The following is a 144,179-nucleotide window of genomic DNA, read 5'->3' as shown; positions in this document are numbered from 1 at the left end:
CCCAGTCCCTAATCTTTTTTTTTTTTTTTTCATCTCATGTTGGTATTTTAGATCTTGCTCAAGTTTTCCTCCTGATTCACAAACATAGTCCCCTGCATCTTCTATTAATATTATTTTAGTAGATAGTAGAATCCATTTTGAGTCCCCTTTACACAGGGTAAACACAGAGAGTTCAGGCTTGATTTTTCTCTGTAAAACTGTAAGCCAGATTTATCATGCCAGCTAAGAAACAATCCATCCTTTCCTTATTGTTTTGTGGTGCTACCTTTATCAAATATCAAGGCTCACTCCTGTAATCCCAACACTTTGGGAGGCTGAGGCAGGAGGATCACTGGAGACCAGGAGTTCAAGACCAGCCTGGGCAAAATAGCAGGACCCCCGTCTCTACCAATAACCAACCAACCAAAACAAATGTTTTAACTTAATCACACTTGTTTCTCGCAGGAATAGAACAATTGTTAGTCATATCATGAGTGTCAGAATCTCTTCAGATCTCTCTCAAGCCCCTAGAGTGCTTGCCTACTTAAGTCCTTTACATATGGATTATTTATTTATTTATTTATTTTTGAGACAGAGTTTCACTCTTGTCCCTCAGGCTGGAGTGCAATGGTGAGATCTCGGCTCACTGCAACCTCTGCCTCCCAGGTTCAAGCGATTCTCCTGCCTCAGCCTCACGAGTAGCTAGGATTACAGGCACACACCACCACACCCAGCTAATTTTTGTATTTTTAGTAGAGACAGGGTTTCGCCATGTTGGCCAAGCTGGTCTCAAACTCCTGACCTCAGGTGATCTGCCCGTCTCAGCCTCGCAAAGTGCTAGGATTACAGGCGTGAACCATCATGCCCGGCCCTTTTCGCATATGGGGGTTTCTTCCTTGCCCATTCTTCAGACCCCCACAATACAAGTGCCGAGAATATGGGGGACCTTAATCAGGTACCCTAGTTATTGTATGGAGTTGGTTGACAAGCTCCATTTTGCAGGAGCTTGTGTCTACTCTTCCATTCCCTTGATTTGAATTCTTAGTATGCCTCATTTTCCATGAACTAGATTATTTCAGGTTTTTGGTCTCCAGCCTAAAACTGCTGTGTTACTGCTGATACTTGCTCTCCAAATGTTAATCCCCTCCCTAGGAAGTTCCACATCCCTCCCAGTTTGTCTTCTTTCTGGTAGGTGCCTGTTAAATCTCTCTCATTCTACCTGCCTGTGCAAAGATGAGATAAAAATGAAATTTTCAACCATAATGTCCATCAAAAGAGGGTAGAGCCTGGTAAATAAAAGCCTTTTGTTCTACTGAGCATTTGGATGTGTTTGGATATGCAAAACTGGGTCCAGATCTTAGCTTGCAAGTAGACAGTAGTGAGAACTGCTGTGTTCTGTATAAAGAATAAGAATTTGCATTTGGGGGCTGTAGTTCAGGAAGGAGAGGGTACTGAAATAATACAAGACCCAGGAGAGAAGAGAAACAAGCTAGCCAGTGTGTTCCTAAGTACCTATACGAGTTGGAAGCCAATAGAAAAATTCCTTGGAAAAGAGCTTTTAAGAAGTATCTAGTATTTGGCTGGGAGCGATGGCTCACACCTGTAATCCCAGAACTTTGGGAGGCCGAGGCAGGCAGATCACTTGAGATCAGGAGTTCAAGACCAGCCTGGCCGACATGGTGAAACCCCATATACTAAAAACACAAAAATTAGCTGGGCGTGGTGGCACGTGCATATAGTCACAGCTACTCGAGAAGTTGAGGCAGGAGAATCATTTGAACTCGGGAGGCAAAAGTTGCGGTGAGCTGAGATCGCACGACTGCATTCCAGCCTGGGTGACAGGACAAGACTCTGTCTCAAAAAAAAAAAAAAAAGAGAAGAATCTAGTATTCAAGTGAAAGGGTTCATGTTGTTGAGCTGTGACTATCCATACCTCATTCATTTTCACTCCCCAAATGTTCACCAAAGTCTGATAAAAAAACAAAAATGGGCCGGGCGCAGTGGCTCAAGCCTGTAATCCCAGCACTTTGGGAGGCCGAGACGGGCGATCACAAGGTCAGGAGATCGAGACCATCCTGGCTAACACGGTGAAACCCCGTCTCTACTAAAAAAAAAAATACAAAAAACTAGCCGGGCGTGGTGGTGGGCGCCTGTAGTCCCAGTTACTTGGGAGGCTGAGGCAGGAGAATGGCGTAAACCCGGGAGGCAGAGCTTGCAGTGAGCTGAGATCCGGCCACTGCACTCCAGCCTGGGTGACAGAGCGAGACTCTGTCTCAAAAAAAAAAACAAAAAAAAACAAAACAAAACAAAACAAAACAAAACAAAATGTACTGGGTGCAGAGGCTCACACCTGTTAAATCCCCAAACTTTGGGAGGCTGAGGTGGGAGGATCACTTGAAGCCAAGAGTTGAATACCAGCTTGGGCAACATGATGAGACCTTGTCTCTAGAAAAAAAAAAAAAAAGTTAAAAAATTAGCTGAGCATGGGCCGGGTGCAGTGGCTCACGCCTGTAATCCCAGCACTTTGGGAGGCTGAATTGGGCAGATCACGAGGTCAGGAGATCGAGACCATCCTGGCTAACACAGTGAAACCCCGCTTCTACTAAAAATACAAAAAAAAAAATTAGCCGGGTGTGGTGGCGGGCGCTTGTAGTCCCAGCTACTCGGGAGGTTGAGGCAGGAGAATGGCATGAACCCGGGAGGCGGAGGCTGCAGTGAGCCAAGATTGCACCACTGCACTCCAGCCTGGGCAACAGAGCGAGACTCAAAAAAAAAATTAGCTGAGCATGATGGCATGTGTCTGTGGTAGCAGACTTGGGAGGCTGAGGTGAGAGGATCTCTTGAGCCTAAGAAGTTGAGGCTGCAGTGAGCTATGATCTTGCCACTGCACTCCAGCCTGGGCAATGGAGCAAGAACCTGTCTCAAAAAACAAAAGCAAAAATGCCTCACGTTGGCTGGGTGAAGTGGCTCATGCCTGTAATCTCAGTACTTTGGGAGGCCGAGGCGGGTGGATCACCTGAGGTCAGGAGTCCGAGAACGGCCTGACCAATATGGTGAAACCCCGACTCTACTAAAAATACAAAAGTTTGCCAGGTGTGGTGATGTGCGCCTGTAGTCCCAGCTACTCAGGAGGCTGAGACAGGAGAATTGCTTGAATCTGGGAGGCGGAGGTTGCAGTGAGCCAAGATTGTGCTATTGCACTTCCAGCCTGGGCGACACAGTAAGATTCCATCTCAAAAAAAAAAAAAAGGCTTCGTGTTAACAGAGACTAACATCCGTGGAGGTGGGCATGGGGTGGGAGGTGAGCAGTGGAGTGAGTACTAGTGTTATAAGTATGTATCAATTGAAACAGGTAATGAAATTAACCAATGGATTCTGCATGGTGCAGAATGTAACACCTGTGTAAGAAACAAGGTGACAATCCATTAACTGACCCTGCTTAGTGGAAACCAGAAGCAGAGAAGGACAAGGAGGAGGTGGAGGAGGAAGAATGAAGAGGTGAAAATAGCTAATACTTACAAGGCGTGCCAGGATTTGTTCTAAATGCTTTGTGGTTTTTTTTCTTTTTTTGAGACAGAGTCTCGCTCTGTCGCCCAGGGTGGGGTGCAGTGGCCGGATCTCAGCTCACTGCAAGCTCCGTCTCCCGGGTTTACGCTATTCTCCTGCCTCAGCCTCCCGAGTAGCTGGGACTACAGGCGCCCACCACCTCGCCTGGCTAGTTTTTTGTATTTTTTAGTAGAGACGGGGTTTCACCATGTTGGCCAGGATGGTCTCGATATCCTGACCTAGTGATCCGCTCGTCTCGGCCTCCCAAAGTGCTGGGATTACAGGCTTGAGCCACCGAGTCCAGCCTAAATGCTTTGTTTATACATATATATGTGACCATGAGACTATCATACCTTCCCCAACATCTACCTCCTCTCTCCAGAGAGTCACAGAAATCTTAGGGAAGACTTTGGACTTCCCATAGTAAGTAACTAGCATTCAAGCCAATCCTGCCTAGATCTTACACATAGGAGATTTCAGATAACACCTGGGTAGCATTTAAGCTTTAGCCCTTACTTCCAAGAATGCTCCAAGGGAGGTTTAAGCCATAGTACAATGGTATATCACAGCTTCCCTGAAAGTACCCTCAAACTCATCATTAGAGCATACCTTTATTGTATTTTCAAGTGTATCATAACTATTGTGTATATTTAAATAAGCAAAAGTTCCTTTTGTGGACCTTAATTACATATACATACACACACTTTTTTTTTTTTTTTTTTTTTTTTAAGAAATGGTCTCACTCTGTCACTCAGGCTGGAGTGCAATGGCACTACACCATGGCTCACTGCAGCCTCAAACTCCTGGGCTCAAGGGATCCTCTTGCTTCAGCCTCCCAAGGGGCACGAGTTTGACTTTCCACAATGAACCAGAGTCCCCCTCCAGCTTTTTTTTTTTTTTTCGTGATGGAGTGTCACTGTCACCCAGGCTGGAGTGCAATGGCGCAATCTCGGCTCACCGCAACTTCCACCTCCCCGGTTTAAGCGATTCTCCTCCCGAGTAGCTGGGACTACAGGCGCGCCACCGGGCCCAGCTATTTTTGTATTTTTAGTAGAGCCGAAGTTTCACCATATTGGCCAGGATGGTCTTGATCTGTTGACCTCGTGATCCGCCCACCTCGGCCTCCCAAAAGTGCTGGGATTACAGGCTTGAGCCACCTCCCCCGGCCCAGAACCCCTTTTAAAGTCACCCTTGAAGGGCTCCTCTGATGCTTTCTGCAATTGTTAAGGCAGCTCTTGGCTGCCCTCTTCTGGGATCAGTTCTCCAAGCCACCCCTTCCTGTTGACCAGCAACCCTTTTAGGTCCCACCTTGCCTGTGAGCTAGGATTGGTGGGACCATCACAGCTGTACAGCTTGACTTTCTTATTTTACTGCTGCCATAGGATCTAAGCAGTGCTATTTTTCACCTATAAATACAACCACCTGGGCTCAAGCTATCTTCCTGCCTCAGCCTCCCAAGCAGCTGCGACTACAGGCATATACCAACGCACTCAGCTAATTTTTTTTTTTTTTTTTTGTAGAGATGGGTCCCACTTCCCACTATGTTAACCCAGGCTGGTCTTGAACTCCTGGACTCAAGCGATTCTCCCGCCTCAGCTTCCCAAAGTGCTGGGATTACAAGCGTGAGCCGCCCTGCCCCGCCAGCATGTATATTTTTGTCTTTTAAATGTTTTAGCTATTTTACCAACAAGGAAGATTTTCTTGGGAAGAAAAAAGAAATCTGGAGGCCTCTCAGATAATAAAACCTTAAGCAGATTCAATAAAAACAGATAACATTATCTGGCACTGTCTATTAAATTATCTTATCTAAAAATGTCACATGCAGATTGTATGCCATAACCACTATAAATACCTCAAAGTGTTTTTAAAAAATAACAGTAGCCGGGCGCGGTGGCTCACGCCTGTGATCCCAGCACTTTTGGAGGCCGAGGCGGGCAGATCACGAGGTCAGAAGTGCAAGATCAGCCTGACCAAGATGGTGAAACCCCGTCTCTACTAAAAATACAAAAATTAGCCGGGCATGGTGGCGGGCTCATGTAATCCCAGCTACTCAGGAGGCTGAGGCAGGAGAATCGCTTGAACCCAGTAGGTAGAGGTTGCAGTGAGCCAAGATCCCACCACTGCACTCCAGCCTGGGCAACAGAGCGAGACTCTGTCTCAAAAATAAATAAACAAATAAATAAAATATAATAATAATAATTGCTCACATCATTCTGAGATGGCTAATTTTTGATGGCTAATTTTATCTTTAAAAAATTTTTTTTTTCTGGCCAGGTGCAGTGGCTCAGGCCTGTAATCCCAGCACTTCAGAAGGCTGAGGCAGGGAGACAGAATGAGACACTGTCTCAAAAACAAACAAACAAAACAAAAAACAAATTGGAAAGCAAAGAATCAAATTATCCTTATTTGCAGATGTGATCTTATATTTGGAAAAACCTCAAGACTCCACAGAAAAAGACTAGAACTGATAAACATATTCAGAAAAGTGTAGGATATAAAATCTACATACAAAAATCAGTAGCATTTCTATATGCCAATAGCAAACAATATGAAAAAGAAATCAAGAAAGTAATCCCATTTATAATAGCTACAAATAAAATTGAATACATAGGAGTTAATCAGCCAAGTCGGGTGGCTTACACTGTAATCCCAGCACTTTGGGAGGCTGAGGCAGGCAGATCACCTGAGGTAGGAGTTGGAGACCAGCCTGGCCAACACGGTGAAACCACGTCTCTGCTAAAAATACAAAAAAAATTATCCAGGCATGATGGTGTGTGCCTGTGGTCCCAGCTACTCAGGAGGCTGAGGCAGGAGAATTGCTTGAACCCAGGAGGTAGAGGTTGCAGTGAGCCAAGATCACACCACTGCACTCCAATCTGGGTGACAGGGCGAGACTTTCTCAAAAAAAAAAAAAAAAAAAAAAGGAATTAACCAAAACCAAAGAATTGAAAAATCTCTGCAGTGAAAACTATAAAACTTTGATGCAAGAAATTGAAGAGGACACACAAAAAAGAAAAGATATTCCATGTTCATGAATTGAAAGTATCAATATTGTTATTCCAATATTCTATGTTTATGGATTGGAAGAATCAATATTGTTGCGATCTACAGATTCAATGTAATTCCTATCAAAATACCAGTGACAGTCTTCACAGAAATAGGATAAAAATCCTAAAATTTATATGGAACCACATAAGCCCCAGAATAGCCAAATATATCTTGAGCAAAAAGAACAAAACTGGAAAATCAAATTACTGGATGTCAAATCATACTACAGAGCCATAGTAACCAAAACAGCATGATACTGGCAGAAAAACAAACACATAGATCAGTGAAACAGAATAGAGAATACAGAAATAAATCTATACATCTACAATGAACTTACTTTTGACAAACGTGCCAAGAATATACATTGCAGAAAAATCTCTTCAATAAATGCTGGTGGGAAAACTGGATATCATATGCAGAAGAATGAAACTTGATCAGTGTCTCTCACTTTATACAAAAATGAAGTGAGGCCAGGCAAGGTGGTTTAAGCCTGTAATCCCAGCACTTTGGGAGGCCAAGGCAAGTGGATCACCTGAGGCCAGGAGTTCCAGACCAACCAGGCCAACATGGTGAAACCCTGATTCTACTAAAAATACAAAAAATTAGCCAAGCATGGTGGCAGGCGCCTGTAATCCCAGCTACTTGGGAGGCTGAGGCAGGAGAATCGCTTGAACCTTGGTGGCAGAGGTTGCAGTGAGCCGAGATTGTGCCTTTGCGCTCCAGCCTGGGCAACAAGAGTGAAACTCCGTCCCAACCAAAAAAAAAAAACAAAAACCTAACTTTTTGTTTTGCTAATCTTTTGTATTGTTTTCTTCATTTCAATTTTATTTGTTTATGCTCTGATCTTTATTATTACTTTTTTTTTTTTTTAATAATTTTGGGTTTGGTTTGCTCTTGTTTTTCTAGTTCTTTAAGATGCATCATTAAGTTGTTGGTTGTTTATTTGAAGTTTTTCTACTTTTTTTTGTTTTCTTTTTCTTTGTTTTTCAGACGATCTGTCTTGTGCCACTGCACTCAGTCACCCAGGCTGGAGTGCAGTGGCACGATCTTGGCTCACTGCAAACTCTGCCTCTCAGGTTCAAGGGATTCTCCTGCCTCAGCCTCCCAAGTAGTAGCTGGGATTACAGGCATGCACCACCACACCGGATAATTTTTGTATTTTTAGTAAAGACGGAGTTTTGCCATGTTGGTCAGGCTCGAACCCTTGACCTCAAGTGATCTGCCCACCTCAACCTTCCAAAGTGCTAGGATTACAGGCATGAGCCACTGTGCCCAACTTTGAAATTTTTCTACTTTTTTGATGTAGGCACTTAAAGCTATAAACTACCCTCTTAGTACTGCTTTCACTGTATCCCATAGGTTTGGGTATGTTGTGGTTCCATTGCCATTTGTTTCAAGAAATTTTCCAATTTCCTTCTTAATTTCTTCATTGAGCCACTGGTCATTAGGAACATATTGTTTAATTTCCATGTGTTTTTATAGTTTCCAAAATTCTTTGTTATTAATTTCTAGTTTTATTCCATTGTGTTCAGAGAAAATTCTTGATATTATTTTGATTTTCTTGGATGTTCAAGACTTGTTTTGTAACCCAATATATAGCCTATCCTTGAGAATAATCCATGTGCTTAGGAAAAGAAAGTATTCTGCAGCCACTGGATGAAATATTCTATTAATAACTATTAGACCCATTTGGTCAATAGTGCAGATTCAGTCCGATGTTTCTTTGTTGGCTTTCTGCCTGGAAGATCTGTTCAATGCTGAAACTGGGGTGTTAAAGTCTCCAGCTTTCATTATATTGGGGTCTATCTCTCTCTTTAGATTTAATATTTGTTTTATGTATCTTGGTGCTCCAGTACTGGGTGCATATATATTTACAATGGTTATTTATATCCTTTTGCTTAATTGATCCCTTTATCATTATATAATGACCTTCTTTGTTTCTACTTAAAGCCTTTGTCTTGAAATTTATTTTGTCTAAGTGTAGCTACTCTTGCTCTTCTTTGGTTTCCGTTGGCTTGGACTATCTTTTCATGTCTCTTTATTTTTATTCTATGTGTGTCTTTATCGGTGCAGTGTGTTTTTCATAGGCAAGAGATCATTGGGTCTTTTTTTTTTTTTAATCAATTCAGCCACTCTGTGTCTTTTGATTGGAGAGTTTACTCAATTTACATTCAATGTTATTGTTAATAAGTAAGGACCTACTCCTGCCATTCATTTTGTTATTTGTTTTCTGGTTGTTTTGTGGTCTTCTATTCTTTCCCTCCTTCCTGTCTTCCTTTTAGTAAAGGTGATTTTTCTCTGGTGGTATAATTTAATTTTTTGCTTTTTATTTTTTGTGTGTCCATTGTATGTTTTTTTTATTAGAGGTTACCACGAGGCTTGCAAATACTATCTTATCACCCATTATTTTCAGCTGATAACAACTTAATTCTGCCTGCATACAGAAACAAACAAGCAAAACGAAAACTAATAAAAATTCTACATATTTACTTCATCTCCATGATTTTTAACATTTTGTTTTTCCCATTAATATCTTATTGTACTATGTCTTGAAAAGTTGTAGTTATTATTATTAATTTTCTTTTGAGATAGGGTATCACTCTGTCACCCAGGCTGGATTACACCGGTGCAATCTCGGCTCACTGCAACCTCTGTCTCCCAGGCTCAAGTTATCCTCCTGCCTAAGCCTCCTAAGTAGCTGGGACTACGGGTGCACACCACCACACCTAGCTAATTTTTGTATTTTTGTAGAGATGGTTACTCTATGTTGCCCAGGCTGGTCTTGAACTCCTGGACTTAAGCGATCTGTCTGCCTCAACCTCCCAAAACATGCTGGGATTACAGGTAGGAGCCACCACGCCCAGCTATAGTTATTAGTATTTTTACTATTTTACTTTTTAGAAGGAGTTTTGCTCTTGTTGCCCAGGCTGGAGTGCAGTGCTGTGATCTTGGCTCACTGCAACCTCCACCTCCTGGGGTCAAGTGATTCTCCTGCCTCTGCCTCCTGTGTAAGTGGGATTACAGGCAGGCGCCACCATGCCTGGCTCATTTTGTATTTTTAGTAGAGACGGGGTTTCTCCATGTTGGTCAGAACAGTCTCCAACTCCCAACCTCAGGTGATCCACCCACCTCATCCTCTCATAAAAGTGTGTTCATAAAAGTGCTGAGATTACAGGCATAAGCCACCATGCCTGGCCCATAATTATTACTATTATTATTATGTTTGAGACAGAGTCTCACTCTGTCACCCAGGATGGAGTGTAGTAGCATGATTTTGGCTCACCACAACCTCTGCCTCCCAGGTTCAAGTGATTCTCGTGTCTAATAAAAAAAAAAATCCCAGGTAGCTGGGATTCCAGACGTGTGCCACCACACCAGCTAATATTTTGTATTTTTTAGTAGAGACGGGGTTTCACCACGTTGGCCAGGCTGGTCTGGAACCACTGACCTCAAGTGATCTGCCTGCCTTGGGCTCCCAAAGTGCTGGGATTACAGTCACCACACCCAGCCGATAGTTACTACTTTCGATTGGGTAATATTTTAGTCTTTCTACTTTAAAAAAGTAGTTTACACACCACAGCAACACTATTGTAATATTATATATTTTTCTGTGTACTTACTATTACCAGTGAGTTTTGTACTTTCAGATTTTTTTTTTTTATTTTTGAGACAGAATTTGGAACTGTCACCCGGGCTAGAGTGCAATGGCACAGGGATCTCAGCTCACTGCAACCTCTGCCTCCTGGGTTCAAGCAATTCCCCTGCCTCAGCCTCCCAAGTGGCTGGGATTACATGCCCACACCACCACACCTGGTTAATTTCCTGTATTTTTAGTAAAGATGGGGTTTCAGTATTTTGGCCAGGCTGGTCTCGAACTCCTGACCTCGTGATCCATCTGCCTCACCCTCCCAAAGCCTGGGATTACAGGTTTGAGCCACCACACCCGGCCCAGATAATTTCTTATTGCTTGTTAATGTCCTTTTCTTTCAGATTGAAGAACTCCCTTTAGCATTTCTTGTAGGACAGGTCTGATGTTGATAAAAGCCCTCTGCTTTTGTTTGTCCAGGAAAGTCTTTACTTCTCCTTCATGTTTGGAGAATATTTTCACTGGATATATTACTCTAAAGTAACATTTTTTTTCCTTCGGCACTGTAAATATCTCACGGCACTCTTTCCTAGCCTGGAAGGTTTCCACTGAGAAGTTCTCTAAGGGACATATTGGATCTCTGTCGTATGTTATTGGTTTCTATTTTCTTGCTGCTTTTGTGTCCAAAATTAGTGGGTTCTTGGTCTCACTGACTTCAAGAATGAAGCCGCAGACCATAGCGGTGAGCGTTACAGCTCTTAAAGGCAGCATGTCTGGAGGTGCTCGTTCCTCCCGGTGGATTCGTGGTCTCACTGGCTTCAGGACTGAAGCTGTAGACCTTCACAGTGAGTGTTACAGCTCATGAAAACTGCATGGACCTCAATAGTGAGCAGCAGTAAAATTTACTGTAAAGAGCAAAAGAACAAAGTTTCCGCAGTGTGGAAGGGGACTGGAGCAGGTTGCCCCTGAATAGCTAGGGCAGCCTGCTTTTATTCCCTTATCTGGCCCCACCCATATCCTGCTGATTGGTCCATTTTACAGAGAACTGATTGGTCCATTTTACAGAGAGTTGATTGATTCATTTACAGACCTTGAGCTAATCACAGAGTGCTGATTGGTGCATTTACAATCCTGTAGCTAGACATAAAAGTTCTCCAAGTCCTCCCCAAATTAGCTAGACACAGAGCACTGATTGGTGTGTTTACAAACGTTGAGCTAGACACAGGGTGCTGATTGGTGTATTTACAATCCCTTAGCTAGACATAAAGGTTCTCCAAGTCCCGGCTGGACTCAGGAGCCCAGCTGGCTTCACCTGGTGGATCTTGCACCAGAGTTGCAGGAGGAGCTGCCCACCAGACCAGTGCCTTCCGCCCACACTCCTCAGCCCTTGGGTGGTCAATGGGACCGGGCGCCATGGTGCAGGGGGCAGAGGGTGAGAATTGGAGCACAGCGCCAGCAGGCTAGCATTGCTGGGGGACCTGGAACACCCTCTGCAGCTGCTGGCCCAGGTGCTAAGCCCGTCACTGCCCCAGGCCGGCCTTACTGGCCGGCTGCTGCCAGCGAGGCCGCTTAGCCCACACCCATCTGGAACTTGCACTGGGGCTGCAGCAGCCCTGGTTGGCACGGGCGCCTCTCCCTCCGCGCCTCCTGGCAAGCAGAGAGAGGCGGCTCTGGCTTCAGGCAGCCCAGAGAGGGGCTCCCACAGTGCTGGGACGGGCTGAAGGGCTCCTCAAGCACCACCAGAGTGCAGGCCAAGGCTGAGGAGGCACTGAGAGCAAGGGCTGCTAGCGTGTTGTCACCTCTCACTTTTGGGATTCTTTCCTTAACCTTAACCATTGGGAGTTTCACTATTACATGCCCTGAGGTAGTTTTCTTTAGATTAAATTTGCTTGGTGTTCTACAACCTTCTCGTACTTAGATACTGATATCGTGTATTAGGTTTGAAAAGTTATGTTATTTTTTTGAATAAACGTTCTTTCTTTATTTTAATTATTCTAATTTTTTTTTTTTTTTTTTTTTTTTAATTTTTGAGGCTGAGTTTCACTCTTGTTGCCCAGGTTGGAGTGCAATGGCATGATCTTGGCTCACTGCAATCTCTGCCTCCCAGGTCCAAGTGATTCTCCTGCCTCAGCCTCCCCAGTAGCTGGGATTAGAGGCATCTGCCACCACATTCAGCTAATTTTTTGTATTTTTAGTCTTGAACTCCTGACCTCAGGTGATTCCCCAGCCTCGGCTTCCCAAAGTGTTGGGATCACAGGCGCGAGCCGCCACACCTGGCCAAATAAACTTTCTACCCCTATCTCTCTCTTCTCTCTCTCAACCTTCTTCTCTCTCTCTACCTTTTTTTTTTTTTTTTCCACGGAGTTTTGCTCTTGTTGCTCAGGCTGGAGTGCAGTGGTGTGTTCTCCGCTCACCGCAGCCTCTGCCTCCCAGGTTCAAGTGATTCACCTACCTCAGCCTCCTGAGTAGCTGGGATTACAGGCATGCACTACCACGCTCGGCTAAATTTTGTATTTTGTTGTTGTTGTTGTTGTTGAGATGGAGTCTGGCTGTGTCGCCCAGGCTGGAGTGCAGTGGCGCAATCTCGGCTCACTGCAAGCTCTGCCTCCCGGGTTCACGCCATTCTCCTGCCTCAGCCTTCCCAGTAGCTGGGACTACAGACGCCACCACCACGCCCGGCTAATTTTTTTTTTGTATTTTTTAGTAGAGACGGGGTTTCACCGTGTTAGCCAGGATGGTCTCGATCTCCTGACCTCATGATCCGCCCGTCTGGGCCTCTCAAAGTGAAATTTTGTATTTTTAGCACCCAGCTCTACCTTCTTTTTTAAGGCCAATAACTCTTAGATTTATCCCTTTAAGGCTATTTTCTAGATCTTATAGACATGCTTCATTGTTTTTCACTCATTGACATGGTAGAGATCATTCAGTAGAGAAGGAAAGAAGGCCAGACAGCACCCTGGGGATCACCTACATTCCCAAGATAGGCAGCAGAAGAGGTTCCTAGAAAAAGACGGAGATTAAGTGGCCAAATAAGTAGGATGGAACGCAAGAGAACATGACTTCACAGAAGTCCTGGAAAGGGAGCTTCAGGTCAGGTGTGGTGGCTCATGCCTGTAATCCCAGCACTTTGGGAGGCCTAGGCGGGTGGATCACCTGAAGTCAGGAGTTCGAGACCAGCCTGGTCAACACGATGAAAGCCCGTCTCTACTAAAAATATAAAAATTAGCCAGGCCATGGTGGCAGGCACCTGTAATCCCAGCTATTTTCGGAGGCTGAGGCAGGAGAATCGCTTGAGGCTGGGAGCCAAGATTGCGTCACTGCACTCCAGCCTGGGTGACAGAGAGGAACTCCATCTCAAAGAAAAAGCAAAAACAAAAGACTCTGATGCATTCTTTAGTACGTCAATTGCATTTTTCAGCTCCAGAATTTCTGCTTCATTCTTTTATATTATTTCAATCTCTTTGTTAAATTTATCTGATTGGATTCTGAATTCCTTCCCTGTTTTATCTTGAATTTGTTTCCTCAAAACAGCTATTTTGAATTCTGTGTCTGAAAGGGCACATATTTCAGTTTCTCCAGGATTGGTCTCTGAGTACCTTATTTAGTTTATTTGGTGAGGTCATGTTTTCCTGGATGATATTGATGCTTATGCTTGTTTGTCAGTGTATGGGCGTTGAAAGTTAGGTATAGATTTTAGTCTTCACAGAGTGAGCCTGTTTGTACCCATCCTTCTTGAGAAGACTTTCCAGGTATTTGAAAAGACTTTGGTGTTGTGATCTAAGCGTTATCTACATAAAGGGGCACCCCAAGCCCAGTGACACTATATTTCTTGCAGACTCATAGAAGTATTGCCTTGGTAGTTTATATGGTTTGGATTTGTGTCCCCACCCAAATCTCATGTCGAATTGTAGTCCCTAGTGTTGGCAGTGGGACTCAGTGGGAGGTGATTGGATCATGGTGGCAGATTTCTCAGTTGGTGGTGTTCTCATGATAGTAAGTTCTCACAAGATATGGTTGCTTAAAAGTTTGCTGCACCACCCCTTTCTCTCTCTCTGTCTCCTCTGGCCTGTGAAGTGCTGGTTCCCCCCTTGTCTTCCACGATTGTATGTTTTCTGAGGCCTCCCCAGAAGTTGCTATGCTTCCTGTACAGCCTGTGTAACCACAAGCCAATTAAACCTCTTTTCTTGCCAGGCACAGTGGCTCATGCCTGTAATCCCAGCACTTTGGGAGGCTGAGGCAGGCAGATCATGAGGTCAGGAGTTCGAGACCAGCCTGACCAACATGGTAAAACCCTGTCCCTGATTAAAATACAAAAATTATCGGGTGTGGTGGTGCGTGCCTGTAATCCCAGCTACTCAGGAGACTGGGGCAGGAGAATCACTTGAACCCCGGAGGTAGAGGTTGCAGTGAGCTGAGATCCTGCCACTGCACTCCAGCCTGGGCGAGAGAGTAAGACTCTGTCAAAACAAAAAACAAAAAACAAATACAAAAACAAAACTCTTTTATTTATAAATTACTGAGTCTCAGGTATTTCTTTATAGCAATGCAAGAACTGACTAATACAGTGGTCTTGAATAAGATCCAGAAGAATTCTTCGGATTACTAAGCAGAGGCTCTTGTTCTCTTCCCTTATGTTCTCCCAAACAAAAAACGTTTCAGCTGCGTGCAGTGGCCTCCTATAATCCCAGCGCTTTGGGAAGCTGAGGCAGGTGGACACTTGAGGACAGGAGTTCCAGACCAGCCTGGCCAACATGGTGAAACCCCGTCTCTACTAAAAATACAACAATTAGCCAGGCATAGTGATGGGCACCTGTAATCCCAACTACTCAGGGAGCTGAGGCAGGAGAATCACTTGAAACTGGGATGTGGGGGCCGCAGTGAGCCAAGACTGGGCCATTGCACTCCAGCCTGGGCAACAGAGTGAGACTCTTACAAAACAAAACAAAAAAACAAAAAGAGTTTTTCTGTGCTGAGCTGGCTGGATCTGGGGGTAGGGTGACACAAGCAGCTGGGTCAGACCTAAAGCTATCACAGAACTGGGTCTTGCCCAAGGCACGCTGCAACCACTGCCTGGCTACTGGCTATGTTCACTCAAGACCCTAGGGATCTGCAATCAGCAGATGGCAAAGCCAGCCAGGCTTGTGTTGTTCCCTTCAGGGTGGTGAGTTGCCCCAGACCCTGGGTGGGTCCAGAGATGCCATCCAGGAATTAGGGACTGGAGTCAAGAACCTTAGGAATCTACCTGATCTTCTACTGCGACTGAGCTGGCACTCAAACAATGAGACACAGTTCTTCCCACTTGTCCCTTCTTGGGGAGCCTCACCCCATGGCCACCACCACCACAGGCCCATAGGGAGTACTACTACTGAGGTTTACTTAAGGCCCAAGGGCTCTTCAGTCAGCTTGTGGTGAATGCTGCCAGGACTGGTATTCACCATTCAGGGCAGTGGGTCCAGGGCAGATCCAGAAATATCATCCAAGAGCCAAAACCTGGAATTGAGGACCCCTAGAGCTCACTTAGTGCTCTACCTCACTGTGGCTGAGCTGGTACCTAAGCTGCAAGATAAAGTTCTGCCCCTCCCCAAACCTTTTGTTTGTTTGCTTATTTTGAGATAGGGTCTCTCACCCCAACACCCAGACTGGAGTGTAGTGGTGCAATCATGGCTCACTGTTGCCTTGACCTCCTGGGCTCAAGTGATCCTCCTCCCTCAGCCTCCTGAGTAGCTGGGACCACAGGTGCACACCACCATGTCTGGCTTTTTTTTTTTTCTGTAGAGACGAGGTTTCACCATGTTGCCCAGGGTGGTCTTGAACTCCTGGGCTCAGGTGATCCACCCACCTCGGCCTCCCAGAGTATTAGTATTAGAGGCGTGAGCAGCCCTGCCCAACTGAGAAAGTTCCTTTTACTCTTTTCTTTTCTCAGGCAGAAGTAGTATCTCACCATAGCCACCACAGCTGGAAGTGTGCTGGGTCACACCTGAAGCCAGCACATCTCAGTGTCACCTAAGACCCATGACTTATGACCCGGGTATTGTTGCTGGTTGTTCAGGGCCCAAGGGCTCTTTAGTTAGCAGGAGATGGCTCCTGCTTGATCCATCCCTTCAGGGCAGTGGTTTCTCTTCTGGCCCAGAGTGTGTCTAGAAATCTTGTCTGGAAGACTGCTGGTGCCCTGTCCTACTGTGGCTTAGCTGGTATCCAAGTTGAAAGACAAAGTCCTCTTTCCTCTCCTCACATGAAAGGAAAGGATTTCTTTCAGTGATGAGCTGTGCTGCCTGGGGTTGGGGGAGGGGTGGCACAACCCCTTAGTCACCTCTGCTGGTATCTCAGTAGGTTGCATTCCCCCCAAGTCCACTGGCTCTGGGGCCAGCTCAACACTAGGACTTGCCTAGGAGTGGCAGTCCTCATGGCCTAGACTGCTGCTTAAGTTTATTTAGGGCCCCAGAACACTTTATCCCGTGATGGTGACACTTGCTAAAACTCAGGTTCCAACTGCTGGGGTGGGTGATACTCCTTCAGCTAGGACTTGTCTAAATGCTCCCTCTGTGGGTGTCAGCTGAATTCAGCCCAGTTTGCTTTCCACTGTGAAATACCTGACCTACTGTTCTTTGCTTAGAACAACAAAATACCAAGAGAAGTCAAGAAAGAGACTTTAAGGCCGGGTGTGGTGGTTCACGCCTGTAACCCAACACTTTGGGAGGCCAAGGCTGGCAGATCATTTGAGGTCAGGAGTTCCAGACCAGCATGGTCAACATAGTGAAACCCCATCTCTGCTAAAAATACAGAAATTAGCTGGGCATAGTGGCTTGCACCTGTAGTCTCAGCTACTTGGGAGGCTGAGGCAGGAGAATTGCCTCATGAGGCAGAGGTTGCAATGAGCGAAGATCACACCACTGCACTCCCACCTGGGCAACTGGGCAAGACTCCATCTCAAAAAAATAAAATAAATAAAATAGAATTTAAAAAAGACTGTAAAAGAAAAGAAAAAAATATGTTTTTGTGTCTCTAAGGATACGTTTTTCTTGCTTTTTGAAAAAGGAAACCCAACTTTCATTTTGCACTGGGCCTCCTAAATGATGTAGCCTGTGTTGCCTTGAATGGAAGCTTTCAAACAAATTGTGTTTTTAGGAAAGAGGGGAGCAGTGAGGAAAATAGGGAGATGGGTAGGGCAGGGACCTAGGAGGTCCTTTTAACCTTATAGACCTCATAGTGTCCTGGCTGCCAAAGGGACACATCCTGATGTAGGAGAGTTGGAGAGCACAGGCAGAGGCAAGGAATGACAGCGGATAGTCAGCAGGGCAGTTTGATATTTAACGTTGTATTGTGTGCTGCTTCTTCCAGTGTCTTCTGATCAGGCCTACAAGATGATGGCTCCAAGTGGGACATCATGAGAAACTAAAAGGGTGGTTTAGAGAAGTCCTACAACACGAGGACTATTATAAGTGGCAGGAAGCACGATCTAAGTTTAGGGCCTAATACCACTGCTGACACTGGTGGAGCATGAGGCCTCCTCTGAATTTGGACTCTGGGTTTGCTTGACCAATAGAATATGGTGGAAGTGATGCTACAGCAGTTTCTATCCCCACACATTAGGACACTAGCAGGCTCTACTTTCTGTCCCTCTGAGATAGTGTGCCTTGGAATCCATCTATTATGCCATGAGGAAATTAAGCAGTTGTTAAAAGGACTACATAGAAAGAAACTATGTCCCCAGAGTCTTCATCCCTGGCTGAGTTCTCAGCAATGGTTTGCACCACGTTATCAGCCATGGGAGTGAGCCATCATGGAGTGGATCTTTCAGCTTTCAGCTGAGCTCAACTAGTTGACAATACATGGAACAGACGTGAACCTTCCCTGCTGAACCTTACTCAGATTGCAGGCTTATGCATCAAGTAACTGACTGTTGCTTAAAGCCACTGAGTTTTCGCATGGTTCGTTATGAGGAAACAGATAACTAATACACTTCCCTGAATTCTACTGGGGGGAAGACAGACTTGATGTGGGGCTGGGGTTCTAGCATTTCTACCTATGAGAGCTCAGTATAGTGGTTAGGCACACAGACCCTGGAGTTATACTATCAAGATTAATACTCCCAGATCTACTGCCTTCCAGATGTATGACTGTACACAAGCCACTTATACTCTCTATACCTCAGTTTCTTCATCTGTAAAATAGGGATATAATTACAATATTTCACATTGTTGCCAAGGTTAAAGAAGATAACATCTGGCTGGGCGCGGTGGCTCACGCCTGTAATCCCAGCAATTTGGGAGACTGAGGCAGGTGGATCATGAGGTCAGGAGTTTGAGACCAGCCTGACCAACATGGTGAAATCCCGTCTCCATTAAAAATACAAATATTGCCGGGCGCTGTGGCTCACGCCTGTAATCCCAGCACTTTAGGAGGCTGAGGCAGGCGGATCATGAGGACAGGCGATGGAGACCATCCTGGCTAACATGGTGAAACCCCATCTCTACTAAAAAAAAGAAAAAGAAGGTAACATCCATATCATATTCAGAACAGTTTGTGGCACATAGTAGGCAGTAGCCTCTATATTATTATTTTCAAAGCAAGGGTATCTTTATCATTTAAAATTATCCCTTACTTGTGATTTTACTCTCTCCAAAATAGCTGGACTTGAGAAAATATTTTACTTTTTACACATTTTTCTCTGTCTTCAGACTCTGTGATCAGTCTACCTCTTTATATTCTATAAGACAATGTTTTACCTTATTTGTTATTATCAGAAAAAAGTGAAAAAAATCAGCAGCACAAAGGTTATAGAGGCCAGGTGCAGTGCCTTGGCCTCCCAAAGTGCTGGGATTACAGGTGTGAGCCACCGTGCCTGGCCTTCTTTTTTTTTTTTTTTTTTTTTTTTTTTTTTTAAGCCTTCTCAAAGGTCTAGACCTCCTGAGAGAGTGGAATTTATTAATTTATTAAAATGAGGCTGGGAGCCGTGGCTCATGCCTATAATCCCAGCACTTTGGGAGACTAAAGTGGGCAGATCACTTGAGGTTAGGAGTTTAAGACCAGCCTGGCCAACATGGCTAAACTCCATCTCTACTAAAAATACAAAAAAATAGCTGAGCGTAGTGGTGGGCGCCTGTAATTCCAGCTACTTGGGAGCCTGAGGCAGGAGAATCACTTGAACCCAGGAGTGGTGGTTGCATTGAGCTGAGATCGTGCTATTGCACTCCAGCCTGGGCAACAAAAGTGAAACTCCGTCTAAAAAACTCCGTCTAAAAAAAAGAAAATGGCCAGGTGCAGTGGCTCCCGCCTGTAATCCCAACACTTTGGGAGGCTGAGGCGGGCGGATCACCTGAGGTGAGGAGTTCAAGACCAGCCTGACCAACATGGCGAAACCCTGTCTCTACTAAAAATACAAAAATTACCCGGGCGTGGTGGCCCATGACTGTAATCCCAGCTACTTGGGAGGCTGAGGCAGGAGAATAACTTGAACCTGGGAGGTGAGGGAAGAGGTTGCAGTGAGCCAAGATCATGCCACTGCACTCCAGCCTCGGTGACAGCGAGAGACTCCTCCATGTAAAAAAAAAAAAAAAATTTGTATTATTTTGTTAATTATAACATTATAGATGAACTCTGGATTGTGGGAACACAGGATACAGGTATTAGTTATGTTTTTTTCTGCACATTTCTGTATGTTAACATCTCTCAAAGTTAAAAACAAAAGTAAAAAATATAAGAAATTTAAAAATAAATTTAAAATCTGGGAAATATAAAGTAGTGAAACAGTCACCTATAATTTCACAGCCTGGAGGCAATTAATAGTAAAATATCAATACCAACTTAATATTGAAGGGAAAATGTACTGATCTTCCAGAGATTGTATGAAGATTGAGACAGCGGCATCTGAAAGCACAGGAAAATATTTGTCCAAAGACAAAATTACAACAAATTCAGATTAAAGATGTCATTGGCTTTTATTTGTAATTCTAAAAAACAGAATGAGTATTCTGAGAAGCTGAGCAGAGGAGATTGTTTTTGTTTCTTTTTTGAGATGGAGTCTCGCTCTGTCACCCAGGCCGGAGTACAGTGATATGATCTCGGCTCACTGCAACCTCTGCCTTCCAGGTTCAAGCAATTCTCCTGCCTCAACCTCCTGAGTAGCTGGGATTAAAGGTGCGGGCCACCAGGCCTGGTTAATTTTTATATTTTTAGTAGAGACGGGGTTTCACCATGTTGGCCAGGCTGGTCTCGAATGCCTGGCCTCATGATCCCCCACCTCAGCCTCCCAAAGTGCTGGGATTACAGGCGTGAGCCACTGTGCGAAGCCCGAGATTGTTCTTAAAAGCAGAAAACTGCTGAAGGAAAGAGAAACAGAACAAAAAGTAGATAGGCCATTTCAAAGTTATTTTACTTGGAAAGGTTAAAGCAGAGATAACTTTATCTTCTAAAACTGGCTTGCTTGGGGATTCAGCTCTTCTCTCTCTTTTCTGATTTCTGAGGTCAAATAAACAACTTAGTTTCTGGTTAGTGGCATGGAACTAGAACATGAGTAACTCCATTTTTATTTGATCTGATGGGCCTAGTACAGAAACTCAGTCCAATCCAATGGCTTCCTTTAAGTTTTATTTAATACAGGGCATGTGAAAAAAACCAATATCAGAGCCTTCAAATTAAGTCAGGTGTCACAATGGGATAGTTAGCACAGAGGCAGAAGAGTAAAATTATAAACAAATCAGAACATTACAAAAGTAATAATATACAGCACACTTTTAATTTCATACAAATATGTTTCAGAACTTTGCCATTTGCATCGACAAAACCATTCATTTTATAAAATACCCACTTGCATAAACAATTTAACTTTTCCTTCAGGTGTATAGGTGGCAGAATACTTTTTGTAAATTTATTTATTCACCTACTTTATTAGTAATAAAGTTATCTCTTGGGAGGCAGAGCAAGATGACGGAACAGAAGCTTCCATTGATCGTCTTCCCCATAGGAATACCAACTTCTACATTAGCAGTAGCCTGGCAGTACTCACCCTGTGCTTGTGGTAGTTATGGACATGGCAAGACACCTCATGCCTAGGGAAAGAGGAGGGATGAGTAGGAAGGACTTTGTCTTGGACCTTGGAATGCCAGCTCAGCCATAGTAGAGCAAAGCATCAGGTAGATTCCTAAACGTCCTTCCTGAAGTTTCAAACTTCAGGCTCTGGCTCCCAGATGGCATCTCTGAACCCATCCATGGTCTGGGGCAATTTGTTGCCCTGAAGTGAAGGACACAAGCCTGGCTGACTTTGCCATCTACTGATTGTAGAGCCCTGGGGTCTCAAGCAAACATAGCCAGTAGCCAGATAGTGGTTATAACCAGATAGTGATTAAGACCCAGTATTGTGCTAGCTTTAGGTCTGACCCAGTGCAGTCCTAGTGGTGGTGGCTGCAGAGTTGCTTGTGTTACCCCAACCCCAGCTCCAGGAAGCTCAGCAAAGAGAGAGAAACTCTTTGTTCAGGGGAAAGAACAAGAGTCTCTGCCTGGTAATCCAGATAATTTTTTTAGATCTTATTCAAGATCACCAAGGGGGTACCTCTACAAGTCTGTAAGGATGACAGCATTACTGGGCTTGGGGTGCTCCCTAATACAGATATAGCTGCAATGACCAGAAACTTAGATAGTAATACCCAAGTCCCTTCAAATACCTGGAGAGAGTCCAGGCGCGGTGGCTTACACCTGTAATCCCAGCACCTTGGGGGGCCGAAGTAGGTGGATCACTTGAGCCCAGGAGTTTGAGACCAGCCTAGGCAACAAAGAAAGACCCTGTGTCTACCAAAAAATTTTAAAATGAGCTGGATGTGGTGGTTCACACCTGTGGTCCCTGCTATTCAGGAGCATCTTTTAAGCCTCAGAGATCCAGGCTGCAGTGATCCGTGTTCATGTCACTGCACTCCAGCCTGGGTGACAGAAAGAGAACCTGTCTCAGAAAAAAAAAAAAAAAAGAAAAGAAAAAGGGTCCAGGCGTGGTGGCTCACGCCTGTAATTCCAGAACTCTGGGAGGCCAAGGCAGGCACATCACCTGAGGTCAGGAGTTTGAGACCAGCCTGACTAACAGGAGAAATCCTGTCTCTACTAAAAATACAAAATTAGCCCAGAGTGTAATTAGCGCATGCCTGTAATCCCAGCTACTTGGGAGGCTGAGGCAGGAGAGTGACTTGAACCTGGGAGGCAGAGGTTGCGGTGAGCTGAGATCGTGCCATTGCATTCCAGCCTGGGCAACAAGATGGAAACTCTGTCTCAAAAAAAAAAAAAAAAAAAAAAAAAAAAAAAAAAAAAAAGAAAAAAAAAAAGAAAAAAAAGAAAAGAAAAGTACACATCCGTGAAAACTGAAATTGGAGATCGTAAATGTGGAATAGGACCAATCAGCATGATTCGGGGATTTTTCTACAGAAAAACCCCCAAATGTAGAGAGATAATCCTCTGAAGACAAAACCATTATTAAGGAATGGTTGAGAACAGTCATTTATAATAATGAGTATGTGACAGACTAGGGAGTTTTAGAACATCCAAATTCAATCAAGATTTGGTTATGATGAGATAATCAGCTTTAGTGATCTTCTCAATTTATTAGCATATCTAAAAAAAAAAAAATACTGTAAAGAGAGTTTTCATCAGCCTAGGAACTCCCCTGAAGTGAGGAAAGGTAAGAGGAAGGGATAAGCAAGAACTGAGACAGCCGAAGAGAAGTGGGAATGGATGACCTCACAGACCTACCCAGTGCTGAGTGGTACAATCTTCCCCTGAGGGTAATCTGGGAATTTGTGAAGGTGTTTTTTATTGTTACAAAGATAGGGAATCTAAATTTAGTCAACTTTGTTTAATATATAAACACTAAGTGTTTCTGGCATGTCTTAAATGTACACTGAATTTTCTAAGAATGCCAACTACTGAATAAACTGAAGAATCGTACTTCCTCTTATGGGAAACTTTACCAAGAAACATTCAGAGCTTCAGAAAATAATATCAGTAGGTTGAGGCAGGAGGATCACCTGAGGTCAGGGGTTCGAGACCAGCCTGGCCAACATGGTGAAATCCCATCTCTACTGAAAATACAAAAACTAGCTGGGCATGGTGGTGTGCACCCATAATCCCAGCTACTCGGGAGACTGAGGTGGGAGAATGGCTTGAACCTGTGTTAGAAATAGATAATTGGGTGGGGCGCAGTGACTCACGCCTGTAATCCCAGCACTTTGGGAGGCTGAGACGGGCGGATCACGAGGTCAGCAGATCAGACCATCCTAACACGGTGAAACCCCGTCTCTACTGAAAATACAAAGATTAGCGGGGCTCAGTGGCCGGCGCCTGTAGTCCCAGCTACACGGGAGGCTGAGGCAAGAGAATGGCGTGAACCTGGGAGGCGGAGCTTGCAGTGAGTGGAGATCGCGCCGCTGCACTCCAGACTGGGCGACAGAGCGAGACTCCGTCTCAAAACAAAAAACAACCAAAAAAAAAGAAATAGATAATTGGTGCTGCAAAGAAAAGTCAGCACAGAGACAAAAGATCTCTCAGCAAGGCAATTTTTACTTTCTGCAGAAAGGGTACACTTGCCAGCTAGTCTTGCCACCAGAGTACACTGAACAAAGAAAAAGCAGACATATTTATCCCTTATGCATTTGGGTTGTCCCTATTGCTGTCTCCTGCATCCATTGGCTGGAGCCGAACCTCACAGTCTAAACTGATAACCGATTTGCTAACAACCTAAAACTTTTTTAAATAGGTAAAGGTGAGGGAGAACTAAGGAAAGGAGGAAGTTGCTTACAAAAGATTTAAAGAAGCAAAAACAATTTCAAATAAAGAAGGGGCATAGGCTGTGTCCAACAGCTACATAGGATAGAGCTTAACAAAGAGTCATTAACACAAAGCAAGGAGGCTTGAAGAAAGTTAGTCTTTAAAATAAACTATTATTTCTAACACTTATGATTTATTCTTTAACAAGAAGGGAAACTTTGAAGAGGAAATTTTTTACTTTCTACACCTGGGAGGCAGAGGCTGCGGTGAGCCGAGATCACGCCACTGCATTTCAGCCTGGGCAACAAAAGCGAAACTCCATCTCAAAAAAAGAGAAAAGAATACCAGTAATAACATGTCAGCTAATTTTATTTAAGTCAGTACAATAAACCTGCTTTTCTGCACTTGTAGCTTTTCAGTGATTCCACATATATGTACAGATGTATGACTATCCCATTATGCGTTCTAGTGAAACCCTGACTAAACATTTACACATCGAGTTGTGTGTTTTATCAATTACTTCCAGTTTATTTACTATAGTAAAGTAATAAACACAAAATGTTTATCATTGAAAGAAAAGGGAGGTATTAGATCTGTAGAGCTGGCTGGGCCCAGTGGTTCACACCTGTAATCCTAGCACTTCAGGAGGCCGAGACAGGCGGATCACTTGAGGTCAAGAGTTCAAGATTAGCCTGGCCAACATGGTGAAACCTCGTCTCTACTAAAAATACAAAAATTAGCTGGGCGTGGTGGTGCATACTTGTAATCCAAGCTACTTGGGAGGCTGAGGCAAGAGAATAGCTTGAACCCAAAAGGTGGAGGTTGCAGTGAGCTGAGATCGAGCCACGGCACTCCAGCCTGGGTGATAGAGCAAGACTCCGTCTCAAAGAAAAAAACAAAGATCTGTAGAGTCGAGACCCACTGGCCTAGAGTAACAATTTTTCACTTTGGGACCAATAGACCCCTTTCAGGATAGAATGAAAATTACTAACAATCCCATCTACACATAAGCATAAACCTTTGCATAAACAGTCTGTGCTGTATTTTATGCAAATAAGCCCACTCTTGGGGATAGTTGGAAGATGGGGTAATGAAGGAAGGCATGTAAATAGTTTAATAACAGAAAACTGTTTTACTCTTTCTCAGTTTGTACATTTAAATCTTTTCTCTATAATTTTGTCCCGTCCCAGGACAAAATCTTAGGCATGTTTTGTAGGTTTTTTTTGCTGTCACTTTTAGATAAGAAAAAGGCCAGCCCAGTTGAATAATCCACATTCTAAACTGTCACCAATTCAAGTTCTCCTTCCCTCAAGCTCAAATATATTTCATGTTTTATTGGTTGGAAGGGAGGAAGCATAAATAAAGAACAGAAAGGTCTTACACAGTTATAATCTGGTATTGGTGTCCTCTAGATTGAGCGGATTTTAAATGCTGATTTTTTCCCCATAGAGAGCTTTTCTAGATACTGTCCCACTTTGAGAATTTCTTTGTAGAGATGAAGTCTCACTATGTTACCTAGTCTGGAGTGTAGTGGCTATTCAGAGATGGGATCCTGGTGTTCTACAGCCTCGAATTCCTGGGCTCAAGGTATACTCCTGCCTCAACCTCCCAAGTAGCTGGAATCTTCCTGCCTCAACCTCCCAAGTAGCTGGAATCCTCCTGCCTTAACCTCCCAAGTGGCTGTGGTGTCCTGGGTGTAGGACACCACACCCAGCCACTTTGAGAATTTCTAATGTTAAAAGCCTTTTTTTAGGCCAACGTGGTGGCTCACACCTGTAATCCCAGCACTTGGGAGGCCAAGGTGGGCGGATCACGAGGTCAACAGATTGAGACTATCCTGGCCAACATGGTGAAGCCCCGTGTCTACTAAAAATACAAAAATTAGCTGGGCACGCTAGTGCACGCCTGTAGTCCCACCTACTCAGGAGGCTGAGGCAGGAGAATCGCTTGAACCCGGGAGATGGGGGTTGCGGTGAGCTGAGATCATGCCATTGTACTTCAGCCTGGGCAACAAGAGCAAAACTCCATCTCAAAAACAAACAAACAAAGAAAAAACCTCTTTTTTATGTAAAGCAATGATTCTTCCAGCTGGCCATGTGTGGTCTTCCCTTGGCCCCTGGTTTCCAGGAGTTTCTAGTGATCCACCTCTCTGCTAGAGTTACCACATCCTTACAAGTGGTCTTCTTGGTACACATCCATCTGCCTTACCCAAGTCCATATCTGGCTTTGGCTTATGAGTAACTCATGCATCCTCTACCCCACCAACCACTGGGTGCAGACCGTTCCCAACACAGTCCTCTCCCTTAGCTCTTTTGTCAGAAAAGCAGGTCAACACAGCCTTGCTGAGTCAGGTGCTGTGTGGCTTCCAAGCTTCAGGGGAAAATGTGAACCTAGCTCACTTGTTCTTCTAAAGCCCTTTAAACAGGAGGCTTAGCTTGAGAAGGGGCTAAACTCTAGCCTCCCCTTGCCCATTGCCCAGGGCATTTGGCTAGTGGGGAGAAAGAACATCACCACACTAATATAGTGTGTGTCTGAGATTCATTTATTTCCTACTTAGAACCAAATTTTGACTTTTATAAACAGAGATAAGGCCATGGGTATCTTGCTCCTTGTTGCATCCTCAGCATTTAGCCCAGTTCCTAAGTCAGAGGAGGTTGTATGTGACTAATTGTTTAATGGACGAATTACTATGCCATTAGTAACTAAGTTTTCTGCATGTAAGTTAAAGCAAAAAACAACACACAAAATCTTAAGTAATTTTTCTGTTTTCATTTTCTTTTTCTGATCCTCCAATTTTACTTTTTCATTCCAATTCCACTTTTCTGTCAACCTTTGATTCACCAACTTTTTTTCCTCAAATTGATTGTCTTTTTTCACTTATTCATTTTACACTTCTGGAAGTTTGGCTGGATTCATCTTTTGCAGTAGAAAAGAATGCTGGCCGGGCGCGGTGGCTCAAGCCTGTAATCCCAGCACTTTGGGAGGCCGAGACGGGCGGATCACGAGGTCAGGAGATCAAGACCATCCTGGCTAACACGGTGAAACCCCATCTCTACTAAAAAATACAAAAAACTAGCCGGGCGAAGTGGCGGGCGCCTGTGGTCCCAGCTACTCGGGAGGCTGAGGCAGGAGAATGGCGTAAACCCGGGAGGTGGAGCTTGCAGTGAGCTGAGATCCGGCCACTGTACTCCAGCCTGGGCGACAGAGCCAGACTCAGTCTCAAAAAAAAAAAAAAAAGAAAAAAAAAAAGAAAAGAATGCTAACTGCAAGGAGACTTCCCAGAGTCTTTCTCAGATTGCCTTTCATTATGCTGATGTGAAAAGAGCCTCTGCTTTGGGTGATAGAGGAAAATTGGATAGGATAAATTGCTTCCTTTTCAATTATACTCCACAAAAGGGATCCTGCTTTTAAGGGAAACTTATTTATAGACAGAGCCAGTGAATCTGATTCTTCTTTGGGCTAGCCATGCTGTTGACACAAAAAGAAAGAAAAACACCACAATTGGGTTGTTTATGGGTTGTTTCAGATGGCCAGTTTATTTACCAAAAGCTGAAGGTCTTCCTCAATAGACTGGAGATCATGGATGAAAGAAAACACTGCATTGTATCAGTCACCTTACAGGACAAAGACCTTGAATTCATAGGTACTCCTTAGAATGAAAATGACAGAAATCCCATACAAACTGGTAAAGAAGTAAAGAAAATGTGTTTGCTTCCATTACTGTGAAGTCCAGAGATTGATCACTGCTTCAGAAAGGAAAGACTAGATTCAAGGACTAAAAAAAAATGTCAGGGCTCTGATTGTAATTGTTTCTGAGAGCTACATGGCAGACAGAATAGAAATCCCAGATTTTGTCCACTGGCAATCCCAGATTTACATCCTCTCAGTTTTAGTAACCCCAGTAGAAAGAGAATGTCTTTATGATAGCGTCTGTGGCAAAGTCCCAGACAAGGTTATAATTGGTTAAGCTTGAGTCACATCCTCAAATCGACACTTTGGCCATGAAGACGGAATTTGTTTTTTGAGACGGAGTTTTACTCTGTCTCCCAGGCTGCAGTGCAGTGGTGCAATCTCAGCTCCCTGCAACATCCGCCTCCTGGGTTCAAGCAATTCTCCTGCCTCAGCCTCCCCAGTAGCTGGGATTACAGGTGTGAACCACCATATCCGGCTAATTTTTTTGTATTTTTAGTAGAGATGGGGTTTCACCATGCTGGCCAGGCTGGTCTTGAACTCCTGACCTCGTGATCCACTCACATCAGCCTCCCAAAATGCTCTTGTAACAGGCATGTGCCACGATGCCCAGTCGAAGATGGTATATTTTCATTAGGCAGGTCGAATACACACCTCAACATCTTGAATTGGAGTGGAGGTGGGAGAAATTGGTAGTCAGGTGGGGTCAGTCCCACTAATACACAGAATGGGTTCCCTCAGCATTCTGTTTTCAGAAGAAGCAAAGATGTACTGGTCAGTGCCCCCAATTTTTTTTTTTTTTTTTTTTTTTTGGTAAAGTCTCCACTTTAAACTTCTTCCAAGTTTGAGGATTTAAAAGATAGCAATTCCTCAGACTACTCTGGTACCCATTTTATTTTATTCTTATTTTTATTTTTTATTTTTGAGATGGACTTTCGCTCTTGTTGCCCAGGCTGGAGTGCAATGGTGTGATATCGGGTCACTGCAACCTCCGCCTTCTGGATTCAAGCGATTCTCCTGCTTCAGCCTCCCAAGTAGCTGAGATTACAGGCATGTGCCACCACGCCCAGCTAAATTTATATATATATTTTTTTTAGTAGAGACGGGGTTTCTCTATGTTGGTCAGGCTTGTCTCAAACTCCTGACCTCAAGTGATCCACCCACCTTGGCCTCCCAAAGTGCTAGGATTACAGGCATGAGCCACTGCACCCAGCCTTATTTTAATATTTAATAAATTCCACTCTCTGTGGAGGTCTAGACCTTTGAGATGGCAAAAAAAAAAAAAAAAAAAAAAAAAAAGAAAAAAAGAAAGGCAGGGCACAGTGGCTCATGCCTGTAATCCTAGCTATTCAGGAAGCTGAGGCAGGAGAATCACTTGAACTCAGGAGGCAGAGGTTGCAGTGAACTGAGATGGTGCCACTGCACTCCAGCCCAGGCGACAGAGTGACTCCGTCTCAAAAAATAAAAAAAAAAGGAAAAAAAATTTAAAAAATTCCCTTCTATCAGAAATCATCTCTGGGCCAGGCACGATGGCCCACATCTATAATCCCAGCACTTTGAGAGGAAGAATCACTTGATTCTTCCGTTTTGAGATGGACTCTCACTCTGTCATGCAGACTGGAGTACAGTGGCATGATAGTGGCTCACTGCAACCTCCACCTCCCAGGCTCAAGCAATCCTCCCACCTCAGCCTCCCAAGTAGCTGGGGCCACAGGCAAGCACCACCACACCCGGCTAACTTTTGTATTTTTCAGGGGTAGAGACAGGGTTTCACCATGTTGTCCAGACTGGTCTTGAACTCCTGAACTCAAGTGATCTGCCCGCCTTGCCTCCCAAAGTGCTGGGATTACAGGTGTAAGTCACAGTGCCCCACCTAATTCTTCCATTTTTAAGGTGGAAGAATCACTTGGGCCAGGAGTTTGAGACCATCCTGGGCAACTTAGAAAGACCTCACCTCTACTAAAAATTGTTTTTAAAAAATTAGCTGGGCATGATGGTGTGCACCTGTAGTCCCAGACACTCAAGGGACTGAGGAAGGAGGATTGCTTGAACCTAGGAGCTCCAGGCTGCAGTAAGCTGTGATGGAAATACTGTACTCTTGAGACTCTGAATCAAAAAAGAAAGAAAGAGAGAGAGAAAGAAAAAAAGAAGAAAGAAAAAAAGCAAGCAAGAAAGATAATTTTTTTTTTTTTTTTTTTCAAATTTTGAGATGGAGTTTCACTCTTGTTGCCCAGGCTGGAGTACAATGGCATGATCTTGGCTCACCGCAACCTCCACCACCCGGGTTCAAGCAATTCTCCTGTGTCAGCCTCCCAAGTAGCTGGGATCACAGGCGCTTGCCACAAAACCCAGTTAATTTTTTGTATTTTTTAGTAGAGACGGGGTTTCACCATATTGGCCAGTCTGGTCTCGAACTCATGACCTCAGGTGATTCACCTGCCTTGGCCTCCCAAAGTGCTGGGATTACAGGCGTGAGCCACCGCACCCAGCCTAAAATTATCTTTTTATTTCTAGTAAAAATTACTAATACTCTGATTTGCAAGCACTTTTCAACTTTTTAATTTTTATTTTATTTTATTTTTTGAGATAGGATCTCGCTCTGTTGCCCAGGCTGGAGTGCAGTGGCAAGATCTCAGCTCACTTGTAGCCTCCACCTCCCAGATTCAAATGATTCTCCTGTCTCAGCCTCCCAAGTAGCTGGGACTACAGGCACGTGCCACCACACCTGACTAACTTTTATATTTTTAGTAGAGACAGGGTTTCACCGTGTTGCCCAAGCTGGTCTTGAACGTCTGACCTCAAGTGATCCACCTGTGTTGGCCCCCCAAAATACTGGGATTACAGGTATCAGCCACCAAACCAGGCCTTATTTCTTTATTTCAGAGACAGTCTGTTTTGTTGCTTCGGTTGGAGTGCAGCAGTGGCATGATCTTGGCTCACTACAACCTCTACCTCCTGGGTTCAAGCAATTTTTTTTTGCCTCAACCTCTGGAGTAGCTGGGATTAAAGGCATGCACCACCATGCCCGGCTAATTTTTGTTTGTTTGTTTGTATTTTTAGTAGAAACGGGGTTTCAGCATGTTAGCCAGGCTGGTCTCGAACTCTCGACCTCAAGTGATCTGCCTGCCTCAGCTTCCCAAAATGCTGGGATTACAGGTGTGAATCACTGCACCCAGCTTACAAACACTTTTAAACATTTCCTTTTTTTGGAATTTTTTTTTTTTCTTTTTAGCTCAAGTGATTTTCCTACTTTGAGTCTCCCAAAGTGTTGGGATTACAGGCGTGAGTCACCATGCCCAGTCTGGAATCTTGATGGAGCTATCACACGGTTGTGACAAACTTTAGTAACTTTATGACTTGGAAAGACAGAAAACTAGAAAGCAAAAAGAAACAGGGAAGACACACAAATAAATCAGATACCAAGTAGCTGCAAAAATGAAGAAGTGACAATCAGTAGCCTTAGTTATCATTAGAGTAAGTGCCAGCAATGTAGGACGAAGACTTCCATAGTAACACTGAATAATACTGATGAGCAAAGGAAGCAATCCTTAATTACTCACTGGAACACCAAACCAGGAGTAGGAAATCCACAGATAATCCAAGCATTTCACTTTAATCATGCTTCCAGCTTTTTTCCCAAGTCTTTAATCAAAATTTTGATAAGCACTAAAAAAATTATATTTGAGTTTCAATTCCTGTTTTTTCCCTGCCAATTTTGAGACATAAGTGCTAATAAATATTGAAATGTCTCAAATTAGGGTAGTATAAGACAAAACAAAGAAAAGCAAAGAACCTTTACTGTTCACAAAATGGATTGCTGCTGAAAAAAGAATAGGGCATATAGCTGGGGGAGGGTGAGATGACTATAAAAAGCTTTGAATAAAGTGGAGGTTTAGTGATCTATAGGTTATTTTATATATAATTAGGTAGTAGTGTTACATACAAGTTTTACTTTATTCTTTTTCTCTTCTTTTTCTTTTTTTTTTTTTTTTGAGATGGAGTTTCGCTCTTGTTGCCCAGGCTGGAGAGTAATCTCAGCTCACCACAACCTCCACTTCCTGGATTCAAGTGATTCTCATGCCTCAGCCTCTCAAGTAACTGGGATTTAACAGGCACGCACCATCACACCTGGCTAATTTTTTTTTTTTTTTTTTAAGACGGAGTCTCGCTCTGTCGCCCAGGCTGGAGTGCAGTGGCACGATCTCGGCTCACTGCAAGCTCCACCTCCTGGGTTCACGCCATTCTCCTGCCTCAGCCTCCCGAGTAGCTAGGACTACAGGCGTCCACCACTACGTCCAGCTAATTTTTTGTATTTTTAGTAGAGACAGGGTTTCTCCATGTTGGTCAGGCTGGTCGTGAACTCCCGACCTCAGGTGATCTGCCCACCTACGCCTCCCAAAGTGCTGGGATTACAGGTGTGATTCACTGTGCCTGGCTTATTTTTCTTTTTTTGTAAAAGATTTAGGTATAAGGATATTCATCACAGTATTAGCTTTAATTGCAAAAAATTAAAAACAACCTAAATGTCCATTGATATGAGATCAATTATTTAAATCAATATTGATGCAACTGTACCATTACAAGTAATAATGTAGATTTACAATTTTTTTTTTTTTTTTTTTTTTTTGAGAAGGAGTCTCGCTCTGTCACCCAGGCTGGAGTACAGTGGTGCTATCTCAGCTCACTGCAACCTCCGCCTCCTGAGTTCAAGCGATTCTCCTGCCTCAGCCTCCCAAGTAGCTGAGATTACAGGTGTGTGCCACCACGACTAGGTAATTTTTGCATTTTTAGTAGAGATGGGGTTTCATCATGTTGGCCAAGCTAGTCTTGAACTCCTGACCTCAAGTGATCTGCCCAGCTCGGCCTCCCAAAGTGCTGGGATTACAGGTGTGAACCACCATGCCCTGCTTTATTTATTTATTTATTTATTTTTTTAGCCGGAGTCTAGCTCTGTTGCCTAGGCTAGGGTGTAGTGGTGCAATCTCGGCTCACTGCAACCTCTGCCTCCCAGGTTCAAGTGATTCTCCTGCCTCAGTCTCTTGAGTAGCTGGGATTACAGAGCATGCCACCATGCCTAGCAAATTTTTGAATTTTTAATAGAGATGGAGTTTCGTCATATTGGCTAGGCTGGTCTTGAATGCCTGGTCCCAAGTGATCCTCCCACCTCAGCCTCCCAAAGTGTTGGGATTACAGGTGTGAGCCACTATGCCTGGCCAGATTTACAATCATTAACCTGAAAAGATGGTAACAGTGTATTGCTAAGCAAAAAAAAAATATATATATATATGTAAAATTATTAGACCATAATCCCAATTTTATATCACCCATCTAGATGAGGGTTTCTTAATCTTACGCTACAGAACGTTTGGGATGAACAATTATCTGTTGTGCTGAACATTGTAGGATGTTTAGCAGTATCACTGGTGTCTACTCACCAGCATCCACCCAGTTGGCCAACCGAAAATGCCTCTAGACATCACCAAATACCCTCTGGGGGTCAAAATTGCCCAGGTTGACACCACTCATGTAGATGGATATATTTGTTAAGAAAGGAATCCCTGACTGGACTCTTATTTTTATTTATTTATTTATTATTATTTTTTAGACAGTCTTGCTGTGTCACCCAGGCTGGAGTGTAGTGGGATCTCGGCTCACTATGACCTCTGCCTCCCGGGTTCAAGCGATTCTCCTGCCTCAGTCCCCCGAGCAGCTGGGATTACAGGTGCACGCCACTATGCCCGGCTGATTTTTGTATTTTTAGTAAAGACTGGGTTTCACCATGTTGGCCAGTCTGGTCTCTAACTGCTGGCCTCAAGTGATCAGCCCACCTCAGCCTCCCAAAATACTGGGATTACAGGCATTAGCCACCGCACCCAGCCAGCTAGACTCTTTTGATAACCTTGTAAGCAGTCTCCCAGATTCCAGCCTCAGTTTTTTTCAATTCATCCTCCAATTTATTTCCAGAGTATTTTTATTAAATGTAAATCTGATCATGTCACTTTTCCATCTAAATTAACCAAAGGCATCTATCTGGGCACGGTGGCTCACACCTGTAATCCCAGCACTTTGGGAGGCCAAGGCGGGCAGATCACCTGAGGTCAGGAGTTCGAGACCATCTTGGTCAACATGGTGAAACCCTGTCTCTACTAAAAATATAAAAATTAGCTGGGCGCAGTGGTGGGCACCTGTAATCCCAGCTACTCAGGAGGCTGAGGCAGGAGAATTGCTTGAACCCAGGAGACAGAGGTTGCAGTGAGCCAAGATCGTGCCATTGCTCTCCAGCCTGGGCAATAAGAGCAAAACTCCTTCTCAAAAAAAAAAAAATTAATTTAATAACAATAAAAAAAATAAACAAAGGCAGACCAGGCTTGGTGGCTCCTGCCTAAAATCCTACCACTTTGGGAGGCCAAGGCAGGCAGATCACCTGAATTCAGGAGTTCAAGACCACTGGATAATACGGTGAAACCCCGTCTCTACTAAAAATACAAAAATTAGCTGGGCATGGTGGCACACACCTGTAATCCCAGCAACTCGGGAGGCTGAGGCAGGAGAATCGCTTGAACCCGGGAGGTGGAGGTTGCAGTGAGCTGAGATCAGGCCACTGAACCCCAGCCTAGGCGATAGAGTGAGACTCTGCCTCAAAAAAGAAAAAAAATAATTAATTAACCAAAGGCTCCTTCTCTTATATAGAAAAAAGTCAAAATTACTTCTAATAGCATAAAGATCTGTTAAGACTAGGAGTCTCACCCACTCTGTTTTACCTTCCTATCTTTTATCCCCATCCATGTTGTAAGCTATTACTAATTGTGTCTCTCCTGTGTTCTTTCTCTCTGGATTCAGCCTCTTATTGCTGTTCTCTCTTCCAAATTTTTCCATTGTATGTTATTGGAATCTTAATTTCCTGGGCCATTATGAAGGGAAGACTCAAGAGTGGAACTTTTTTGAGCCAATGATCAGCATTAATTCAGCATAAAGATCAGGTGCGGTGGCTGATGCCTGTAATCCCAGCACTTTGGGAGGCAGAAGTGGGTGGATCACTTGAGGTTGGGAGTTCAAGACCAGCCTGATCAACATGGAGAAACCCCATCTCTACTAAATATACAAAATTAGCCAGGTGTGGTGGCACATGCCTGTATTCCTAGCTACTCGGGAGGCTGAGGCAGGAGAATCATTTGAACCTGGGAGGTGGAGGTTGCAGTGAGCTGAGATCACACCATTGCACTCCAGTCTGGGCAACAAGAGTGAAACTTTGTCTCAGATAAATAAATAAGTATTCAGCATAAAGGTCTCTCAGCAGAAAAAAAAAAAAAAATCTCTCAGCAGATTCCAACGTTGACTCCCAGGTGACATGAAACCCTATCCTTCCCTGAATTATTAGCATACATAAGTTATCCATCTCCAAATAAGACAACTGGAGGCAAAGGGGAAACCTCCTAAATTGACTGAGGTTAACGCTAGATAGGGCTTATTGTGAAAATTTCACTGAGTTTCATTTCTTGCCAACTTGAGTTTGTGGTTTGAGATTCATACTACGTGTCTCCATAGATACAGAAAAAAAAGGTGTTTTTTCTGTTTTCTCACTCAACATTGACTAAAAACTTCTGTGACCTCTGATCATCAAGAAGTGTGTGGGGATTTCTCCCTACCAACAACCAATCAGTTCTGTGGTGGAATCTTCAGGGGACACCAGCATCCTTCAATTCAATTCAGATGCTATCTACCTGGTTGTTTTATCTGTGCTTCTGACTTCCTGGCTGGCTATAAATCTGAGTCCCCATGGCTCTCTCCTTGAGTTTGATTAATTTGCCAGAGTGGTTCACAGAACTCAGGGAAACACTTATGTTTACTGGTTTATTATAAAGGATATTACATGGGAATCAGTAACGGGGAAGAAGCTTCAGGGTCCTCTTTGTACATACCACCCTCCAGCAGCCTCTACATGTTAAGCTGTCCAGAAGCTTTTCCAAACTTGTCCTTTTGGATAAAACAAATAAAAACAGACAAACAAACAACAAAAAAACCCCTTGTCTTTTGGGTTTTTATGGAGGCCTCACTACACAGGCAATAATTAAATCATTGACTTTCGGGCCAGGTGCAGTGGCTCACGCCTAATGCCAGCACTTTGGAAGGTCGAGGTGGACAGATCATCTGAGGTTGGGAGTTCAAGACCAGTCTGACCAATGTAAAAAGTAAAGTGGAGGTTCCTCTTCAAAGTCTTTCCTCCCCATCTAATTAGGAATAAATAGTAACTTCTCTTAGAAGAAAAATTTATTCAAAGACCTGTGCTAACATTCTTAGATATGTGCTAACTGTAATAAAGAAATCAATGTACTTTATGTTCTTAGCTCCCACAATTTAGCCTAAATATTTGCCCCGGCATGCTTATACTGGTCCAAGCAAGCATTAGGTCATAGCCTGTTTCTCTTCCTTATTTGAAGGTGTTTTTACCTTTCTCAGCATTCCACAAGTTATTTCCTTCTTCCTTTGTTCTCCTCTGCCTTTGCCTCTTTTAAAAAGTTCTTGGTGGCGGGCGCCTGTAGTTCCAACTACTCGGGAGGCTGAGGCAGGAGAATGGCTTGAACCCGGAAGGCGGAGCTTGCAGTGAGGCAAGATCGCGCCACTGCACTCCAGCCTGGGTGACAGAGCGAGACTCCATCTCGGAAAAAAAAAAAGAAAAAAAAAAAGTTCTAAATTGCTAGCTGGCCGGGCGCGGTGGCTCACGCCTGTAATCCCAGCACTTTGGGAGGCCGAGGCGGGCGGATCACAAGGTCAGGAGATCGAGACCACGGTGAAACCCCGTCTCTACTAAAAATACAAAAAATTAGCCGGGCGCGGTGGCGGGCGCCTGTAGTCCCAGCTACTCAGGAGGCTGAGGCAGGAGAATGGCGTAAACCCAGGAGGCGGAGCTTGCAGTGAGCCGAGATCGCGCCACTGCACTCCAGCCTGGGCGACAGAGCGAGACTCCGTCTCAAAAAACAAAAAAAACAAAAAAACAAAACAAAATAAATAAATAAATAAATAAATTGCTAGCCAATCAGGACAAATACAGAATGTAAGGTCCTGTTCCAGCCAATGGAAACTGGACACAGCAGTAGGGTGAACACATCAGGTTATAAATGACTCTGTCTCCTTTGTTGGATGTACTCTTGTGGCAAAACTGCTGGAGAGTGTACCCTTTCTGCAGAAAGTGAAAAATGGCCTTGCTGAGGAAATTATATTTATGTTCAAGTGCTAATTCTTTACGGCACCAGGGAACAAGCATTTCTAACACCAACATGGAGAAACCCCATCTCTACTAAAAATACAAAATTAGCCAGGCGTGGTAGTGCACGCCTGTAATCCCAGTTACTTGGGAGGCTGAGGCAGGGGAATCGCTTGAATTCACCAGGTGGAGGTTGTGGTAAGCCGAGATCAGGCCATTGCACTCCAGCCCGGGCAACAAGAGCGAAACTCCGTCTCACTGCTTTGGTGATCAACTTGACCTCTAGCCTCCCTGGAGGTTGGTGGGTGAGGCTGGAAAATCTCAACCTGGAGGTTGGTGGGTGAGGCTGGAAAATCTCAACCTGGAGGTTGGTGGGTGAGGCTGGAAAATCTCAACCTTCTAATCACAAGATTGGTTCTCCAGGCAACCAACCCTATCCTAAGGCTATCCAGGAATCCCCAGCCATCAGTCAATTTACTAGCATACAAAAAGACACTTATCAGTTTAGAGATGTCAAGGATTTTAAGAGTTGCATGCCAGGAAGCTGGGACAAGACCAAATATGTATTTCATAATATCACAAGGTCCCAAACTGAACTCATGATTTCCATCTTCCATCTAACTTGTTTTTGGGCCTCAGTTAACTCAGGGAATGCCATTAACAGCCACCCAAGTGCCTAAATTAGAAACTGGGTGTCATCGCTGACTTTTTTTTCTGCTTTGTCTACACAAACATTGAAACATCACATTTTCTGAGTTTTATATCCTATTCTTGAATCTGTTTATGTTGCTCCACCACTCTCTGCTCATTCATTTATTCACTCATTCAATTCCCCATGAAACTTAGAGTGCAGTGGGTGAGGCAGATATTGAATAATCTTATTTTTTAATTTTTTTTTTTTTTTTTTTTTTTTTGCGGCGGAGCTTCCTCTTGTTGCTCAGGCTGGAGTGTAATGGCTCAATCCGCCTCCCAGGTTCAAGCAATTCTCCTGCCTTAGTCTCCTGAGTAGCTGGGATTACAGGCACCCACAACCACACCCAGCTATATTTTGTATTTTTAGTAGAGACAGGGTTTCATCATGTTGGCCAGGCTGGTCTCTACTGGCCTCCGGTTATCTGCCCGCCTCGGCCTCCCAAAGTGCTGGGATTACAGGCGTGAGCCACTGCGCTAGGCGAAAAAAAAATTTTTTTTTTGAGACAGGGTCTCGCTATGTTGAGCAAGCTGGTCTCTACTCCTGGCCTTGAGCAATCCTCCCGCCATGACCTCCCAAAGTGCCGGGTTACAGGCGTGAACCACCATGCCCAGCTAAATAAATTTATAAATTATTAATACCTTTAATTTATAATTATTAGTACCTTTAAATTATAATTAATTTTTAATTTAAATAATTATTTATAACTAAAAATTATAATTATGCAATAAGGGAGAGTAGGGAAACTAGGTAGGTAGTCAGTGCAGCTGTCTATAAAAGTAACATTTAGGCTGAGACTTAAAAGCTTGTAAGAGCTGGTAACAGAAAGTGGGAGAGCACACATGTTCCAGGCAGAAGAAACAGTTTGCGTAATGATTTTCATCAGGGAGAATCATAGTGTGTGGGAGAAATTGAAAGGAGGCCAGCGGAGTCCCAGCCACCATCATCTTTCTCCTATTTTACCGCAATAGGTTCATAGCTTCTTTATCTTCCTGTAGCCTCATTTCCTTATCTCTTTTTCACGGGATCACAAGAAGGCTCTTTTGAAAGCATGAATCCAATCATGCCTCTCTCCTGCTTAAAAGACTTTCCAAAGCCTCCAGGATAAACATCTAATCTTCCTAGCACAGTGCTGAGGCCCTTGTGATGCAATCTCAACCCTCTCTGGGTTCCCAGCAGCCTGGGTGGTAACAGTCATTTCTCTTTGCATCTTTGGAAATGCCTTGATGTGACTTTTTTTTTTTTTTTGACAGAGTCTCATTCTGTCGCCCAGGCTGGAGTGCAGTGGCATGATCTTGGCTCACTGTAACCTCCACCTCCTGGGTTCAAGTGATTCTCCTGACTCAGCCTCCAGAGTAGCTGGACTTACAGGAGTGCGTCACCATGCCCAGCTAATTTTTGTATTTTTAGTGGAGATGGGGTTTTACCATGTTGGCCAGGTTGGTCTCCAACTCCTGACCTCAGGTGATCTGCCTGCCTCGGCCTCCCAAAGTGCTGGCATTTCAGGTGTGAGCCACCGCGCCTGGCCCCTTTGTGGCTTATTTTCATCCTTGTGCTTTTCTAGTTGTGCAACAGCATCTACCTGGAAGGCCCCTGCCTCCTGGAATTCTGTCCAATTTGCCAGACTCAGCTTTTAAAGCTTTTTCTTGAAAAGCCATCCCTCAGCACCCTGTACATGCTTCTAACATAGCACCCAGCAAAACGTTTTGAAATGTTTTCACTTGACAAATATTTATTGAATGGCTACTATTGCTAGGTACTGTAGGGTAGAGCAGTAAGTGTAGATATTATGTCAGTTTTATACCTCAGATGGTAGGAATTTGGAGGCAGAAACTATATCCTAATCATTTCTGTATCTGCAACAGATAGCACAGCAACAGCACCTAATATGAAATAAATCTGAATTGAGCTAGGGTTCAAGCCTAGGTCTGTCTAACTCCAAAGCCAATGCTCTTTCCACTGCTATGTGAAAACCAGATGAATCTAAGTCTATTAAAGTGAAAATAGTAGCATTCTTAAGACAAACGGTAGGGTAGCATGGATCATATCTAATTTATTAAGCGGTGGGTCACTTGAGCCCAGGAGTTTGAGACCAGCCTGGGCAATATGGTGAAACCCAGTCTTTATAAAAAATACAAAAATCACTCACAGCCTGGGTAAGAGTGAGACCCTGTCTCAAAATAATAATAATAATAATAATAAAGTTTAATTTTGAAGTAGAGTAGGACCTTACTTCTAACATATACTTTTGCTTGCATTTTTTTTTTTTTTTTTGAGACAGGGTCTCGCTTTGTCACCCAAGCCGGAGTGCAGAGGCATGATTTCCACTCACTGCAGCTTCCTTGACCTCCAAAAGTTCAAGCAATCCTGCCTCTGTCCCCCAAGTAGCTGGGACTACAGGCATAGGCCACCACGCCATGTTAATTTTTGTATTTTGTGTAAAGACAGGGTTTCGCCATGTTGCCCAGGCTGGTCTCGAACTCCTGAGCTGAAGCCATCCGCCAGCCTCGGCCTCCCAAAGTGCTGGGATTACAGGCCTGAGCCACCACTCCTGGACTGGAGTTTTTAAAAAGCTGATTAGTGTGAAAACAGGTCCTAGTTTCACTAAAGCTGAAGTGATCTATGACTACTCTAGTTGTGAAATTTAAAAGCTCAATACTAGACACCAAAATGAGAAGTCTTTTTAAAAAAATGTTTATTAGAATAGAGATGGTATCTTATTATGTTGCCCAGGCTGGTCTCAAACTCCTAGGCTCAAGGGATTCTCCTGCCTCAGCCTCCCAAAGTGCTGGGATTATAGGTGTGAGCCACCCAGCCCAGCCCAAATGAGAAATCTTTAGTTTTACTTCTATCTCCATTTCCTTTGATTGGCTTTTGACCATGTCATTTAGCTTATCTGCATCCCTATATGCTCATTAGACAATTAGACTCAATATTATGAGAAATATTAATTCATTCAAGTAGAGTGTTTGGGAGGGTTGCCACTTAGTTACACTGGGAAACTACAGATTCAATCAAGTTTCGGAAAAATGTGATGGATTTCCTTTCCTAAAATGGGTAACCAGAGTTAAAAGTGGAGGATGCTATGCAAAAATGAACTTGGAAACAAACCTAAGAGGATAAATAATAGGGAAATTCCACGACCTGTGTTTGCCCTTCTCTTCGACCATTCATTGGCCATACTTCATTCCTTTCACTCCAGAGCATATTAGACAGGAACAGGAAGTTGGGTTTGCAGCATGTTACCATACCTAGAGGACATAACAAACAGAATACTCCTAACCACGGTCCCATCTGTTCATTGTACATAGAATCAGGAACAAGCAAAGTAGCCCAGCGCTGGACTGGGTTCCTTCTTGTGTCACCCAGTCTTTGACAAGGTTGCAGAGAATTGTAGTTGCAGGGAGTCAACTACACCTCCAGGGTTCCTTATATTCTTTTCCATTTCTAGAGACACAGGATACAACCTATTGAAACAGATCACTCTTTTGAAACACTACAAAATACATTCTTCACCTTACCTACAAGAATTTACATGTTTACATTCTTGCTGTAGGTTTAAAATAATAAATGCCATTTATAGAGGCAGCATTTTGAAAGTCACTTATTAGAAAGAAAAATTTAAAAATTTTGCTGTTAATTGTGATCATGTTGTATGTTCTTGTATACCTCCTAGTACAGAGGGAGAGGCAGAGAGGTGGAAGTGCCAATTAGGGGAACTGGGCCACCCATAACTGGAGCAGGGAGGAATATTTGTCAACCCATGCATCTCTTTGGATTAAGAAGCATGTAGTAAGTCTGGGTGTGGTGAGTCACGCCTTTAATCCTAGGATTTTGGGAGGCTGAGGCAGGAGGATTACTTGAGCTCAGGAGTTTGAGACCAGTCTGGGCAACAAGACTCTGTCTCTACAAAAATAAATAAATAAATAAATAAATTAAATTAAATTAAAGGAAGCATGTAGTAAATTCTCCAGCAGTTAATATAAAAACTCCTAAAGGGATGGATGCAGTGGCTCACACCTATTATCCAAGCCCTTTGGGAGGCCAAGGCAGGAGGACAGCATGAGGCCAGGAGTTCCAGACCAGCCTGGCTAACAGAGAGAGACCTACATCTCTAAAAGAAAGAAAGAATTTGGCCAGACATGGTGGCTCATGACTGTAATTCCAGCACTTTGGGAGGCTGAGGTGGGTGGATTGCTTGAGCTCAGGAGTTTGAGACCAGCATGGGAAATATGGAAAAACTCATCTCTACCAAAAATACAAAAAAAATTTGCTGAGTGTGGTGGCATGTGTCTGTAGGCCCAGATAATCAGGAGACTGAGATAGGACGATCCCTTGAGCCTGGGAGGTGATGATTGCAGTGAGCTGAGATCACAACACTGCACTCCAGCCTGGGCAACAGAGTAAGACCCTATCTCAAAATAATAAATAAATAAAAATAAAAAGTAAGATAAAAATTTCAAAACTAAGCAGAACATGGTGACATCAACCCCTCAGCCCCCACCTGTTTTTGTTTGTTTTTTGTGTATTTTTAGACAAAGTCTCCCTCTGTAACCCAGACTGGAGTGCAGTGGCATGATCTCGGTTCCCTGAAACCTCCGCCTCCTGGGTTCGAGAGATTCTCCTGCCTCAGCCTGAGTAGCTGGGATTACAGGTGCACGCTACCATGCCCAGCTAATTTTTGTATTTTTATTAGAGACTGAGTTTCGCCATGTTGGTCAGGCTGGTCTCGAATTCCTGACTTTGTGATCTGCTCACCTCAGGCTCCCAAAGTGCTGGGATTATAGGCATGAGCCACCATGCCCTGCTGTAGCTTTTTTTCTTAAAATTTTTCTTAAAATTTTTTTTAAGTCCCCTCAGAGTGGGCACAGATGTAGCTTTTTTTTTTTTTCCTTTTATAATTAGAAAAGTAGGCTGGGCACGGTGGCTCACGCCTGTAATCCCAGCACTTTGATAGGACGTGGTGGGTGGATCACCTGAGGTCAGGAGTTCAAGACCAGCCTGGCCAACACGGTGAAACCCGGTCTTTACCAAAAATACAAAAATTAGCCGGGCGTGGTGGTAGATGCCTGTAATCCCCACTACTCAGGAGTCTGAGGCAGGAGAATCTCTTGAATCCAGGAGGAAGAGGTTGCAGTGAGCTGAGATCCTGCCCCTGCACTCCAGCCTGGGTGATAGAAAGACTCCATCTCAAAGAAAAGTAATATATGCTCTTAGCAAGTATGAAGAATTAAGATCCTCTATTTGTCTGCCATGTAGAAATAAACATTGTTAACATTTTGTTTCTAGTCTGTCAAAACTTTTCATTTGATTATACTTTTTTATTTGACAAAAATGGGATATTACATATACATTTTTGTAATCTGCCTCTCATTTTCCTTTTCTTTTTTTGAGACTGAGTCTCACTCTGTCACCCAGGCCGGAGTGCAGTGGCTCAATCTTGGCTCACTGCAACCTCTGCCTCCTGGGTTTAAGCTATTCTCCTCCCTCAGCCTCCTGAGTAGCTGGTATTACAGGTGCACACCACCACACCTGGTTAATTTTTGTATTTTCAGTAGAGATGGAGGTTCACTATATTGGTTAGGCTGGTCTCGAACTCCTGACCTTGTGATCCGCCTGCCTTGGCCTCCCAAAGTGCCCGGATTACAGGCATGAGCCACGGCGCCCAGCCCATTTTTCTTAACAGTATGCTGTGAGCATCTTTTCATGTGACCATCTTTTAATAAATATCATTGTTAATGGTTTCATATTCCACTCTATGGTTGTAATATAATTTACTTTGTCAATTTCTTTATTGTAGACATTTAGGTTGTTTCTCTTTTTTTGTGTGTGGTTTTCTTCTTTCATTTTTTTTTTTTTTTTTTTTAAGGCTAGTCAAGTGAAGCACTGGGGGTGGAGAAGGAACAAAGAAATCTGTAACCAGTTGTCATCAATTAGTTGAAAACATCACTGCATTTGGACCACCCTATTTTTTTTTTTTTTTTTTTTGAGACGGAGTCTCGCTCTGTCTCCCAGACTGGAGTGCAGTGGCATGATCTTGGCTCACTGCAACCTCCTCCTCCCAGGTTCACGCCATTCTCCTGCCTCAACCTCCCGAGTAGCTGGGACTACAAGCGCCCGCCACCATGGCCAGCTAATTTTTTATATTTTCAGTAGAGACGGGGTTTCACCGTGTTAGCCAGGATGGTCCTGATCTCCTGACCTCGTGATCCGCCCGCCTCGGCCTCCCAAAGTGCTGGGATTACAGGCGTCAGTCACCAGGCCCGGCCTTTGGGCCAGCCTATTTTTTTGTGGGGGATTTTAAACAAGTTATCAATGAACAGCTTCATAAATTGTTGGATGCCTCTCCTATTATTATTATTTAAACACACCACTGCACTCGGACCAACCTATTTTTTGTGCGGAGTTTTAAACAAGTTATCAATGAACAGCTTCATAAATTGTTGGACACCTTTCCTATTATTATTATTATTATCTATTTTTCTTTGAGATGGAGACTTGCTCTGTCGCCCAGGCTGGAGTGCAGTGGCGTGATATCGACTCACTGCAACCTCTACTGCCTGGGTTCAAGCGATTTGATTCACCTGCCTCAGCCTCCCAAGTAGCTGGGATTACAGGCGCCCACCACCACGCCTGGTTAATTTTTGTAGTTTATTTTTATGTTGTTTGTTTATTTATGTTTGTTTGTTTTTTGAGACAGTGTCTTGCTCTTGTTGCCCAGGCTGGAGTGCAATGGCTTGATCTCGGCTCACTGCAACCTCCACCTCCAGGGTTCAAGCGATTCTCCTGCCTCAGCCTCCCGAGCAGCTGGGATGACAGATGCCCACCACCACACCCGGCTAATTTTTTGTATTTTTAGTAGAGACGGGGTTTCACCATGTTGGCCAAGCTGGTCTTGAACTCCTGACCTAAGGTGATCCACCTGGCTCGGCCTCCCAAAGTGCTGGTATTACAGGCGTGAGCCACCGCCCCCACGCTAATTTCTGTGGTTTTAGTAGAGATAGGGTTTCACCATCTTGGTCAGGCTGGTCTCCAACTCCCGACCTCGTGATCCACCCACCTTGGCCTCCCAAAGTGCTGGGATCACAGGCGTGAGCCACTGCTCCTGGCCTCCTATTATTTTATTAAAATAAATTCTAAGACATAAAATAACTGCTTAAAGGGTATCTTAAAGGCTTTTACATTTTTATGAAAGCCAAACTATCTTCCAGAAAGGCTTGCACATATCAAGTTTCATTCTTGATATGGTTAATGCAAATAAATGCCTATTCCTTATATCCTTTTTCTTTCTTTTTTTTTTTTTTTGAGTCAGCGTTTCACTGCTGTTGCCCAGGCTAGAGTGCAGCGGCCCAGTCTCGGCTCACTGCAACCTTCGCCTCCTGGGTTCAAGCGATTCTCCTGCCTCAACCTCCGGAGTAGCTAGGATTACAGGTACCCGCCACCACGCCTGGCTAATTTTGTATTTTCAGTAGAGATGGTGTTTCACCATGCTGGTCAGGCTGGTCTCCAACTTCTGTCCTCAAATGATTCACTCACCTCGGCCTCCCCAAAGTGCTGGGATTATAGGTGTGAGCCACTACACCTGGCCGATTCCTTATATCCTCATCTAGGTTTTTGGTCTTTTTAAAATCTTTGTCAGTCTGCTATGTGAAACTGGTATATCACTGTTAATTTTATTTTCAGTTTTTCCGATTTCTAGTGAGGTGGGACATTTTTTCATAAAATTATTAAATCCCCCCATATGTTATGTATGTATACACACACACACGACTAGCTTGTCCATGCCCTCGACTTTTATTTATTTATTTTATTTGAGACAGAGTCTTGCTCTGCTGCCCAGGCTGGAGTGCAGTGACGCGATCTCGGCTCACTGCAACCTTCACCTTCGCTTCTCAGGTTCAAGCATTTCTCCTGCCTCAGCCTCCCAAATATCTGGGATTACAGGCACCCACCTCCATGCCCAGCTAATTTTTTGTATTTCTTTTTTTTTCCTCTGTCACCCAGGCTGGAGTGCAATTCCAGGATGGAGTACAATGGCGTGATTTCAGCTCACTGCAACCTCCATCTTCTGGGTTCAAGTGATTCTCCTGCGTCAGCCTCCCAAGTAGCTGGGATTATAGGCGCTCACCACCAAGCCTGGTAAATTTTGTATTTTTAGTAGAGACAGGGTTTCGCCAATGTTATGCAGGCTGGTCTCGAACTCCTGACCTCAGGTGATCCATCTGCCTAGGCCTCTCAAAGTGCTGGGATTACAGGCATGAGCCACCGCATCTGACCTAATTTTCTGTATTGTAGAGCCGGGGTTTCACCATGTTGGCCAGGCTGGTCTCAAACTCCTGACCTCAAGTGATCCGCCCGCCTCAGTCTCCCAAAGTGCTGGGATTACAGGCGTACACCACCAAGCCCAGCTATTTTTTGTATTTTTAGTAGCGATGGGGTTTCACCATGTTGGTCAAGCTGGTTTTGAACTCCTCACTTCAGGTGATGTGCCCGCCTGGGCCTCCCAAAGTGCTGGGACTAGAGGCCTGAGCCAGAGCCACCGCGCCCGGCCTTATTTATTTGAAATGGAGTTTCTGTCGCCCAGGCTGGAGTGCAGTGGCACGATCTCGGCTCACGGCAAGCTCCGCCTCCCGGGTTCACGCCTTTCTCCGGCCTCAGCCTCTCGAGTAGCTGGGACCACAGACCCCGCCACCACGCCCCGCTAATTTTTTTTGGATTTTTAGTAGGGACGGGGTTTCACCGTGTTAAACAGGATGGTCTCGATCTCCTGACCTTATGATCCGCCCGCCTCGGCCTCCCAAAGTGCTGGGATTACAGGTGTGAGCCACCGCACCCGGGTGATTTTTAATTTTTTTCGAGACAGGGTCTCACGCTGTCGCCCAGGCTTGAGTGCAGTGGCGCGATCTTGGCTCGCTGCAACTTCTCCCTCCTGGGTTCAAGCGATTCTCATACCTCACCCTCCCTAGTAGCTGGTACTAGGGATGCCCGCCACCACGCCCAGCTAATATTTGTATTTTTAGTAGAGAGGGGGTTTCCGCTGTGTTCATCCGACATCAGGTGATCCTCCAGCCTCAGCCTCCTGAAGTGTTGGGATTACAAGCATGAGTCACCACAGTCGGTCCGTCCTTAACTTTTTAAAAGAGTGGGTGTTATCTTTTTCTTAATAATTTGTAGAGCTCTTTATATTTTATTATGCAAATAAAACATACGCTAAAGATAGTAACCGAATATATATAAATATCAACTTGCTTGTAATTTATTACAATTGTTTCTCTGTTTCACTACTAGTTCTTCGACTTTATAGTGTCTTCTGTCACATGAAAGGCCCACATTGTGTTTCCAAGTTATCAGTTTTATCTTTTTTTTGTTTACTTTTTCTTGGTTTGATATCATGCTTACAAATAAAAGCACGAGCAGGTCCTCTCCCAATACATAAGTCGCTTATACGGAAACAACGTGGTGTAGAGAAAACAAAGTGGATCAAGCCCCTAATAGACTTGTTTAAATGTGGTACAGCCAAGTCGTGGTGCCCAACTTCCATATTCCGTACTGTTAAACACGTCAATCTCAACCTGTTTCCTTATCTGCAAAATGAGCAAAATAGTACCCACCCCAGAGGGTGATACAAGCATTAAAATGCCTGGCAAGGGCAAGGCATCCAGCAAGTGTTAATTCCCTTTCCTTTGCCCCGCAGAGGGCCATTATTAATTGCTCAAAGTGGCCAATTCCCGATAAAGATTAAAACAAAAGGTTGGCGACGGTAAATTTTGGTGAGTTTACACTCCACCCGTTTTTCAGGTATCTTTTAGAAACATTCCATTAAACTAAAAACCCAGTAATGCATATACAGGTACCATAAAGTTTCTACGTTATGAAGTCCTTGTGGCTTAGGGGAGGGCGAAAAGCCAAATATTTTTATTTTCCAGACTTTCCCTTTTTGAGACAACCTCCCCCCACCCTCCCTCTAAACAAATGTGACTTTTTCCCCTGGAATGCCAACCTCCCAGGTGTTAAAGTGAGGCTACGATTATAAAGCGAAAAGGTGTCACAATTAGATAAACGACTGTGAACACCATAATACTGATTTTTTAAAATCTCGAATGGGCTCTGTGGTTCTGATACTCTGACTGTTGGAATAATTCACCTACTGTAAATTTAGTAGAAAGAAAAATAATTAGCACAATTATATCTAGTAGCCATTTCTACCCTCCGAGAGTCTGGGCTTGGCTCCCAGCACGTCTGCTTTCCTCCGCCGTAGGGCTCCCGTGTGCTCCTCTCACGCCCGACACAGTCCGCGTTCGCACGCCACGGTGGAGCATCCCCTCAGTCCACCCTATCGCTCCGGCGCCGGCTCGGCAGACGTTCCGCCTGCGCAGGGCTGGGCATAGGCGCGGTGTGAGCGCCGCTTCACCCAGGCCCGAGCGCGAAGCCCGAGCGGGGTACCCGGCGAAAGGCGCGCGCCGCGGCGTCTTCCGCAGCTTGAAGCTCGGAGAAGCTGCGGCGCGGCTTCGGGAGCTTAGAACTGGAGAAGACGCCGCGCCGCGCGCCACTCGAGCCTGCGCGGCCGCCTCCGGGCGCAGCACTCCTCTCTCGCCCTCCCTGCGGCCCCAACAGCCCGGACTCCGAAGCAGCCCAGGGCGGGGGAGTGCGGGAGGAGGGGCGCCTCACAGAGCGGCGGGGAATTCCCCCTTCCACCGAACGTTCCCGATTGTTCACCGTCCTCACGTCAGCAGCAGGGGGTAATCCCCGACTCCAGCTGCTCCTGACGTCACCGCGTGGAGCCACCGCCCCCCGCGCGCCCCTGCTCCGGGGCCTCCTCAAAGCCCCGCCCCCAGGCTTAGCCACGCCTTCTTCCCCTCCCCCCAGGCGCCCGACGTAGAGGGCGGAGCTTTTTTGACCGCGGCGTGAGCGGTTGCTTGGGCCAGAAGGTTCTCTGGTGGAGGCGCTCTTCCTGGTGTCCCGCCCAGTAGGTTCGTTCGCACCGTTTCTTCCACACCCTTTCTCCCTCCTTCTCCTCGCCCCGCCTTCCCCTCTTCTCAACCCCTCTAGTTCCTTCCCCGCCTCGCCACTGTCCACGATCTCGCGAGACTTGGCCCAGAACATTGCGGATCGGGTCGGCGCCATTTTGGGACTGAGACTGGTTGTGGGGGAGGGAAAAGCGGCAAAAGGGGATTATTCAAAGTACCGAAAACCTTCTCCCGGGATCAGGCGCGTCGACACCCCCAGGCCAGGGGCACCTCTGGTGGGGCAGAAGGTAACACCGTCCTCTAGGCTCCACGCTCGAGTCCGGGGGAGAAGGGGAGTGCCCGTGTCCGTGTTGGGGTTTGAGGGGTCGGGAGCGGCGTTGGCGGCGCGAGGTGAGAGGCTGCCCGCGGACGGAGGGGCGGCGAGGGGCAAGGAGTGAGAGGGGAGGGAGGCGCGGATAGGCCCCTGTAGCTATTGACTCGGCCCGGGTGGAGCGGAGGTGGCGGTTGTGAGGAGGGGGTGGGTGGTTTAGCCCCGGCAGCTTGGTTGGGGGGTGTTTGCCGTTTGGCGGAGGCTGGGAGCGGGTCCGACGCCTTCCGTGCTCGGCCTTCCCCCGGCCTCTCGCACACGCCCGCCTGCTTTTGCACCACTACCCCTCTCAGGGCTGAGGGAGTCGAGGCCGATTTGTGGCCTTCGGCGGTTTCTTCAGCAGCGCCTCAGCTTTCCCCGCCTCTCCCAGGTCCGTGGCACTTGCCGTGGACTGGGGCGAAGGCTACTTTGTTCCTCCGAGTCTTGTGGGGTCTGAGGGGACGTGTGCTTTTTTGGGAGAGAACCATTCTCCCTGTGGTTTACGAAAAGGGCCCTGTACCTTCCACCCCCTCAGTTTTGGGAGAAAGCTGTTTTCTTAATTCGAGGAAGTGGAAACCTACACCTTCTAGCCCTCTGCTCCCTCAGAAGTGGGGAAGTCTCCTCGGGAGAATTTAAGGAGCGGGTTTGCCCTACTTCCAGTTCACCTTTCTGGCCTTACTGGGGGAATATGCCTCCTCTGGTAGACGTTCTAATTTGGAGGGAGCCTTCTTTTCTTTACATTTGTTATTCTCTGAGTTACATTTGCTAATGCTCCGTGGCAACACATCTGTCTTCGTTTTCCTTGGTACATCGAAGAGGGTTGGAGAAGATCTTTTGTAAGATTAAGTTACGGTTTCATAGTTTCAAATGTATTCAAGAAGTATAAGAGGGTTTGCTTATATAATTCCCCAATATTGGATCTGCACCCCTTCCCAGGTGAAATCTGCCCTTGCCCTCCATAATACCGTCACCTACCGTTTTTACCTCCCTCTACTCCGATGTCTTTTTCATTCAGTAGACTTTTATCGGGTGCTTGCTTGGGTAAAGCCGTTTTCCAGGCTCCTGTAAGGTTATACAGAAGTGATTTTCTCTCCAGAGGTTGACTTTTTAAGTTGGGGATTGATTTTTTTAGCTCAAAATCAAAACTCAGTATATAATTTTTTTTTTATAACTTTTACAGGTGAATGAATTACTCAGATATGAAGATCATCTTCTAGGTTTTGTGTAGAAGGCCCCGGATATTTTAAGTGGCCATTTTGGATTTACAATGTTTTTGGATAATTTTGCCCCAGAAGTTTATTAAAATTGGCAAGAATCGTCTATGAAGTGAATTGATAGTAGTGAACAATTCAGCAAGCTACTTAAAAAGAGACCCAGGCAGCATTTCTTCAGTATTTTGGTTCAAACGGATTATATAACTGGTTACAGTATTTCAGCTGGTGGTAATTTTTGCCTTCCCCCTCCCCCACCCCGTTGTTGGGGTTCTTCAGCCGAAACTGAGAGACGTTGATTTGTGTACTGAGTAGTTTCAGCAGTTTCAAATGACTGAGTATTGCTGAAGTTTCATGGCAGTTTATTTTTACCTTTATTGAAAGTTTTAGGAATTTTTGACTTCAGCTCTTTCGTGTTACAATGGGACACTTTTTCTAAATGAAGACATTGAAAGAATACCGAATTTTTTTCCTTTTATCTTTTATTTACGTAGAAATTTAAGATGTTGCAGTTTCCCGGCAGCATGGTAGTGTTGAGATAGCTATGTGTGTCTCTGTATATGCTGATATTTAGGAATGCTCTTCAGATGTGAAATTTTCTTTTTGTTTTTGCTTTTTGGCTCGTAAATTGGATATTTCATCTGGAGTGGACAAGTACAACAGTGGCAAGTACATGGAATAATAAAGAAGACTTTGATCTTAAATCTAAAGAACTTGGCTAATTCGGGAGATAGCCATATGAAAACTTTAAAACAGAAGTATGGGTAGCTGACTTGAAGTAACTCTATGTCAAATAGTCATAGGTTAAGTATCTTCAAAGAACTTCGATATTATTTCAGAGGATACAAAATAAAAATACAAACTGGAAAACAAAGATTACAAAGAAAAAACCAACACCTTCCTGTGCAGTCCTGTTGGAATTTGTAAGTACTTTTATGGTGAGCAAATCAAATGTTCGTTTGTAAACTGTAATGGGAGTCGAGTTAACTATGTTATTCTTGGAAGCCTTTCAGTTTCTTGCAGTAATAGTGCTTGGTTTCAGTTTCCTTGACAGTCTGAAAACAGCTATTAACCATTGTCTGAGTAAACTGACATTCAGAAAAAACCTTTAAAGCTTAGGAATTTTTCAGATTCAAACAGTCCTGAGCTACAGGTTTTTGTGCTTTTTAAGTAAAAAGCTAAATTCGTCTGGCCAGTATGTATTGCTTTAGGCTTTGAGGATTCATTCATAGTGGTAGAAAGGTAGGAAAAAATGCAACAAATAATTCACCACGTGCCTTTTTAGCCAGTTTGCATTCTAAATGCATGTGCCTTGATAGCCAGTTTACTTTTCAAATGTGAGTTTAGACTGCATTCGAACTTGCAGTTTAGTGTTGCATTTGGGGTTACATAGTTTGCTTATATTACAGGTAGTAGTTTTTAATGTATTTCATGAACTAGCTTGTTTTAAGGCATAACTGTTCCTAACATATTAATTCGTTATAGAAATTAAGTTTTTGAAATAGTTTTGTTGAAATGGTTTTGTATTTCAGATTATTTCTTAATTAAGACTTTACTTTCAAAAAAGGAGGGTATTACCAGGACCAGCAGTTCAGAGGAACTGAGCAAGCTGAATTAAGAACCTTTATGTAACTTAAGAAAATATGAGTATACTTTTTTTTTCACTCGATGTTATGCTGGCCTAAGTTTATAAATAAAGCTTTTTTTAAAAAAAATGTTGTGAATATTAATTGCTATAATAGAAATTGTTTTGACAGGTGGGAGAGTTATCTTTTAATGTTTGTATTTTTCAGGATTAAATGGTGTTTTTAGTTACCATTAGTTACTACGTTTAATTTTTCAGTGAATCACAGGCATTTAGTGTTTTTTAAAGAGCTACACTAAAATTTAATTTTTTTCCTCTTTGACTACTGACAAAATTTAATTTTTAGGCAATTAATATTAGTGAACACATGAGTATAACTCAAATTAGAGGGTTATTTCAATTGTCTTTCTGAGACGAAAGACTAATTTTTTTTTTTTTTGAGACTGAGTTTTGCTCTTGTTGCCAAGGATGGAGTGCAATGGCATGGTCTTGGCTCACTGCAGCCTCCGCCTCCCGGGTTCAAGCGATTCTCCTGCCTCAGCCTCCCAAGTAGCTGGGATTATTCTGACACTACTGCTTAGGAATAACAATATCAGTAACGGCAATTTAGAAGCCCGCCACCAGGCTCGACTAATTTTTTGTTTTTGTTTTTATAGAGACGGGTTTTCACCATGTTGGTCAGGCTGGCCTCGAACCCCTGACCTCAGGTGATCCTTGTGCCTTGGCCTCCCAAAGTGCTGGGATTACAGGCCTGAGCCCATGTGCCAGGCCGAAATTGTAATTTTTGAACCCTTTACCAGAATGGCCTAACCTAATAACTTGTCAGTTGCTTATTTTGAACGAATTTTTTTTTTTTTTTTTTTTTGCTTAAACTGTTGAATCCTGCTAGTCCCCATGGAGCAAAAGTGGTAGTAAAAAATACACAGTTTTTTTTTTTCCCTGAAATTGATGTTAGAGAGTTCAGTAATTCCCTTTGTCATAGTAGATTAGGTTATATGTGTTTTCGGTCAGACCTGTGTGTAGTAGTTCTAATTGTCTACCTTGATTTATAAAATTGGTGAGAACATTCCACACCTTTTCACTTGGGAGAGCCTGTATTTTGTTCATTCCTCAATTCAGTGACTTCTCAAGTTACTTAAGAATATACATCTTAAATATGATTAAGAAGTTGAGCTGGAGTCAGACGATCATTATTCCTAGAAAACTGTATAATATTTATTCGTGATTATTTTTTTTTTTTTTTTTTTTTTTTTTTTTTTTGAGACAGTCTTGCTCTGTCGTGTGCCCAGGCTGGAGTGCAGTGGCACAATCTCAGCTCACTGCAACCTCCGCTCCTGGGTTCAAGCGATTCTGCCTCAGCCTCCCAAGTAGCTTGGATTACAGGCGCCCACCACCACGCCCGGCTAATTTTTTGTATTTTTAGTAGGGACAGGGTTTCACCATGTTGGTCAGGCTGGCCTTGAACTCCTGCTGGAATTACAGGCATGAACCACTGCGTCCAGCCTTGTTTTCTTCTAAATTGCCGTTATTGGTATTGTTACCCCTAAGCAGTAGTGTCAGAATAAAGATTACTCCAGAGATCAGAGTTTTTAACAATTAACTTTAATCTGTGAATAGTCTTAACATTTGTGAACTTAGCCTACAGCAGTTCTTCAAGGATAGATTTACTTGAACATTTTGACAGATATTTTCAGTATTTTATTTTCTGGAGATTGAAATAAGTAATTCCACCCGTTGGTAATTGGAACTATTGCTGGACTGCTGATTTTCCCCAGAAGTTACACCACTTTTCCTTTTCTTTCCTACTCTTTATATTTTCCTTTTTTCTCCCTTTGTAAACTGTAGTTCTAAAAATAATAATCATAGTGGCTAACATTTATAGATGATGATGGTGTCATATGTTTTGCTGTGTAATTTATGTGGCATATTTTAGTTAATTCTTAATCCCGTAAGGAAAGTACTATTATAGTCACTGTGGTACTGATGAGAAAATTAGGATTTAGGGAGGCTGAGACTGGGAGAAAGTTACTTTGTTAGAATTGTAATCTTGACCAAATAAATGTTCAAGCAGTCTGACTCCAGAGCACATACTCAGCACTATGCCATACTTACACTGCTTTCTTGGGGATTTTACTTTGCTAATTCATTTATTTGAACATTATCTTTGATATTTTTGTTTTTCTTTTCATGTACTGCTTCTCTCTGGTTGATGTCGATTACAGACTACTGATGGAGTTTGGTAATAAACTAAGAGATACTACTGTTTAGCTATTTGCTAGTAACTATTTGAGTGATATCTTTGGTTAGCTAAAATTAAATTGTGTGTGTGTGTTTGAGACAGGGTCTTGCTCTCTCACCCAGATTGGAGTGTAATGGCGGGATTGTAGCTCAGGCAACCTCGAACTCCTGGGGTCAAGGGTTCCTCCTGTCTTGGCCTCCCAAAGTGCTGGGATTATAGGCGTGAGCCACAAGTGCCTGGCCTTGTATTTTTCTTTCACCCGTAACCTCTTTCCACAGGCATGGAGCTAAATGCATAGCTTTGTTTTACCTAGTCTTTTGTTTTTGTTTTTTGGGTATTTTTGAGACAGAGTTTTGTACTTGTTGCCCAGGCTGGAGTGCAATGGCATGAACTCGGCTCACTGCAACCTCTGCCTCCCCAGTTCAAGCGATTCTCCTGCCTCAGCCTCCTGAGTAGCTGGGATAACAGGCATGTGCCACCAGGCCTGGCTGATATTGTATTTTTAGAAGACAGGATTTCACCATGTTGGTCAGACTGTTCTCGAACTCCTGACTTCAGATGTCTGCTCGCCTCCCCCTCCCAAAGTGCTAGGATTATGGGAGTGAGCCACTGGGCCCAGCCCCTTGTCTTTGTTTCTGAATTAAAATAGTTACATGAATTTTTATGGTAGAAGCTGCTGATACATTAAAATTGAGGAAGGGAGAAGAGTAATGGAGAAAGAACAGGAAGAGTGAACAGAAAAAAAAATGGGGAGAGTTTCAAGAAAGGGATAATTGAGGAGGACTTCTAATCTGAAAGTAAAATAAGCAAGTGAGGATAGATCTTAAAACCAGACCAGATTATTTAACTTCTTTTATTTTGAGAGAGAGTCTTGCTGTCACCCAGGCTGGAATGCAGTGGCACAATCTCCGCTCACTGTGACATCCACATCCCGGGTTCAAGTGATTCTTATGCCTCAGCCTCCCGAGTAACTGGGATTACAGGTCCCCACCGCAACGTCCAGCTAATTTTTTGTATTTTTAGTAGAGATGGGGTTTCGTCATGTTGGCCAGTCTGGTCTCGAACTCCTGACCTCAGGTGATCACCTGCCTCAGCCTTGGGAAGTGCTGGGATTATAGGCGTGAGCCACTGCACCTGGTCAGATTATTTAACTTTGTTTAACCAAACCATCTTTTTTGTTTCTTTTTTGATAAAAATGTTTAGATAACAGTATTTAGATCTATCAATGTTTAGGTAACAGTTTAGATCCAGGTAAGGTGGTGATGTAGAAAAAGGGTCATGGCTGAGACTTTGGAAGGGAACTTGGTTTAGGTTATGGAATATCTAGAAAAATGCCTGTGTGACTGTATGTTCACCTAACTTTTTTTGGCCATAGTTTCTTCATTAAACTGATGGAAATGTGTACGGAGGGTTTTTGTAAATTGTGAAGTGTAATACAGATGTAAAGATTTTTTTTTTTTTTTTTTTTTTGAGACAGTCTCGCTCTGTCGCTCATGCTGGAATGCAATGGCGCAGTCTTAGCTCACTGCAATCTCCGCTTCCTGGGTCCAAGCGATTCTCCTGCCTCCGCCTCTCAAGTAGCTGGGATTACAGGTGCCCACCACCATGCCCAGCTAATTTTTGTGTTTTTATTGGAGATGGGGTTTCCCCATGTTGGTTAGTGTGGTCTGCAAGGCTCCTGACCTCAGGTGATCCACCTACCTCGACAGAAATTTAAATATGGCTTTAAAGTATAATTTGAAAACTGAATTAAGAATTAAAGGGGGCAGGCCGCAGTGTCTCATGCCTGTAATCCCAACAGTTTGGGAGGCCAAGGCAGGAGGAACATTTGAGACTAGGAGTTCGAGACTAGCCTGGGAAACGTAACAAGACTCTCTCTACAAAACATAAAAAAAATTAGCCAAGCATGGTGACATGTGCCTGTAGTCTCAGCTACTTGGGAGGCTGAGGCGGGAGGACCGCTTGAGCCCAGGAGGTCGAGACGCCAGAGAGCCGTGATTATACCACTGCACTCCAGCCTGGGTGGCAGAGTGACACCCTGTCTCTTAAATGAATAAGAATTAAAGAGAAGAGGCCAGGCGCCTCGGTGTTTTTCCTCGCCACTGCACTCCAGCCCGGGGCGACAGAACAAGACTATCTCAAAAAAACAAAAACAAAAACAAAACCTCTGACATATAAAATACTGTTTAAAAAAGGGGTGAGGGGGCAGGGCATGGTAGCTCATGCCTGTTATCCTAACACTTTGGGAGCCTGAGGCACAAGGCTCGCTGGAGCCCAGGAGTTTGAAACCAGCCTAGGGAACATAAAGAAAAAAAAAAAAAATAAAAAGTTGGGGGTTGGGGGGGCCAGGGAATACATCTCTTTTCAAAATCCTGACCTCAGGTGATCCACCCACCTTGGCCTCCCAAAGTGCTGGAATTACAGATGTGAGCCACCATGCCAGGCCGAGACGGTGGTTTCTGAGAATTCTCTGAAATTGATACTTTTGTGGGCATTTCAGTGCATTTTTCTGGAAAGTAGGTCCATTACCTTCAACAGAAATGTTGAAAAACAAGATGTTCATAGTTACTGGTAAACTGTTTTGTAGTTGTGACTCTGTATTTCAGTTTTACCTGCTTGCTTTTCCCATTTTGTCAGCTGTCCCACCCATCAGAATAGTTAACAGATTTGCCGTATAACCCTGCAAATAATTGCTAGTTTCTGCATCTTTCTATGTACAAGATATGTCATTTAGTTTCTTGTTCTTTAGTTATTCTTTTGTTCACAGCTTGGTGGGTGCAGTGTTTTTGGTCTTTCCATTTTCTTCCCTTTAATTATTTTATTTTTTGAAATGGAGTCTCCCTCTTGCCCAGGCTGGAGTGCAGTGGCATGATATCAGCTCACTGCAACCTCTGCCTCCCAAGTTCAAGCGCTTCTTCTGCCTCAGCCTCCCTAGTAGCTGAGATTAGAGGCAACTGCCATCAGGCCTGGCCAAGTTTTGTATTTTTGTAGAGATGGGGTTTTGCGGCCGGGCGCGGTGGCTCAAGCCTGTAATCCCAGCACTTTGGGAGGCCGAGACGGGCGGATCACGAGGTCAGGAGATCAAGACCATCCTGGTTAACATGGTGAAACCCCGTCTCTACTAAAAAAAAAAAAAATACAAAAAACTAGCCGGGCGAGGTGGCGGACGCCTGTAGTCCCAGCTACTCGGGAGGCTGAGGCAGGAGAATGGCGTGAACCCGGGAGGCGGAGCTTGCAGTGAGCTGAGATCCGGCCACTGCACTCCAGCCTGGGTGACAGTGTGAGACTCCGTCTCAAAAAAAAAAAAAAAAAAAAAAAAAGAGATGGGGTTTTGCCATGTTGGCCAGGCTGGTCTCGAACTCCTGACCTGAAGCTGTCTGCCTGCCTCAGCCTCCCAAAGTGCTGGGATAACAGCCATGAGCCTCTGTGCCTGGCCTTTTTTTTTTTTTTTTTTTTTGGTGAGATGGAGTCTCACACTGTTGCCCAGGCTGGGGTGCAGTGACTCGATCTCGGCTCACTGCAACCTCCAACTCCCAGGTTCGAGTGATTCTTCTGCCTCAGCCTCCCGAGTAGGTGGGATTACAGGTGCCCGGCACCATACCCAGCTGATTTTTGTATTTTTAGTAGAGATGAGGTTTTACCATGTTGGCCAGGCTGGTCTGAAACCCCTGACCTTGTGATCCACCCTCCTTGGCCTCCCAAAGTGCTGGGATTACAGGCATGAGCCACCGCATCCGGCTTCATCTTTTTAATTCTTATTTTTGATACGGGGTGTGTGGACTTAAGTTTTAATTTCTCATATGAAAATCTCTAGCAGAACTGCCCGGGTCATGTGAATTGTGTGCCTTCCCACTAGCAATGGATGTTGTTATCACCAGCACTCTTTAAAATTTGTTTTGGCAACCATCTTTGGTCTTTTTTTTTTTTTTTTTTTTTATGACAAGAGTTTTGCTCTTGTTACGCAGGCTGGAATGCAATGGCACGATCTCGGCTCACCGCAGCCTCCACCTACCGGGTTCAAGTGATTCTTCTGTCTCAGCGTCTGAGTAGCTCAGATTACAGGCGCATGCCACCATGCCTGGCTAATTTTTGTATTTTTAGTAGAAACGGAGTTTCATCATATTGGTCAGGCTGGTCTGGGACTCCTGACCTCAGGTGATCCGCCCACCTCAGCCTCCCAAAGTGTTTAAATTACAGGCATGAGCCACTACGCCCGGCTGGTTATGTCTTTTAAATTTTAACCATTGTGTATAGTTGGAATTAGTATTGTGTCTTTAATTTGCATTTCCCTAATAATGATAGCATCTTTTCGTGTGTTTTGGTGAAGTGTCTGTTCAAATATTTTGCCTGTTTAAACAAAAACGGGGGCCCAAGCACGGTCCTCATGCCTGTAATGCCAGCACTTTGGGAGGCCAAGGTGGGTGAATCGCTTGAGCCCAGGGATTTGAGACCAGCTTGGGCAACATGGTGGCACTACAAAAAGTGTTTCCAAAATCATAGAAGTAATATACTATAAAAAGTATAAAAGTAAGCCTGGCACAGTGGCATGCCCCCTGCAGTCCCAGCTACTCTGGAGGCTTGAGCCCAGGAGGTAGAGGTTGCAGTGAGTGGAGATGAAGCCATTACACTCCAGCCTGGGCAATGAGAGTGAACCTTGTCTTAAAAAAAAAAAAAAAAAAAAATTGGGTTGTTTTAATGAATTGTAAGAATTCTTTATGTATTTTGGATCCATGTTTTGCAAATAATTTCTCTCAGACTGTGGTTTGTTTTCATTTTCTTAATACAGTGTCTTCTGAAGAGCAAAAATTTTAAATACTGAAATAAAATGCCTGGTAGCTCATGCCTTTAGTCTCAGTACTTCAGGAGGCTGAGACTGGAGAATCCTTTTATGCTGGAAGTTCAAGACCAGCCTGGGCAACATACTAAGATGCTTATTCTCCAAACAATTTAAATCAAGTGGGCATGGTGGCATACCTCAGCTACTTGAGAGACCGAGGTGGCAGGTTTGCTTGAGCCCAGGAGTTCAAGGCTGTAGTGAGCTATGATTGCGGCATTGTACCCTGGTCTGGGTGACAGAGCGGGACCTTGCCTCTTAAAAAAAAAAAAAAATTTTTTTTTTTCTTTCATGGTTTGTGCTTTTGTGTCCTAAGAAATCATTGCCTAACCCAAGGTCATAGGGTTTTCTCCTATCTTGTAGAAGTTTTGTAATTTCATTCTTAACGTTTTAGGTCTTTGATTCATTTTGAATTTTTTGCATGTGGTGTGATAAAAAAAATGTCCAATTTTTGGGGGGTGGGGTACACAGGATCTTGCTCTGTCGCCCAGACTGGAGTGCAGTGGCGTAATTACAGCTCCCTGCAACCTTGACTTCCTGGACTGGAACAATCCTCCTGCCTCAACCTCCTGAGTAGTTGAGACTACAGGTGTGTGCCACCACACCTGGCTAATTTTTAAATTTTTTTGTGGAAACGGAGTCGCACTGTGTTGCCCAGACTGGTCTCAAATTCCTGGACTCATGGGATCCTCCTGCATTGGCCTCCCGAAGTATTGGGATTACAGGCGAGAGCTACGGTGACCACCCCCCATTTTTTTTCCATATAAATGTCCAGTTGTGCAAGTTTCATTTGTTGAAAAGATTTTGTTTCCCATTGAATCACCTTGAAATTTCTATGATGAAAATCAAATTATGTGTGTCTATTTCTGGACTCATTGAGAGGGAGATGTGTGCGTGTGTGTGTGTGTGTGTATGTGTGTGTGTATGTATTATGCTAATTCCATGGAATACTAGTCCATAAATAAAATAGTATTTGATTTTTCTTTCTGCTTTAACATTGGATGTCTTACATTTTTAAAAATCTTTTATAGGAAATTTAGAGTAATAAGGAAATTGTTTTTGTGGGTGTGTGAAGTAAAACCTGTTGCAAAATAATGACATCTTGAATTCGTGTATCAATCTTTTAAGTGGCTTGAAATGTTAGGTATCTAATTCATACTTGAGCATACTTAGAAAATGACAACATTTCTATACTGGAAATAAGAAAGTAGGATGTAAAAGTATCAACTTATTTACTATAATATATTATCTCAACAGTGGATTTGGGACTCTTCTCTCTTGAGTGCTAATTATGTGCTGGAGATTTCCTTTGCCTCAGGAAATGTTTGAATGCCTATGGTATCATTGGTGCTGGGATTTTCTAGTGAACAAGGCAAAAATGTAAGATTCCTCTGTCCATGTAGTTTGCTGTGAAGTTCTGTGAATACAGGATAAAAAGAGTCCTTGAATTTGAATTATGGTTTCATGCCATCTGTTACATTATATAATAGCTATGTGATATTGACCAACATAGTCTTTATGACTTAATTCTTGCTGTATAAAATAGTGCCTCACAGAGTTGTTGCTATTAAAGTCAAGTGAAAAAATGAATGCTAAATGCTTTGAAATTGTAAAATATAGACAATGGTGGTGTGGCTGGTCACAGGTGGTAGTGGTTGAAGACCGTATGATCAACCAGGAGGGAGAGATTGTGAATTGGAGGACATAGGTAAGTATACATTGAAGGGACAGAAGAAGCAGAAATGAGATACACATATATATATACACACAACAAAGATATATATGTATCTATGTACATATAATGTATTTGTGTGTATGTAATACATATGTGTATATATGACATTTAAAATTATTGAGGCTGGGCTCGGTGGCTCACGCCTATAATCTCAGCACTTTGGGAGGCTGAGGCGGCTGGATCACTTGAGGTCAGGAGTTTGAAACCAGCCTGGTCAACATAGTGAAACCCCGTCTCTACCAAAAAGTACAAAAATTAGCCGGGCATGATTGTGCATGCCTGTAGTCCCAGCTACTCAGGAGGCTAAGGTGTGAGAGTCGCATGAACTCAGGAAGTGGACGTTGCAGTGAGCTGAGATTGCACCACTGCTCCAGCCTGGGCCACAGAGCGAGACTGTGTCTCAAAAAAAAAAAAAAAAAAAAAATTGTTGAAGCACATGCATTCCACTCTCGGGATAATATTTGTGTAATTTGTGATACGATATCATAGCTTTAAAAGGTATATTTATGCAAATGATCCCAAGTTTAAATTTCCAGTTCAGATCTTCTCCCCGTATTCTAGGCTTATAACTTAACTGCCACCTTGACTTCTCTACATGTCAAGTTTAACGTTCAAAGCTACACTCAGGCTGGACATGGAGGCACATGCCAGTAATCCAAGCACTTTGGAAAGCTGAGGCAGGTGGATGGCTTGGGAGTTTGAGACCAGCCTGGGCAGCATGGCAAAATTCTGTCTCTACTAAAAGAAATACAGAAATTAGCCGGGCATGGTGGTAGGTGCTTGTAATCCCCAGCTACTCAGGAGGCTGAGGCATGAGAATCGCTTAAACACGGCAGGCGGAGGTTGTAGTGAGCCAAGATTGTGGCACTGTACTCCAACCTGGGCAACTGAGCGAGACTCCGTCTCAAAAAATAAAAGGCAAACTGCAGTCTTATTTCCTAGCCTCATACTCTCTCTATTTCTCATTTCAGTATGGCTCCACCAGCTACCTATTTATTCAAGCTAAAATAATTTGTTATATGAGATTTTTGTCCACTAGATTCAAGACTGGCTTTGGATTTGCTATTAGCCTTTTTTTTCCCCTGAGACAAGGTCTTGCTCTGTCACCCAGGCTAGAGTGTGGTCCGTGATTACAGCTCACTGCAGCCTTGACCTCCTGGGCTCAAGCAGTCTTCCCGCTTCAGCCTTCCGAGTAGCTGGGACTACAGGTGCGTACCCCATCTCTGGCTAATTTTTGTATTTTTTTGGTAGAGACAGGGTTTTGCCATGTTGCCTAGACTGGTCTCGAACTCTGGGGTTCAAGTGATCTGCCCGCCTTGGCCTCCCCAAGTGCTGGGGTTACAGGTGTGAGCCATTGTGCCTGGCTGGTCTTAGCTGTTTTTTCTTTTTTTCTTTTCTTTTCTTTTTTTTTTTTTTTTTGTGGCATTCTCACTTCGTCACCCAGGCTGGAGTGCAATGGCACGACCTTGGCTTACTGCAATCTCTGCCTTCTTGGTTCAAGTGATTCTTGTACCTCAACCTCCCAAGTAGCTGGAATTACAGGCACTTGCTGTCGTGACCAGCTAATTGAGCTAATTTTTGTATTTTTAGTAGAGGTGGGTTTCGCCATGTTGGCCAGGCTGGTCTCGAACTCTAGACCTCAAGTGGTCCGCCTGCTTCTGCTGTCCAAAGTGCTTAAATTACACGTGTGAGCCGCCGCGCCCAGCCTTGCTCTTAGCTTTTTGAAGGGACTGCCTCATCTCATCAAGATTTGTTTACTATGACCCTTGCCTTTAAAAATTTCCCCAATTTTGAACTGTTGAGTCAGAAGGCTTGAAACCTAGGTTATTTTTGCTCTCAGGTTCAAAGAAACAAAATACATTTATCTTTAGGGGTTTATTTGTTTGAGACCGAGTGTCTCTCTGTCACCAGCCTGGAGTGCAGTAGTGTGATCTCGGCTCACTGCATCCTCCGGCTCCTGGGTTCAAGCGATTGAGCAGGCGCACACCACCACACCCAGCTAATTTTTGTATTTTTAGTAGAGATGGGGTTTCACCGTGTTGGCCAGGATGGTCTCAATCTCTTGACCTCGCGATCCGCCCGCCTCTGCCTCCCAAAGTGCTGGGATTACAGGCGTGAGCCACCACACCAGCCTATCTAGGTTTTAAGGAATGGCTTTGAAATTTATCAGCAGAATTTAAGACTTCTCATTTTCAGAAATCAGGCCATGATAGTTCATTTGTAGTGTCTTTATTTGAGGAGGAAACTAATGCAGATAAATATCCACAGAACTTAAATTATTTTTGTCGGTACAAAGTTTACCTGTGTGATCTTGTTTTCGTTCTGTGTAAGAAAAGCATGTTAATAGATCCCTTGCAAGGACCTTGTTTACTAAAGCTCTTAGAAGGATGCTAAACTTAAGGCTGTTACAGGTGAGTATCCTCAGGAGAGTGATGAAATTGTTTCTGGAACACTGGCTTGAAAACTACTTGAAAAATGCACTCACCTGAGCAGGGTTCCTTAATTTTTTTCTTTTAACTTGACTGGTGGTTTCACATTTTTTACATGAATTATTCTTGTGTCTCTGGTTGAAATGAGTTCCTTTTGTAAGGACAAATGGAAATGGTGAAAAGTGAATGAAAATGTTTTCACTTTGGTTCTTCCTGTTCAGTACTTCGAGTACTTAATTTGCTGAGAGGACAGTAGTCTGGGGATAGCGCTAGATTGCAGTGATAGCTCAAACTGCTCATCTTTTACTTGTCTATGTGATCAAGATCTGTATTTTGTACTTTTTGACATAGCAGTAGTAAGACAGTGCCTGAGTAAAACTTAAAATTTAGGAGTTGGCTGGGCGTGGTGGCTCACGCCTGTAATCCCAGCACTTCGGGAGGTTGAGGTAGGTGGATCACCTAAGGTCGGGAGTTCAAGACCAGCTTGACCACCATGGGAAAGCTCCATCTCTACTAAAAATACAAAATTAGCCCAGCGTGATGGTGAATGCCTGTAAGCCCAGCTACTCAGGAGGCTGAGGCAGGAGAATCGCTTGAACCCGGGAGGCAGAGGTTGCGGTGAGCTGAGATCATGCCATAGCACTCCAGTCTGGGCAACAAGAGCGAAACTCCATCTCAAAAAAAAAAAAAAAAAAAAAAGGAGTTACTTATGTCTATTGTGAAGGCTAATGTTTTGTATTAGGTAAGATCTCTGCTTGATGTATCCTATGTTACTTATAGTATGTATGCATATCCAGAGTGGTTAATTCAGCTACTACTGTCTAGTACTTGACCTTGGGAACTTTAAAATGGACTTCTCATCTATATGAACACTAATTTTTCTTGTTTTGAAAAGAAGGTAACACCAGCCTTCTGGGGATGGGATGAGGACTAAATGAGATGAAATCTAAAGAAACTGCTGGCCAGGCACGGTATCTCATGGCCTGTAATCCCAGCACTTTGGGAGGTTAAAGCGGGTGGATCACCTAAGGTCAGGAGTTCAAGACCAGCCTGGCCAACATGGTGAAACCCTGTCTCGACTAAAAATACAAAAATTAGCTGGGCTTGGTGACGGGTGCCTGTAATCCCAGATACTCAGGAGGCTGAGGCAGGAGAATTGCTTGAACTGGGAGGCTGAGGTTGCAGTGAGCTGAGATCGAGCCATTGTGCTCTAGCCTGGGTGACAAGGGTGAAACTCCGCCTCAAAAAGAAACAGCCTGGGCCGAGTGCCATGGCTCACTCTGTAATCCAGCATTTTGGGAGGTCGAGGTAGGAGATCACTTGAGTTCAGGAATTTGAGACCAGCTTGGGCAACATGGTGAAACCCCATCTCCACAAAAAAATAGAAAAACTACCTGGGCATGGTGGCTTGCACCTGTAGTTCCACCTATTTGGGGGACTGAGGTGGGAAGATCGCTTGAGCCCAGGAGGTAGATGTTGCAGTAAGCCAAGATCATGCCACTGCACTCAAGCCTGGGCAATAGAGTGAGACCCTGTCTCGAAAAATATATATATATGGAAAGTATTCTTTGTTAGTGCTATCTGGTTCATAGGTTGGGCTCATTTAAAAAATTAATTTGTTGGAACTTGTTTCCTGTGCTTGGGATGATTGGTCTTCAGCCTAACTCAGTTTCAGGAAAAAAAAAAAAAAAATGGATTAAGAGTTTAAGGATTTTTTTTAAAAAAAGTTTATTCAGGAAACAGTAAAATTGAGTCAGACTAAAAAAGATTTAAAATTGTTTTGAATTTATGCACACAAATTACAAAAGGTGTGTACCACAAGAGGTTTAGAGGAAAGTCACCCCTTTAATCCTGTTTCTCAGCAGTTCCCCTCTGGGGAAACCGCTGTTAGTTTCTTATGTATTTTAGAGATGTGTATAAAACCACATTCTTTTGCTTTCTAATACAAGGAGTAGCATCATGTCTACCCTGCTGTGCAGTCTTTTTTTACTTAATGAACTTAGAACATTATTGCATGTTAATATGTGTAAAGTTACCTCATTCTTTTTATTGGCTGCATGGTAGTATAACTAGACCTCTATTAATGTACATTAGGCTGTTTCTTGTTTTTGTTTCTTTTTTGCTATTATGAGTAGCACTAGTGAATAGTTCTCGTAAATATAAGGCAAATTCCTGTAAGTGAATTTCTGAGTGTAATTTGGGATAATGCCTAGTTGTTCTCCATATAGGTGTACCAATGTAAATTTCTAGTGTTAATGAGGTGTATCAGACTTTTTTCTTGGGCATTTTTGCCTTGTGTAAAAAAAATATATATTTCTGCTTATGGATACATAATAGTTACACTTATTTAAGGAGCTCATGATATTTTGGTACATACAGTGTGTAATGATCAAATCAGGGTAGTGGGAATATCACTTCAAGCATTTGTAATTTTTTGTCTTAGGAACATTCCAACTCCATTTTAGTTACTTTGAAATATATAATTATTGTTAACTGTGGTTGTGGTTGCCCTATTGTGCTACCAAATACTGGATTTTACTCCTCCTGTTTTTGTACCCACTAACTATCCGCTCTTTATCTCCCCAACCTTCCCACTCCCCAGCCTCTAGTAACCATCATTCTCCTTTATCTCTGTGAGTTCATTTTAACCTCCCACACAAGAGAATGTGGCAGTATTTATTTTTCTGTTATTTCATTTAACATACTGTCCTCCGGTTCCATCCTTGTTGCAAACGATGGGATTTTGTTCTTTTTTTATGGCTGAATAATATTCCATAGCCATGTACATACCATGTTTTCTGTATCCATTCATCCATTGATTGACAGTAAGGTTGATTCCGTATCTTGGCTGTTGTGAATATTACTGCAGTAAACATACGAATACAGATATCTTTTCCATATGCTGATTTCCTTTCTTTTGGATACATCCCCAGCAGTGGGCTTGCTGAATCATATGGTAGTTCTGGTTTTAGGTTTTTGAGGATGGGGTTTTTTTTTTTTTTTTTTTTTTTTTTTTGCAATGAGAATAAAAATTTTCCATGTATAAGATTAGTTTCTTTGAACTTTGTTTATATCCTTTGCTGATTTTTCTATTGAGTTCTTTTTTCTTTTTGAGACAGAGTTTATTGCCCAGGCTAGAGTGCAGTGGCACAATCACAGCTCACTGCAGCTTTGACCTCCTGGGCCCAAGTGATCCTCCCATGTCAGCCTCTTAAGCAGCTGGGACTACAGGCACATGCCACCATGCCTGTATATTTTGTGGAGATGGGGTCTTCCTGTGTTGCCCAGGCTGGTCTCCAACTTGGGCGTAAATGGTCTTTCTGCCTTGACTTCCCAAAGTGTACCACGTCTGACCTAGAAATTTTATTCTTAACATTTTGTTTAATTATTTACTTTCTAATTCTAGGAAGTTGATTAGCCTGAAACATGCAAATTATAAAGCCTATTTTGTTGTAGTTACCGAAGTTACAGTTTTGAAACTGAATTCTGTACCATAATGTAGATGAAAAAACATTGGAGTAAGATGTATTTGCTTGTATTTGAAGCTCATTAGGAGCTAGCTGTGATGACTTAGGGACAACCTTTTTAAGCCCAAAGGTTTTTTATTTGTGAAATGAATATTAAAATAAGTTTTTTGGTTGGGTGCAGTGGCTCATGAGGACCTGTAATCCCAACACTTGGGGAGGCCGAGGCGGGCGAATCACCTGAGGTCAGGAGTTTGTGACCCTCCTGGCCAATGTGGTGAAACCTCGTCTCTACTAAAAATACAAAAATTAGCTGGGTATGGTGGCGTGCACCTGTAGTCCCAGCTACTTGGGAAGCTGAGGCAGAAGAGTCTCTTGAACCGGAGAGGTGGAGGTTGTAGTGAGCTGAGATTGCGCCAGTGCACTCCAGCCTGGGTGACAGAGCGAAACTCTATCTCAAAAAAAAAAAAAAAAAAAAATTTTTTTTTTTTTTTTGCAGTGGTTAAGGTATGTAAAAGTCAGTATGATATCTGCACATAGTCTCTCAGTATTTCCTTTTCCTTCTATATGATGGTTACTTTTTGTCAGCGTTTTCTATCTCTGTCTAGTTACTTTCAGTTTTTAAAGTCAAGATTTATTTTTTTATTTTCTTAATATCTTGTAGAGCCAAGGACTAGATTCTATTTGCCCAGGCTGGTCTGGAACTCCTGGCCTCAAGTGATCCTCCCATCTTGAGTTCCCCAAAAGTGTTGAGATTACAGGTGTAAGCCACCATGTGTGGCCTCAGAGTCAAGACTTCTTTTGACTGTTCTTTACTGATGTGGAGTTTCAACACAAAGTAACCAGATATGAAATTAATTTGTTATCAAATTAATAGTAGAGAAATTTAGTCTGGTGGATTTCACATTTGGTAATTTCAGGATAAGCATTACCTTAGTGCACCTTTGTTTTCCACCTATTTTGTGTTGTATAGCATCAGATGCTATAAATGGCAAATAACCACTGAACAAATTTGCTTTCATGGTGCTAGAAGAACTAGGATTTAAATGCAATTGTCATAATCTTTTTATTTATTTATTTTTATTTTTGGAGACAAGGTCTCGCTCTGTTGCCCAGGCTGGAGTGGTACAGTGGAACAATCAGGGCTCACTGCAACCTCGACTTGCTGGGCTCAAGCCATTGTCCTGCCTCAGCCCCCCCCCCCCGCAAGTAGCCGGTACCACAGGCATGTGCCACCAAGCCTGGCTAATTGTTTTGAATTTTATTTTATTATTTTATATATTTTTTTGAGACGGAATCTTGCTGTGTTGCCCATGCTGGAGTGCAGTGGCATGACATTGGCTCACTGCAACCTCTGCCTCCTGGGTTCATCCAGTTCTCCTGCCTCAGCTTCCCAAGTAGCTGGGATTACAGGTGTGCGCCACCACACCTGGCTAATTTTTTTTATTTTTAGTGGAGATGGGATTTCACCACGTTGGCTAGGCTAGTCTCAAACTCCTGGCCTCAAGTGATTCACCTGCCTCAGCCTCCCACAGTGTTGGGATATAGGCGTGAACCACCACGTCTGGCCTGTTTTGAATTTTAGTAGAGACGGGGTTTCTCTGTGTTGCCCGGGCTGATCTTAAATTCCTGACCTCAAGTGATCCTCCTGCCTGGCCATCACGCCTAGCCCGGTTTTTTTTTTTTAAAGTAATTTATATAGTAGTTTACAGTTTACAAGACTTTCTTACATATTCTCCTCCTCCATTTGAGGAGAAGAATTGTTATAGAATCTTTATTTCCATGCTCAGAGCAGGAACTCTCCTGAAGCAGTCCCTAGGCTTCCCAGAATTGTAAAAGAAAATCTTTTGCTTCTTTTTTTTTTTTGACAGAGTCTTGCTCTGTCGCTCATGCTGGAGTGCAGTGGCACGACCTCAGCTCACTGCAACCTCCACCTCCTGGTTTAAGCAATTCTCCTGCCTCAGCCTCCCAAGTAACTGGGATTACAGTCGCCCACCACCATGCCCAGCTAAGTTTTTGTATTTTTAGTAGAGATGGGGTTGCCATGTTGGCCAGGCTGGTCTAGAACCCCTGACCTCAGGTGATCCACCCATGTCAGCCTCTCAAAGTCCTGGGATTACAGGCGTGAGCCATCACGCCCGGCCTGCTTCAGTTTTTTTTGCTTTAAAAATTTTTTTGCTTAATGTCTCATTTTTTTCTTCATTTGCAGGCAGGTATTGTTTTCCTTCTAGAAGTTGTTGTTTGTCCTTGTTTCTGAAAAATTCATTTATTTTGCTAGTTATTTCTTAAATTCTTTGTTTCCTTTTTGTTGATAGTTTAATGATCTCTTTCACTTGCTACTTTGCTTAAAATGTTTGATGATTATTAGTTCATATTTAAGAATGAGGCAATAAAAAGTTGTTTGAGAGTTAATGTGTATGTTAGCAGTGCTTATTGAACAGCTGTCAATGTTGTAGGACCCTGAAAAGCCAAATATCTTTTGGTGCCAGAACCCATATTAGCTCCTTATTTGTGTTTGAGAGAATCTACCTTTCCTTTTTGTTTCGGTGTCATCGTTATGTTATTGTGTTTGCTTATATTCATGTAGACAATTGTGCATTCAGGTTTTTCAGCTACTTCTTTTCAGTCCCATTTCCCGCTCTGCCCTCCTTTGTATCTGCAGTTTTGTAATCCTAAATCATTTCAGCATTCTGGGGAGCAGATCAGCTTCCCACTGTATTCTACCTTCCACATGTCTTCTAGGCCTTGGCTTTCATTGTCTTGTTTCATCAGTTATTATGCTTGCATTTATGTCATTCCAAAAATTTCATGAAGTGGCTCATGGCCTTTTCATTATCACAGTTTTATTCCTTTATTGTTCTTTAACTCCTTTGTTCTTTTTTGCCTTTTAAATAGGATCTTTGAAGTCACGATGCCATCATGAATTTGAAATCCTGTTGTATTTGTAATGGGTACTAATGAACAGAATAAACAAGTTCAGTATCTTGTGTAAATTGAGTATTTTTATATTTCTGTTATGGTAGTGATTATCATAGTTTCTTAGTTTTCTATTGTTCTTTATAAATATTTAAGGCCGGGCGTGGTGGCTCAAGCCTGTAATGCCAGCACTTTGGGAGGCCGAGACGGGCGGATCACGAGGTCAGGAGATCGAGACCATCCTGGCTAACACGGTGAAACCCCGTCTCTACTAAAAAATACAAAAAAACTAGCCGGGCGAGGTGGCGGGCGCCTGTAGTCCCAGCTACTCTGGAGGCTGAGGCAGGAGAATGGCGTAAACCCGGGAGGCGGAGCTTGCAGTGAGCTGAGATCCGGCCACTGCACTCCAGCCTGGGCGACAGAGCCAGACTCCATCTCAAAAAAAAAAAAAAAAATAAATAAATAAATATTTATTAGGCCGGCCGTGGTCATGCCTGTATTCTCAGCACTTTGGGAGGCTGAGACAGGCAGATTGCTTGAGGTCAGGAGTTCGAGACCAGCTGGCCAACATGGTACAACCTTGTCTCTATTAAAAATACAAATATTAACCAGGTATGGTGGCACATGCCTGTAATCCAGCTACTCGAGAGGCTGAGGCAGGAGAATTGCTTGAACCTGGGAGGCGGAGTTTGCAGCCTGGGTGACAGAGTGAGACTATCTCTAAATAAATGTTTATTAGTAATTATTTAACTTTTTGGTACTCCAAATGTCATTTGCTTCACATTTTGTTTTTTTCCAGTTATGAATATATTGTTTGGCTTTGCAGTTGCAATAATTTTATGCTTAAAATTATTTGTTTCTTTAGGTAATAGGCATCTGTTAAACAGGAAAAATCTTACTATATCTCATGATAAAGTGGGATTTAATATGAATTAATCATGATTTGGACTCCAATAAATATTTCTCAAACAAAATCAAAGAGTGCATTTACAATGGCAGGGTACGCTTAGTACAGTTCTTTTCTGTGTTCTTTCAGAATACTATATCAATTCCACAATATTTATGTTCTTTTAACATACAAAATACTTGTATGTAATCATACTCCTGTGAAGTAAAACTAGTGATATTCCTGTTTGGTAGATACAACAAAAGTCAGCAGTGTCATAGTATTTAGTTTCTGACTTTTTTTTTATAGTTTTTAACTTTCAGTTTTATATTACTAATATTAGAACTAGGGCTAGACATTGGGATATATGAACATTAGGGATGGGTGGAACCTGATGAGACTGAGGAGGAGTAGCCATAGGAATACAGGGGAAACCAGTAATGTGGTGTATTGGGTTAGCCCTGGAAAGGAAGGTGGCTGAAGGAGGTGGCTGAAGGAGATAAGAATTGAAAGGTGACTCTTCCCCTTCCTTTTACACGTTGCTACGAGATTTATTTTCTGAAAGCATACTTCCAGACGTGTAATTGTCACTTTAAAACTTGCTTTTAATACTTCCCTTACCTGCTGGATTAAGTGCCGATTTCTCATACTGCTGTGTGCTGTTCAAGACCTCCTACTGTCCCCATACTACTTGAATTTAGGTGTACCTGGAATATATTAAGTGGTGTTTGGTCGACTAGACCTGGTGGTTCCAGATGTATTTGTAACAATTTTTTTTTTTCTTTCTTTTGGAACTCTTGACTTCAAGTGATCTACCCACCGCAAAGTGCTGAGATTACAGGAGTGAGCCACTGCTCCCAGCCCTTACTTGAAATTCTTAAAGTGACTTTGTTGCCTTGCCTCTCCCTCACCCCACTTCCTTCCCTTTCCTTCCTCTCCTTCCTTTTCTTTCTTTCGTTTTAGAATTATGCTGCTGGCCAAGGCATGGATGCAGGCAGGGAGAAACTGATAAATTCCATGTTCTTTCTATGTTAGTGCTTGAGAAGGTAATTTCATTTTCTACGTAATTAAAACAAAATATAAAGCATTGTAGTGTTTGTGTCTTGAGTAAATAAGTTTTTTTTTTTTTTTTAAAGACAGAGTATCATACTGTCTCCCAGACTGGAGTGCAGTGGCACAATCTGTGCTCACTGCCACCTCTGCCTCCTGGGTTCAAGTGATTCTCCTGCCTCAGCCTCCCGAGTAGCTGGGATTACAGGCATGCGCCACCATGACTGGCTAATTATTTGTATCTTTAGTAGAGACGGGGTTTCACCAAGTTGGCCAGGCTGGCCTTGAACTCCTGACCTTGTGATTCGCCCACCTCGGCCTCCCAAAGTGCCGAGATTACAGGCGTGAGCCAGTGCGCCTGGCCTGAAAACTTTAAATAACAAAACCTACCTTTGTATTTTAAGGTATGGTACATTAGCAGCTCCTTGATAATTATTGATTCTAGTGTATGAAGCCTGTTTTTTGTTTTGTGTTTTTGCGACAGAGTCTCACTCTTGTTGCCCAACTGGAGTGCAGTGGCGTGATCTCGGCTCACTGCAATCTCCACCCCCTGGGCTCAGGCTATTCTTCTCAACTTCCTGAGTAGCTGGGATTACAGGTGGCCACCACTGTTCCTGGCTAAGTTTTGTATTTTTAGTAGAGACGGGGTTTCACCATCTTGGCCAGGCTGGTCTCGAACTCCTGATCTCGGGTAATACTCCCTCCTTGGCTTCCCAAAGTGCTGGGATTACAGGCATGAGCCACTGCGCTTGGCCATGAACCTTATTTTTTTTTTTTTTGAGACGGAGTCTAGCTCTGTCGCCCGGCCTGCAGTGCAGCGGCCAGATCTCAGCTCACTGCAAGCTCCGCCTCCCGGGTTTACGCCATTCTCCTGCCTCAGCCTCCTGAGTAGCTGGGACTACAGGCGCCCGCCACCTCGCCCGGCTAGCTTTTTGTATTTTTTAGTAGAGACGGGGTTTCACCGTGTTAGCCAGGATGGTCTCGATCTCCTGACCTCGTGATCCGCCCGTCTCGGCCTCCCAAAGTGCTGGGATTACAGGCTTGAGCCTCCGCGCCCGGCTGAACCTTATTTTTTAAAAAGTTAAATTCTGTATCATATGAGGTAATTGTCAGGTATTTCTCTCTTTTTTTGAGTCAGGGCCTTGTTCTGTTGCTCAGGCTCGCGATCCTTCTGCCTCAGCCCCCTGAGAAACTGGGACTACAAGTGTGTGCTACCATGTGCAGCTAATTTTTTCCCAGTAAAGACAGACTTTAATTGATGCATTGCTGCCCATGCCACGTGGGAGATGGAGTTATTACTCAAATCGATCTCCTAATTTACCTTTTTAGTAGAGATGATGTTTCACTGTGTCACCCAGGCTGGTCTTGAACTCCTAAGTGCTGGGATTACAGGCGTGAGCCACTGCATCTGGCCAGATAGTTCTTTTTGATAATACTGTAGTCATGTAGCCTTGTTTTCATGTTTGACTAAGCCATCTCTAGGATTTTACATAGTTCAGCAGTGTTTTTAAATATAAATTGCTTAAGAAACACCTAGGGTAGCCGACACCTAAGGTAGCCGCTTGCTGTAAGGTTATTTTACTTGACAGTAAACATTCTTTTTTATATTAAAACACATGGATATTGTAGTGCAATGCAGACCTTTCATTAACTTGTTAAACAGGTCTTGAAGACAGGTTATTTGGTTACTTTCTAAAAAATGTCTTAGGAGAATGGGTTTGTTAACATTCAATAATTGCTGTGGGAAAGTTAGCGATACTGTAGTGAAAGAGTGGGCTTTTGAGGCAGGGGGACCTGGGTTCACATTGCTTAGCTTCTGTCATTTATTGGCTCTTGTAGCCTAGGGGCAAATTACTTAAATCTTTTATAATTCTGCCTTTTTTTTCATGTAAGATAATCTGGCCTTTTTTTTTTTTTTTTTTTTTTTGAGATGGAGTCTCGGTTGCTTAGACTAGGGTGTAGTGGAGCGATCATTGCTCACTGTAGCCTTGACTTCCCAGGCTCAGGTGATCTTGCCACCTCAGCCTCCCTAGTAGCTGGGACTACTGGTGCATGCCACTACACTTGGCTAGTTTTTGTAGAGGCGAGGTTTCACCATGTTGACCAGGCTGATCTCAAACTTCTGGGCCTAAGCAGTCGGTCTGCCTTGGCCTCCCAAAGGGCGTGAACCACTGGGCCTGGCTCCAGCGTTGTTTTTGTTTTTGTTTTTTGAGTTGGAATTTCACTCTTGTCACCAGGCTGGAGTGCAAATGGCCTGATCTTGGCTCACTGCAACCTTCACCTCCCAGGTTGAAGTGATTCACCTGCCTCAGTGTCCTGAGTATAGCTGGGATTATAGGCGCATGCCACCACACTTGGCTAATTTTTATATTTTTAGTAGAGATGGGGTTTCACCATGTTGGCCAGGCTGGTCTTGAACTCCTGACCTGCAGTGATCAGCCTCCTCGGCCTCCCAAAGTGCTGAGATTGCAGGCGTGAGCCACCATGCCCAGCAGCATATTTTTTTAAAAAAAGCTTATCTATCATTTGAACACTCGAAGTGATGACACTTTTTGGTAAATATTTCAGAGAAAAAATTGCTTGTGTCTACACTTCTAAGAGGATTTGAGGCAGCAGCCTTGTATTACAGTTATTTGTTAATGCTATTAGATTGTAAGCTGTTAGAGGCAGGACTGCCCTCTCTTATGCCTCATATCTTCCAGTGCTTAGGCCATATTGCTCATATTATTAATAGTTGTTCAATAAATGAGTTGATTTAAATTAAATTTTATCCCAATGAGTTCATATTGTTTGCAATATATTTATAAATTAAAACTTGCCAATCTTTAAAACAAAAAAGGATTCCATAGGCTGTTAGAATAAATTTCAGTGATTACTCAGTTGGTTTCAGTTTGTGAGGAAAGAGAAGCTCAGTAAGTAGAAATGTGTTTACCTTATGGAGAGTAAAGCTTATTTTCTTGTGGTAGTGAAGTTTATATAAAAGTTCTTTGTAAGTTTTCAAGTTCAATTATATTTTGTGTGTTGCGTCTTTAATACGTCTCAAAAATTGAGAATTAAAAGCATCTTGTTTCCAGAATATAATGCTTTTTTCACCTTATTTTTAGGAGGCTGAACGCACCATATTTATGTATATGTATGTACTTAAATACATGTATAGCAATTTTCATATGGAATAATTTAACAAATACAATTTTTATAACTTCCTGTTTTGATTTTTATGATAAAAATGCAAGTAAAGCATAGAAAGGGTCTGGCGCTGTGGCTCCCACCTGTACTTCTCGTACTTTGGGAGGCTGAGGCGGGCAGATCACTTGAGGGCAGAAGTTCGAGACCAGCCTGGGCAACATGGCAAAACCCTGTCTTTACTAAAAATACCAAAAAAAAAAAAAAAAAAAAAAAAATTATCCAGGCCCACGTGGTGGTACACACCTGTAATCCCAGCTACTTGGGAGGCTGAGACATGAGAACTGCTTGAACCCAAGAGGGGGATGTTGCAGTGACCCAAGATTGTACCACTGTACTCCAGCCTAGGTGACAGAGCAAGATTCTGTCTCAACAACAACAAAAAAGAAAAAGCATTGAAAGGTGCTGACAGCTTAAGAGGTAAACTGAAGAGGATGGAGTCTAACAAATTTCATATAAGAGGAACATTAAAATGGAAGTTTTCAAATGTTGGGACTTTCTAATAACCCAGATTTCTTAAAAATTTATGAATGCAGTTTCATGTTTCAGATCATCTGATCTGATCTGTAAACAGATAGCTTGATAACAGATAAGACATTGGATACTTCTTTCGGGACCAAACATCTAAAAAATAGGGAAGCGGCAATTTTTGCTACCTGTAGTGGCCATGTTCCTTAGGTGTTTTCTTCTTTGAGTAGTAGGGCATTTACCATCCTTATCTGATGACCCGTAACTCTTAGTATTTATTTAAAAGAATTCTGTGCAATGCTTAAGTACCACTGAATGAGAATCAACAAGGGAAGTCTGTAGATGACTGTGCTTGCAGTAGATGTCTACTAAATATTAATAAAGTTTCGTTATGTTAAAACCGAAGCAAACAGTTCAGTGGAATAAAAATGTCATAGTTTTTTAAAGTTAAAACCATGACTCAAAAATAGAATAAATATGTTTTACACCTTTTTTTTTTGGTCAGTCTGGCTCTGTTGCCCAGGCTGAAGTACAGTGGTTGAATCTTGAATCTTGGCTCACTGCAACTTCCACTTCCCAGGCCCAAACCATCCTCCCGCCTCAGCCTCCTGAGTAGCTGGGACAAGAGGCCTGCACCACCACACCTGGCTAATTTTTGTATTTTTTTGGTAGAGATTGGATTTTGCCATGTTGACCAGGCTGGTCTCACACTCCTGAGCTCAGGCGATCCCCCGACCTGGGCCTCCCAAAGTGCTGGGATTGTAGGCATGAGCCACTTTGCCTGACTTGATTGGTTTTTAAAAATTATTTTCCTTGAATTTAAACCTGACACTTGAAAATTTGGGGGCAGTTTTATTAGTATGTCTCTCAGGTTTGGCTTTTCTTCTGTTTAGATTCAGGTTATTTGGTCTAGAATATTACAGAAGTAAGTGGCGCTTGTTCAGGCACACAATATCAGTTCGTTCTGTCGCTGATGTTGATGTGTCAATTAAGGGCACATTTGCCAGGCTATTTCACTGCAAAGCTGCAGTTAATTTTTGGGGGGGATGAGGTACTTAGAAATTATAGAAAAGCCTGTTTCTTAAATTTACATTCGTTTATTTGTATTTATCTGGACTTACGATTTTTTAATTTATTCAAGAGATTATAATATAGTACTCTACTTATTTTTATTAAAGTAAAAATAACATCACATAAAGTTAATCATTTAAAGTATACAATTCATTGGCATTTAGTACATTCATAGTGTTTTCAAACCTCCACCTCTGTCAAGTTCTGGAATGTTTTCATCAACCCGAAAGAGAACTGTCTCTAAGCAGTCACCCCCATTCCACCCTCCCAACAGTCTCTGGTAACACTAATCTGCTTTTTGCCTCTATGAATTTACCTGTTATGGATACTTCTTACAACTTGAGGCATACAACGTGATCTTTTGTGTCTGGCTTCTCTTTGTTTTTGATGTTTATACTCAGCATGTATTAGTAATTCATTCCTTTTTATCGTTACGATTTCATTGTATATGCCACATTTTGTTCATTTTCTATTGATGGACGTTTGGGGTGTTTCTTCCTTTTGGCTACTGTGAGTAGTGCTGTTTTGAACACTGGTGTACAAGAATTTGAGCACCCTTTTTCAGTTCTTCTGTATATATACCTAGTAATGGTATTGCTGAGTCATGTGGTAATCGTGTGTTTGACTTTTTAAGGAATTGCCAAACTTTTATAGTTGTTGAACCCTTTTACCTTCACGCCAACAATATACAGGGGTTCTAGTTTTTCCATGTCTTTGGTAACATTTATTTTCTGTTTTTTTCTTTTTTTGAGTATAGCCATTCTAGTGGGAGCAAAGTAGTATTTCATTGTGGTTTTGGTTTGCATTTCCCTAATGATATTCAGTATATTTTATGTGCTTATTGGTCATTTGTTTATCTTGGGAAAATATTCAAGTACTTTGCCCATTTTTATTTTGTTATTTATTTTATTTATTTATTTTTGAGACAGGATCTTGTTCTGCTCCCCAGGCTATAGTGCACTGGCACTATCAAGGCTCACTGTAGTCCTCACCTCCTGGTCACAGGCAGTCCTCCAACCTCAGCCTCTTGAGTGGCTGGGAATACAGGTGTGCCCCACCACACCTGGCTAAGTTTTAAAAAATTTTTTGTAGAGATGAGGACTCTGTTGCCCAGGTTAGTCTGAAACTCCTGGGTCAAGTGATCCTCCTGCCTTGGCCTCCCAAAGTGCTGGGATTACAGGCACAAGCCACTGCATTTGGTCCTTTGTACATTTTAAAATTGAGTTGTCTTTTTGTTGTTGAGTTGGAAGAATTCTTTATATATTCTGGATACTAGACCTTATTAGATATGAGGTGCATATATTTTCTTCTATTCTGTCAGTTGTCTTTTTACTTTATAGATAATATTCTTTGCACGTGTTTTAAATGTTCATGAAGTTTTTTTTTTTTTTTTTTAATACTCTTGGTTTTGGTGTCATATTTAAGAATTCATTGCTAAATCCAAGGTCAAGAAGCTATATCTCCCTGTTCTAAGAGTTTTATAGTTTTTGCTTTTATATTTAGGTATTTGATTTATTTTGAGTTTTATTTATTTTTGAGACAGAGTCTTGCTCTGTTACCCAGGCTGGAGTGTAGTGGTGCGATTCCAGCTCATTGCAACCTCCGCCTCCTGGGTTCAAGCTATTGTCCTGCCTCAGCCTCCCAAGGAGCTGGGATTACAGGCACCTACCACCGTGCCATGTTGGATTTTGCCGTGTTGGCCAGGCTGGTCTTGAACTCCTGACCTCAAGCGATCCACTTGCTTTGGCCTCCCAAAGTACTGAGATTACAGACGTGAGCTACTGCACCCAGCTGAGTTTATTTTTGTATGTGGTTTGGGTAGGGGGGTCCAGTGGCTATTTAGTTGTCCCAGTCTGTTTTTTGAAAAGACAGTTCCGTATTGAATGATCTTAGCAGTGTTGTTGAAAATAACTTGGGTATAGATGTGTGGGCTTATTTTTGGTTTATATGTCTGTTCTTAGGCCGTAGTACACTGCTTTGATCACTATGGCTGAGGTGGGAGGATTGTTTGATTCCAGGAGTTGGATACCAACCTGGGCAACATAGTGAGACCCCATCTCTATGAAAAATATTTTTAAAATTAGTTGGGTGTGTTGGGGCATGCCTATATTCCGAGCCACTTGGGAGGCTGAGGTGGTAGGGTTGTTTGCACCCAGGCGGTGGAGGCTGCATTGAGTCATGGTAGTGCCACTGTACTCCAGCCTGGGTGATAGAGTGAGACTTCGTCTCAAAAAATAAATAATCAAAATGGGCAAAGGACTTGAATATTTTTCCTAAGAAGATCTACAAATGGCCAGCTCACTATTACTTTGCAGTAAGTTTCGAAATAGGGAAGTGTGAATTCTGTAACTTTATTCTTTTTCTGCATTGTTTTTGGATGTTTAGGGCCCCTTGCACTTCCAAAGGAAATTGAGAATGGCCTTTTCTATTTCTGCACGAAAGAGTGTGTTGGATTTTTTCTTTTTTGAAATAGTGAAACTTATGGAAAAGTTCTCTTATCCCCCTTGCAGGGCGAGTGATGGGGGTGTGGCTTGCTGCTTTGGCACCCCGCTGCTCAAATCTCTATGCAGAGCATGCAGACAGGGCAGGCTGTGGGACTCCGACCCCACTACAGCACCTGGGGTGAATGTTTACAGTTCCTGAAGCCTCAGTGGGCATGTGTTACAGGGTGCCCTTTCAGTCTAGCCATCTGTAGGCGGCTTGTATTAGCTCAGTTAGATGCCCTGCTTTATCGCAAGGACAGAGGGCTTTCTTGCCTTGCTCTATGGGAAGAATCGAATCACACTTGGGCTTGGAGAATGAGTGCAAGGTTTTATTGAGTGGAAGTTTTCAGCAGATGGATGGGAAGCCAGGAGGGAGATGGAGTGGGAGGGTGGTTTTCCCCTGGAGTCCTGCAGCTCAGCGACCTGGGCTCTCCTCTGACTGCACCTGCCAAACTCAGCGAAACTTCGAGCCCTTCCACTGGTCGATGGCCTGCCAGCCCGCTCTCTGTCAGTGTGGTCTTCCACCGGCATGTGGTCTTCCACTGACGTGTGGTCTTCCACTGGCATGCTCCCCTCGACGTCCAGCTGTTTGTGTGTTTTGCCGATATGTCTCTCTTAATGACGTCCAGCCACTTGTGTGTCTGCCTACTAGTCTCGGAGGGTTTTATAGGCACACGTTGGGGGTGTGACTGGCAGAGTGGTCTTGGGAAATGCAGCATTTGGGCAGGAAAACAGAAATGCCGTGGGCACAGACCCAGGGATGGAGCCCTAGCAAGGGACCATGCCCTTCCCTTTCCAGCACTTGTCTGCCCACTTCCATATCAATGTGGTCTTACTCTTTCTCAGGGGGGTGAAGCCCTAGCCAGGGATCTCATGGAGGTGGAGCCCTAGCCAGGGATCATGCCCTTTTCTTCCCAGCACTTCCTTTCTTCCTTCCGAATCAATAGGGTCTCACTTTGTCGCTCAGGCTGGAGTGCAGTGGTGTGATCTTGGCTCACTGCATCCTCTGCTTCCGGGCTCAAGCGATCCTTCCGCCTCATTGTCCGAAGTAGCTGGGACCACAGGTACGAGCCACCATGCCTGGCTAATTTTTTTATTTTTGGTAGAGACGAGGTTCGCCATGTTGCCCAGGCTGGTTCTGAGCCACTGAGCTCAAGCAGTCTCCTCCCTTCGTCCTCCCAAAGTGCTGGGATTATAGGCGTAAACCACTGTGCCTGGCTGAGTGTTGGAATTTTAATAGAGATTGCGTTGAATCTGTAGATGATGATTGGGTAGTATTGCTGTCTTAACAATGTTAAGTTTCCCATTCCTCAGGGCTGTCTGTCTTGTCTTTTTCTTTTTTTTTTTTTGAGACGCAGAGTCTCGCCCTGTCTCCCAGGCTGGAGTGCAATGGCATGATCTCGGCTCACTGCAACCGCCGCCTCCTGGGTTCTAGCGATTCTCCTACCTCAGCCTTCCAAGTAGCTGGGATTACAGGCGCCTGCGTCCACACCCAGCTAATTTTTTTGTTTGTTTGTTTTTTTTAGTAGAGATGGGGTTTCACCATGTTGGTCAGTCTTGTCTCAAACTCCTGATCTCACGTGACCCACCTGCCTCAGCCTCCCAAAGTGCTGGGATTACAGGCTTGAGCCACTGTGCCCGGCCAGGAATGTCTTTCTGTTTAGGTCTTTTAACATTTCTTTCAGCATTGTCTTAATAGTTTTTGGTGTACAAGTGTTACATTTTCTTCATTATGTTTATTATAGGTATTTTATGCTTTTGGATTTTACTGCAAATTGAGTTTTCTTAATTTCTTTTTTGGATTGTTAATAGTATATATACACACAGCTGTTTTTGTGTGTTGGTCTTGTATCTTGCAGGTTTTCTGAATTTAATTAGCTCTAATACATATTTTTTGGACTCTTTAGAATTTGTATAAGATCATGTAATGTGTGAATAGGAATAATTTTACTTCTTCCTTCCAATTTGGATGCTTTTAAAAAAATTTGCACTGTCTCACTATGTTCCCCAGGCTGCAGTGTAGTGCTTTTCACAGGTGCCGTTATAGCACTCTACAGCCTCGAACTGCGGGGCTCTAGCACTTCTCCCGTCCCAGGCTCCCACGTATCTGGGACTAAAGGTGCTTTGCACTGTGCTGGCTCAGGGTGGCTTTCATTTCTCTTCTTGCCTAGTTACTATGGTTAGAACATCTGCTACAGTGTTGAATAGAGCTTGTGAAAGCAGGGCATTCTTGTCTTGTTCCTGATCTTAAGGGGAAAGCTTTCAGTCTTTCACAGTTGAGGATGCTTTGCTGTGGGTTTTTTTTTAATAGATGTTGTTTATCAGGTTGAGCAAGTTTCCTTCTTGTTTCCAGTTTGTTGAGTATTTTTATAATTAAAGGGTGCTAGATTTTGTCAAATGCTTTTTCTGCATCAATTAAGATGATCATTTGGTATTTTTCTTTCATGTTATTAGTGTGGTGTATTTTTGATTGATTTTTGTATGTTGAGTCACTCTTGCATTCCTGGGAAAATACTACTTTGTACGGTGTTTGATCCTTTTTATATGCTGCTAGATTTGGTTTACTGGTATTTTGTTGAGGATTTTTACTCTACTCTGGTTGTAGTTAGAATTCCTTAGCTATTGGTTGATTTTGGGTGTTTTTGATGGTCTTTGTGATTTTAAAGCTTAAAGTTTTCTGAAATCATTTTAAAGACTAAGTTTGTTATTCTGACGGAATCAATTTGAGTAAGTTTTTCTTTGAAAACAGCACAAATTTGGTAGAGTCAGAAATAAAACATAACAAAAAAGAGAAAAAGTTTCATCTATTTGTGTATTTTTTGCCAAAGTGTATTATTTTTCAGTCTGAAGAATAATCTTTTTTAAAAAATTAAAGTCAGGCATGTGCACTTAAAGATGTACACTTAGGTTTTATTTTTTTCAGAACCAGCTTTCTCCTGGGGAAATTTGTATTCTACATGGATGTCGTGAATAAATTGTAAATTTGGTGACAGAGAAAAAAAAATTAGGGTTTTCATACTAGCAGTGTTTGTGTATCTTTTTTTTTTTTTTTTTTTTTGAGACGGAGTCTTGCTCTGTAGCCCCGCTCTGTAGCCCAGGCTGGAGTGCAGTGGCGCAATCTCGGTTCACTGTAAGCTCCGCCTCCCAGGTTCACTCCATTCTCCTGCCTCGGCCGCTGGAGTAGCTGGGACAACGGGCACTCACCACCACGCCCGGCTAATTTTTTTGTATTTTTAGTAGAGATGGGGTTTCACCATGTTAGCCAGGATGGTCTTGATCTCCTGACCTCATGATCTGCCCGTCTTGGCCTCCCAAAGTGCTGGTATTACAGGCGGGATCTACCGTGCCAGACCTGTTTGTGTATCTTAAACTCTTTATGTCCACGTGGGACCTTCACATATAACAGAATCCAGTAGATTTCTTAAAAAATAGTTTTTTCTTAAGCCAGTCAAATTTACCAGTGGGGGGCCAGTGGAAGATTTCTAATGAGTTGTGGAATGCTGACTCCTGGATTGTTAGTAGGACTGTTGATTTGCCTTTTTTGGGGGGGGAGGGTAGTTGTCTTCTGTATGTACTTGGTTGTTGTGTATGTGTAAAGGAAATAATACATAAACATTTTAGTTGGTCTATTTCTAAAGTTGTTTGTATTAGTTTACTACGGCTGCCATTAGTTTACTAGGGCATACTGCAGACTGGGTGGCTTAAACAACAGAAAATTATTTTCTCAGTTTTGGGAGTTCTAAGTTCAGGATAGAGGCATCAGTAGAGGGTTGATTGCTTCTGAGACCTCTCTCCTTGGTTTGCAAATGACTGTCTGCTTGCTGCCTCTTCACATGGTCCTTTTATCTGTGCATGTGTCCAAATTTCTTATAAGGGCACAGTCTTGTAGGAATAGAACCCACTCTAATTGCCTCATTTGCAGTTAGTCACTTCTTTAAAGACCTTATCTTCAAATATTGCTAATTTAAGGTATTGGGGGCTATGACTTCAACATACGTCTTATTGGTTGGGGGGACACAGTTCAACCCATAACATACACAGGGAAAGGAAGATGAGACAAAATCAGATGGCACAATGCAGTTAAGATGAGTGGTGTGGAACTTGTGAAACTTTAATTAACCTTTATATACTTGTGTAACTGCCATAACAATACTGCTTTTTTTTTTTTTATTAAAAGCTTTTTTCAGAACATGAGTTAACTTCTATTTTTTAAGATAGGATCTTCTCTGTCACCTGGGCTGAAGTACAGTGGCATGATCATAGCTCACTGCAGCCTCAAACTTCTGGTCTCAAGCAATCCTCTTCCCTCAGGCTCCCTAGTAGCTGAAACTACAGGCATAGACCACCACACTCAGCTATTTTTAAAATTTTTTTGTAGGCGTGAGCCCTGCCAGTTTTTGGTTCAGTTCTCTGAAGTTTCTTACGAATTTTTATTTGGTACAAGCTTTTCATTCCCACTGAGTTACTGAAACTACAGTTTTAAGAGTTTTCAACAGAGTTGTTGGAAAAGTGTGTATCACAAAGCACCATTTAGCATTTAACTTCATGTTAAAAGAAAAAATCTTTTATAAATTTTAAAACACGTTAGTTTTCATTGTTATTCCACAAGACTTTGAAATTTAATGCAAATAGAAATAAATAGGATTCTGAATACCTGGATTTTTGTGATGTGCACTATATTTTGGTTAGACAGTCTCAAAACCTGTATTTTGTTTCGTGAGTGTTTTATTGGAATTCCTCTTAAGGTTTTCAAGTTGTATCAGAGTTTTTCTCCCTCAGCCAATATGAGCATTTAAACATTTTCACTTTCATTGTCAGTTTTAACTAGTTGTATTTGCTTTTTATATCTGGTTACTCTTAACCTTTCTTTTCTTTTCTTTTTTGAGACAGTTTTGCTTTTGTTGCACAGGCTGGAGTGCAGTGACTGTCTCGGCTCACTGCAATCTCTATCTCCCGGGCCAGGTTCAAGCAATTCTCTTGCCTCAGCCTCCTGAGCAGCTGGGATTACAGGCGCATGCCACCACACCTGGCTAATTTTTTTTTGTATTTTTGGTAGAGACAGGTTTCTCTATGCTGGCCAGGCTGGTCTTGAACTCCTGACCTCAAGTGATCCACCTGCCCACCTCAGCACCACAAAGTGGTGGGATTATAGACGTGAGCCGCTGTGCCAGGCCCATTCCCTGGTTTAAAAACAGTCCAGATGTATCATCAATTTAGTTGTAAAGATTTGAGTATATGTCTTTTTTATTTATTATTATTTTGAGAGGGAGCCTTGCTCTGTTGCCCAGGCTGGAGTGCAGTGGCGTTATCTCAGCTTACTGCAACCTCTGCCTCCCAGGTTCAAGTGATTTTCCCGCCTCAGCCTCTCAAGTAGCTGGGATTACAGGCACCCGCCATCATGCCCAGCTAATTTTTTATTTTAGTAGAGATGGAGTTTCACCATGTTGTCTAGGCTGGTTCCGAACTCCTGACTTCAGGTGATCTCCCACCTTGGCTTCCCAGAGTGCTGGGATGACAGGCATGAGCCACTGCGCCTGGCCTGTCTTCCTTCTAAAACATAACCACCATACCATTATCACATCTAAAGTGATTATTCCTTAGTGCCATTTAATAATATCCAGCTTGTGTTCAAAGTTTTGATTGTTTCATAATTTTCTTTCTTTCTTTTTTTTTAAGGTTGATTTGTTCACATAAAGGATTCTTAGTTCATCTGCCCATTAAAAGCCACTGTTTGTTGTAGAAACCAGCTCATTTAACCTTTAAATTATCCCATGATCTGGATTTGACTTATTACTTCCCCCAGATGTCCTTTAACTTGTTCTCCATCTTGAATGTCCTGCTAATTGGTAGTTAAATCAGATTTCTAATTTTATTTTAGGTGGGCACAAGACTATGTCATAGATGGTACTCCGTATTTCATTTTGGGTTATGTCAGGAAACACTTGATGTCTAGTTATCTATTTGATTTTTTTTAAAAAGCTATACTGAGGTATACTTTATGAAAAAATCAGTTTTAAGTTTATAATTTGAGGTTTGACAAATGTGTACTGTAGTAATAACCACCGTAATCAAGATAATACTCAGTTACCCAGAAAATTCCCTCTTGTTTCTTGCAGTCATCCCCCTTCCAAGTTGATCTATTTTCTATCACCGTAGTTTTGTCTTTTCTGGATTTTCATTATAAATAGAATCCTATAGTAGTAAGTAGGAAGATCATTGTAATATAAAGGCGATAAATTTTGGCCAGGAGCTGCAGGTCTAATTCCTTCCATTTTTATATGACAGGGACTTGCCATGAGGTGTTGAAGCCTTGTTTCACTGAGTTGGAGAGACTGGACCTAAATGGCGCAGCATGACTTTGCTCCAGCCTGGCTTAATTTCCCTACTCCACCATCATCAACAAAGGTATTCTTTCTGCATCTCTCTTTCTGTCTGCTTCTCTTGCATTCGTTTTTTACACAAATGTAATTAAGTCATGGAGAAGTAATAATATCTTTGCAGAGAAGTACATTTGTGGCCGGGCATGGTGGCTCACCCCTTGTAATCTCAGCACTTTGGGAGGCCGAGGTGGGTGGATCACCTGAGGTCAGGAGTTCGAGACCAGCCTGACCAACATGGAGAAACCCTGTCTCTACTGAAAATACAAAATTAGCTAGGCGTGGTAGTGCATGCCTGTAATCCCATTTACTCAAGAGACTGTGGCAGGAGAATTGCTTGAACCCAGGAGGTGGAGGTTGTGGTGAGCCAAGATTGCACCATTGCATTCCAGCCTGGGCAACAAGAGCAAAACTGTCTCAAAACTAAACAAAAACAAAAACCCAAAACATTTATATTACCATCTAAGTTATCTAATTTGTTGGCTGTATTAATTTTTTTTTTTTTTTTTTTTTTTTTTTGAGACGGAGCGTTGCTCTGTCACCCAGGCTGGATTGCAGTGGCATGATCTTGGCTTATTGTAGCCTACGCTTCCTGGGTTCAAGCGATTCTTCTGCCTCAGCCTCCTGCGTATTTGGGATTACAGGGGTGGGTCACTATGCCTGACTAATTTCTATATTTTTATTAATAGTAGAGGTGAGGTTTTTGCCATGTTCGCTAGGATGGTCTCTAATGCCTGACGTCAAGTGATCTGCCTGCCTCGGTCTCCCAAATTGCTGGGATTACAGGCATGCGCCACCATGCCCTGCCTGTTCTATTAGTTAACAAGTCAGTTTTTATTATACCATCAGCGCACTAAGCCATTTATTTCAAAGTTGTCTTTTGTAGTAATCAGTTTCAAAAATTTTAATTCTTACTAGTCAGATATGTTGAACAGAGCATCTTTTTCTATACTGTTTTTTACTGTTACATAGGTTGACTTGTTCATAATGATACCCACCAGACATGGTGTACTTCAGTTTGCAAAGTGCTTTTCTGAACATTATGTAATTTGTTCATAATTCCATGAATGTGGTGATTTAGAATTATTCTTAGTCCCTGCTGTACTCATTTTAAATATTGATCTCCTTTTTCTATGAGGGAAAGTAAAATCATTGAGGTGCAGAGAAAAGCGTTTGTGCACAGTCACTTTGGGATGAGGACGATTTATCTGAGTTCTCTGTGTCTTTCCCCATCTTTCTGTAAAACTGTTTGTCTCATTTGGTATCAAACCCATCTGTCAGGCTCCATTAATTCCCAGCTAATTGCTCTATTGTTTTCATTAATGCCTGTGGGGGCCTACATTATGATCCATGCTCTGATCCAATTTAGTTATGGCAGGTGTAGTTTTGAGGCCCTGCCTCCTGAGGTTGGTTCTGACCGTAGTAGGGCTCTCCTTAACGTATCTCTTTCTCAGATTCATTCAGAACTAACTGGCCTGTGATTCAGCTTATTGCTCTTCATGGAGAGGAGCTACCAGCCTCTTATTACTACCAGTATCTCCATTGTTTGTGAGAGGGCTGTTAGTGTTGAATAAAGTTAGTTCCTTTGAGAGATTGCTTCTTACCCTTGGCAAAATCTTTGAGTCATTACTCCTCATGCTAGGTGGAGCAATAGCCTGAATCTTCTCAGTTTGTTTTCCCAGAGTGAAACTACTGCCCTGTTAGATAGCTGGAGCAAGAGCAATTAGGGCTCAGTTTTCTTGGGCTGATGAACCTGGGTTAGAGCCTTCATTCTGTGAGTGGGGGTTGGGTGGAATAAAGGAGCCTCAGATTTCTTGACTGGAGTTATCAGGAATTTAACTTCTTCAATTCGAGTTGGAGCGGGTGAGAAATGTTGGCAGTCTGCCTCTCCCAGTAAGGTGTACCCCTTGTTTAGGAGATGAGACGGGGGAAGAAACCTGTCTTCTCTTGATTATAGCTGCCCAGATTGGATGCAGGAGGGGTAGTTGGTTGTAGCTCAAGTGCTGCGGACTCTTAAATAATTGAGTTTTAGTTTGAACAAGTATAACTGGGAAAAACAATTAAAAAACAAAACACTGTGGCTGGGTGTGGTGGCTCACACCTGTAATCCCAGCACTTTGGGAGGCACAGGCGGGCAGATCACTTGAGGTCAAGAATTCAAGACCAGCCTAGCCAACATGGCCAAACCCCATCTCTACTAAAAATACAAAAATTAGCCAGGTGGGGTGGCATGAGGTTGCAGGGAGCTGAGATCGCGCCACTGCAGTCCAGCCTGGGTGAAGGAGCGAGACTCTGTCTTCAAAACAAAACAAAACACTAAAAGTGTGAAAATTATTCTAAGGGCACATAGCAAATGAAGAAACATTTATTCAAGAAAATCTGAAAACTTTGTGTTTCTGTACTATTCTTCTGATAACCTGCTTTTTCCTTATAAACATTTTTTCAAAGCCTTTTCGTATATCTGGAACCCTTTTTTTTCCCCACATAAATACGACTTTCGAATGGCTCATGACTAAAATTTCAGGAATAATGTGAACTTTGCAATATCATTATACATTAGGACTCACTAAGGAATGTTCATTTAACTTATATAAATAAAAATAGAATAGTTTTTTACAGATACATTTACAGACATTCAAGGAGATTGCAAATTATTAAAATTGTTTTTAAGATGTGCTAAGAATAAATTTTTGAAGCAGATGCTAGAAATGGGCTTTTTTGATAGATTATGTAAAAAAAAGATAGTGATTTAATAGTCTGCAAAGTGGAAAATAGCGGCATATTCTGACAAAAAGTCATAATACAATTTTTTTGGTCAAGTTATTTTGTTAGGGGAGCTTTTTGATGGGCCTTTCTTCCAGCACGATCTAGTGTGTAGACATAAAACAACTACGGCCCGGGTGCAGTGGCTCACGCCTACAATCCCAGCACTTTGGGAGGCTGAGGCAGGTGGATCACCTGAGGTCAGGAGTTTGAGAGCAATCTGACCAACATGGAGAAACCCCGTCTTTACTAAAAATACAAAATTAGCAGGGTTTGGTGTTGCATGCCTTAATCCAGGCTGAGAATCGCTTGAACTGGGAGACGGAGGTTGTGCCGTTGCACTCCAGCCTGGGCAAGAACAGTGAAATGCTGTCTCAAAACACACACACACACACACAAAAAAAACTGTAAGTGGTCAAAGATCCACCTGTAACTGTCTAAATACTTGCCTCTAAATAATGAGACAATGCAAATGCAAAGAGCTGGTATAATTAAGAATATAACCATTTTCAGAAAAAGCACGTTGATTCTCTTGGGCCAGACGTGGTGGCTCACACCTGTAATCCCAGCACTATGGGGGCGCTGAGGCTGGAGAATCTCTTGAGGCCAGGAGTTTGAGGGCAGCCTGGGCAACATGGTGAAACCCTGCCTCTCTACAAAAGTAAATAAATAAATGAAAATTTTCACACAGATTTAAGAGTTTATTTAAAAATATCTTTCTCATGAATACTAGTTAATTTCTTATCACTTATGAAATTTTTTATAGTAATGTATACTTTTGGTTCAGCCAAGTTGTGTTCATTTTGATGGAAAGTAATTCCTTTAGGTGTTATGGCTTTTCTAGACTATAAGATCTGTGTAAAAGAAAAGAAAACAAAACAAAACAAAAAACTATTTTTCCTTTCTACTCTCAACACAGAACACTTCTATAACCACATATTTTGGATTCTCCCCCTCAAAGCAGTTTTCTAGCAGACACTACCTGGGTATCCTATAATGCATTTCAGTTCTGACACTGTCTGCTTGGGATAGTGTCAGATCCCACAGGTTGAGTGTTCAGTCCCACAAGACTGCCTTCACTTCAGATGCCAATAGCCAGTCCCAGTCACCAGTACTTCTCACTGGTTACAAAGCAGGGTTTCTGCAACCACCCCCGTCGGGTCTGAACCATTTCCTAGGATGGCTCAAAGAATTCAGGGGAACACATTTGCTGATTTATTATAAAGGATACAGGTGAATAGATTGATAATGGTGAGGTATGGAGAGGTGGTGTGTGGAGCTTCGATGTCCTGTCTGGGTATACTACCCTCCCAGCAGTTTCATGTGTTCAGCAATTGTTGGTCTGTGGGTGGGGCTGAAAGTTCATACTCTCTAATCACTTGATTTTTGCTGTTGCCCTATGCTGAGACTGTTGGGGGTCCCCAGTCTAAGTGACCATTAACATAAACTTGAGTTATCACAGGGACCTGATAACTTGGTTTCACCTCAAGTGATCCGCCTGCCTCTACCTTCCAGAGTGCTGGGTAACAGGCGTGAGCCACCACACTCGGCCCGGAAACAATTTTATAATTTGGAATTTTCTTCTCCCATAAGGACTTACCAGGTCTTAATAAATTTGCCATATGTGTTGAAAAAGATACATTGAAATTACAGAATTTTCCTATAGATTGTAATTTTGGGGTTTGAAGATGGATCTTAGTGATCATCTAAACCTTATACAGATTTTGGAAGGTTAGTTGAATTGCCTTCACATTGCTGATTAGTGTGAGCCTAGATTGGAATCCAGGATGCATCTGCTGTTCTGCGGTCTTTCTATAGGACTCATTTTGGAATTCTGTAAAATGAGTAAAAATTTCATTGACTGTAAAAAAGGGACTTGAGGCCGGGTGTGGTGGCTCACGCCTATAATCTCAGCATTTTAGGAGGCCAAGGCTAGTGGTTCACCTGAGGTCAGGAGTTCGAGACCAGCCTGGCCAACATGGTGATACCCCGTCTCTACTAAAAATACAAAATTTGGCCGAGTGTGGTAGCACGTACCTGTAGTCCCAGCTACTCAGGAGGCTGAGGGAGGAGAATCACTTGAACCCGGGAGGCAGAGGTTGCAGTGAGCCCAGATCCCACCACTACACTCCAGCCTGGGTGACAGAGTGAGACTCTGTCACAAACAAACAAGGATGACAGAGTGAGACTCTGTCTCAAACAAACAAACAAGGATGACAGAGTGAGACTCTGTCTCAAACAAACACACACACACACAAAACAAATAATTAAAATAAAAAAAAAGGTACTTGAAATTGTTGGGGAATGGAGACCTCTATTGATTAAGCCACTGAAATCACTAGTTGTTACTGACTGCCACCTTCTCATTCTTGTGTGGGTCCCTGGAATTCATCCCAGCCGAGCTGCTCTCATTTGTCTTTTAAGTCAGCATTTTCCCCAGTCCTGCCTGGATGCATATGGGTTTCCTGCTTTTGTCTTTGTTTACTTTTCCTTTTTTTGTCATTTTCTCTGAAATAAATGTAAGACTTCTTGTAATTTTTAAGCGATTTCATAGCTAACATAAAGCACAGTAATAAAAATTAGCATCTGGGCCAGGTGCGGTGGCTCATGCCTGTAATCCCAGCACTTTGGGAGGCCGAAGCAGGCGGATCACCTGAGGTCAATTTGAGACCAGCCTGACCATTTGTGGAAAAACCCCGTCTCTACTAAAAATACAAAATTAGCTGGGCTTGGTGGCGCATGCCTGTAATCCTAGCTACTTGGGAGGCTTCAGGCAGAAGAATCGCTTGAACCCGGAAGGTGGAGGTTGTGGTGAGCTGAGATCGTGCCATTGCACTCCAGCCTGGGCAACAAGAGTGAGACCCCGTCTCAAAAAAAAAAAAAAATCTGGAATAAACAAAACATTAAAAAAAAAAACTTGTAAATATTTTTTGTCTTCATTTAAATGTTAACTTGAAGTTAAGATTGGTACTTTAAAAAATTAAAAAAATAGAGACAGGGTCTCACTATCTCGCCCAGGCTGGTCTTGAACTGCTGAGCTCAGGAGATCCTTCCATCTTAGCCTCCCAAAATGTGATTACAGATGTGAGCCATTGAGCCTGGCTGATAATTGTTATCATGCATTGAAATTCTTAATGCTTTTTGGGACGTGACTCTGGATTAATTTGTATAGGCCCTCATAATGATGATGATTTTGATTTTTAGAATTTGGAATGCCAATTCTAAATTCTGAATTCTTCTAATTGAAAATTAGCTTTAGAAAATAGTTGACAATTTAAACTTGTTTTTTTTTTTTTTTTTTTTTTTTTTTTTTTTGAGATGGAGTCTCACTCTGTCACCCAAGCTGGAATGCAGTCGTGTGATCTCTGCTCACTGCAACCCCCGCCTCCCGGGTTCAAACGATTCTCCTGCCTCAGCCTCCTGAGTAGTTGGGATTATAGGTTCCTGCCAACATACCCACCTGATTTTTGTATTTTTAGTGGAGATGGGGTTTCACCATATTGTCCAGGCTGGCCTCAAACTCCTGACCTCAGGTGATCCACCTGACTTGGCCTCCCAAAGTGCTGGGATTACAGGCATGAGCCACTGCACCCCACCCAATTTAAACTCTCACCTAGCAGTATTTGAGATTTATTTCTTTGCCTATAGTGGTTTTGACAAACAAAATACCTTCTAGTGATACTTTTATTATACCTTCTCTGTCTTATTCTTCCCTCTGTCAGATCCTCATTTATGAATTCTATTTGTAATTAACCTCTTGTTTTCTGCCATTGTCTTTTGTTTACCCACATCATTTTTCTCTTTTTAATATTGTTCTGAGTAAGTGGAACATACATTTAGTATTGCATTCTCTATTTAAATTAAATGACAGTATTTTTTGTTTGAAAAGATGACATGAAGATTTGAATTAAGGGTAAAAATGTTTTCAGAACTGTGTGGCAGTAGTTTTGAAATGTGTAGAACTTTAGCCCCATCATGTGGTAAAAATTTAAACTGCATGTGGCTGAGTATAACTCTCTTATTTAGGGCAGTGACTTTTGGAGTGTTAGTTGTGACCTGTAGTGAGAAGGATATTTTACACACACTTTTCATTTCCACGTAGATATAACAAATAAATTTCATATATCTATGGTACACTAATGTTTTCTTCTGTAGTTTTCTGGTTTTTTAAAAATTCCATTAAAAAATGCTAATTGTGACTGATCTCATCATTTGTTAATAGGTCCTGACCAGCAGTTTGAAAGTATTACTGAATGAATGTTGAACAGATACTGAAAAATTTAGATAACTAGCAAATTCTGTTTGTTATGCTAGGAAGGATGACAAAATAATCCCTGTAAACAGGATGCTGTATCTTCGTAATTGTTTGATGAAAGATTTCAGGGCTGTGGTATTAAAAGGGTAGATGAATGGTATGAAATAGAAACAAAGTTGGAGAGTTTTTTTCTTTTTAAACAAAATAAATGTGTTATGGTGGAACTTTACTATGATGAATACATTTTCATATCTGTATTCAATAATCTGTAGTTATCTCTATAACTAGTGTATAATAGTAATATTTTTTGATTCTTTTATGGCAGTGTTAAAAAGATTAGTATTACTGTACCAAAACTTTCCTTTGACAACGTAAGCAATGTCAGCTTGCGATGAAAATGTAGGCTATTTATACTTTTAGGCTGAAAGGATCAGAAAATTCAATCAGACTGCTAGTCGAGTTCATTGAAACTTTTATTTTGATTTTTGCTGTACTGAAGGCACATAGGCAGAGTTCATTGAAACTTCTATGGAGAAGGTTTACTGTGTAGATTTTTTGGTTTATTGTTTATTTAGGTATTCTGGGATTTAGAGAAAATTTTAAATGAAACTTTTAAAAAAAATTTTTTATTTTTATTTTTATTTTTTAAATTTTTCTAGAGACAGGGTCTCACTATGTTGCCCAGGCTGGTCTTGAAATCAGTGCTGGGATTATAGGCTTGAGCGACTGTACCTGGCCTTAAAACTATTTTTAAAAACAGTCCAGAAAGAAAGGCAGTGTAAGAGGAAATGGATGGAGATGGGCTCTGCTTTACTTGTTGTAATAAAACACTTTATATAAAGGTAACAAAAATCTTAAGATGGTAGACACTCTTATCTCTCCCTGCCCCACCATTTACAGATGAGGGAACTCAGGTTGAGATTAATTTGCTGAGACGTACTAGAGCTGGAATAGGAAGCCGTATGTATCAGACTTTAAAATTCATCCGTTTAATAACTTTCTTTTCGTGATTATTAGGATAGTAGACTAGGTTTCAGAAGAGAAATACTAGGATACTTTTATGCATACACCAAAATATATTTTTATCCCAGTTTGGAGAAACATGAAATAATTGTTTTTTCCCTTTTTTTCAAGGATACCATCTCTAGTATCTTTCTATAGTCAGTCATAGGAAATTCATCTCTTTTGGCTGTATAAACTTTTGTTGAGTGGATCTACGTGAATTATGTAATTACCTATTAATGGATTAGACTGTAGAAATACCTGGGCATTTCTTGAATATAATGGTAAGGTAAATTTCTAGCAGAATTGCTGGGTCAGAAGGTGTGTACATTTTGGTAGATAATGCCTAACTCCTCTCCAAAAAGTTCTCATCTACTTATAATCCCGTTACAGTTTTATGGGAAGGGAGGCAGCTTTTCAGTCTCGGAGATACTGGATGTTTTCATTTTTACGTTTTTGTGAAATTAGATGAAAAGATAATACTTTGTTTTGATTTGCATCACTTAATTACGATTGAGCATATTTTTATGTTAGAAATTTTTTCTCAGAATTGCTTATGTAGTCTATTTCTTAGTGACTTATAGCTCCTTTCATATTGGGTTATGTTTGACTATATTTTTTATTTAAAATTTTTTTTCGTATGGCACCCCAGAACTAAGCAGATGCCATTTATATTGCAAATGTTTTTCTACAGCTTGTTTGATATTTTAAAAATTTCCTTAAAATTTTTCCCCCTTAGAGACAGGGTCTCACTGTGTTGGCTGGTCTTGAACTCCTGGCCTCGAGTGATGCTCCTGCCTCAGCTTCCTGAGTAGCTGGGACTATAGGTGCACACTACTGTACCCAGTTGTACATAGTTCTACACTATGTAGAAGGTTTTAATGAAGTATTTAAATGTACAAAGAAGTAAGTAAACACTTACTAACCACCCTGGTAATTAAGTAGGCCAGGTGCAATGGTTGGCTTCTGTAATCTCAGTGCTTTGGGAGGCTGAGGTAGGAGGATCGCTTGAGGGTAGAAATTCAAGACCAGTCTTGGCAACCTGATGAGATTTCGTCTATACAAAATAATTAAAAATGATTAGCCAGGCATGGTGGCTTGCACCTGTAGTCCCAGCTACTCTGGAGGCTAAGGCAGTAGGATCACTTGAGCCCAGAAGTTGTTTGAGGCTGCATTGAGCTATGAGTGTGCTAGTAGAGCTGGACAACAGAGTAAAACCCTGTCTCAAACAAACAAACAAAAAAATTTAGGCCAGGTATGGTAGGTAGCTCATGCCTATAATCCCAGCACTTTGGGAGGCTGAGGCAGGCGGATCAGCTGAGGTCAGGAGTTCAAGAGCAGCCTGGCCAACATGGTGAAACCCTGTCTCTACTAAAAATACAAAAATTAGCTGGGCATGATGGTACGTGCCTGTAAATCCCAGCTACTCAGGAGGCTGAGGCAGGAGAATCACTCAAACCCGGGAGGAAGAGATTGCAGTGAGCCAGAATTGTACCACTGCACTCCAGTCTGGGCAACAGAGCGAGACTCCGTCTCAAAAAAAAAAAATTTTACCACTCAACATAGTTATATCTTAAACATTTCACTATATTTGCTTTATATTTCTTTTTGGAAATAAGAGTATTACATATACAGAGTCCACTATTCACAATCCTGTTTCCATTTTAATTTTTTTCCCACGGGTATTCTCAATGCATATTCTTATTACTATATGTGTAAATGCCAATAGATAGTATTATATGTTTTAAAATTTACATAAATGATTATTTAAATGTCTACATGTTTTATATTCATTATGTCTGAAATTTTTTTCATGTTGATATCTATAGGTTTAGTGTAGTTATCTTGAACGTTGACTAATACTCTATTTTGTGTCCACTCACCACATTTTGTTTGTCTATTTAGCCTTAGATTGTTTATAACTTTTGGCTATGACAGTACTGCATTGAATGCTTTTGTAATTTCTCCTTGTCCATATGTGTAAGAATTTTTAAGGCTACTGCTTCTCAAAACTTTTTATAGGTATTAAGACAACCTGGGATTTTGTTAAAATTAAGTTTCTGATTCAGTAGGTCTTTGGTAGGGTCCCAAATTCTAATAAACCTCCAAGTGATGCTGATGTTGCCTGTCTGTGGACTACGTTATGAATAGCAGTACTCTAAGCTATAGTTAGAAGTAAAATTGCTGGGACTTGATTAGATATTGCCACATTCTTTCCCTTGTGGTGGTCTAATTTTTACTCCATATGCTATCTGTAACTATTTTCTTTTTTTCTTTTTCTTTTTTTTTTTTTGAGACGGAGTCTCACTCTGTCGCCCAGGCTGGAGTGCAGTGGCACGATCTTGGCTCACTGCAACCTCTGCCTCCCAGGTTCAAGTGATTTTCCTGCCTTGGCTTCCTGAGTAGCCAGGACTACACTCCAGCCTGGGAGACAGCGAGACTCCGTCTCAAAAAAAAAAAAAAAAGGAAAGAAAACTGATGTCTGTGAACAATTAACTGTCCATATTAAAAAAAAAAAAAAAAACAACAGATCCTACAAAGTAAGAATTAAGATTGCTTAGACACAAGACTAACCAATTTCATGGCGGTGGAGGAGAGCAAACATACCCCAACACTTGAGGAACATGTTACCCAAGGAGGTGCAGAAAGGTGAACAATTAATGCCCTCTCTGTACGCTGAACCAGCATCACTGCCTGAGTCAAACAGTAGCTGGAGGAGTTGACACTGACACACTGCTAGATTTGCCACCTCTGTCCACATACTTTGAACTTGGAAAAATTCATGTGGACGTGGGCAGTCAACTATCCTGCTATTCCTGATGCCATCAATGGCAGCTCCTGAATCTGCATTTGAACACTCAGATCCATACAACCTTGTTTCATTATGATCGATAACAATTCATATGCTTATCCAGATACCTGAATAGTTATGACATGTGTAGCAACTGAGGCTCCAGTTACTTTGAGACATCGTTCATGTTTCTGAACTAAGCTATTAACAGTAATCCAAATCAAGTTTAACAGCAGATCTTGGAGTGACCTGTGTCCCTTGGGGTGGCTAGTTTTTATGTGAGAGAGAATGAGATACAGGAGGTCTCTATTGACAATGAGGGGTAACTTTTGGCCCATTTGTTGTCCCTGTAATTGTTAGAGTGACACCAACAATCAGGTCAGTTTAAATTCCTGTTAATGAACTGTAATGGATAATCATGGCCATAGACCATATTCTGGCAAAATTATTTATTGGTGGTCCCCAACATTCACCAGCGTTCCTTCTTCCAGGGTTTATTCAGTTGGCTGGGTCCTGACCTCACTTGAGATGTTGATAATAGACTTCATGAAATGCTGTATAAGACCAGTTAAATTAATTTGCTTCTAGTCTCAGGAAGATTAATATGAGTTACTGACAGTGGAATAATGATGGGAAAACTCAGATTCAGCCAAGAATGTATAGGGCTGATGTGTAGATCATTGAGAGAGGCAATTCATCCTGGGCTCTGAGCATTTTTGCTTTTTTTTTTTTTTGAGATTGAGTCTTGCTCTGTCAGGCCAGAGTGCAGTGGCGCGATCTCAGGTCACTGCAGCCTCTGCCTCCCGGGTTCAGGCAATTCTTATGCTTCAGCCTCCCAAATCACTGGGATTACAGGTGTGCACCACCACGCCTGGCTAATATATATATATATTTTTTTGTGACAGAGTTTTGCTCTGTCGCCCACGCTAGAGTGCGGTGGTGCAATCTCTGCTGACTACAAGTTCCGCCTCCTGGGTTCACGCCATTGTCCTGCCTCAACCTCCCAAGTAGCTGGGACTACAGGCGCCCACCACTGCACCTGGCTCATTTTTTGTATTTTTAGTAGAGACAGGGTTTTACCGTGTCAGCCAGGATGGTCTCGATCTCCTGACCTCGTGATCCTCCCACCTTGGCCTCCCAAAATCCCAAAGTGCTGGGATTACAGGCGTGAGCCACCGCGCCCGGCCTGTATTCTTCTGAAATTATTCTTTAACTTTTGGAGATGGAGTCTCGTTCTGTTGCCCAGACTGGAGTCAGTGGTGCGATCTTGGCTCACCACAACCTCCACCTCCCAGGTTTAAGCAGTTCTCCTACCTCAGCCTCCTGAGTAGCTGGGATTACAGGCACCCGCCACCACACCCTGCTAATTTTTGTACTTTTAGTGAATTTAGTGTATTTAGTGAGCTATTTCACCATTTTGGCCAGGCTGATCTCGAACTCCTGACCTCAGGTGATCTGCCCACCTCACCCTCCCAAAGTACTGGGATTACAGGCGTGAACCGCCACGCCTGGACTAATTTTTGTATTTTTCGTAGAGTCGGAGTTTCACTGTATTGACCAGGCTGGTTTCGAGCTCCTGACCTCAAGTGATCCACCTGCCTCAACCTCCCAAAGTGCTGGGATTATGGCCATGAGCCACTGCACCCAGCCCCCTGCACCTTCTTGCTTGTATGCAAGATCTTGACTACACTTTGCATGGGCCATTTCTTGATTGGTTGTAGTAAGCAACATTGAGGGACAAAGACCAAGCTCTTTATAAATGTGGTTGATTTGCCAAACTCAGTGCAAGGGCAGCATCCACCTAAGCCCCCTCCATGTCAAGCCCCAAAGGTCTTTGGGAGCTGTACAGAACCAGTGCTAACATCATGCTTATGCTGCTTGCTGTGCCATGAGTAGTAAAGTCTTTTTGTCTCATTTCTTTTGCCAGCATACATAAAACAGTATCCAGGCTAGCTCATAACTTGCAGAGATGATAAAATCCCAGACTCTTGAAAGACTCTGACATATAGCCAGCACAGTAAAGTACGAGTAAGAAATACAGGTAACAGGACTAAAGAGCAAGATAGAAAATTGGTATTATTTATGAACAGTAACTGTCCATATAAAATCCCAACAGATATGCTACAAAGTAAGAATTAAGGTTACTAGAAATAAAGTTGCTAGATAAAAGACTAAAACAAGATAGAATTGTAAGTGCAACAAAGACTTAAGAAGGCTTTAAAAAATATAATTTAAAATAGTAACAAGCACTTGGCCTGTTTATTTCTTTGTATGTTTAAATACTTCATTAAAACCACCAATATAGTCTTTTTAAGAATATCAAAGCTGGTTTGGTGCAGTGGCTCACGCCTGTAATCCCAGCACTTTGAGAACCCAAGGCAGGCAGATCACAAGGTTGGGAGTTCGAGACCAGCCTGGCCAATATGGTGAAAACCTGTCTCTACTGAAAATACAAAAATTAGCCAGGTGTGGTGGCGGGTGCCTGTAGTCCCAGCTACTCGGGAGGCTGAGGCAGGAGAATCACTTGAACCTTGGAGACAGAGGTTGCAGTGAGCTGAGATTGCACCATTGCACTCCAGCCTGGGTGACAGAGTGAGACTCTGTCTCAAAAAAAAAAAAAAAAAAACAACTATATCTATATCTGTATCTCAAAGCTGGGCACAGTGGTGAACAGTCTCAGCTACTCAGGAGGCTGAGGCAGGAGCTTCATCTGAGGCCAGGAGTTTGAGTCTGGCCTGGGCAACATAGATCCTGTCTCTAAGGGGGAAAAAGATCCCCCCATTCTTTATTTTACCCAGATTTCAGTGGGGGAAATTTTTTTTTAAGGAAATTAAAAAATCAAGCTGTGGAAAAATATTTGCAGTATAAATGGCATCTGCTCAGTTCCGGGGCATAATACAAAAAAAGTTAAAAATACTGTAAGGTGCTGGAATAAATCTATTGAAATACATGCAAGACTAAAAAAAACTATAAAGACTTTAAAGATGACAAATATAAGTACAGATATACATGTGCATTTCTCTCCCTACTGAGATAAATAAGTAAGCATATATGTATGTGTATGTTTTCTAACCCAGTAATAAATAATTGTCTGGGCCAGGTGCAGTGGCTCACGCCTATAATCTCAGCACTTTGGGAGGCCAAGGCAGGTGGATCACTTGAAGTCAGGAATTGAAGACCAGCCTGGCCAATATGGCCAAACCCTGTTTCTACTAAAATTATAAAAATTAACCGGGCATGGTGGTGGGTGCCTGTAATCCCAGCTGCTCACGAGGCTGAGGCAGGATAATCACTGGAACCCAGGAGGTGAAGGTTGCAGTGAGCCAGGATCGTGCCACTGCACTCCAGCCTGAGCAACAGAACGAGACTCCATCTCAAAAGAAAAAAGAAAAAAAAAAAGAGTTGTCTGTCTTCTCAACCCTTACTGTCATTATATTTTGGCCAATGGGCAAGAATTGTCAACTTCATTCTAATCTTCCATTTTGATTACAAGAGAACCTGGCTTGTGTTTTCATGTGATTTGTGGCTCTTCATGTTTTTGAGAACTGGCTTTTTGCTCATTTTTCTCCCATTGGGTTGTCCTTATTTATATTGACTTACAGAGCTCTATTTCTTTTTCTTTTTTTCTTTTTTTTTTTTTTTTTTTGAGACGCAGTCTCACTCTGTCTCGTCCAGGCTGGAGTACAGTTGTGTGATCTCAGCTCACTGCAACTGCAACCTCTGCCTCCCGAGTTCAAACAATTATCCTGACTCAGTCTCCCAAGTAGCTGGGACTACAGGCGTGTGCCACCACACACGGCTAATTTTGTATTTTTTGTAGAGATGGAGTTTCACTATATTGGCCAGGCTGGTCTCGAACTCCTGACCTCAGGTGATCTGCTCACCTCGGTACCCCAAAGTGCTGGGATTACAGGTGTGAACCACCATGCCTGGCCTTTTTCACCAAACATTTTTTGATAATTTTCATGCATTTTCTTTTTAGATTACTGAGACCACCTGTTAAAATTCTCTCCCCTCTCCCCTCTCCCCTCCCCTCTCCCCTCCCCTCTCCCCTCCCCTCTCCCCTCCCCCTCTCCCCCCCCTCTCTCTCCCCTCCCCTCTCCCCTCCCCCCTCCTCTCTCCCCTCCCCTCTCCTCTCTCTCCCTCTCCCCTCCCCTCTCCCCTCCTCTCCTCCCCTCCCTCTCTCCCCTCCCCTCCCCCTCCCCCCTCTCCCCTCCCCTCCCCTCCCCTCCTCCCCTCCCCCCCTCTCCCCCTCCTCCCCTCTCCTCTCCCCTTTCCCCTCTCCCCTTTCCCCCCTCCCCCCCCCCCCCCCTCCTCTCTCCCCTCCCCTCCCCCCCTCTCCCCTCCCCTCTCCCCTCTTCTCTCCCCCCTCCCCCCTCCCCTCCCCTCTCCCCTCCCCTCTCCCCTCCCCTCCCCCTCTCCCCTCTCCCCTCTTCTCTCTCCCCTCCCCTCTTCCCTCCCCTCTCCCCTCTCCCCTCTCTCCTCTCCCCTCCCCTCTCCCCTCTCCCCTCCCCTCTCCCCTCTCCCCCTCTCCCCTCTCCTCTCCTCTTTCCCCTCTCCCCTCTCCCCTCTCCCCTCTCCCCTCTCCTCTCCCCTCTCCCCTCTCCCCTCTCCCCTCTCCGCAGCCTTCATCTCCTGGGTTCAAGCGATTCTCTTACCTCAGCCTCCCGAATAGCTGGGATTACAAGCATGCGCCACCATGCCCGGCTAATTTTTTTGTATTTTTAGTAGAGACGGGGGTTTCTCCATGTTGGTCAGGCTGGTCTCGAACTCCCAACCTTAGATGATCCGCTTGCCTCAGCCTCTGAAAGTGCTGGAGATTACGGGTGTGAGCCACCACGCCTGGCCCAAAATTAAATTTTTTTTTTTTTTTTTTTTGAGACTGAGTCTGGCTCTGTCACCCAGGCTGGAGTGCAGTGGCCGGATCTCAGCTCACTGCAAGCTCCACCTCCCGGGTTTACGCCATTCTCCTGCCTCAGCCTCCCGAGTAGCTGGGACCACAGGCGCCCGCCACTTCGCCCGGCTAGTTTTTTGTATTTTTTAGTAGAGATGGGGTTTCACCGTGTTAGCCAGGATGGTCTCGATCTCCTGACCTCGTGATCCGCCCGTCTCGGCCTCCCAAAGTGCTGGGATTACAGGCTTGAGCCACCGCGCCCGGCCCAAAATTAAATTCTTTAAAAAAAACTGTTGGAAGTTTTGATTGTGGTTTTATCCGATTAGTAGATTAATATATTTGGGGCTAGTGACTTTTATACATTGTTAGAACTTTTCTGTGTTTCTAATTTTTTGGAATAGTTATTGTACATTCTTTTATTTTGATCTTTTAAAAAAACACTTGGTTTGGGGAAGAGGAATATGGAAATAAATTTAAGGGACTTAAAACTGAAGATTCATTTGACAGTTTTTCTCTGATGTAGAAGGAAACTTTGAGCTGTAGTGAAAACGTTTATATCAGGTAATGTATGATACAGACTTAATGTTTCATTATACAAGAAACATATCATATTTTAACTTGTTTTCCATACAATAGCACTTTACCTTTTATATTTTTTGGAAAAAAAAGATGTTGAACTCTAAGAACGTGTGCTTGTTTCCATTAGATAGAAGAAAATGGACCATTGGTGAATCCATTATACATAGAGTTACCCAATTATCAAATACCTTGAAAAACCTTGAAAATAACTGCAATATGTGTTTCTTAACCATTTAAAATTATTGGGAATAAGTTGGAGTATTACTAGTTTTTAAGTTATATTTAGGTTTCATAAATATTTACCTGTATTTTTATAATTTGTTTCAGTCGTCATTGAATTTTGAGAAGCATTCTGAAAACTTTGCATGGACAGAGAATCGTTATGATGTGAATCGTCGACGACACAACTCTTCAGATGGCTTTGATTCTGCTATTGGACGTCCTAATGGAGGTAAAATTTGCTAAGGAATGGTGTTATGACTAATTTTCTTTATGATTTTTAAAGAATGTTTTGATGTGATTCGATTTTTAAGCCTAACTCTCTTCTTTTAATTTATATTACTTTACTATTATCAAATAAAGGTAACTTTGGAAGGAAAGAAAAAAATGGATGGCGTACGCATGGAAGAAATGGTACAGAAAACATAAATCATCGAGGTGGATACCATGGTGGAAGTTCCCGTTCTCGTAGCAGTATTTTCCATTCTGGAAAAAGCCAAGGACTACATGAAAACAACATACCTGACAATGAAACCGGGAGGAAAGAGGACAAGAGAGAACGTAAACAGTTTGAAGCTGAGGATTTTGTAAGTTTTTTATAACTTTTATACAAATGAAGCTTCTATAAGTGCTATTTTAAGTGATTCTCCTGCCTCAGCCTTCCCAGTAGCTGGGATTACAGGCACCCACCACCAGGCCCGGCTAATTTTTATATTTTTGTAGAGACTGGGTTTCACCACGTTGGCCAGGCTGGTTTGAACTCTTGACCTCAGGTAATCTGCCTGCCTCAGCCTCCCAAAGTGCTGGGATTACAGGTGTGAGCCACTGCGCCCGGCCAAAATACTGTATTTCTTAAATTACAGAAAAACTGACCTAGTGTACAGTCACATTTATCTAGTTCTTTTGATTCATTCTTGATAATTTAAAGGCTAGGTAGAATTTGTACTTTACTTTTTTATATATTCATTGTCAATTCTTATTCACTATATATGAGTCACTGAGTTAGCTGGTGTTCTTGGCACACACAATACGTACTGGATTGAGATAGGCAAAGCCCTTACTCTTACCAAGTTTGTGTTCTCTAAGCAAGTAATATTTTTTAGTGAATTTAGATAGGAAGTGACATTTAATTTGGGACATACTTGATAAGGAGCGAACTTTTGTTAAGACTGAAAGGAAGAGAGGGAGAACTCATGCCAAGATGCGATCATCCTTGGTTTATCTTATTTTTTTCATGTTCATGTGTATCAGGGTGGGGGTTGGTGGTGGTATTGAGACAGGGCCTCACTCTTTTGCCTAGACTGGAGTGCAGTTGCCCAATCATATCTCACTGCATCTTCAAACTTCTGGGCTCAGGCAGTCCTCTTTTGTCTCAGCCTCTTGAGTAGCTAGCTCTAGGACTACAGATGCACACCACCACACCCAGCTTACTATGTTGGCCTGGTTGGTCTTGAACTTCTGGCCTCAAGTAATCCTCCGACCTCAGCCTCCCGAAGGACTGGGATTATAGGTGTAAAAAGTAAAGTAGAGGTTCTTCAAAGAGACTTTCTTCCTTGTCTAATTAAGAATAATTAGTAACTTCTCTTAGAAGCAGAATTTATTCAAACACTTGTGCTAACATTCTTAATTTATCTGCTAGCCGTAATAAATCAATGTACTTTATGTTCTTAGCTCCTACAATTTAGCCTAAATATTTGCCTTGGCATGCTTATACTAGTCCAAGCAGGCGTTAAGTCATAGCCTGTTCTTCCTTATTTGGAGGTGTTTTTACCTTTCTCAGCATTCCAGAAGTTACTTCCTCCTTCCTTTGTTCTCCTCTGCCTTTGCCTCTTTTAAAAAGTTTTAAGTTGCTAGCCAATCAGGACAAATACAGAATATGAAGTCCTGTTTCAGCCAGTAGAAACTGGACACAGCAGTAAAGTAGATGTGTCAAGTTATAAATGACTCTGTCTCCTTTGTTCGGTGTACTCTCGTGGCAAAACTGCTGGCGAGTGTACCCTTTCTGCAGAAAGTAAAAATTTCCTTGCTGAGGAAATTAAATTTATGTTCAAGTGCTATTTCTTTATGGCACCAAAGAACAAGCATTTCTAACATAGGCATGAGTCATCATACCCAGCCAATCTTGTTATGTTTAAGGGATAAAAGTTAGGCTAGTATGGGTAAAGAGTAGTTAGTATTAGACAAGGTTAGAGAGAGAGGAAAGGATTTAAATCAAATGGAATTTTTGCAGGTCAAGTACAGAATTTTGGTTTAATTACAAGGTTAATGAGAAGCTTGTTTAGAGAGCAGTCATGTGATGCGATGTTAGTTTTTACACTTCTTAGGTCTTGAACAGGTTATAGCAAAAGAGAATAGTTCAGGAGAAAATGATGGCTTGAACTGGGTAGTTGAGATAAATGAAAATAGTTTTTGGATATCATATGGAAGTATTTTGGATGGAAGGTTTCAGTAAGAGGAAAACTTTGATAGATTGAATTTAGGGCAGGGAGTGGTGAGGGAAATAGAAAAATAAAAGATTACTCTTAGGTCCTGTTACCAAGTAACTTTGTAATTACTCTGTATTCTCATGTTGGTGATCTGTTTTTTCCACTTAATAATCATAACATTGAAATTTTACAGTATAGTTGACCCTTGAATAACACAGAGGTTAGTAGTACTGATCCCCCCTTGATGTCAAATTTGCTTATAACTTTTGACTCCCCCAAAAACTTAACTACTAGTAGCCTACTGCTGACCAAACTCTTGATGATAATATAAACAGTTAACACATATTTTGTATATGTATTGTATACTGTATTCTTACAATAAGCTAGAGAAAAACTGCTACTAAAGTCATAAGAGGAAATATATTTACTATTGATTAAGTGGAAGTGGGTCATCATAAAGGTCTTGATTCTTGTCTTCATGTTGAGTTGGCTGAAGAGGAAGAGAAGGAGTTGGTCTTGCTGTCTCAGGTGGCACAGATGGAAGAAAATCTAGATATAAGTGGATTTGCATAGTTGAAACCTGTGTTGTTCAAGGATCAACTGTATAAACAAACTCTGGGAATGGTAATAGTACTGTCATATCCCACCCCCATTCTCAACATGTGGTTGTCATTGACTATGATAATCCTAGATTTGGCAGAGTATTATTTCTAATAGTATACTTTAAAGATGCTATGCACACGTAATCACTGCCAAAATCTTAATTCTGCTTAGTTTGTATCTCTGAAGGAATCATGGTGATATGCATGCATATTTGCTTTACAGTAATCTCAGTACAATGTTAGTAATCATTCATTTTTTTAGGTGATTAAAATATTTATATTAAAATTCATTTTATTTAATATATATTAAGTACCTTCTTTAAATAAGGCAGTTTGTGTGCTAGGAATATGAAAAATACCTGAAAGAATACTGGAAATTTAGGATTTTAGAGGATAAATGCATCTACCAACATTAGCTTTAGAGTACTCATTCAATGCTTATCTCACTTTTGTTTTTAATAATCCTGAACATCACTTGTTGAAATACAGATTTGAACTTGGCTTTGATAGTGAGTGTGTTAACTAGTGATGACAACTTTAAGAATTGGAGGCTGGGTTCAGTGGCTTATGCCTGTTTTCCCAGCACTTTGGGAGGCTGAAGTGGGAGGTTCAAGTGAGGCCACGAATTTTGAGACCAACCTGGGCAACATAGCAAGACCCATTATTTACAGAGTTTTTATTAAAAAGTTAAAATTATTATTAGTCCAGATGTGATGTCTCACTCCTGTAATCCCAGCACTTTGGGAGGCTGAGGCAGGTGGATCACTTGAGGCCAAGAGTTCGAGATCAGCCTGGCCAACATGGTGAAACTTCATCTCTACTAAAAATACAAAAATAGCTGGTCATGGTGCTGCTCACCTGGAATCCCAGCTACTTGGGAGACTGAGACAGGAGAATCACTTGAACCCTGGAGACGGAGGTTCCAGTGAGCTGAGATCATACCACTTCACTCCAGCCTGGGTGATAGAGCAACACTGTATCTCAAAAAACAAAACAACAACAACAAAAAAGATTAAATTATTTTTTAAAAAATTAGTCTGATTTTCCTCTTCTCTGATCTCAACCTTATGCTAAGGAGGGATTATTTCTTAGATTGATGCAAAGACATTCTCTTGAGTTTTTCTTTGTTTTGTTTTAAATGAAAGCAAGTTTATTAAGAAAGTAAAGGAATAAGAGAATGACTACTCCATAGGCAGAGTAGCCTGTTTTTTAATCCTGATTTTTTTCTTAGTTATGGATAATGAAACTTAAACACACTCTTGTTTTCTCTGACCAGCAATTAGTATAGATAGTAACTATTTTAATGGCTAGCAGAGTCAGCTGAGAGTAAGGTTTATGAGTAATTCATCTTTAATACAGGCTCAATGTCCTTTATCTGAAATGCTTGGGACCAGAAGTGTTTTGGATTTTGGATTTTTTCGGATTTTACATTTAGTAGTACAGCATCCTTTTTCTGAAAATCCAAAATCCAAGTGCTTCAATGAGTAGACAGAGCGTTACACTGGCACTCAAAAAGTTTCAGATTTTATAGCTTTTCAGATTAGGGTTATTCAACCTGTAGCTAAGAATTGGTCATATTTGATTCATCAGTTACAACATGTATGATTCTGAGATTGCTTTCAAAGGATTTATTTTTAAAATGTGAAATGTTTATTCCAACTTTCTTCCAGCCATCTTTAAATCCTGAATATGAGAGAGAACCAAACCACAATAAATCTTTAGCTGCAGGTGTGTGGGGTAAGTAATTTTTTATCTATATTTGAGGGGCACAAAAATGTTGATATTTATAGGTTTCACTTTTTGCGTTTTTTAAAATAGCAGGCTAGAATAAAACTTTCTTTTTAAAATATTTGTATTTGATGTACTTAGCTACAAAAAAGGTAACATTCATCTTTAAAAAGGAGTTTTGGAATAGAAGAGTTTGATTTGAAGTAGTTGATTTGCACATGCTAGTATCATTAAACATACTCAACTTGAATATGACTTAAATGGTAATAGTGTAATGAATTGAAACAATTTTGAGAGCAGCTGGATAATGTAAAGAAACAAAAACTGAGTTTAAATTAATTTTTAGTTGTTCAAAGTTAACTGTGAAAGTACTTCTGATCATAGTGTGACATGAAGTTAATATTTTTACCTATGAAAATGGTTATATATATATATATACACATATATGTGTAGACTGTCACAGATAATTGTATAAATTTGCTTGTGGAGCTAGTCTATATTTGAAATTACTTGTCTCTGATTTCTGATTTTCAAAGCTTAATGAGAGTTCTTCTAGTAATAACCCAGCCCCCATTTTTTTTTAAAAAGACTGCTGACAGTTCAATTTGATAGAATTTTACAGAAGATTAAACTGAACTCATATAGTACAATTTAGACAGCTTTTTAAAGATTCAAGTGAAGTTTAAAATAATGGAAAATTTTATAATACTGAGATTTGACATCTGAAAAATAAATTTAATTATTTGATACTAAATTCAGAGGTGCTCAATCCATGTTGGAACTTAAACACATGTTCATTTGTATTTTTCTATTGAAAATCAACTCACTAAAACAAAAGGATTGTGGCTTATGACAGCATACTAGTCCTAACAGTAAAGGCATTATTTTAAACTTTGCCACTTCCTGTGCTGTATTGTATGTATGAGGTGAAATTCGGGAATTATTTTGTTTTCTTTTGATCTCCCTCTTTATTTAAGGGCTTTTTGAGGGTGGGGGTGGGGGTGGTCAGACACTTTTGTTAGAACCATGTGAATGGCATTGTTTTTTCTGTATTGCAAATTAGTATTTCTACCACTCTCCCCAGGCCTACACGCCCAGACACACACATACCCAACCAAAAAAATCTCCCAAGCTCCTCTCTTAGGTATGTTTCCTTATTATTCAGTTTTTCTGGGAACAACTGATTGCATAAGAATATAGAACCACCTGGAAGGTGTTAAATAGAATCTCTAAGAAGTTAGGAATAATTTGGATTTGATTAGAATGAAAGTAAATTTAAAAAGTCAAGAATGCCAGTGAGCGTTTGTCATATAAAACTATAGATACTATTGGTACTGATCCTGGGTTGATTTAATAATCTTAGAAATGATTTAGAGACAAAGACATATTTGAAAATAATGAGAGTAAAATGTATTAATATAAAGATTTTGGTTCTACTGTTTCAGGGTTGGTCTAAGGATTTTGAGTACTAGTTGAAAAGATGTTCAAAAGGAAGATGTACTCTTTACTGTGTTTAGGTAAACTAAGAAAATGTGTCTGCATAAACAAAAAAAGAAAATGGTTAATTGTGGAATGGTTAATTGTTAAATTCCCAGTACTTCCCATAGGAATACAATGAAACTCTCATTGTATCACACTTTACTATTCCTCTCTCACTTTCCCCCCTGGGTTCCCAAGTATTGTTTTCCCTATTGCAACACTTAAAATAGCTATGTTCCTGAGGAAGACAAGAGAATTTTAGGAAAGACTTCAATAGAACTTTTCTAGTGCTACTTCCTTCCAGGTAAGTAAAAATTTACTAACAAAAATATAATATTTATAAAAAGAAAAAGCAATTTGTCCCTGAAACTATAATTTTGTAGATCAAAAACTGGCAGACTTAAACATGATGCCCCAATTTGAGGGATACCCTGCGGGGAAGGTAATTAAGCCATTTGTAATATAACTACATAAATTGAATTCTGCTTAGAACCTAGTTGGCTTTACTGGAAACACCTTCTTGCAGCTTATATCTGTGACTTCAGTAGTGTTTTTATCTTAACCAGGATCGTAGCGGTTTGTTACATGAAATTAATGGTTATTAAATATTCCATCTCCATGCTCTTAATAATTTAAAAGTAAAACAGGAATTCAAGCTGCCTGTGAGAATTTAAAAATAATACAATTGTTTGATTTCTTTGGTGAGTGAGGAAGAAAGAGTGGTGTATGTTCAAGTGTTAGTGTGCAATTGAGTTGAGTTGCATTAATAATTAGTGGCGACCAGGCACAATGGCTCATTCCTGTAATCCTAGCACTTTGGGAGGCCAGGGCGGGCGTATCACCTGAGGTTGGTAGTTCGAGACCAACCTGACCAACATGGAGAAACCCTGTCTCTGCTAAATATAAAGAATTAGCCGGATGTGGTGGCGCATGGCTGTAATCCAGCTACTCGGGAGGCTGAGGCAGGAGAATTGCTTGAACCTGGGAGGCAGAAGTTGCAGTGAGCCGAGGTCACGCCATTGCACTCTAGCCTGAGCAACAAAGAGTGAAACTCCGTCTCAAAAAATAAAAATAATAAAAAAGTTAATGGCTACTGATCGTGTGTTTTCAGAAGTTCTATGGAGGACTGTTTTTGTGTCAGTGACTATGTCAGCAACATATTATTGGCAGAGCTTAACATTTACTTAAGATATTAAATAATGAGAAATTTCAGTGACTAGTAATTAGCTTAAGCATGGTCTTCTTCCAACTCAGCATTTATATATTTTTTTCAGCTCCTTGGTATTTGATGAGCTTTCTTGATTTTAGCTCATATTTGATATGCTACTTAAGAACATAAAGGTTCATTGCTCAGAGTTCTTTTGGTTCGTTGAGCATTCTAAATCGAAGCAAATTAGTGACCAGTTAATATAAATGGGTTGTTTTCTAGATAATTCCAATATTTGCCACAAGCATACAGGTTGACATCATTGCATTCAGTGAGGTAAATTATGATGAAAGCCAACGGGATTGATTTTATTGATAGGAACTTTGATAAACAGAATTAAGGGAAGGGAAAATTCTTCATTGAATTTTTTTGACAGTATTCTGTTGATGAATTGCTTTGTATGTTGAAATGACTTTTGAGTATCTGTCTTACATGAAAACAGTTGTTAAAATTATAGTGTTTTAAGAAAAAAGCAGTGCAACGTGTTCAAGGTTGAAAAGGGAAAATTAATAGGATTCGAGTAGACAGCTTGATACAGCTTGACCCAAGTACATTTTATTTGGTCTGAATTACTTGTTCACCATGGAAATTGTTGATATTTGTGAGGTGCGTATCTTTAAGCATGTTCTTTATATGAACAATGTTGAGAGCCCCCATTAAAGGGAAATACCATATCGATTGGTGTTGATATAAGTTATCACAGTTAGTGAAACTCATTTGACTAAAACTCATAGTATTATAAACTGAAATAGATTTGTTAATAAAGATGTTAATCAGCTGGGTGTGGTTGCTCGTGCCTGTAATCCCAGCACTTTGGGAGGCCAAGGTGGGCTGATCATCAGAAGTCAGGAGTTCAAGACCAGCCTGGCCAACATGGTGAAACCTGTTTCTACTAAAAATACAAAAATTAGCTGGGCATGGTGCTGTGTGCCTGTAATCCCAGCTACTTGGGAGGCTGAGGCACGAGAATTTGCTTGAACCGGGGAGGCAGAGGTTGCAGTGAGCCAAGATCGCACCACTGCATTCCAGCCTGGGCGACAAAGAGACACTGCATCTCCAAACAAACAAACATTAAAAACCAACAAAATTCAAACAGCACCAATTGTTATAAAAATGATCTTTAACATATTTTTTTGGTATTGAAATTAGTGTTCATAATAGGAATTTGTTGAAATTGCTGTGTTATAGAGTCTTTGCATTTGGTCTGTGTATATACTATTGTCTTAGTGATCAAAACTTAGTGTCAAGTTTTCTCTTCAAATTAATTGGAAAGCTTACTGGGTGCAGTGGCTCATTCCTGTAATCCCAGCATTTTTGGAGCATAGGATGCAGGGGTCACTTGAGGCCGGGAGCTCGCACAGAAGAGACCCTTGTCTCTACAAAAAAGTAAAAAATAAATAAACTGGACATGGTTTTGTGCGCCTGTAGTCTTAGCTACTTGGGAGGCTGAGGTGGGAGGATTGCTTGAGCCCATGATTTCCAGGTTGCAGTGAGCTATAATTGTGCCACTGCACTTCAGCCTGGGCAGCAGAGCAAGACCCTTTCTCCAAAGAAAGAAACAAAAAGAAAACTTGATTAATAATTACCCTTCACTTGGCTACATGCTTTTGTTTATACATTAAATTTGCTTCTTCTGTCAAAATAATAGGAAACTAAATTATTAACTGGCATCAATGTGATGATGACTCTTGACGTCACTTGGTATAGTGCAGACTTGCAAGCCTCTTATCCCAACCATTCAGTGTAGGTTTACTGTTGGAGTTGGATTGGTAAGCATTTTGAAAACCTGCCACGGGAACAATTTCCATTTGCTTCCTTAAGATAATAGTGGGAGAGTATTGAGTTCAGAATCAGATGTGGCTCTAACATTAGATCTTTTGCTTATTGATTATTTAGATTTTGGGCAGATTTCTTAATCTGATTGAATTTATTCATTTGTGAGGTGAGGATGACCACAAAAATTATAATGAGAAAAGCACTGTTGGGCTGGGCACGGTGGCTCACACCTGTAATCCCAGCACTTTGGGAGGCCGAGGTAGGTGGATCACCTGAGGTGGGGAGTTCAAGACCAGCCTGACCAACATGGAGAAACCCTGTCTCTACTAAAAATACAAATTTAGCTGGGTGTGGTGGCGCATGCCTATAATTCCTGCTACTCAGGAGGCTGAGGCAGGCGGAGGTTGTGGTGAGCTAAAATCGCGCCATTGCACTCCAGCCTGGGCAACAAGAGCGAAACTCTGTCTACCCCGCAAAAAAACAAAGAAAAGCACTGTTAAGGTTAAATTGTCTACTGTGTAAAAATCTTTGGTCATGTCACAGGTGTTTAATAAATGTCAGCTAATTATGTTGTTCAAATCCAATAAATGAAGGAGATTCTCGTAGATTTGTTAGAAGGCAAAAATGAATTTCTAGGTAGTGGGCCAAAGAATGAAGTAGTTAAATGTAGTCATTGAGTCAGAAACTTCATGTATGTAGAAGGTAGCTATATGGAGATTATAGTGAAAGAAAAGAGGTGAGGAATTGAAACGTCAGCTTTGAATTATCTGTGTGGCCAATTTACTTTGTATTATATGTGGCAGTATTTTGGTTCTAATTTGTCTTCCTGAGAATTGGGCCAGTTCCCCGTCATCACTGCATTTATAGAAGACTAGTTCTTACATTCATAGGTATGGGGAGAGCATGAATAACAAGACAGTAAAAATGATAAAGTCAATTATAGGGCCAGGATTCGTGGCTCAGGTCTGTAATCCTAGCATTTTGGGAGGCTAAGGTGGCAAGATAACTTGAAGCCAAGGGATTGAGACCAGCCTGGGCAGCATAGTGAGACCTTGTCTCTACAAAAATAAAAAGGTCAGTTATTGTCAGGCTACAGTTATTTGCGAGGATAGAGGGAAATAATGTTAAGAAAATCCAAAGGTCATATTTGCCTTCAGTTGTTCTGAACTTAAATTTGAACATGAGAATACCTGTGTAGGTGAGGTTGAGGTAATAAGCACATGAAACTTACAGAAGGTAGTCACTTACTTTCTCATTCTTTTATATAGGTGTTAAGGTCTTTCGTCAATATATGTTTTCTCTTTTAAAAGGTAAATATTTGGGGTCTTCTTCATATAGTTAACCAAGTCACAAAGCAAACATTGGATAATGTTTGACTCTAAGAGCTTAACTACTTGGCAAGGTTTTCCTAGGAGAATTTGTGGATAAAATCTATGAATAGATGAGCCAATTTTTAAATAATATAAAATGGGGATACATGATGCAAATTAATTCTTGCCTTTTAGTGCCACTTCACTTCTTCCATTACTTAGAGGTTATAGTTACCATTAAGAACACTTCTTTTTCTTAAATGAGCAGGTTTATGTCGATTATTCAGAGTTGTTACACAGGACATAGATTGGTTTTATCATGTCTATCTTAAGTTTTTCTTTTTCTTACTCTTACGTGTCAACCTAAAATTCTTTTTTCCCCCTGCTATCTAATTCCAGGTTAAGTAACCTGAAATTCTTGCAAAAGGGCACCTTTAATTTTGAATTGTAATTGGAATCCTATGCTAGTGACAGTGTATAGCTTTTCTGTATTTTTTTCTAGTAGTTATTTGAATATGAAACATTTCACAGTAAATCCCAGACGAGCTATTGTTTTTCATTTTATAGGTGACAGATTAAGTAACTTATATAAGATGATACAACTGGTAAGATTGAAACTAGTATTCAAATTCTGATAAATCTGGTACAAAAGTACATATTCTTGTATAGTATTTAAATGTGAATTCTTTTTGTGGTTTTCGAGTCAGGGTCTTGCTCTGTCCCCCAGGCGTGAGTGCAGTGGTGCGATCATGGCTCATTGCAGCCGCAACCTCCTATGCTCAAGCGATCTTCCTGCCTCATTTTAAAATGTTTTCGTGGAGATGATGTCTCATTATGTTGCCCCACCTGGTCTTGAACTCCTGTGCTCAAGTGATCCATCCTACCTTGGCCTCTGAAAGTGCTGGGATTACAGGTTTGAGCCACAATGCCTGGCCTAAATATGAATTATTACTATTTTTTAAAAATGGAGCCTCACACTGTCACCTGGACTGGAGTGCAATGGCGTGATCTCATCTCACTGCAACCTCTGCCTCCCGGGTTCAAGTGATTCTCCTGCCTTGGCCTCCCGAGTAGCTGGGATTACAGGGGCCCGCCACCACACCTGCTAATTTTTTGTATTTTTAGTAAAGACAAGGTTTCACCATGTTGGCCAGGCTGGCCTTGAACTCCTGACCTCGTGATCCACCCACCTCGGCTTCCCAAAAATGCTGGGATTATAGGCATGAGTCACTGCGCCTGGCCTAATACGAATTCTTAGCACAATAACGGTATATCCCTCCCCTTCCCTCTCAGTCTCTATCGTCTGTCTTCAAGGACTTTTGTCATCTCTTACTCTGTCACCTACTCTTTTGTGAGTGATTTCTTAGCTTTCACTTTTCTTCTTCTTAGGATATTTCATCATTCTTTGTACTGAAGACCTCATTGAAGAACTAGCCAGAATATTTCTTACTCCTAGGTGTCTAGGAATCCAGTTTTGGGAAAGGTGAAATTTGTACTCAGGAACTATATTGAGGCTTAAAGACAGTATATCTACTTGCCTATCTAGTTGTTATCTCTTCTGCTTCCTTGTTTTTGTTTTGAGACAGGGTCCTACTCTGTGGCCCAGACTGGAGTACAGTGGTGCCATCACAGCTCACTGCAGCCTCAACCTCCTGAGCTCAAGGGATCCTCCTATGTTAGCCCCCCAAGTAGCTGAGACTACAGGTGCTCATCACTATGTCTGACTAATTTAAAAAAATTTTTTTGTAGAGATGTAGTTTCACTCATTGTATTGCCCAGGCTGGTCTTGGACTCCTGGACTCAAGCAGTCCTCCCACCCTGGTCTTCCAAAGTGCTGGGATTACAGGCGTGAGCCACCATACCCAGCCTACTTCCTGGATCTGATACATTCATATTTATACAAATTTTTATTTCTTCTCATGTCTTTAGCCTTCCACATCGGATCATTTTCCGTCTGCCTAAAGTACATTCTTTAGAATTAGTAAGGATCTTTTCTTGAATTATTTTATTTTTATTTGTCAAAGTTGCATTTCTGCCCTCTGCCATATCTGGCATTTTCAAGTCCCGATCTCTTTGAGGCTCTACTTGGTAGATTAGGTCCTCCTCAGCTGTTAGGTTCTTTTGTGTACACTCTAAATTGAAACTTTTTATTTACTTCTCTAGAAATGTGTGTTGAAATCATTTTCTTGCTGATGACTCTACTCCTATTTTATATAGTTGTGTTTGATTTCCTCCCTTATAGTAATTTTAATGTAAGAATCTAGAAGAAGATAATAAACTTACGTGCTTAGTCAACCACATTGAACTAGAAGTCTCTGTTAGCCATGTTTAAACTTAGTTGTGGTATAGTGGTAGAACTGCCCTCTGCTTTAACACCTGGATTCCTCTCAGATGAGATTACCTTTTACATTTTGTAGCACTGATCATTCCTCAGATTCCTGGGCTTTACTTAACTTAGATTTCGAGTTATATGCTAAGATTTTCTCTGACATTTTATTAATAGCAAGAATCTTTTTTTTATCCTTTATCCATGCCATTATCATCTGCTTACCAAAAATAATTGGAAATCTTACATTGTTAGTACACTCCTAATATTATTTACTCTTCTTTGTTTGAGATCTTTTTTTTTTTTCTTTGAGATGGAGTCTTGCTTTGTCGCCCAGGCTGGAGTGCAGTGGCGTGATCTCGGCTTACTGCAACCTCTGCCTCCCGGGTTCAAGAGATTCTCCTGCCTCAGCCTCCCGAGTAGCTGGGATTATAGGCACGTGCCAACATGCCCGGCTAAGTTTTTTTGTATTTTTAGTAGAGACTGGGTTTTGCCATGCTGGCCAGGCTGGTCTTGAACTCCTGACCTCATGGTCTCCCCGCCTTGGCCTCCCAAAGTGCAGGGATTACAGGCTTAAGCCACCACGCCTGGCCTGTTTGAGATCTTTATTTGTTTTTGTTCTGTTACCTTTATTGTGTATCCTTTGGTGATAATACTTTGTGTGTTTTTGTGTGCCAGAAGGAAAAAAACCCATCATATTGGGCTTTTTTTAGACTGTCAGGAAGTTCGAATATTTACCCTACTTAAGTCAACGTGTTTAATTTTTGGAAAGATGAACCTTTTCTCAGATTATTGTAAGCCCTTGTTCTTTTTATCCTTTAGCATTTCAATAGGTGAAGCACCATACCGGCTTTATCTTTTGGAGAGCTTGAACCCTCCCATGAACTGAAGAGTCCCTCCAGGTTTCCCTAGGAGTCCATATTTAGTTTTGGGTTTTGAGATGATCCTTGAGGAAGCTTGATTTAGTTTTTGAGGAGGGAATCATTACAAATATCTACCCAACTCACTAATTCACATGATCTTATTTAATGTGCAGAACTCATTTTTATTTATTCTAAACTTTGCAGCTATGAAACTGATGTTTTCAAAGTTTTTGTAAGGATAGAAAGACTTCATTGCAATGTCTGTTTGATTATACACACACATTGATTATAGAAATAATATTTATTTTTAGCAGCTGTAGTAGTCTTGAGAAAAGTCTGCCCTTAGCAATTATTCGTAGTACTTATTTTCAGAAATCAGGATTGAGTTGGTTGTTCTGCATTCATATAATGCATTGAATGTAGATAAATGGTCAATAAATACATGAATTGATATTGTGAAATAGAATTCTTAGTCATAACTGAAGTATTTAGAAATAAAAGGAATGTAATTTCTTATTGGTAATAATTTTGTAAGTGGAGTAAAATGAAAAAATTGAAATTTTAATTCTTTTCAAACGGATAAGGGAAAATAGAAGTGTATTTTATATTCTATATCTTAAGAGTCATTAGGTTGAAATTTGCAATTTTTTATAGTTAATGCAAGACATGTTAGAATATAATTTGTCTTGGTTTTAACATTCTGAGCCCCACTGTCTAGCAAAATTTATCTGTGTTACTTGACATTGCCCAGTTCTTTCTATATTCTGTGGGGTAATGTTTTAGCTTTACTTCTTAAGTTGGGATATAGTTTATACTTACTTAGTTTAGTTATTTTACCCAGGAGGTAGCTGTTAGTTTAAAAAAAAAAAGTTTGGAATATACTGTTCTTTTGGTGGTTTTATTCTATACTAAAATTTGAAATTGTGAGTGACTGTTGTTCGTGCTTTATTTATGCAGAATATCCTCCGAATCCTAAATCTAGAGCCCCAAGGATGCTGGTCATTAAGAAAGGTAATACAAAAGACTTACAGCTATCTGGATTCCCAGTAGTAGGAAATCTTCCGTCGCAGCCAGTTAAGAATGGAACTGGTCCAAGTGTTTATAAAGGTTTAGTCCCTAAACCTGCTGCTCCACCTACAAAAGTAAGTTCTAAATTACCACAAATGTAAATTTTGAGTTGATAACCAATTTATATACTATGGGGGAAAATGTTAAGGAATTTAAAATGTGTATGAAGGTACTTCGTGGGGTGCTGAGTTCTAGGTGGCAAGAATTGACCCATATGTGCTCTTAATTATCTTTGATGTGGTGTGTGCGTTTGTGTGGTTTTATTGTTTTAGCAGTAGTAAGTGAAACCTACGAATTTTTTTTTTGTTTTTTGCTAGATGTATTTGTGATATATTTGCTTAATGATAATATATAATGCTGTTTTACCTGGTGCTCAGTTTTGGGTTTTGGAAACTTACATGTTTTCTTATTCTCAAGTGAAAGAAACCCAACTTTATGTAACTTTGGAAAAATAGCAGATTAGTTAGATACCTAAATGCTCAGTTTTGATTTTATTTGTAGAAAAAGGAACAGAGAACTGTGTAGGAATAATGCAGTGTGATACAAAAATAGTTGTTTTTATGAGCCTAGTGTAGTCTTTTTTGTTTTTATAATATTGATGGTTTTTGTCTTTCTCCTATAACCGGTTTTTGATAGCCATTAATGTTTGTGTGTTTTTCTTTAGCCTACACAATGGAAAAGCCAAACAAAAGAAAATAAAGTTGGAACTTCTTTCCCTCATGAGTCCACATATGGTGTTGGCAACTTTAATGCTTTTAAATCAACTGCCAAGAATTTTAGTCCATCAACAAATTCAGTGAAAGAGGTATGACATTAAAAATTACTCTTGAGGAATGTAACATTTTAATTTTGATAATTTAACAGTGAATAAAAGGTAGACATTCATTAAATGAATACATTAAAATGAGTTTCATTCCTTCAGAAAACTGGATTCATATACTTCATTTGTTAACCAGTTTTGCACTTTGGGAAAGTAGGAATCATTTAAAATATTTTAAATGAAAATTCCCAGCTGAGTGTGGTAGCTCATGCCTATAATCCCAGTACTTTGGGAAGTGGGACAGGAGGATCACTTGAGCCCAGGAATTTCAGACCAGCCTGGGCAATATGGTGAAACCCTGTCTCTACTTTAAAAAAAAAAAAAAAAATATATATATATATATATAGCTGGGCATGGTGGTATGTGCCTGTGATCCCAGATCTTGGGAGGCTAAGGTGGGAGGAACACCTGGGCCTGGGAATGTCAAGGCTGCAGCAAGCTGTGATTGTGCCACCGCACTCAAGCCTGGGCAACAGAGTGAGACCCTGTCTCAAAAGTGGTGGTGGCAGGTTGGAGATGTGGGGGGCGGGGAATTCCAAACATCCTAAAAAACAAAGAATAATTTTTTTGGGGGTGGTGGGAGGGACAGGGTCTCTGTTGCTCAGGCTGGAGTACAGTGGCTCATTTGTGGCTCACTGCAGCCTTGACCTCCTGGGCTCAAGCAATCCTCCCATCTTAGTCTCCTGATTGTCTAGGACTACAGCTACAGGTGCTTGCCACTGGGCCAGCTAATTTTTTATTTTTTGTAGAGATGAGGCTCTCGTTATGTTGTCCAGGCTGGTCTCAAACTCCTGGCATCAAGTGATCCTCTCTCCTCAGCTTCCCACAGTTCCTGAGATTAGAGGCATGAGCCACCACACCTGGACCAAGAGTAATTTTTAAGAAAATAATTATGAAAATTGCATTGTTATTTGATACTTGTGATAATTACGTTGTAGTATTGAACTTAACTAATGAGGATTTGTATTATATAATGTCTTCTTTTGGGGATGGTGGACATTTTATTACTGTTAATACTGAGTGGGGCGAAAGGAGGAACAAGAGAGAAAGGTATGTATTGTTACTGTACTGACTGTGAGTACCTGGTAGTTCAGGTATTTTTTTTTTTTTTTTTTTTTTGAGACGGAGTCTCGCTCTGTCGCCCGGGCTGGATTGCAGTGGCCGGATGTCGGCTCACTGCAAGCTTTGCTTCCCGGGTTCACGCCATTCTCCTGCCTCAGCCTCCCGAGTAGCTGGGACTACAGGCGCCCGCCACCTCGCCCAGCTAGTTTTTTGTATTTTTTAGTAGAGACAGGGTTTCACCGTGTTAGCCAGGATGGTAGTTCAGGTATTTCTTTCTCATTTGATCGAGGTTTTGAAACTCCCAGAACAGGGAGTTCTCTGACCAGTCTAGTGTCAGAGGACACCCATAACACTTATTATACCTGAAACTGCTTTGTGTACTGTATTGGAACCCCTCATATACTATTATTTATGATCTCAGACACAGAATTTTTGAACTTTGAGGGAAGGACTAGCATTCCTAGCTGGTTAATTCTGCTAAGATTAGCTATACAAACATTAATGCCAACAAGTAAGCATTATTATGGTTTGTTTCCATGACTGATAATCCATATGACACAGAGTTTTAACATTCTGTTTTATGTTCCACTGTCAAGACACCAAAGAACCAAAAACAAAAGGATTCTTTCTCCTCTCCTCCCTGCTGTCTCTCAAACATTTCCCGGGTGAAATTCACTCGGATAAACCTTATGTATGTGTATAAATAATTATAAAATAGATCTTACTGGAGCTGTTACTGAACTGTAGAGCTCTGTGTGACACGGTTTGAAAAGCTGCTCTTCTGTGTATTATAGAAAAGTTTAAACAATCCTAGGATGCATTTATAAAATAATATTTAGACGCCTAATTTAGAATCGTAGTTCTGAGTATTATTAGACCTTCATTGTTTGTGGGACAAGAAAAATCTTTTGTTGACTCATTGAGTAGGGGAAAATACAGGGATAGAGAGAACTAGACTTTAACATAGACATTGTGATCAATTTTGTTTTCTGTAAATAAAGGTAAAATAGGAAGCTGTGGTAGTAATGAATTTTATGTTGACATTGATTCCTTGGCTACATATTTATCAGTATTTCTGAATTTCCTCTTAGTGTAATCGCTCAAATTCCTCTTCTCCTGTTGACAAACTTAATCAGCAGCCTCGTCTAACCAAACTGACACGAATGCGCACTGATAAGAAGAGTGAATTTTTGAAAGCATTGAAAAGAGACAGAGTAGAAGAGGAACATGAAGATGAAAGCCGTGCTGGCTCAGAGAAGGTAATTGAATAGCAATACTTAATTTGACATTGGTGTGTCATTGAAATATTTGAGCATGTGTTAGGACCTTGGAATACATTTGAATCATCTCCTTGGAAAGTAACTTGGAAAGCCATGTGCATAAATAATAACTTCTCTGTTCTTCCCTCCCCTTCCTCCTCCTCTTCCCCCTCCTCTTCTCTCCTCCTCTTCTCTCCTCCTCTTCTCTCCTCCTCTTCTCTCCTCCTCTTCCCCCCTCCTCTTCCCCTTCCTCTTCTCTCCTCTTCTCTCCTCCTCTTCCCCCTCCTCTTCTCTCCTTTTCTTCCCCCTCCTCTCCTTCTCTTCCCCCTCCTCTTCTCTCCTTCCCCCCATCCCTCCTCCCTCCTCCCTTTGTTTGAGATGAAGTCTCTTTCTGTCACCCAAGCTGGAGTGCCATGGCATCATCTTGGGCTGCTGTAACCGCCACTTCCCAGGTTCAAGCGATTCTTGTTCCTCAGCCTTCCTAGTAGCTGGACTATCGGTGTGTGCCACCACACCTGGCTAATTATTGTATTTTTGTACGTCTAGCTAATTTTTTCATTTTTTGTAGAGACGGGGTTTCACCATGTTGGCCAGACTGGTCTTGAACTCCTGACTTCAGGTGATCCGCCTGCCTTGGCCTCCCAAAGTGTTGGGATTACAGGCGTGAGCTACTGTGCCCAGCCATGACTTCATTTCTAAAGTAGACTTACTTCATTCTGTAGTTCCTGTGGAAAAATACATTTAAAAAGCGTTCTTGTTTATATCTGCTTTCTTGTGCTTCTCCCATCTTGCCTGACTTCATGCTTTTAGTTTTACCTTTGTTGTATAGATAGGAATACTTAGGGTAAGAAAGCTTTGGATATCCATCCAAAATTAGGAATGAAAAATATGAAAAATTAATTTTTCATTCCTAATTTAATAAGTATTACATTTATGGTTGTTGGTTTTTTTTGAGATAAGAGTTTTGCTCTTGTCTGGAGTACAATGGCATGATCTCGGCTCACTGCAACCTTCGCCTCCTAGGTTCAAGCGATCCTCCTGCCACAGCCTCCCAAGCAGCTGGGACTACAGGCGTGTATCACCACGCACAGCTAATTTTTTTGTATTTTTAGTAGAGACAGGGTTTCACCAATTTGGCCAGGTGGGTCTGGAACTCCTGACCTTAGATGATCCGCCTGCCTTGGCCTTCCAAAGTGCTGGGATTACAGGGGTGAGCCACTGCGCCCGGCCACATTGATGTATTTTCAGTGGAAGCTTAGTTAGGATCTATTAAAAGTTTTTAATAACTGTATTCTTTAGAACTCAATCTTTTTTTTTTTTTAACTCTCTGAAAATCAGGATGACGACTCATTTAATTTACATAACAGCAATAGTACTCACCAAGAAAGGGATATAAACCGAAACTTCGATGAAAATGAAATTCCTCAAGAGAATGGCAATGCCTCGGTGATTTCCCAGCAGATCATTCGGTCTTCAACCTTCCCACAAACTGATGTTCTTTCAAGTTCACTTGAGGCAGAACACAGGCTAGTATTTGTTTTTACTTTTTCCTCAGCATTTTCTGTATTCAAGATTTCAATACTATAGAGTTTTTGTGTGATTTAACAGGTTTGAGATACAACTAATGCCATAAATTTCACCCATTATGATATACAGATGATTTTTAATATATTCAAAGTAGCCCTTTGTTCATTTGCATTTACTTTTCATTTGCACTCTGTCCTAGGCAGCTACTATTCTTTCTATAGATTTGCCTTGTGTAGGTATTTTATATAAGTGGAATAATACAGTATGTGATTTTTGATGTCTAACTTCTTTCACTAAGTATAATATTTTCAAGGTTTATTTACATTGTAAGCACATGTCAGTACTTTATTCCTTTTTTAGTGCTGAATAGTACACTATGTGACTATACTGCTTTTTTGTTCATCAGTTGATGAATATTAGTTGTTTGTACCTCTTTTTTTTTTTTTTTTAAACAGTAGGCTCTAGTCCAGTCTACTTTTTGACTGTTTTGGATAATGCTGCTGTGAACATTCATATATAAGTTATTGTGTGGATATGTTTTTATTTCTGTTGGGTAGATACCTAGGAGTTGAATTGCTGGGACATATGATAGCTCTGTGTGTCACATTTTTAGAAACTGTCAAACTATTTTCCAAAATGACTATGTCATTTTACTTCCTCATCAGCAATATAGAAGGTTCTAGTTTCTCCATATTCTTACCAACACTTGGTGCCATCTATCTTTGATTAGTCATTCTAGTGTGTTTGAAGTATGATTTCTTTTTGTGGTATGATTTACCAATACTTGGTACATCTCTCTTTGATTAAGTCATTCTAGTGGGTGTGAAGTATGATTTCCCTAATGACTAATAGTGTTGAGTGTCTTTTTATGTGCTTATTGGCCATTTATCCTCTTTGGAGAGAAATAACTGTATAAATACTTTACTCTTTTAAAATTACATTTTCTTACTAAGTTGTAACAGTTCTTTATATATTTGTTTATAAGTCTGTTGTATATGATTGGCAGATAATTTCTCCTGTGAGTTTTTTCATTCTCTCAGTAGTACAGCCACCTCCCACCCACCTCTGCCCTGCCCCCATCGCCACCCCACAGGCACCTTTTGAGATGAGGTCTTTCTGTGTTGCCCAGACTGGTCTCAAGTGATCCTACTGAGTAGCTGGGATTACAGGCTTGCACCACCACGCACGGCGTCAGTGGTACCTATTGAAGGGCAGAAAGTTTTAATTTTGATGAAGTCTAGTTCATCTAGTTCATTTTTTTCCTCTCGTGGTTTATGCAGGTTTTCTGGATGATGTGAGGTAGGAGTCCAAATTCATCCTTTCCCACATGGATAGCGGATTGTCCCAATATGTGATTTATTTTTTGAGACAGTATCTCACACTGTCACCCAGGCTAGAGTGCAGTGGTGCGATACTAGCTCACTGTAACCTCTGTCTCCCAGGCTCAAGTGATCCCCCCACTTCAGCCTACCAAGTAGCTGGGACCACAGGTGTGCACCACCATACCCAGCTAATTTTTGTATTTTTTGTAGAGATGAAGGTTTACTATGTTGCATACGCTAGTCTCAAATTCCTGAGCTGAAGTGATTCTCCTGCCTCGCCCTCCCAAAGTGCTAGGAGTACAGGCATGAGCCACAGTGCCTAGCCTGTAATTTAGTTTTTATTGTAAAATTTTTTTTTTGGACAGGTCTCACTTTGTCGCCCAGGCTGGAGTGCAGTGGTGCGATCTTGGCTCACTGCCACCTCACCTCCTGGGTTCCAGAGATTCGTGTGCCTTCTCAGTAGTTGAGAATACAGGCACATGCCACCACATCTGGCTAATTTTTGTCTTTTAGTGGAAATGGGGTTTCACCATGTTGGCCAGGCTGGTCTCGAATTCCTAACCTCAAGTGATCCACCTGCCTCAGCCTCCCAAAGTGTTAGGATTAACAGGTGTGAGCCACTGCTCCGAGCCTGTTGTAAACTTTAACAGCACTTTTTGCTTCCGTCAGTATAGTCTTAAGCATTTTAAAAAATAGTAACCTCTTAAGTGGTTTAGTCTTAGAATTGAAGAGTCTTTATATCTAGAATTTACTTTTGGTTTTTGTTGTTAAAAGCAGGTGTTTTTGCAGAAATGACACACCCTTACTGTATTCCTTAAATAACCACATGGTTCGGCATAACTAAAGGATTTAAAAACTACGAAAGCAAAGAAAGTTAATAGTTTATACTCTTAGATTATATTATTATTCTGTAATTGCTTTGTATAAACTGAATTTTTTTTTTAACTTAAAAATACCTTCTAAGACAAGCTTAGGGCTAAGTTACATTTATTAACAGCCCAGTTGATTGACTTTACTTTTTCCCAGTTTCTTCTAGAACCTCATTTAATTCTAAGACAGTGGAAAACTGGGTTATCTCTCCTCTTGAATAACTTTTGTAGAATTTATTTATAATTTCAACTTCTATTTCAATTAAGAACATAAGCTACATGAGGCCAAACGTTTTGTCCATTTTGTTCACTATTGTATCTAGCACCTAGAATGGTGCTTGGCACATTACTTTGCTTGAATTTGTCGAATGAGTGAGTGAAGTAAATATTGCAGTATTTTTCTGTTTTGTAAATCTGTACTTATTTTGAGGAATACTTTAATTTTTTTATTTCTAATTTTTTCAGATGTTTAATAGTTTAGTTTTTATTTCTCCTGCCAAAGGTTATACCCGCCCCCTTAAAACAAGAAAAACGTAGAGATGAGCTCTCACTATGTCAGTGTGTTTCCCAGGCTTTTCTTAAACTCCTGGACTCAAGTGATACTCCTGCCTTGGCCTCCCAGAGTGCTGGGAGTAGAGGCGTGAGCCACCACACCTGGCTGGATTGTCTTTTGTTCTTTTCTTTCTTTTTTTGAGGCAGGGTCTTATTCCATTGTCCAGCCTGGAGTGTAGTGGCACAGTGACAGTTCACTGATAGCACTCCGGTGATGCTCCTGCCTCAGCCACGGGTGCATACCACCGTGCCTGGCTAACTTTTGTATTTTTTGTAGAGATGGGGTTTTGCCGTGTTGCCCAGGCTGGTCTCAAACTCTTGGGCTCAAGCGATCCTCCTGTCTCGGCCTCCCGAAGTGCTGGGATTACAGCCGCCATGCCCAGCCTTGCCCGATGCCCCCCGCTTTTTTTCCCTTAGATTGCTCCTTCAGAATAAATCTTTATCTTTCTGTCTTTAATCATACATTATTATTTTATCTTCGTGATTATTTTTGTTTCCCTTCTCCAAATCATGTCCTGTGTTGCTTCTTAAATGTGGCTGTAACTATTTTATGTGAATGTGTAGGCATTTAATTTTGTAGGCTGGGCGTGGTGGCTCATGCCTGTAATCCCAGCACCTTGGAAGGCCAAGGTGAGTGGGTCACTTGAGGTCAGGAATGGAAGACCAGCTTGGCCAACATGGTGAAACCCTGTCTCTACTGAAAATACAAAAATTAGCCGGGCATGGTGGTGCCTGCCTGTAATCCCAGCTATTCGGATGGCTGAGGCGTGAGAAACACTTGAGTCCAGGAGGCAGAGGTTGCAGTGAGCCAAGATCGTGCCACTGCACTCCAGCCTGGGCAACAGAGCGAGACTGTCAAAAAAAAAAAAAAACAAAAACCACACACAAAAAAACCCAGTAATTTTTGTATTTGTACCTAACTTTCTTCTAAAATAATTTATTGGGCTGATAATTGCATTTGAGAATTTAGCTAGATTAATTTATAACTAATTTAGCCAGATAATATCTTTAAATTCACTTGTTTAGACAAAATATAATTTATTGTACATTTAATGTGAATGGATGAATAAGTCACCACACTCTTTTTATTGCCTCCCAAATTGTGGAATTTCACGGTTTACAACTTGTGACTGATAGGCTTGAGTGATGGCTGAAATGGCAAATATAGAAAAAATTTAGCAAACATGAATTCTTTTTAAAAAAGATGAACATAAATAGATATTTCAGGATTTTTTCCCATCATTCTAATGAATCACCTTGTTTTTCCCCTGCTGCCATTTGAAGCCACTATTCTATAGTATGGATATAAATTGTGAAACTATTTTCCTGTGATCCAGATTTATGTGTGTTCACATCCCCTCTCTCTTTTGTCTCCCCTTCTCTTTCCCTTTCTCTACCCTTTCCTCTACTCCCTTCTTCCTCTCCTTTCCTCTTCCCCCCCTTATTCCAAATAATGCTGTTATCAGCATCCTTGTATTTATATTCTTAAATATTTGTATAAATGTGTAGGTAACAGATTACCAGGAGTGAATTTGATTGGTCAGATGCCATACATATTTAAAATAATCAGCTACTGCCATGTTATCCCAAAACATTCTGGTAATTTACACTCTCACCAATAATGATTGAAATATTTCTAGTCACACAATTGGTAGAAAAGGAAAAGGCCTGTGTGTAGAAAGGAGAATAATGACACAAACATATGAGATATTCTAATGATTGTGAAAGATGAGTTACCTCTTAAAGAGATAGAGCATAGGCAGTAAAAGAATACAGATAAAAGATTTTTTAACTCACAGAATATATTCATTAAGGCCATAGTGAGAAATGGCCATAGTGAGAAAGTTGTCACCTAATATCTTGTCATCCCATTTCCCTTCAGTACTTTAGTAGCAAAAAAAAAAAAGTTGGCCCATACCTTTAGAAAGTATTTCTTATAACCCCTAACAGACATATTGAATGTTTTAACTATTTTGTTTTTTAATCTGCAGAGCAGATATTTAGTGCAGGAAGCATTTTGGTGGCTTCTTGTTCCATTTAGGAAGACTTACGAAAGAGAGACTTTCGTTTCATAACTTGACAGAATTTGGTTCTCTGTGACTACTAACAGGAGAAAATGGAGAGGATGAGATTTAGAAACTAAGGCAAATCAAGATGAAAACATTCGGCTGGGGACAGGGACTCACGCCTGTAATCCCAGCAGTTTGGGAGGCTGAGGCAGGTGGGTCACTTGAGGCCAGGAGTTTGAGACCAGCCTGGCCAACATGGCGAAACCCCATCTCTACTAAAAATACAAAAATTAGGCAGGCGTGGTGGCATGTGCCTGTATTCTCAACTGCTGAGGAGGCTGAAGCACAAGAATCTCTGGAACCCAGGAGGTGAGGTGGCAGTGAGCTGAGATCGCACCACTGCACTCTAGCCTGGATGACAGAGCAAGACTCCATCTCAAAAAGTAAAAAATAAAAAATACAAAAACATCCTAAATTGGAGTAAGCTGTAGAGGGAGGGAAAGAAAAAACCCGATACTGCATGAAGAGATCGTATCAGTGAATGATTGATGATTACTACTTGAATGATTAGTATATATGTTTTAATTTTTTTTGAGACTTTATAGATTACATTGTGTTTGTCTTTTTAAAACAATGGATACTTTTCTTTTATATTTAGGTTACTGTAAAAGTTTTAACCAATTTTTTTCCCCTAAACCATATAGTTTAAACTATAAAAAGAATTAGTTTTGCATAGGAATACCATTTTCTAGTGTGGACATGAAGGTGAAGGGGGCAAACAATAAGAACATTTTGTTATTTGCAAAGAATATGATAAAATTGTGGATTCAAGATATCAGATTTGGTAGCAGCTAGTTGGAATGGAGGGATAGTTTTATAGAAATGTTGCACAAGGCAAAAAAGATCCTAAGACAGAAAAGGGAAGAAGAGTAAAGGTGCTATTTGATATGGAACTTTTTTATTTAAATTTCTTAGCTTCAGTTTTCTTGACTGTTTAAGTAGAATATGTGTTTGTAAATTTTTCAAAGACATATATCAATACCCTTTTCCCCATTCTAAGCTGAGAGAGTTAATGGCTTCTTTCAGATTTTAGGGTTATTTTTTCCTGTCAAAGTGGAATGATACTTCTTTTCCATTGCTTCATATTTTCTGTAAACTTTGTGACTTCTTAAGTTTTATACATATAAATACTCATATTAGTTGAATTTAATAATCACAGGGCAGTGATAGTTTTGTATGTGGTTTTTTTTTTTTTTTTTTGAGATGGAGTTTCACTCTTGTCACACAGGCTGGAGTACAGTGGCGTGACCTCTGCTCACTGGAACTTCCACCTCCCGGATTCAAGTGATTCTCCTGCCTTGGCCTCCAGAATAGCTGGGATTACAGGCACCCGCCACAACGCCGGGCTAATTTTTTGTATTTTTAGTAGAGATGGGGTTTCACCATGTTGGCCAGGCTGGTCTCGAACTCCTGACCTCAGGTGAACCACTGCCTTGGCCTCCCAATGTGCTGGGATTACAGGCGTGAGCCACTGCGCCTGGCCAGTGATAGGTTTTTTAATAATACTTTTCAAATATTAAAATAAGAAATATTAAATACTCAGGCACGTAAATCATTCTTAGTTGTCAAGTTTTAGCAACTTTATCAGAGTATTGAGGGTAGCCTCAACATCAAAGGGATACAATTGTCAACTTATTTAAGCAAGCACCAAATGAATTAGTGGAAGTAAATGCCAAAGAAATTCAGAGGGTTTGGGGATGGAGATCATTGTGACTTGGGTACCAGTCAAAGGTTTCTTTTTCTTTTCCTTTCCTTTTCCTTTTCCTTTCCTTTCCTTTCTTTTTAAAATAGTTATTTGTATAAAAATTTATTTTTTAGAGACATGGTCTCACTATATCCCAGGCTGGTCTTGAACTCCTAGCTGGCCTATTGAATTGGTGAGATTACAGGCATGAACCATCACGCCTGGCCCTAGTCAGGAAGTTTTAATTGGGACCTAAATTAAATCTTGAAAGGGTTAGACATAAATAAGGGCAAGCGTGCTAGGTAGTAGTAGTTTGGAAAAAGAAGGGATGTAAAGACATGGTTAGAATGGTGTATATACCTAGTTTGTTTTAAGGGTGTTCAGTGGAATATTTTGACAGGAATGGGAAATTTACTCCCTGAAGTTAACGATCATATTGAAAAGGCAGGACTTTAGAGATGTCTTATACTTGGTTTGTGATAAAGTAGGAACTGTGACCCAGGTCTTCTAACTTCTAATCCTAGATTTCCTCTACTGAGGAATTTGAATTTGTGACTATGGCACAAACACAGTTAAGGAGTTTGTTCTTTAGAAAGTGAGAAACCACCGAAAATATTTATCAGAGATGGTAATTGTGAAACTGGTATCAGGATGATGTGGCAATAGTTTGAAGGAGAGTGGGAAGGAATAATTTAAATGAAAATGCAAAGTACAGGTGAGGGTTACGGTAATACAGTCAGTCATGCTTTGCTTAATGACAGGGATATATTCTGAGAAATGTGTCGTTAGGTGATTTTGTCATGGCGTGAAACTCAGAGTGTACTTACACAAACTAGATGGTATAACCTGCTACCTACCTAGGCTGTATGGTATAGACTCTTATTTTTAGGCTAGAAACCTATATAGCATATTACTGTACTGAATATTGTACAGTATTTGTAATTATAATACAGTGGTATGTATTTGTATATCTAAGCATATCTAAACATATACAAAGGTACAGTAAGAAAATGGTATTACAGTCTCATGGGATTATGCATCAGTTATCTGACCAAAATATAGTTATGTGGCACATGTTTGTATGTTTATAGGGGAAAGGGAAACACAGATTGTTTTTATTTTTCTTATTATTTTTTGTAGAAATGGGGTCTCACTTTGTTGCCCAGCCTGGCCTTACTCCTGGGCTCAAGTGATCCTCCCACCTCGGTCTCTCAAAGTGCTGGAATTACAGGCATGAGCTACCACGCCCGACTAGATTATTTTGAAAGCTATTTCAAGAACAGTTAAAAGCTACAGCCTCTGGTGGAGAAGTAGAAATACTTGCCTTCTGTTATATTCTCTTTCATAATAGTTGATAGTTTTTTCCACCTGCATTGCTTAGTTACGATTCAGTTTTTAAAAGTAAAACAGGTAAAAGTTTAGATCCAGCAAAAGAGCAGTCAGATTGTTTTGCTGGTCTAGATTTAATAGCCTCTGTATTAGGTGACATTGAATGGTAAAAGTGAGTGGAAATGCTATTTCAAAAGGAGGCCATCCAAATTAAAGAGTAAAGACAGTGCATTGGAAGAAGTCGTGGCTAAAAGGAATGAAAGAAGAAATGATTAATGCTGACTGTGACGTTTTTGTTCAAAAGCAGCAAGGTGCTGTGCAATACATACTGATTTGGGAGACAGAAAACCAAAATTCTATTTGTCTTTGCCATCAAGTAAGCAAGTTACTTTACTTATGTGATCTTTATTGTTCATCTGCAAAATGTGGATATCATATTAATGTTTTATTCAAGGTCTCAGATATTCTGTGAGACTCTTTGAAAAAAGGTCTAAAAGTCTATAAGCAGCTAATGTGTAGCAGGCGCAAGTTAAAGATGAGTAGGTGTAAATGAGAGGGGACTTAAAAGTTTGTGGAACAATATAATTAAATGATAAAAACTGTTAACTCTGCTTTTCAACATAACTACATCAAGTTCAAGACCCTTTTGTAAGCAGTGATACCAGTCATTTTAGACCATCCCTGAAGAACTGAGGGCCCTGGCAGTTTAACCGTATCAGTGATGTCTTTTTTACAATAACTGAAGAAAAATGGGCCCACTCTAAAATTTAAGGTTAGGAAATGAGGAAGTCGGAAGGAGCCAAATCAGGACTGAAAGGTGGATGCCTAATGATTTCCCATTGAAACTTTGCAAAAGTGCCCTTGTTTGATGAGAGGAATGAGCAGGAGTATTGTTGTGTTTTAAAGACTCTCTGGTGAAGCTTTCCCAGGCATTTTTCCGCTAAAGCTTTAGGTTGCCTTCTCAAAACACTCATAATAAGCAGTTGTTACTGTTCTTTATCCCTTCCAAACAACTGTTGCCGTGACCTTTGCTCTTGACTGGTCCTCTTTTGCTTTGAGCGGATCACTTCCACTTATTGGTAGCTAGTGCTTTGATTGTGATTTGTCTTCTGGATCATACTGGTAAAGCCATGTGCAGTTCTTTGAAGAAATGCTTCAGAATCTTGATCCCACTTGTTTAAACTTTCCATTGAAAGCTCTGTTTTTGTCTGCAGATGATCTGGGCACACATTGAGTGGAAAGTTTATTCAGCTTTATTTTTCATACAGAATTAAGTAAGCTGAACCAAGTGTGATGTCTGTGATGTTGGCTGTTTCTGTTGTTAATCGTCAGTCCTCTTCAGTTAGGGCACTAACAGGATTAATTTTTTCCTTGTCAATTGATGGGGATGGTCTGCTGCTGCTTCTGTGAGGGCTTCATCTTCAGAATCACCTCATCTCTTCTTAAAATGAGTTATCTATTTGAAATTGTTGGTTTCCATTGGGTATTGTCCCCATAAACTTTTCGTAAAGCATCAGCGATTTCATTATTCTTCCAAGTTTCACTATAAATTTGGTATTTGTTCTTGCTCCAATTTTAGCAGAATTCATGTTGATCTGATAGGGGCTTTTCCCAAATCTTACCCTTTGTGGTGCCTTAAACAAGATTCTGTTGAAACATGTTATCACAAGTTAGCACAAGTTTATTTTGGTGCAGAGTTTTTTTTCTTGAAATTCTTGCATAGTTTTTCCATGATATACATTTTTTTATGAACTTTTTGAAGACTCCTTGTAGGAGTAACAGAGGTACTTAGGGGTTTCATTTTGTAAAAACCCTTTCATATCAATACAAGATATGTGGCCATATAAGAAACAAGCTTGGAGATTTCCCAATCAAATTCTGTAGCTATTGCTACAGTGTTTATGATTGCCCAAGTAGAAAACCTAATGAGTAGTCAGAAATATGGTGGTACTGAAGAAAAAGAGGAGTGATATTGCTGTTACTTTTAGTATAAGAATTTAGCAGATTTGCTTCACGTCTGTTAAAAGTTTCCAGCCTGAAGAGCCTTTGACACCAAAGATTAAGCAGTCAAGGAGTTCATTCTAATTTTAATATCAGTTTGTTAATCTTACCTGTTTATTCATTTTCAGAAAGATATTCAAAGCCTGAGCTCAAAAATCCTTTTGATGTATCTTGGGGTCTTTGTATAATGGATCCTAGATCATGTTTTCTTATACATAATAAAAATGAAACTGTCCTGCACAGGGTAAGCTTTAAATTAAACTTCCTTTCCTCTCCTTTTCAGATTGTTAAAGGAAATGGGCTGGCAGGAAGACAGTGAAAATGATGAAACATGTGCTCCCTTAACTGAGGATGAAATGAGAGAATTCCAAGTTATTAGTGAACAGGTGAGAAAACCTGAATCACACAACTTCACTTTTAAATTGCCCTTATTTAGAACAATATAATTATATGCAAGCATGGAATGGGGGAGATTTTAAAAGTTTTATTTAGGAATTTATCACGATAGGTCAGAATTGCTTTTAAAACAAACAAAAAAAGAGAGAGGGAGACAGGCTTTTGCTGTGTTGTCCAGCTGGCCTCTAGAACTCCTGGGTTCCAAGTGGTCCTCCAACCTTCGCCTCTGGAATAACTGGGACTACAGGCAGGAACCTCTGCACCTGGTTGAATTGACTTTGTAGAAATCTGCAATAGTGGCTTCTTTAAACTATTGGGTGTGCAATAGTTAGGAATTAGTGTAAGTGATGTCTATGATTAGTCATTTTCTGGACCTTTTTTGTTTTTTTTTGACTTTTTTGGGGGAGGAGCAAGAGTGATAAGAAGTAGAGAGTGTTAGTAGATTCATAAGTAACTTCACCTTTTATCCTTTTCTTGCACAAGAGTATTTCATATTCTAAAACATCTTGCTTAATGTCTCCCTAGTTACCTTTCTGAAAGAGTATTAGGGAATTTTTGTTAGAGCATCGGAAAGTTGAGATGCTTTTTTCAAATCCATTATTTGTTTATTTAAAGAGTTGGGGTCTCACTCTGTCATCCAGACTGGAGTGCAGTGGCCACTTACAATTCACTGCATCCCCAAATCTCTGGGCTCAAGCAATACTCTTGTCTCAGCTTTCTGAGCAGCTGGGACTACTGGCTTGTGCCACTACACTGGGCTTATTTTCTGTCTTTACATTGTTTCTAATTTGGGCCAACTATCTTTTTTCTTCTTTGATGATCTTTTGACCCAATTCTTATTTATTACCAACGAACCTTTTAGTTATGATTTCTCATTTTCAGAAACAGACAACTATATTTTTTCTAGTATCTTCATCTCTGGTTAAGCAAGGGATTTGTAACTTTATATACCTCATTCTACTTTACAAACTATGAACAAAGCAGACTGTGGGGGAGTGTATTAATTTAGGTTAGAATAATAAAAATAACAGATATAGGTTAATAGTTTCTGATTATATTCTGGGAAGTCCCTGAAGGTATTTATCACAGTTGTCACTTGAGGCAGTAAAAATGTGGAAAAGTTTAGTACCTTAATCAATGTGACAATTATTACTCACATCTACTTTGTCCGGATCCAGGATTTTTTCAGACATATTACTTGTGGAGTTTTGGGGATAAGATACAATTTTATTATATTCATGCTTATATTTATTACAGTAGGTTTGTAACTCTTGAGGGATAATTTATTTATTTTGCCTTTAACATTTTAGTTACAGAAGAATGGTCTGAGAAAAAATGGTATTTTGAAAAACGGCCTGATCTGTGACTTCAAGTTTGGACCTTGGAAGAACAGCACTTTCAAACCCACAACTGAGAATGATGACACAGAGACAAGTAGCAGTGACACATCAGATGATGACGATGTGTGAAGGATTTCCTAACAGCTTTAGAAATCTTAGTGTGATACATCTCTCATACAGTTTGGGGTGAATTGTAAAAATGAAGAACTATAATTTATGTAGTGAAATACCCCATTTAGAAGAGGATTTTTTGGGGGACTTCAATACGAAGAAAACCAAGAATGTTTTGTTGGGCTGTGTTGAACATTATTTCTTTGTAAATGAATGTTGTAGGAATGAGGACTTGGGTTGGTCCAACATTGACTTTCTTCATCACTGCAACATTTCTCTGACTAGCAATGTGACGATGTAACAAATGAGATTTTCTCATTTAATAATAAAAAATTGTGTAATGTTTTGCAAAGCTTCTGTCTTAAAATGTCCAGGTCTTAAGAAAAAAGGCAGCTTACACTGTTTTGCTTGCAGAGTCATATCTTTTTCGTACAATGGAAATCCTTAAGTCCACTTTGTGCGGTCCCCCTCTCCTCCCCCCAAAAAACAAACAAAAAAACCAAAAAGGAAAATGTAGCATGTTGGCTAAAACTGGAGCAAAGTGCACTAAAACAATTTCCTGAACTCAGCTGTTGTACTATTCACCTTTTAAAACATAAATTGCTCTTTAGCCATTTGTAGTGCAGTAAATGTTACAGGAAAAGACTTGCCACATTTTCTTCCAAATTTTAAGAGGTGATTTTCAAAAGCTTTATTGGGGTATGTTGTCAGACCAGGGTTTTCAGAGTTGATGGAAAAGAGTCTTGTGGGAAAACTTATTTTGATAAATTATTACACACGCAGAAAAACTGATCACACTGACTGGATCTGTCCACAACATGGAAAATAAACTGGATTTTCAGAATATTGTTGTTTTCTGTAGTGTTCAAGGTATTGTTTCTAAACATAAACATACTCTAAACATGCTTTATTCACTTGTTAAAGTCATACTTTTAAAAGTAATACCTTACTAAAGATGATGATTACTTTCCGAGGTGAGAAAAGGATAGCTAAGCCTTTTCATTATCAAATACACAAGCTTATTAAATGAATGACTGTTAACTACTTTATTTTCATTTGCACATTAACTTTGGAATTGTTTCTGTTTTGCTGCTGACTGAAAGTATTTTGGCTCTGTGTATATTTGTATTTTGATTTTTCTGGTTTTGTTTACCCCCATTTCCTTTTAGCTCCCCCTCATGTTTAAATATATTCTAACTGTAAAGAGCATAATCTTAGAGCAAAAATATTTGGGGTTTTATGTCAGATCTATTCCTAAGTGTTTGTTGTTTTTTAAAACGGTATTTTCTCAGATGGCTGCAGTATTTTGCTATTTCTACATAAATACCCTACCCGGACTCCCTAGCTTTCACCGGAAACTGTATTTTTTTTGTTCCCACTGAGACTGGTGGTGATGGGGAAATTAAAAACAACACACTAGCACACTCCCACAAAACTTGAGGAAGTTAGAATGGTAATAAAATATTAAATAGACCTTATACTTAAAATGAGGTTTTACTATATGATTTGTCACAATTCAATCTAATCAGCTAAAGTTAAATGTAGTTAGAATTAGCCACAGGAGAATGTAAAGCATGCTTTGACAAAGCTATCGGTATCACATATTGATGTCTTTGAGACTCTTAGATTGTACTATTTGCTTAATAGATTAATGAAATCTGTCAGATGCAACCTGTATTTTCAAAAACAAGCTAGAAGGAACCTGAGGAACGTGGTTTACATTTGAGATCTACCTTACTGTGTTTTCTACTTTCAAAAAAGATTCTGTAATTTTGGTTTTTTGGCATCTGTCTTATACTCAGACAATTTTTTCTGCCTTAATTCCCATTTACCAGCAGTTAACTCATGTTTATTGTGCTTTAATGCATTGTGATATGGAATGTGTTTAGTAATTTACTCTTTATAAAAATGGTAAAGTAGTACAGTGGTATGGTTATTGTATGCATTAAGTTAATGACATTAATAAGCTTGGTTATGAGGGGTTGGAGCCATACACATAATTTAAGAGAACAGTTATAAAGTTTAACATAGTTTTAGCTTGCTGTCTAAATAACAGGCAGCTGGTAAACAGCTTGGACCATATTGTTGTAAAGACAGCCTACAAACACAGAAACTAGTTACAGATCTAAGGTGGAATTGCTGAACTCAGAACTAGGCTATGGAAGTCTGAAAAGCAAATTTGGCCATTTCAAACTCATTTTTTCTGCAGCTTTTTTATATTTTTTTTAACACTTTATTGAGGTATAAATTGACTTGAACACACAGGTAAAGCATACAGTTTACAGTGTCTTGACCTACAACTAAGTGAACATAATCTATTCCCCCGAATTTCTTGGTTCCTTTTAAGTCCCTGTCACTACTAATTCTCTACCCCCCCTTATTTTATTTTGTTATAAAATGTAATTCATGAGCAAAATTCTTAAGGTGGTGATTTAAAATAGCATTTCAAAAACTATTTGCTTGATTTTAGTATAAGGATTAGAATATTAATTTCTGCAGATAATTTCTATTAAAATTGAAATAGTGTGTTAATCTAAAAACCAGATTGACAATAAAATCAGATTCATATAGACAAAATTCAGTATGTTAAAGGATCTGGTTCACCCCAAAATACTTTGTCCTTTTTTGCTAGTGTTTATGTATACTGTTAAAATGTGGTTATATAAACCTTTTAGGAATCTGTTAAATAACTTGTTCTAACACCCCATCCGTCATCATCCCTAATCTGATATTAGATTCTACATACATGCTCCATAATCATGCAAACTAAGTTGAATCTAGGTGATGAGGGTAGGCCGGGTGCGGTAGCTCCTACCTGTAATCCCAGGACTTTGGGAGGCCAAGGCCAGCGGATCACCTGAGGTCAGGAGACCAGCCTGGCCAACGTGGTGAAACCCTGTCTGTACTTAAAAAAAAAAAAAAAAAAAAAAGTACAAAAGCCAGGTGTGGTGGCGTACACATGTAATCCCAGCTACTCTCAGGATACTGAGGCAGGAGAATCGCTTGAACCCAGGAGTCGGAGGTTGCAGTAAGTTGAGATCGTGCCACTGTGCTCCAGCCTGGGCAACAGAGTGAGACTACGTCTCAAAAAAAAAAAATAAAATAAAAGGAATAGATAACTAGGGTAGAAAGGAAAAAAGGATACACACTTGTGAAATATTTCTATAAAGTGAGATTTTTGTTTTGGCTTACACAATAAGGGATGTGTTACTAGAGCTTTTAAATGATTATCACTAAGAGTTGGATATTTTAACTTTCAGATATGTTTCCTGAGGTTATAAAAGTGATTTGGCTGTTAGGGGAATGACAGGACATTTCAAGCAATAGAAAAATCGCTGAAAGCCTCCAGATGCTGCAGAGATGCTTCAGATGCTGGTGTTTGTTTTTTATTTCCTTTCTTTAGGCAGGGCTGAATGCTTGAACTTAATATTTAACTGGGGGGCCGGGCATGGTGGCTCACGCCTGTAATCCCAGCACTTTGGGAGGCTGAGGTGGGAGGATCACCTAAGGTCAGGAGTTCAAGACCACCCTGACCAACATGGTGAAACCCCATCTGACCCACTCTGTACTAAAAATACAAAAATTAGCTAGGTGTGGTGGTGTATGCCTCTGATCCCAGCTACTCGGGAGGCTGAGACAGGAGAATTGCTTGAACCTGGGAGGCAGAGGCCGTGAGCCAAGATTGTATCACTGCACTCCAGCCTGGGCGACAGAGCGAGAGTCTTGTCTCTCAAAAAAATATATATGTATATGTGTATACATATGCACACATATATACATATTTATACATATATACATTTATATATATATATATATAATTATGGGACACGTGGACCTGAAAAACTTCTAGTTCAGGACTTGAGAATGTCTTGTAATTATCTAGTTTAAGAGGTTTTGTAATTGTGAATTTTTGTTCACTTGTACAGTTAACTTACACTTTAAATTCATTCTGCCTACCCTTCTGGAATATTTGTTTTGTAGAACTGGCACAATGATTGGAGGTACAGTGTATTACATCATTAGGTCTGGTTGAAGGATACTGCTGAAGCATGTTCAATGCAGCAGTGTCCTAACTTGCAATATATAAGAGCATGTGTAGTGGTGGGGCCCAAACTTACCTACACCATTGGTATCATTGGGGAGCTTCCCCAATGTGTCAACCATCCCCCGCCCCCACCAACACCCCAGATTGTGGTTTAATTGGACTGGGGCATGGCCTGGGCTTTAGAATATTTTAAAAATCCTGCCCCCCAAAACCCTTTTTCTTTTTTTTGGGAGATGGAGCCTTACTCTGTCACCCAGGCTGGAGTATAAGTGGTGTGATCTTGGCTCACTGCAACCTCTGCCTCCTGGGTTCCAGTGATTCTCATGCCTCAGCCTCCCAAGTAGCTGGGGTTACAGGTGCACACCACCATGCCCGGCTAAATTTCATATTTTTAGAGATGGAGTTTCGCCACGTTGGACAGGTTGGTCTCGAACTCCTGACCTCAAGTGATCCGCCCGCCTAGGCCTCCCATAGTGCTAGGACTTACAGGCATGAGACACCGTGCCCAGCAACCAGTTATAATGTATTAACATACAGTATGGTGGAAGTAGTCACACCTGGGTTTGAAACTACACTTTGCCCCTTTTCAGTTGTGCCTTTTTAAATTTTATTTTTATTTTTTAAAGACACGGGTTTGCTCTGTCACCCAGGCTAGAGTGCAGTGGCGCGATCTCTGCTCACTGCAACCTCTGCTTCGTAGGTTCAAGCGATTCTCATGCTTCAGCCTTTCAAGTAGCTGGGATTATAGGAGCCACCACCACGCCCAGGTAAATTTTGTATTTTTAGTAGAGATGGGGTTTCGCCATGTTGGCCTGGTTGGTTTCAAACTTGGCCTCACATGATCCGCCCTCCTTGGCCTCTCAAAGTGCTGGGATTAGTCATGAGCTGCCATGCACAGCTTCAGCTGTGACTTTAATCCAGGTAGGCAACCTCATAGGTATTGGATAGTGTTATCGTGAGGATGAAAACAATAATGAAAACCACCTGGTGTAAATCCTGGTTCACAGTAGGTGTTCCATAAATTTAGCTGTTAATTCACTACTAGTGATAATTCAAGTGGACCTTTCCCAGTAGCAGGCAGTACCTATTTTAAAAAAATTAACTATTGTTAAATAAGCAGGTACTATTCTAAGTGGTTGTAAATAGTGTGAAACATCTGAGTTCTCACAGCAAATTACAACTGTTTTATCTCTGCTTTATTTGGTGTTATGTTCAGTCATGACCTAAGCTTGATTTTATTCAGCCGTTAAAATGAGTTTTATCAGATATCTGAAATGTAATCATTGAACTTTAATGGTAAGTCATAGTCCTGTGAACTACTTGCAAGAACGGGTTTCCATGCTTTCAAATCTTTCAAAATAGAATTGCCTTTGTTAGTCATACCACTTTATGCTTTTTGTGGAAATAAGGTAGGTAAGCACATAATTAAGCAAGAGTTTAACTTGATACTTGCACTCCATTTCTCTCAAGGTTTTCCCTCATTTTCTGGAATGCTAAAGGTGAACGATAATGGACTGGAGAATTTTGACAACAGTATATAACTGTTTCCTCTCACTTTTTAATTTTATTAAAGAGATGGGGTCTTGCTGTGTTGCCCAGGCTGGTCTCAGACTCTCCTGGGCTCAAGCGATCCTCCTGTCTCAGCATCCCTCCTGTCTCAGCATCCCAAAATGCTGGGATTACAGGCGTGAGCCACCGTATCTGGCAAGAATATATAACTCTTTTGCCTTACTTCGGTTACTTAACCTTTTTAAAATTGGGCACTTGATATCCTAAAACTGGTTGTCTGGTAGACATTGATATCTTGAGAAAATGAAATTGTATGTTTGTGTCAGCTTTTGTGTAAGAGGTTTATAATTATGTATGTAATTTTTTCTTAGATGCCAGGATGTACCTTTCCTAAGTAGGGAATATAATTTTGTTGTAGTCTTAATGCAATTTGAATTTTTTTTTTTTTTTTTTGAGATAGTTTTACTCTGTTGCTCAGGCTGGAGCACACTGGCATGAATGTGGCTCACTGCAACCTCCACCTCCCGGGTTCAAGCGATTCTTATTCCTCAGCCTCCTGAGTAGCTGGGATTACAGGCATCTGCCACCACACCTGGCTAACTTTTGTATTTTTAATAGAGATGAGGGTATTGCCATGTTGGCCAGGCTGGTCTCGAACTCCTGGCCTCAAGTGATCCGTCCACCTCAGCCTCCCAAAGTGCTAAGATTACAGACGTGAGCCACCGCGCTTGACCCTAATGTGGTTTTCTTTAATGGCTGGAGAGACGCAGAAACTAGCAGAAGGGAAAACAGTGAAATGTCAGTTAATCTGGATACTGTAATAAGCAGGTACAGTTGCGTTATGAGAAGTTGGTGAGGTGAAGAGATACTTATTTTCCCCCTCAAATCTGGACTTAATGTCCTGACATTGTTTAGCTTTTAAAAGCTATTTTGGTTTATTGAATATTAGAGTGAGTCATTTTACAGAATGAGAAGAACCTGGCTACTGAGAAGTGAGTCTAGGAAATTCTGTATCCCCAGATAGAGACATAGAGGCTCATGCCATCTATTAAGACATCTGCAAATTTCTTTTTTGAAGATTATTTTCTAAATTGAGTGTTGGCAAACTTTTTCTGTAAAGCGCTATAGGGTAAATATTTTAGACCATGTGATTTTTGTTCCAGTTACTCAACTAATAGTACCAGTGCAGCCACAGACAGTAAACAGCTAGGTGTGTCTTTTCCAATAAAACCAGCTGGGTAGGGACAGTAGTTTGCTGGTCCTCGTTATAAATATTAAAAACTAGGCCTTTGGAAACTTAAGGAAAGTGAAAGTTGGGTTGTCATATTTGATCTTTACACCATTACCTGTGTGATTTTTTCAGTCTTGCAAAATGCTTCCCCCTGTCCTGCCCCGTTCTGGGGCAATATTTGAAAGCCTAACCTTTTTTTTTCTTTTAACACAGACATTCTGAATGTACAGAGCTTAACTTTTAAGATAATTATTTCCCGCTTGTAAAACATGATTGTAATGTGTCCACACAGGATAAAATATAGTATGTCCTAAATCACAAGGAAAGAAGTGCAAATTTATCAGTGCAATATAGAGACTTTTACAAAGAGTGGGAAAACTTGTGAAACATGGAGATAATTTTCAAAGGACAGACCTGCTTCCCTTTCTCCTCCAAAAGTGAGGTAATTTCTTCTGTCACTCTGCCAGCATTCTCTGCTTTGAGTATCTTTGAGTATGAAGATAAAAACTCTTTTTTCCTTGATTGGATTGTGCCAACAATAATAAGGACCGTTTATTTTAACAGAAGACCCTTGCCTTCCTTTGGTGGAAATTATAGCTTATTTTTCTCCAAAGTGGAGACATTGTTGGCGAAGAGTATTTCATCACTTTGTTATGAACATGAATTGAGAACTAGAGGCATCACTTTACCAGCAACAGGAAATCATAAAATAGGATAAGAGCTTTGAAACAAGAGGCCAAGGTTTGGTATTGAAGTTGCTGTGATAAGGCATCAGGTTGCCATAATTTTGGGGTTTGTACTAAAGTTGAGTAGATGCTGGTGAGACATAATAGCTCAGCAGAAAGCTATAGGTGATGAAGTTAGTATCTTATCAGTAACACATGCTTCAGACTAACAACTAGGCACAGAGGGCAATACTCAAATTCTTTCTAGGGTGGAGATGAGGGAAAGATTTCTGTGATGGGGCAAAGATGTGAAGTCAGTGTACTGGACCTGAAATCTAGGAATTAGGAAACACTGTCCTCAGCCAGTGAAACCACCCCAGAAGTACCACATGATATCTAAATCCATAGAAAAGAATAAAGAACGAGTTGCTGCAGGAAGCACTGAGAACCCTCCTAGACCTAGCTAGAGGCAGGGCTAAAGGAAGTTCAAATAGCCCAGTCTATCTAACCTCCACGAGAAGGGACCTGATCCATGATGATGAGTAAGTAGAGAAGGACTTCACTAGTTACATTAAAATGTGATCAATGATTTCTTTGGTAGTAAATATTTCTTGTAACTGCAACTTTCCAGATTAAAACGATATTCTGCTTTCTCTTTAGATTGTATAATTCTTTCTCCTTTTACCAAATTAAAGCAATAAAGTCAGTAAATAGGGGCCTGCTAAGCTAGGCCTTGTACTGAGGGTACAAAGAATAAAGATAACCCTTGTGCTGAAATTGATCACAACCTTGTAGGACAGACTACTGCAAATGAGTTTTTCAGTATGTGCTGTGTGCAGAGCACAGAGCATAGTAGGAGAGCTCAGGGAAAGCTTTCCAGAGGATGTCATCGTTTGGTTTTAACAATTGATTAACAATAGGCACACTATAGCCTGTTGGGTTCAGGAAACCTTTCGGAGTTCAGTATAGGTGTAAGGGGAGGAAAGGGAAATGAGTCTGGTGACACAGCAGGAGCCAGGTCATGAATGACCCTCTACCATTTTGACCAAATTTTGATTTTATCCTGCAAGCAGTGGGGAGCCATCAAAGATGTTAAAACTGGAATACCAGACTTAATGTTTCTTCTGTTTAAAGACCCTTAAGTAACACTAAGATCCATACATATGATTGCTTAAAACTGCAGGGTAAAGGAGGAGGGAAAACTTGTAAATACTTCATTCAGGTGTCACTTTAAGTGAGGAGTCATCTAGAGGAGGACATGTTAGTAATGAAAGAGGCAAACTTCCTGGCATGTTGGGATGGGGGAAAGGTTGACCAAGGATCTGACCTGAATTAGAGAAATGGTCTAAGGCAGTCCCTCAATAATAGTCTATCACATAATTTTAGATCTCACAAATAAAGATGAGTTTCTAATAAGTAATTTCTACTCTTTTAATATAAAGCCTATTCTCTATTCCCTGTCCAAAGTAATTTTTACTGAAAATTAATTGAGTAATTACTATAAACAAAATGTAGTGCTAGTGGTGGAAGAGACCCAAAAATGTAAAAAATGTGGTCCTACCTCAAGAAACGTTCTCTATTTTATCTACATCTGTTTCCATATATAACTAAATCCAGGGAAGACAAGCCTTGGATTTTTCTGTATAGCTAGGCACATTCTCAGTACCTGAAAATTTGTGTCCAGAAAAACAGAATACTTCTTTTTGAATAGGTGCTTCTGGCATTTCTAAAAATGTAATCAATTTATATGTTTAATGTAGTTTTCTGTGGTTTGTTTCACAACGGGAGAAAATTAATTTTACAATTTGCTAAGCTATGTCCTCTAAGGCCAAGAACTGCTACTATTAAAGATATTTAAGATATAACAAAAGAAAAAAATAATAAACTAAAAACCCAAAAAACAAACAAGATGCTTAAAATATGTTTTGACTTCAGAAGACACATCAGAAGAATAATTCCAAAAATGCTGTAAGCAATGGCAGCATTACCAGAACAATTCCTACATTGACTGAATGCCTTCTGTCTGCCTGGTACTATGATGGGTGTTATTAAATAAGCGCAGAGTCACCAAAGTGACTACTATGAAGGTAGTCATCCAATAGTCATTGGATGATCCAGTTTTTGTGTGTGAAAAAATAAAAATCACATTTGTTTATTATGACATGACATTAGTGAGAAATAAACACTCTAACACTGAGGCTGGGTGCAGCAGCTCATGCCTGTAATCCCAGGAATTTGGGAGGCTGAGGTGGGTGGATCACCTGAGGTCAGGAGTTTGAGACCAGCCTGGCCAATAGAGTGAAACCCTGCCTCTACTAAAAATACAAAAATTAGCTGGGCGTGGTGGCAGGTGCCTGTAGTCCCACCTACTTGGGAGGCTGAGGCAGGAGAATCGCTTGAACCTGGGAGGCGGAGGTTGCAGTGAGCCGAGATTGTGCCACTGCATTCCAGCCTGGGCGACAGAGTGAGACTCCAAAAAAAAAAAAAAAAAAAAGTAACACTGGTTGTTAGCCTTGGGATTTAGCTATTTGGTGTACAAGTGTTCTGCTGAAATTGCAGTTGCTAACTTTGACAAATTTTCAAGCCGTTCTTTTTGACTTGGAGTTAGTTATGAAGAGAGGTTAGATTCTCCTAGCGTATTTCTCAATGCAGGCTGGGTTGCATTTACTTCACAGATGTTTGTCTTGCTGAACCTGATTAGCATAGGCATCCTTGGGTCTCAAAAGGTCCAGTGACCAATTGACTCCAGGATTCTGAGCCAGGCCTCTGGCCAGGCTCTTCTGAGCAAAAGACAAATGTGTATGCAGGGATCCCCAGAGATAAAGCAAGTAGACAGTAGGTAGGAAAGCTGTCTTCCAGTATTTGAAGGGCTGTTAGGAAAAGAGGAACTAACTAGGTTGTTTTTGTGTGACTTGGGTTAAGTTACCTGGCTTGTATGTGCCTCAATTTCCTTAGGTATAAAATGGTATACTATTTTTGAGCTATGCCATTAAATTGTTTGAAAGAATTTTTTATAAAAGGAGTGAAACCATGAATGAGACATTGGCACATAGTCAATGTTCAGCAATAGTAGCTTCTTATTTATTTATGTTTTATTTTTTTGAGACTGAGTCTCGCTCTGTCGCCCAAGCTGGAGTGCAGTGGTGCGATCTTGGCTCGCTGCAACCTCCGCCTCCTGGGTTCAAGCGATTCTCCTGTCTCGCCTTCCTGAGTAGCTGGGACTACAGGTGCCTGCCGCCACACCCGGCTGATTTTTTTTAGTTTTAGTAGAGACGGGGTATCACCATGTTAGCCAGGATGGTCTTGATCTACTGACCTCATGATCCGCCCACCTCGGCCTCCCAAAGTGCTGGGATTATAGGCGTGAGCCACTGCACCCAGCAATAGTAGCTCTTTAAAATTCTGTATGGCTCCATGGAAAGAAATCTAGCAAGGTGTGTTTCTAAATAAATGTATGTTGCATGGATGAACACTATTTTTGTGTTTACCTAGAAGTTTTAAACATATTCTCCAGTGATCTTTGCACCAACTGCTGGGGGGTGGTTGAAAGAATTATTCTTCTCTATTTTCATAAACTGAAACTCAAGGAAGTTAGTAATTTGCTCAAAGTTACCTTGCAGGTGTGAGTGCACTGGAACTTGAATGAGGTCTAATTTCTCAATTCAGTGTTTGTCTTAGTCCATTCAGTCTGCTATAACAAAAATTCTGTAACGTCTGTGTCTTATAAACAACAGAACTTTATTTCTCACAGTTCTGGAGGCTGGGAAGTCTAATATCAAGATGCCAGCAGATTTAGCATCTGAAGAAGACTCACTTGCTAGACTCCAAAGTCTCCTTTATTAAAAAGGCACTAATCCCTCTCAAAGTGATTAGTCACCTAATCACCTCTCAAAGGCTCTGCTTCCAAATATAGCAATGTTCTATAGCAATGTTCTTTCCACTGTATCAAATCGAGAAGTTCTGACTTGGAGGTTGTTATAGGGAGAAGTTACATTCTCTGCATATCTCTCAAAGCAGGGTGGGTTGCATTGAAGAGGAATGCAATGAGGGCTGATCCAAGCATGTTGAAAGGATGCAGATTCTACTTCACTGAGGGAAAAATAATCTTCCTACCAGAATTCTTAAAAAAAAATGATTTTCTTAAAAGGGAATGAGTAGTGATGGGGTTTGAGCAGGAGATGTGTGACCAATCTTCCTAGATATGGTGGAGGATCTTGCACTTGGGAAAATTTTGACCAAGATGACTGTAATGGCCTTTTAAATTTTGGTTTTATAGTTTTAAGTACATGAAATTTGTTGACTCATACTTTTTTTTTTTTTTTTTTTGAGACAGGGTCTTGCTCTGTCACCCAGACTGGAGTGCAGTGGCAT

The 144,179-nt window shown here is 41.4% G+C and overlaps 1 protein-coding gene and 1 pseudogene across 5 annotated transcripts; both read left to right on the top strand.

Moving 5' to 3' along the window:
• LOC126956174 (uncharacterized protein C12orf29 homolog) overlaps positions 1-3,473 on the top strand; it is a 22,236-nt pseudogene extending 18,763 nt beyond the window's left edge.
• A 44,881-nt stretch (positions 3,474-48,354) lies between these two features.
• GPBP1 (GC-rich promoter binding protein 1) lies at positions 48,355-133,202 on the top strand. Of its 5 annotated transcripts, none has more exons than XM_050794663.1 (13): positions 48,355-48,455; positions 49,979-50,932; positions 84,638-84,757; positions 101,341-101,464; positions 101,596-101,819; positions 105,931-105,997; positions 107,073-107,132; positions 115,907-116,091; positions 116,682-116,822; positions 118,991-119,158; positions 120,497-120,684; positions 130,795-130,897; positions 132,218-133,202. In XM_050794663.1, the coding sequence occupies exons 3-13, from the start codon at positions 84,695-84,697 to the stop codon at positions 132,374-132,376; spliced, it is 1,482 nt and encodes a 493-aa protein (XP_050650620.1). In that variant the 5' UTR covers positions 48,355-48,455; positions 49,979-50,932; positions 84,638-84,694; the 3' UTR covers positions 132,377-133,202. The 5 variants fall into 5 exon arrangements, with proteins under 5 accessions (XP_050650620.1, XP_050650618.1, XP_050650621.1 ...); XM_050794661.1 differs by lacking the exon at positions 48,355-48,455 and adding an exon at positions 48,482-48,739; XM_050794662.1 differs by lacking the exon at positions 48,355-48,455 and adding an exon at positions 48,530-48,842.
• The last annotated feature ends 10,977 nt before the right edge of the window (positions 133,203-144,179 follow it).

Source organism: Macaca thibetana, chromosome 6 (genome assembly GCF_024542745.1).
Source record: "Macaca thibetana thibetana isolate TM-01 chromosome 6, ASM2454274v1, whole genome shotgun sequence".
NCBI classification, from domain to species: Eukaryota; Metazoa; Chordata; class Mammalia; order Primates; family Cercopithecidae; genus Macaca; species Macaca thibetana.
The sequence above is the reverse complement of the archived record's forward strand: the minus strand, read 5'-3'. Positions and strand labels throughout refer to the sequence as shown.

Bases quoted from the DNA above. Each gene is read 5' to 3' on its own strand.
- GPBP1 (XM_050794663.1), top strand. From the start codon at position 84,695: ATGGCGCAGCATGACTTTGCTCCAGCCTGGCTTAATTTCCCTACTCCA. The intron at 101,465-101,595 runs GTAAAATTTGCT...TATCAAATAAAG, and splicing joins TATTGGACGTCCTAATGGAG to GTAACTTTGGAAGGAAAGAA. The intron at 130,898-132,217 runs GTGAGAAAACCT...TTAACATTTTAG, and splicing joins TCCAAGTTATTAGTGAACAG to TTACAGAAGAATGGTCTGAG.